This window comes from Bos indicus x Bos taurus, chromosome 15 (assembly GCF_003369695.1).
Source record: "Bos indicus x Bos taurus breed Angus x Brahman F1 hybrid chromosome 15, Bos_hybrid_MaternalHap_v2.0, whole genome shotgun sequence".
Taxonomy (NCBI): Eukaryota; Metazoa; Chordata; class Mammalia; order Artiodactyla; family Bovidae; genus Bos; species Bos indicus x Bos taurus.
In genome coordinates this window covers 36,302,464-36,446,642 of record NC_040090.1, presented here as the reverse complement: position 1 = coordinate 36,446,642, position 144,179 = coordinate 36,302,464, and the positions used below count along the sequence as shown (strand labels likewise).

The 144,179-nt window shown below is 38.6% G+C and overlaps 8 protein-coding genes and 3 pseudogenes across 8 annotated transcripts; all 11 read right to left on the bottom strand.

Moving 5' to 3' along the window:
* Positions 1-5,792: 5,792 nt before the first annotated feature.
* Positions 5,793-6,758, bottom strand: LOC113904809 (olfactory receptor 52N4-like). Its single transcript, XM_027561896.1, has one exon. It carries the CDS (start codon positions 6,756-6,758, stop codon positions 5,793-5,795), a length of 966 nt encoding a protein of 321 aa, XP_027417697.1.
* Positions 6,759-22,964: 16,206 nt separating this feature from the next.
* LOC113905197 (putative olfactory receptor 52P1) lies at positions 22,965-23,948 on the bottom strand. Its single transcript, XM_027562169.1, has one exon. The coding sequence runs from the start codon at positions 23,928-23,930 to the stop codon at positions 22,965-22,967; it is 966 nt and encodes a 321-aa protein (XP_027417970.1). The 5' UTR covers positions 23,931-23,948.
* An 8,417-nt stretch (positions 23,949-32,365) lies between these two features.
* LOC113904992 (putative olfactory receptor 52P1) lies at positions 32,366-33,289 on the bottom strand. The gene has a single exon (XM_027562039.1). The coding sequence runs from the start codon at positions 33,272-33,274 to the stop codon at positions 32,366-32,368; it is 909 nt and encodes a 302-aa protein (XP_027417840.1). The 5' UTR covers positions 33,275-33,289.
* Positions 33,290-47,391: 14,102 nt separating this feature from the next.
* Positions 47,392-48,369, bottom strand: LOC113904991 (olfactory receptor 52E4-like). Its single transcript, XM_027562038.1, has one exon. The coding sequence runs from the start codon at positions 48,367-48,369 to the stop codon at positions 47,392-47,394; it is 978 nt and encodes a 325-aa protein (XP_027417839.1).
* A 17,951-nt stretch (positions 48,370-66,320) lies between these two features.
* LOC113905961 (olfactory receptor 52E4-like) lies at positions 66,321-67,341 on the bottom strand. Its single transcript, XM_027564000.1, has one exon. It carries the CDS (start codon positions 67,296-67,298, stop codon positions 66,321-66,323), a length of 978 nt encoding a protein of 325 aa, XP_027419801.1. The 5' UTR covers positions 67,299-67,341.
* A 10,179-nt stretch (positions 67,342-77,520) lies between these two features.
* Positions 77,521-78,471, bottom strand: LOC113905195 (olfactory receptor 52D1-like). Its single transcript, XM_027562168.1, has one exon. The coding sequence runs from the start codon at positions 78,469-78,471 to the stop codon at positions 77,521-77,523; it is 951 nt and encodes a 316-aa protein (XP_027417969.1).
* An 8,850-nt stretch (positions 78,472-87,321) lies between these two features.
* Positions 87,322-88,630, bottom strand: LOC113905601 (heterogeneous nuclear ribonucleoprotein A1-like). Its single transcript, XM_027563120.1, has one exon. It carries the CDS (start codon positions 88,603-88,605, stop codon positions 87,643-87,645), a length of 963 nt encoding a protein of 320 aa, XP_027418921.1. The 5' UTR covers positions 88,606-88,630; the 3' UTR covers positions 87,322-87,642.
* An 841-nt stretch (positions 88,631-89,471) lies between these two features.
* LOC113904808 lies at positions 89,472-90,419 on the bottom strand (annotated as a pseudogene).
* Positions 90,420-107,184: 16,765 nt separating this feature from the next.
* Positions 107,185-108,126, bottom strand: LOC113904807 (annotated as a pseudogene).
* Positions 108,127-119,642: 11,516 nt separating this feature from the next.
* LOC113904990 lies at positions 119,643-131,785 on the bottom strand (annotated as a pseudogene).
* An 8,707-nt stretch (positions 131,786-140,492) lies between these two features.
* Positions 140,493-141,404, bottom strand: LOC113904989 (olfactory receptor 51Q1-like). Its single transcript, XM_027562037.1, has one exon. It carries the CDS (start codon positions 141,402-141,404, stop codon positions 140,493-140,495), a length of 912 nt encoding a protein of 303 aa, XP_027417838.1.
* Between the last annotated feature and the right edge of the window lie 2,775 nt (positions 141,405-144,179).

Genomic DNA, 144,179 nt, shown 5'->3' with positions numbered 1-144,179 from the left:
TTATTGGAAGGACTGATGCTAAAGCTGAAACTCCAATACTTTGGCCACCTGATATGAAGAACTGACTCATTTGAAAAGACCCTGGTGCTGGGAAAGATTGAAGGTTGGGGGAGAAGGGGACAATGGAGGATGAGATGGTTGGATGGCATCACTGACTCAATGGACATGAGTTTGAGAAAACTCTGGGAGTTGGTGATGGCCGTGGAGGCTTGGGATACTGGAGTCCATGGGGTCACAGAGTTGAAGATGACTGAGTGACTGAACTGAACTGAAAATGCATGGTAGGGATAAAATGACCAATAAACCTCTCATAGTCCCTGTTCTCATGGAAATTGTGATCTAGCTGGGACCTAAGGATAAAATGTTAGGTAAATAATGAAGCAAATATTATTTAGATTAAAGAAGTGCTTTGAAACAAAAGTACCCAGAGATCTGAGAACTTAAAATGAAAAGAATTAACTTAGTTTTGGTGTCAGAGAAGGATTTCCTGAAGCAATACCAATTTATGTTGATGACAAATATTTCAATGTGAGTTTAAAATGGCATGTTTTTAGTGGGAGAAAAAGGAAACAGATGAAATATTCTAGGAAGTTTCAGATTCCCAAATGAGAAGGATCTTGGCATATTTAATGTAATAAAAGAGGATAAATATGGCATTAGCTCTGAGATATAGTGGAGAATGAAATACAGTGGGAAATAGTACTTTTAAGATAACAGAGGGCAGAAACTTACAAGCAAATTAATGTTAAAATAGTAAGGGACCACTGAAAGTGGAGGTTTAACAATAGCAGCAGTGTGAAGATGAGATTAAATGTAACAGGGATACAGATTAGATAGGCAACAGTAATCCAAGGGAGAGATGACTGTGTCTTGAACCCGGATAGGGGAAGTGAAAATGAATAAAAGCAGATAGATTTGGAAGATATGTTAGAGATAAAATTGATCATTTTTATACCTGAAGGGCACTTCCCAGGTGGCACTAGTGGTAAAGAATTTGCCTGCAATGCAAGATATGCAGCAGACGTGGGCAACAATTCTAATTTCTTGGTATATGCAGTGGGATGACAGGTGATGCTATTCACATTCTTAAAGAAGACTGGAAAAAGAGCAAGTTACAGGGCAAGAGAGAGTTCAAATTACGTTATGTCAAGCATGAGGTGCCTCTGAAGCATCCACGTGAAAACTGTTTAGCCAGCACATGAAAAGTGGTCCCACAAATGGAGAAAGTAGCATGGAAACATATACACTAACATATGTAAAATAGATAGCCAGTAGGAATTTGCTGTATGACTCAGGGAACTCAGACTGGGGCTCTGTGACAATCTAGAAGGGTGGGGTGGGGTGGGAGGGAGGTTCAAGAGGGAGAGACCGTATGTATACCTATGGCTGATCCATGTTGATGTACGGCAAAAACCAACACAATATTGTAATTATCCTTCAATTAACATTTTTTCAAAAAAGTGGTCCCAGAGACCAAAGAAGCAATTTGAATCTAAAACAATAAATGGTCTGTATATTATTTGATCATCTAGCTTATACAATTTGTTGGCATATAATTGTTCATAGTTATTTTTTATGATTCTGTGTATTTTGGTGATATCAGTTGTGATAGCTCTTTCTTTTAGGATTTTACTTTTTTGAGTCCTCCCTCTTTTTTCTTAGTCTAGCTAAAGATTTGTCAATTTTGTATATCTATTCAAAAACTTAGCTTTGGTTTCTCATGTTTTTTTCTGGTTTCCATTTTATTTATTCCACTATGATTTTTGTTATTTTATCCCTTCTGCTAACTTTGCATTTAATTTTTTTCTTCTGCTGGTTCCTGGAAATATACAGTTAGGTTGTTTATTTGAGATCTTCTTTTTAATCTCTGAATTTATTGCTATAATCTTTCCTCTTAGGACTGCTTTCACAGCATCCCCTAGATTTCAGTGTGCTGTGTTTCCATTTTCATTTGTTTCATGTCTTTGAATATCAAATGTATTTATTTCCTTTATTTTGTTCTATTGCTTGAACTCTAGTACAATGTTGGATAGAAGAGTGAACAATTGATGTTTTTGTCTTAGCATCCTTGTGGAGAATGATTTTAACATTTTATCAATAATAGGATGTTAGCTACAGGGATTTTTTAGTATCAAGTTAAGGAAATTCCTTTCCAAATTTAGCTTACTTTGTTTTTATCAAGAATGGATGTTTAACTGAACAATTTCTTCTTTGTCTATTGAAATAATCTTATGATTTTTTTCTCTTTTAATTCTAAATTGAAAACATTTTGTGTTCTCACTAACCTTGAATTCCTAGAATAAATCCTACTTGGTTTTAATTTATTATCATATAACCCCTGGTACATACATGTACACACACACAAACACAAATGCTTATGGGGATTTTTATGTAACTGATTAAATTTCTTGATAGGTCTATAACTACTATGACTTTACACTTCTTCTTAGATCAGTTGTATTGTTTTAAGTATATATTTATTTCATCTACATTTTAAAGAGCATTGGCATAAATTAGTTTCTAATATTCTATTACTGTTTATTTTGGCAAATGTATTTGCATTTAAGAAATAAAAACTACTTTAGAACTATTGTATATTATTTTCTGTATTGACCAATTGGTTTAAGATGCTTATCTTCTTCAGACCTTCTGCAGCCATTTAGAGCTTTCTAGCTCTTTGTTCTTCACATACTGAGAGCGTATATTGAAAGATCTAATCCACAATTTCACTGTGGATTAGTGATTTCTCCTTCTAGTTCTAACAGTTTCTTCTATGTGTGTGTATATAAGCATAGATGTCTGTAATTATATTAAGTATTTGTGAATTTAGTTATTTTATGTTTTCCTGTTGAATTGTTACTATAAATATTACAGGATGCTCCACTTTATCACACCTAATATTTATTGTGTTAAAATCTACTTTGCTATAGCCACACAAACTTGTCCTGTATTTATACATACATGTTTTTAAGTCATATATATTTTTATTGAGGATATTTTCTTATCTTTCATTTCATTTTCTTTCAATTGTTTAGTCAAAGTACATTATTGTAATTGTTGCCTTTTGTTTTCAAATGTACTGGTGTACCATGCTCCCACTGTTTTAATTTAGTCTCACCTGTGTTCTTTTTCCTTTGTTCTTCCTGCTACTTTTGGACCAGTGAAACAGCTGTTATTATTTTTATTGTTGCAATTTTCTCCAAGTTTGGTTTTTGTTATGTATTCCTTTATGTTGGTGCAAAGATTAACTTAGACTTTGCAATATACATCTTTTAATTATCAATGTATGTTAAAACAGTACACTTAACATTTTAACTGTGTTAGCATATATCAAGATTTTAATTCCATTAACCTCTTTCCTGCCATTTGTTTAATTATTACTATATATATTTTACCTCTACATTTGTTTAGACTTTATGTGTTATTTTCCCCATTTTAAAGAGTATATGTTCTTCAAATTACTCTCACTTTTTCTGGTGGTTTTATTAAATTCTGTCATTCTGTCTTCCATGAGTAATCACTATTCTATGTTCTGAATAACATACATTTATCTATATTAATAAACATTTATCTTCTTTTAGAAGGATATTTTCATCATATTATAATTTTAAATTGAAAATGATTTTTCAGTACTCCAGAAATATAATTTCATTGTTTTCTGGATTCCATAATTTTTATTGAAAAGATGGCCACCAATCTAAAGACTGCTTCATTAAAGGCAATGTGCAGAGATTATGATAGGAAAACCCACTTTTCTGCAAATATTTGAAATAAAATATCACATTCCATGTTTCACAAATATGTACACATGTGTATATATGTGTGATATATGTGTGCATGTGAGAAAAATGTTCATCATAGCATTATTTCTGCTGACAGAGAGAAGAAAAAAGCTTAGATATCCATAGTCAGGAAATGATTAAGAAAATAGTGTTGGTTGCATGTTATGAAAGTCTATAATTAGAAGCAAGAAATGAAGTACAGATAATAGCAAAAGTACATTTCAAAAATTCAGTTAAAAGTAAGTCGTGACGTTTAATACAGTAAAAATGGATATGTTTCTAAAATAAACATTCAGTAAATGGCTGATTTGTAAGTCATTTACAAATCAAAGAACATGTCAAACACGCCATAGTGATTTCTGTGATTGACAGGCCTGAGGATTAGGGCTGAAATAAGCACATTAAAGTAAAAACAAAACAGGAAATGGTCCCAGAAATGACACAGTTAATGTGCCATGAATAAAAAGGTATCATGAAGCTTACTTAACCTGAACACACACCTGAGCTTTAATAAATTTATTAATGAGTCTATCAACTCGGGAGTCATCAGCATGCAATGATATTTATAGCCAATTATACTGAAAGGCCTAGGGAAAGAGTGCAAAGTGGAGAGACCTGAAACCATGGTAAGTCCAGAAGAAAAGAACAGGCAAATGACACGGTTGAAAATGTTCAGTGATAATGAAGAACGACCTGGGTGGGATGTGTGGCACTTGAGAAATCAAGGAAAGAAAGTGTTTCTAGACAAAGAGATCAATCAATTATATTCAGTAGAGGTGAAAACTATGACAAGGTTGACACAGAGAAAGACCTACTTGGTTTAATATAAAATCACTGGAGAAACTGACAAACACAATTTCATTGAATTCTGGAGAAAGCCAGAGGTTGGGAAGAATATTTTGGGATGAGCAACTGGAGAGAATGAATACTGGCAATCTTTAATACATTTTACTATCCAGATGAACACAGAAATTAAATATGCAAATAGGATGATTTTGTATAAGTTTTTTTACGCATTTATAAAAAGAAAAATAATAAAAGATCAATTAGAGAATGGAAATAAATTAGTGTAAGTTAGTAGCATCAGGGGAAAGTAATGTAGAATTTTGGAAGTTGGTTAAGGAGAATCAACTTTGAAATTCTTTTTATGATATCTGTGACAATGCTATAAAAATATATTCATAATATCTCACTTTCATTTTAATTTAGGAAGACATTGAATACTTTCCAGAAAATGTTCAACTAATTTTATTGTTCAGTGTCATTTTATTTCAGCTCAAAAGCAAAGAGGTAAACATTGCTGTGCATAACCCTATACTCATAGAAATACATTTATTATAATATATTATAAATCTCATTACTCTACTTCTCCTTCCAATGTGTGCAAACTTTTAAAGTGTTTTTGAAAAAAGAGACAAAACATTTACTGAGAAGCAAGCAATTATGAGAAAAACTCATACAAGAAGATAGCTGGTCAGATTCCAGGTCACTATGTTTCTCATAAGACACAGAAAGGCTTACAACATAATATTATTGACCCTGTGGTATATACTTTACAGTCTTGTCTTTAAGAAGTTGTTGAGAAAACAGAAGACTTTATGGAATAAAGTAAATATACTGTGATTTTTCCACAGTTAAATCAGTTATTATATTGAAACTTCATTCACAATTAAAAACAGCAGTTTCAGTCATCTGGTTCCAGATCATTGCTTTTGCCTAATTCAGTTTACTGAATAATTGCACCAGTTTCCATTAGTATTTTTTCATTCTTGGAACTTGACATTATTGAGATCTGAGTTATACAGAGAACCTAGACGTGAAAAACTCATGTGGATGGTGATTTGACATGAAAAATTTTGGAATTCTGCAAAAAAGCAAAAAAAATAAGGAGATGGATTATTATCCACTCACTTGGCAAATTCAGATACGTATTCTTGGAAAGCTTTCTCCTTAGACAAACAGACAGGATCATTCTTTCCTTTCACATCTCATCATAGGCAAACAGCTCTTTCATATACTATGGGATTTGATAAACTTGGAACCTGAAAGAATCCTTATGACGCAATCTCGTATCTGCTTAGTTTTCACCCCATAGACAACAGGATTCATAGTGGGGGGTAGGAGCAGATAAATGTTGGCCACAATGATGTGGCATGAAGGAGAAATCCTGTGACCCCCAAAGCGGTGGGAAAAGAATGAAAAGAAAGCTGGACTATAGGAGAAAACAATGGAACAGATGTGAGCAGTGCACGTGCTGAAGGCCTTCTGCCGAGCATCTGCAGAGGAGAGGCTGACCACTGCCCTCAGGATCATGGTGTAGGAGACTGTGATGCATAGGATGTCAAAGCCCCCAATCAGGAGGGCCACCATCAGACCATAGATAACATTGACCTTGATGTTGCCACAAGACAACTTGGCCACAGACATGTGATCACAGTAAGTATGGGGGATTACATTGCCTCTGCAGTAGGGCAGGCGCTTGGTGAGGAAAGTGAAGGGAATGATGAGCAACACCCCTCTGAGAAAGGTGGAGAGACCTGCCTTTGCAATGACAGGATTTGTGAGGATAGTTGAGTAGCGCAGAGGGTAGCAGATGGCCACATAGCGGTCCAGGGCCATGAGCATGAGCACCCCAGACTCCATCCCTGTTAAGGTGTGGACGAAGAACATCTGGATCAGGCATCCATCAAAGCTGATTTCCTTGAAATGGAACCAGAAGATGCTGAGGGCTTTGGGGATTGTACTAGAGCTAATGAAAAGGCCAGTTAGGAAAAGCATGGCCAAAAAGTAGTACATGGGTCTGTGCAGGGCATCCTCATAGCGGATGAGGTAGAGGAGACCACAGTTCCCTACAACAGCCACAGCATACATGGAGCAGAACGGGAGAGAAATCCACACGTGCATGTCCTCCAGTCCTGGGATCCCATTAAGAATGAAGGAGGCTGGTGTCACATCTGTTTGGTTCAGCATTATCATGATCAGGCTGGTGGAGTCATTAAGAAAATTGTATGTTTTTAGTTTTATGCCTGTATTGCTTTTTTTTTTTAACCCTCCTAGATTTGGAAAAACAGAAAATTTGTGGATCTTCTCTCTGTGTCTCTTATCTTTGTTCAGTATTGCACTTTAAATCACAGAACCCAAAAATTTAAATGTCAGGAATTTACAATAGAAACATAGTTTAAACACATTCTTGGTTCATACTCATGCTTAATATACACCAAGCACAGCCTTAGAATTTCATAAATATTAACTCATTTAATCCTCACCACCATCCTAGATAGCATATTCAAAAGCAGAGACATTACTTTGCCAACAAAGGTCCGTCTAGTCAAGGCTATGGTTTTTCCTGTGGCCATGTATGGATGTGAGAGTTGGACTGTGAAGAAGGCTGAGCACCGAAGAATTGATGCTTTTGAACTGCGGTGTTGGAGAAGACACTTGAGAGTCCCTTGGACTGCAAAGAGATCCAACCAGTCCATTCTGAAGGAGATCAGCCCTGGGATTTCTTTGGAAGGAATGATGCTAAAGCTGAAACTGCAGTACTTTGGCCACCTCATGCGAAGAGTTGACTCATTGGAAAAGACTCTGATGCTGGGAGGGATTGGGGGAAGCAGGAGAAGAGGATGACAGAGGATGAGATGGCTGGATGGCATCACTGACTCGATAGACGTTAGTCTGGGTGAACTCCGGGGGTTGGTGATGGACAGGGAGGCCTGGCGTGCTGTGATTCATGGGGTTGCAAAGAGTCAGACACGACTGAGCGACTGAACTGAACTGAACAAGATCATGAAGTCTTTTTTCTATTAATCTGCACTCTGTAATTGAGTAAATGGAGATCCAATGTATATGAGGTTTCTTCATGTACAACTTTCAAAGCCTTTCTCAATCTCTTGGCCTCAGTTAGAGCTATTAAGAGGACCATTCCAATTTTGATCCTTTTAAACTATTCTTTTTTTTTTATTTTTAATGCGGGCTAATTACTTTACAATATTTTAATGGTTTTTGCCATACGTTGACATGAATCAGCCATGGGTGTACATGTGTCTCCCATCCTGAAATCCCCTCCCACCTCCCTCCTCATCCCATCCCTCAGGGTTATCCCAGTGCACTGGCCCTGAGCACCCTCTCTCATGCATTGAACCTGGACTGGTGATCTATTTCACATATGGTAAATACATGTTTCAATGCTATTATCTCATATCATTCCATCCTCGCCTTCTCCCACAGAGTCCAAAAGTCTGTTCTTTACATCTGTGTCACTTTTGCTGTCTCGCATGTAAGGTCATCATTATCATCTTTTAAAATTCCATATATGTGCATTAATATACTGCATTGGTGTTTTTCTTTTTGACTTACTTCACTGTGTATAATAGGCTCCAGTTTCACCCACCTCATTAGAACTGATTCAAGTGCATTCTTTTTAATAGCTGAGTAATATTCCATTGTGTATATATACCACAACTTCCTTATCCGTTCATCTGCCAATAGACATCTAGGTTGCTTCCATGTCCTAGCTATTGTAAACGTGCTGCAACGAACAATGGGGTACACATGTCTCTTCCAATTCTGGTTTCCTTGGTGTGTATGCCCAACAGTGGGATTGCTAGGTCGTATGACAGTTTTATTTCCAGCTTTTTAAGGAATCTCCACACTGTTCTCCATAGTGGCTGTGCTAGTTTGAATTTCTACCAACAGTGTAAGAATGTTCTCTTTTCTCCATACCCTCTTCAGCATTTATTGCTTGTAGACTTTTTGATAGCAGCCATTCTGACCGGTGTGAGATGGTATCTCATTGTGGTTTTGATTTGCATTTCTCTGATAATGACTGATGTTGAGCATCTATTCATGCATTTGTTAGCCATCTGTATGTCTTCTTTGGAGAAATGTCTGTTTAATTCTTTGGCCCATTTTTTGATTGGGTCATTTATTTTTCTGGTATTGAGCTGCATGAGCTGCTTGTACATTTTTGAGATTAATTCTTTGTCAGTGCTTCATTTGCTATTATTTTTTCCCATTCTGAAGGCTGTCTTTTCACCTTGCTTATAGTTTCCTCCGTTGTGCAAAGGCTTTTAAGTTTAATCTCCTTATGCTATTTACTTTTTGACTCTGGAAATATCTAATACTATTTTAAAATGTCTATGCTTTCAAGATTAGTGCTGATGTTGGTGATGATAGAGATATAAATATGCATTGGCATCTTTTATTGTACAGGTACTTACTGGGAATTTTGAATCTGGAACTCTATGATCTTTGGTTTTGGAAATTTTCTTCTGTTAACTTTGGATTATTTCTTCCCAACTGCGGTCCTTGTTATTTTCTTATATTTATTTTTAGCTAGATACTGTCTATTCTGTTTTTTTTTTTTTTTTCCTGCTGGTTTCTTTAAAAAAATTTTCCCCTTGAACCTCATCTCTCTATTTTTTTTGGCTTCTTTTTCTTAAAAATTCATCAATCATATCTTCCAAATATATTAGCATTTTTAAAGTCTGATCTTAAATCTATTTGACCTTATTTTCCCTGAAATTTGTGAATTGACAATAATATATAATTATACATATATATTACACAAATGTGTGCTTTATATATATTATTTTATATTGTAGAAGTTTCAATGTTTTATTTTTATATCTTTTTGTAATCTTTTACTTTGGAGTTATTTCTCAAGTGTATGGTAACCCTTGGCTAGACTATTACTTTACACTTATGTGTGTTAGTCACTCAGTTGTGTCCGACTCTTTGTGACCCCATGGACTGTAGCCCACCAGGCTCCTCTGTCTATGGAATTCTGAAGGCAAGAACCCTGGACTGGGTTGCAGGGACTTCCCTGGTAGCTCAGCTTGTAAAGAATCCACCTGCAACAAGGGAGACCTGGGTTCCAATCCCTGGGTTGGGAAGATTCCCTGGAGGAAGGCATGACAACCCACTCCAATATTCTTGCTTGGAAGAATCTCATAGACAGGGAAGCTTGGTGGGCTACAGTCCATGAGTTCCATGGGGTCACAAAGAGTTGGACATGACTGAACGACTAAGTACAGCACAGCAAGAGACTATAGGGACTTTCCATGTAGAGCTAAAGAATTGGCCTGTCAATGCAGAAGATGTGAGACACAGGTTCAAGCCCTAGGTCTGGAAGATACCCTGGAAGAGGGCACAGCAACCTATTCTTGTATTCTTGCCTGGAGAATCTCTTGGACAGAGGAGCCTGGTGGGCTAAAGTCCATAGGGTCACAAAGAGCTGGACACAACTGAAGCGACTTATCACGTGCGTGTGCACGCGCACACACACACACATAAGAGACTACAGAAAAGTAATTCAAAATTCCAGGTGATGAGTGAACCTCATCAATTGGTTTCATTTACTTTGAGTGCTCAAGTAGGGACCTCTGCCTCTTTCGAGGCATTTTAGGTATCAGATTCAAAGTTAGTTTTTCTTTTTATTTCTCTGGAAAGGAAAAATACAATAATCTGTATCCTAAAGGATTATATAATTAGTTGCCTGTGTTTTTGGAGATAAGTAGTAGGCTACTGAAGATCTCACACTTGAATATGAATACTGGATCCAGACTTCACATATTTAATGATGCTGATCTTTGACCTTTGTCACACTCTGTATATATGTATTCATCAGTTCAGTTCAGTTCAGTCTCTCAGTCATGTCCGACTCTTTGCAACCCCATGAATCGCAGCACGCCAGGCCTCCCTGTCCATCACCAGTTCCTGCAGTTGACCCAGACTCATGTCCATTGAGTCAGCGATGCCATCCAGCCATCTCATCCTCTGTCATCCCCTTCTCCTGCTGCCCCCAATCCCTCCCAGCATCAGAGTCTTTTCCAATGAGTCAGCTCTTCGCATGAGGTGGCCAAAGTACTGGAGTATTCATAGAACATGTTAAAATTTCTTCCCAGGATAAATTTCCAGTCAGTATAAGAGGAGAAGTAATATTTAGAATAATGTGTTAATCAGAGGTATCAAATATTTCCTTAGTCAGTTTTTCTGCGTGTGTCTTGGTTTTATTTTCATGTATTTGCACATAGGATGACAGATTAAATACTGTAAAAGGAAACTTTTTTGGAAACAGTAAAGCAACATGGAATAAACATCTTCATAATAGAGTTCTTCAAAGACCTCTTCTTATGCCATTACAGAAATCTTAGAATCAAATAGGAGCAGGTAGAAATGAAACCTAAGTAAATATTGAGTTATATTAGGAAAATTTTCTAAAAGAAATTTACCATTTCTCTTAGATCTGAATCATGCTTATATTCCTCCAGACCAAAATAAGCAGAGCAGTGTTCTTTCTTGTTGCTGTTCACTATTTCCTACTCAAATCATACGAACATTTTTTGCTTTGTGAATTTGCGATCTTTTCTCCTTTGTTGACATTCACCTTGTCACAGCCAAAATAGCCTCTAGAATAACATTTTTTCAGTAAAATTCCAGTCTCTTGATCAGGTTAGAGTGCCAACCTCTAAGTTCATATAATATATATTTGTTATATACACATATATTTTCTAATTTCATATGATTAGCAAAGTACCAGACTTGTTTAAGGAATAGATTTGTTGATGAAATCAATTTTGTCACTATTTTACCTATAGGGTATTATGAAAATATTGTTATATCCTTAAATCATCCAGTTTAATAAAATTCTTAATTTTAGAACAATTTGTATTTTAAACCTGAAGTATATAGCAAGACACCTACTAAATATGACATGCCTGTAAGTATTTTTCAAAGAATGAACAGGTTAATGAATTAGACTTTTTATACTTTAAGCATTATTAAATTGAACACTGTGGTCTAAATATTTTTACTTGGAAAACACAAAGGAACCACCAGAAGAAATGAAACCATAATTTATAGCTCATAAATCACTAGATATTCTAAATTTCAAAGAAGACTCATCATAAAGAAAAGAAAATAATCTCAAGAAAGTAGAAAAAATAAGATAGTAGGCAAAAGAAAAATACATTGATTTGGTAAATAGGATCAATTATTTGGTAAATAGGATCAATGATACCATTTTGTTGTTGTTGTTGTTTAGCTGCTAAGTTGTGTTCAACTCTTTGCAACCCCATGGACTGCAGCATGCCAGGCCTCCTTGACCCTCCCAATTATACTATAAATTTATCTTAATTCAGAGTCATTTTTAAAAACATGTGCATCACAATAAAAAAGTGTATCAGAAAGAAAAACCATGCTCAAAGTAGGTAGAAATATTTTCATGCTGAACAGAAAACACCAAAATGGAAACATACCAAATATTAATTTCAGACAAGTCAGAAATAAAAGCAAGAAAAATTTGGATCAAGTTCACATTTGGGAAAAATAAAAGAAGGTATAATGAAGTGCAAATAAGTTGCTGTACCAAACAATTCCATTTCTAGGCTTGGCAAAGATTCTTCACAACCAGCACATTAGGGAGTACAGAAATAAGTTCTCTTACTCACCTTGTTGGTCCACAGTAGAAGTTTTAAAATGGTACAATTCCTGAAATTACATTGCAGCTTATTAGCTGATTCCCAATTATATTTTAACATCATTGGTATTGCTTTAAAGTAGTAATCAAAAGGTTAACAAAAACCTTAAATTTTGCATTTTGAAAAAAAGAATACTTTGGATTTACAATTTTGCAGTTGTTTTTCCATGAATACCAAAATTGTCAACAACTGTCTTTCTGGCTTCCCTGGTGGCTCAGATAGTAAAGAACCTGCCACGAATGCTTGAGACCTGAGTTCAGTCCTTCGGTAGGGATGATTCCCTGGGGTTGCAAAGAGCTGGACACGACTGAGCAACTAACACTTAACACTCTTTCGGTCAGGCTTGTAAAGGTACAATTCTTTGAATACATTCTGTTTTTCAAGTTACTTTCACAGAGGTACTGAAAGAAATAAAAACACTATAAAAATCGTACATATGTATATATATAAATATAAAAGTACCATTAAAATTGAAATTGATTTTTGATAAATATGGCTGTGTTATTCAGTTGCCCGGTCGTGTCATTTGCCACCACATGGGCTGCAGCATGCCAGGCCTCCCTGTCCCTCACCACCTCCAGAGGTCTGCCCAAGTTCATGTCCGTTGCATCGGTGATGTCAAATGTTTGGATAGTGTATACTAAATTGTTATTAATTGTTGACAAAATGGTATCACTACTCATTTATTCTTAATACATTTGAACACTCAACTCTTAACTCCATGTAATCAGTTAAATAAATCAAGAAAAGTATAGGTATTTATGATTTAAAAACAAACAACAAATTTCAAAGTGCTGCATTCTGAAAAATATCTTTCCTAAATACCAAATAAATATCCTATTTATACTTTTGTGCTTTTACAGATATTTTTTAATTACTAAAACTGATTTTCTTGTTATATAATAATTTTAGGTCCCATTTTCAACACATTTGCAGCACTGTCAGAGCTCCATTCTTATACCACACAATAACACATTTTCTAAAACAAATTGAAGATCATTCAAGTACATTATAATTTAATTTTTATTACAGGGAAAATTAATTAATATTATGCTCTGAATGTGGAAAGCACATATTGGAAGAGTAACATTAACACATGAATATCATCGTTTATAAAGCACTATTTTGACATCATCTGTTATATATCTTTCCTAAACCCTGTAGACAACAAGCTTTTTTTTCTCACAGCTGCTGCTGCTAAGTTGCTTCAGTAGTGTCCGACTCTATGCGACTCCATAGACGGCAGCCCACCAGGCTCCCCCTTCCCTGGGATTCTCCAGGCAAGAACACTGGAGTGGGTTGCCACTGCCTTCTCCAATGCATGAAAGTGAAAAGTGAAAGTGAAGTCGTTCAGTCTTGTCTGACTCTTCACAACCCCATGGACTGCAGCCCACCAGGCTCCCCTGTCCCTGGGATTTTCCAGGCAAGAGTACTGGAGGGGGTTGCCATTGCCTTCTCTGTGTTTTCTCACTAGGAGATCCTCAATCTTAAAAACTCATGTTTTTCTCTCGATATGATAGTGGGCTCCTCCAGGCAAGTATTATCTAAAATGGATGAAATATAGTCATAACTGCTGCTGCTGCTAAGTCGCTTCAGTCGTGTCCGACTCTATGCGACTCCATAGATGGCAGCCCACCAGGCTCCCCCATCCCTGGGATTCTCCAGGCAAGAACACTGGAGTGGGTTGCCATTTCCTTCTCCAATGCATGAAAGTGAAAAGTGAAAGAGAAGTCACTCAGTCGTGTCCGACTCTCTGCGACCCCATGGACTACAGCCTACCAGGTTCCTCCGTCCATGGGATTTTCCAGGCAAGAGTACTGGAGTGGGGTGCCATTGCCTTCTCCGATAGTCATAACTACATCTCTCTAAAAATGAACCAAGAAAAATTAGACTGTCATTTGAGAACAGTTAAGGGAGGGCAGTTAAAAGGCAAGAATATTCTGACCATAACAGAAATATTCTCTAACTCTCCCCCTATTTCTTCTTGTCATGGGGGTGATTTGTATCTGACTTCTACCACAACTGAACCAATCATTCCAATAGGAAATAAAATAGCTATTCATAATCAAGATGGGAATTTACATTGAAATGCAATCTGAGAATTGAAGAAATAAGCATTTTCCAACCTCCCAAATTCCCAGTACATTTCTGCCTTCAAACATAATTGATGAACTCAAAGCTACATTTCTGAAAAACATCATAAACAATTCATATGCATTCAAAACCTCTGTCCACATTATCTTACTGCCCTAATAATTCTATCACTACTGCATTTTTTATTTCCTTAAATACCTTAGCTTCTGGATAGAAGAACAGTGAGCTGAATGTGATCTGGTCTAGGTGTTCAGAATCTTGACCAGAAACTATCACGCTTCTACAGTATATGTACATGCGTAGTCCTCAACTTCTAAACCCCTAGATATCTGTACTATTGAATATGTATTTAAGGAAAATCTGTGTCACATATGTCAAGGGGATAATTCAGAAGATAAAAGACATAGATGCTTGTACAGCCATCAGGTTAACCTCATGGGAAAAAGAAAGGAACAAGCCTTCCACACTTAACTGCTGTATGATAATACTTAAATAAGTAAATTATTCCATATTTTGGCATCTATGAATGTACTTGTGTATGTACATGTATTCAAAGGAGAGAAATTTAAATGAATACAAACTAATTTTAGTAAAAGTGAATGTTTTTAGTATTTATTGCAGAGTATTGTCTTTCCATGGGAGGCATTCTGAGACACAAGTCAAAAGCTCTCAAATAAGAATATTTCAATTACTCAAATATCCATCAAACTTTTATTTTGTCATGTCTGTAAATAACATCATAGTGTACTTAGTGCCTTCCAAATCATATTAGGAAATGTGTAGAGGATAGATACCATTGGACTTGTTATTCAAGAAGTTTACTTTCAACTGAAGTAGATAATGCATATTACGGCATTCTAAAAAGTCATCAAAAATTCAGGTTTGTCATGCATACATATTAAGTTAAGAATAATTAGATGCCTGAACCTTTACGTGATGATGATGACTATGAAAGAAGCAATAATTAAATTCAACAACTGATTCTAGTGTATGGGTGCACAGTATTGTGAGTGTACGAAAAGTCACAGAATTGTACATTTAAAACTGTACCTTTAAAATGCTCTAAAGAGCAAATTTTATATTATATGAGTTTTACAACATTTAAAAAAATGCCATATACCTCTCTTACTGTGTGCATGCTAAGTCGCTTCAGTTGTGTCCAACTCTCTGTGGCCCCATGGACTGTAGCCCACCAGACTCCTCTGTCTATGGGATTCTCCAGGCAAGAGTATTGGAGTGGGTTGCCATGCCCTCCTCCAGGGATCTTCCCAACCCAGGCATCAAATCCATATGTCTTACATCTCCTGCCTTGGCAGACGGGTTCTTTACCACTAGCACCACCTGGGAAGCCCACCTCTCTTACTGAGATTAAGCTAATTTTTTTTTCTTGGTTAAGCCTTCCCCTAATTGTAGCAAGTTTTTAATTAACATTGAGATTTGTGAAAGATTGATTCTGACAATTACTTTTCCAGGTTATCCTTTGTTTTATTAGAGACAGACTTTTATATTCCTACTTTGCTATTTTTATTGATATCATTCACCATCTACTGGTTTTTATGTGAACATAAATATTCATTGTTCTGGGATAAGTATCCAGAGATTTAACTGCTAAGCTCAAATAGTTACAGGTTGTGATTTAAAGAAATTTCTAAAATATGTTCCAGAGTGGCTGTATCATTTTACATTCCCACCAGCAAAGTATTAATGTTTCAGTTTTTCCATATCCTTGCCTGAATTTCTTCTAAAGTTATACTTTATCCATTCTCATATTTGTGCATTCATATTCTGTTTTAATTTGTGCTTAATAATGCCAAACATTTTTCATGTGCACATTTGCCATTTGTAGATTTTATCACTGAAAGTTCTGTTTGTATTTTCTGTCCAGTTTCTAATTTTGTTTTTGTTTTTTTTTTGCATTTGAGAAATAAACACTGTACCTTAGAGCTGTTGGTTATTGTTTTCTGCATGAACTAATCAAGATACGATGCTCATCTTCTTCAGATCTTCTGCAGGCATTTTGACCTTTCTAACCCCTTGTTCTTCAGTTACTTAAAAAAGTGAAAGTTGCTCAGTCCTGTCCAGCTCTTTGTGACCACATGGACTATACAGTCCATGGAATTCTCTAGGAAAGAATACTAGAATGGGTAGCCTTTCCCTTCTCCAGGGGAATCTTCCCAACCCAGGGATCGAACCCAGGTCTCCTGCATTGAAGGCAGATTCTTTACCAGTGGAGCCACAAGGGAAGCCCTCAGTTACTGAAAAGACCTGTTTAAAGATCCAACTTTAATTTCACTGTGAATTTGCTAATTTTGCTTGGTTCTGTTAAATTCTGTGTGTATGTATATATGCATATGTGTCCATAATGATATTAAGCACATGCAAATTGAGTCATTTTATATTTTTGTGTTGAAGTACTACTGTAATCATTATGAAATGCTGCAGTTTATCACTTCTAATATTTATTATGTTAAAATCTACTTTGTCTGTTATAGGTAGAACACAAGTTCTTTTTGTATTTATATACACATGATGTCTCTTAAAATCGTATATTTTTATCGAAGATATTTTCTAAACTTTTATTTCATATTCTTTCAGTTTGATTGCTAAGTCAACTTACATTATGTAGTTGCTGACCTTTTTTCAAGTTTACTATGTTTCTATCATCTTAGTTTAGTTTCCTCTGTTCTCTTTTTCCTTTGTTCCTCTTGCCATTTTAGACCAGTAAAATAGGTGTTATTATTGTTATTGTATTTTTCTCCAGTGGTAGTTTTTGTTAGGAGAAGGCAATGGCACCCCACTCCAGTACTCTTGCCTGGAAAACCCCATGGACAGAGGAGCCTGGTAGGCTGCAGTCCATGGGGTCGCTAAGAGTCCAACACAACTGAGTGACTTCTCTTTCACTTTTCACTTTCATGCATTGGAGAAGGAAATGGCAACCCACTCCAGTGTTTTTGCCTGGAGAATCCCAGGGACGGCAGAGCCTGGTGGGCTGCCGTCTATGGGGTCGCACAGAGTCGGATACGACTGAAGCGACTTAGCAGCAGCAGCTGTTTTTGTTATGCGTCCCTTTACTTTTCTGTAGTGGTTAACATAGGTATCACTTTGTACTTTACCTCTCAATGTCTAAGGTGCTCAAAGTAGCACATTTATCACTGTAATAATATAAGAACCTTACTAGACTTTGACTCCAATAACTCCTTTCCTACTCTTGCTGTTTATTGCTATATATTTTACCTCTATGTATGTTTAGACCTTACATATTATTTTTCCTATTTAAAAGAGTAAATATTTGTCATTAATATCCTCAGCTTTTTCTTTCTAGTGGTTTAATTTCTGTAGTTCTTTCTTCCATTAGTAATCATTACTCTACATTCTGAATAACATAATTTATGTAAATAAGTATTTATTTTTGATTTATATTTTCATTGGATTAGAATTCTAAGATAGAAATTGTTTTTCAGCACTTCAAAAATATAATTTCATGTCTTCTGACTTCAATGGTGTCTTTTGCAAAGTTGACTGCATGTATAAAGGCTACTATATTAAAGGTAGTGCGCAGAGATTATTATTCTGCAAGCTCACTTCTTTGTTTATATTCTAAATAAAATATCCCTTGTTTCATAAGAACATGCCCATGTGTGTGTATGTGTGTATGTGAGAGATGTTTATCATAAAACTATTCCTGGTGACAGAGAGATTGGAAAAAATTAGATATTAATAATCAGATAATAACTTTTTCAGTTGCATGTTATGAAAGTCTATAAAATAATTAGAAGCAAAAGTGAAATATGAATTACATAAACACATTTAAAATGATTGAGTTAAAAGTAAGCAATATAATAATACTTAACACAATATGATGAATACAAGTTTCTAAAGTAAGCGTTCAGTAAATGACTTTATATTCATGTATCTGAGGACGTATGTCAAACACAGTTTAGCAGATTCCAGTGATTGACAGGCCTAAGGATTAGAAGTGAAATTGGAGCATAAAAGTAAAAACAAAAAGCAAAACAAGAAATAGATCAGAAAACATGCAGTTTGTGTACCATTAAGAAAAAGATACCATGAAACTTACTTCACCTTGAACTTGCAACTGAGCTTCAATAAATTTATTAATGAGTTAATCAGTTTTGGAGTCACTAGCATACATTGAAGCTTATGGCCATTTATATTGGAAGACCTAAGGAAAGAGTGAAAAAGAAACCTAAGTCCAGGGATGTCCTAGTATAAAGAAACCCAGAAAAAAATAAAGGGCCAAAGGATGATCAGAAGTGTTCCATGAGAGTGAAGAGTAAGTTTGAATGTGTGGTATGATCCAGAAGTCAAGCAAAGAAAATGTTTCTAGACGAAGGGACAAATCAGTTATATTTAGGATTGTTGAGAAGTAGACTATAATTGACATAGAGGTGAAAGTACTAGATTTAATGACATGAGAGTAATATGTGAAATTGACAAATGCTATTTCAGTGAAATGTTCAGAGGTAAGGTATTCTGGAGAAAGCCAGAGGTGGCTAAGAATTATTCTGTGATGAGTAGGTAGAGAGAATGAACATTGGCAATCTTTCATTAAATTTTGCTTTCAAGATAAACTATTAAAATAGGGTGATTTTGTGATGAAAGATTGCTTTGTGCCTTTAAGAAATGAAAAACACAAAAAGATATATCAAAAAATAGAAATTAGTGTAAACTAACAACATTGGGGAAAGTATTGTGAAATCTTGAAACTGGGCAGGAAGAATTAATGCTGAAATCTTTGCTATGATACCTGTGACAAGTCTATAAAAGTAAAATTATTCATTGTCACTCAACTTCATATTAATTTAAAAAGATCCATAATATTATACAGAAAATGTTTAAGTCAATTAGTCTCATTTTCAGCTCAATGGAAGAAAAGCAACCACTGCTCTCCATAACCCTATGTACTCATAGAAATACATTTATTATAATATTTTATACATTTCATTATTGTACTTCTCCCTCCAAAATGTGCATTCTTTGAAAGCCCTCTTAAATAAAGGAGACAACTCATTAGGTGGGAATGAAGCAAATATAAGTAAGACTCACGCAAGGAGAGACCTGGTCAGATATCAGGTCACTATGTTTCTCGTAAGACAAGCAGAGGCTTACAATTCATTATATTATTGACCTCATGATAAACTCTCTATTTCATCTTTAAGATATCATTGAGAAAACAGAGAACTTTGGTGAAAAACAAGAATGTACAGTACATTTTGTTCAGAGTTAAATCACAGTTATTAAATTGAAATTTCTTTCACAAGTGAAAACAGTAATTTCAGTCATCTTGCCCCAGACCATTGGTTTCTGTAGATATATGTTTCAAGATGACTGTTCAGTTTCCTATTCATATTTTTCTTTCCTGTAAACTGATGTTATTGAGACTTGAATTACAGGGAGAACTCATGTGGAGGGTGAGGTCACATGAAATTTACTTGATATCCTGCAAAAAATATCATGGAGATGGACATTCAAATTTAGAGTTGCTTAATAACCAGATTTTGTTAAAAAAAATTAACAAACAGAAATTTCAATTAAATGGAGTTGGGAGTTCAGAAAGGGAAGCTTTCACAGATTATAGCCCAACAGGAAGAAAGACCTTTATTCTTTCAGGCAAGGATTCAGCTAATAAAAAACCATGAAGCCTTGGTTCACTATGGCCATCCCAACTTTCTTTCTCCTGCTGCAAAATAGTTCTTTCCTTAATATCCCAAATACTCATATGTCTCAGTAGGGTTTCAGAGCCCAGACTGCAATTCCCTGGTGATTGCAAATAGACTTATCTGTACTGGAAACATACCTGCCAGTCTGTTTGCTTCAGGTCAATAGTATTGACATTTCAAAAAATGTCTAGTCTTATTGCACTCAGTTTTGAAGTATTTTTTATTATTTTTTCTGTGGACCTCATTGAGGTTTTCTTTTTGATCTAATATCATTTTTTTTTTCAGAACATGAAGGAAAACATTGTAGACTTAGAAGAAAAGATAGGATAGTGCAGTATCAAGGAAGTCAATAGCAGACAGATGGTGGAGAAGTACATTGGTCAATAATACAACTTGTTGAAAAGTAGTCCAATTAGACAAGATACTGTTGACTTTGATGACCCACACCTCACTGGAAACTTCAACCTGCAGTTGAAGCCAGATTATAATGGGGGGAAGAGATAGGAAGCAAGAAAGCAGAAATGATTAGTTCCAAATATATTTATCAAAAACTTGCATAAAAAAGAAAAGTCACAAGGTTTCTGGTATTAGATATAAAAGTCAGTAAGTTCAAGCACATTGTGAACACAAGAAATAGAGAAAGTGAGTGATGGTCTGAGCTCCCAAGAGCATAGTTTGAGAACTTTGCTTGATCATAAAAATATATTAGTAATAAACAAATACAATAATATGAGAAAATAATGACTGTAGATGTCAAAAGATTGGAATTTGAGATAGTTTGTTTCTACGGTGATAGTGAGATAGTGTTAGTCGTTCAGTCGTGTTCAATTCTTTGCACCCCTATGGACAGTAGGCTGCCAGGCTCCTCTGTCCATGGAATTCTTCAGGCAAGAATATTGGAATGGGTTGCCATGCCCTCCTCTAGGGGATCTTCTCTACTCGAGATCGAACCCCGGTCTCCTGCATGACAGGCAGATTCTTTACCATCTGAGCCACCAGGGAAGTCCAGTTTACTTCTAATGCTTTCATTTTTCCTTATGGAATAGAAATTAATGGAATATGGAAGCCATGAAAGGCAGGAGGTACATAACAAATTTAGTATGATAAAAAATTTATTGCTATAAACCATGTAATAGGTAAAGCATAGTTATGTAATGAGATACCAGTTAAAATCTGAAATTATGAGCACATGGTGCTTGAAATCTGCCCATCCTTATACTTTCTTCAGAAGTGCTCCATACTGGGAGTATAGCAACACATGACACAGAGCACAGAATTGTTCCAGAGTTGGTGTTATAGGGCTTGTGTGCCAGTATGCTGGTCATTTTGAAGGACAAAATAGAAATTTAGTTGAGGAACCATGGTGTTAAGAATTGTACACAATTCTTAAAAATCTGTTAACATTTCCATTTGAGGACTATAATTTAAAAAAAAGAATTAAAATCAGTGCCACTCCACACAATGGCAATCTTCCTATAGAACAGTGTAATGATTACCTTTCCTCTGAAAAATAGTGTTTGATGTATTTTATTCCCATCTATGTGAAGTATCAGAATTATTCATATTCATGAGAATGGAAGCTTTAAAAGCTCATCTTAGTTTTACCACCTTGAGACTGATATGGGAAAATCTGTTAATTACAACAGGGAATTTTGTGTCTCTTCTACCTAACAGTGTAAGATGGCAAACAGATAATGACAAGCAGACAATGAGAACCATCGATAAATTCACAGTTGAAAATTAATTTGTCAGTTAAATGTGTCAAGCTGATTGTCTGAGGCTATTCTTTTTGGAAAGCAGAAGAGTTAGGTTGTACAGTAACAATTTCCAAGCCCAGTTTTAACGATGCAATTAAGACCTTTCCACTACATTGTGTTAGCTAAGACTGAAAGATTAAGATCCACTTGGGACTTTTTTCCTTCTATATAAATGTATGAATGAAAGGCTGAGACTTCCTATCCCAACTAGTTTGAGCAAGTGACTATCCTGACTCCTAGGTTCGTAGTTACGAGTCAGTGATCTCTGGAAGGACCTCTTAATTACATGAATGCATAATAATATTTAGAAACCTTAGACCCAGAATAATTTCCAGGTCACTCGGACTTAGGTTGGATCCCTAGAGGCTGGAGTCAGAAGTTTAGAAACAGCCCTCCCTTACCTATGCTGTGCCCTCATCCATGAAGGTCTTACTGTTTTAGGAGTCTAGGTTTCAAGCCCTTGATCTGCCACTTGCTAAAATTGAGAATATTGGTTAGACTTTTTTCTCTTTCTGCCTTCAAGTTCTAATGGAGAAATATAGCATTAATACAAAAGTGCGTAAGTCCCTTGTAGTTCTAATTTCTTTAACTGTGTATGGTCCTATTATTTGATCTTTCTGATGGTAATGAAGGTGAAAGTGAAGTCGCTCAGTCGTGTCCGACTCTTTGCGACCCATGGACTGTAGCCTACCAGGCTCCTCTGTCCGTGGGATTTCCAGGCAACAATACTGGAGTGGGTTGCCATTTCCTTCTCCAGGAGATCTTCCCAACCCAGGGATTGAACCTGATTCTCCTGCATTGTAGGCAGATGCTTTACCATCTGAGCTACCAGGGAAGTCTGGTAATATAGCTGCAATAATATAAGGCTAAAAATCCATGCCCACAGAACTGGGAGAGGGCCAGGTAGTGAGGAAAGTTCCAGTGACTATGCCAAAGCTCCTCTAACCAAGTTTGGAAGCATCTCACTATGTTATACTTCCTTGGATGAAAATTAAGAATGATGAACCAACTTTACTTTCACTGTGATTTCTTATGCTTTGGAATGGTCTAGAAAATACTTTGACCCAACATAACCTTCTTTAAACCTCTGTGCAAGTATCAAACACTAAGGACAGTTTAATCTTGAAAAGCTTATTACCATATGGACTAAGTCCCTTCTATACTCCTAGATCACTCCGGTGCCTTGAGCCCAGTTCCCTGCCCCTTTTGAAACACCCTGACAACTCTTTCCCGAATTTCTTTGGTCTTAACTCCATATACCATAGGGTTAAGAGCAGGTGGAAAGAGCAGATACACATTGGCCAAAATAATATGAGTGTGGAGTGGAACATGGTGACCAAAGCGATGTGTAAAAAAAGAGAAGAGGGCAGGTGTATAAGAGATTAGGATGACACAGACATGAGAACCACAGGTCCCTAGGGCCTTGGACCGAGCTTCATGAGATGAGAGGCGAAGGACAGCTCGTGCAATGAGGAAATAGGAAAGACCAATGCAAAACAAGTCCACCCCAATGACCAGAAGTGCTGCCGTCAGCCCATAAACACGATTAGGCCTGGTGTCTCCACAGGCTAGCTTCACTACAGCCATGTGTTCACAGTAGGTGTGCGGGATCACATGGCTTTGGCAGAAGCTCAAGCGCTGAATGAGGAAGGGGCATGGGAGCATAAGAATGGAACCTCGCACCATAGCTACCACCCCGATGCGGACAATGATGGTGTCAGTGAGGACAGTGGTATAGCGGAGTGGGTGGCAAATGGCCACATAACGATCAAAGGCCATGGCCAGCAACACAGTGGATTCCATCATGCAGAAAGCATGAATGAAGAACATCTGTGCCAGGCATGCAGAGGCAGACATGTGTCCAGCTCCACACCAGAGGATGGCCAGCAGCTTGGGGACTGTGGAGAAAGAGGCAGCCAAGTCAATGGTTGAAAGCATACACAGGAACAAGTACATAGGCTTGTGCAGGGCTGGTTCAGTGACAATGACCACCAGGATGGTTATGTTACCCACAATTGTGGCTGTGCCCAGGAGGCACACAGGGAGTGAGAGCCACAGGTGGAACTCTTCCAGACCTGGGATGCCCATGAGTATGAAAACAGAAGAGTCCAGGAAAGTATGATTAGGAGACACCATGGTCTGGCCAAGAGTACTAGGCAACTTCTTGGGTCAAAAACCCTCCTACAGCATGACATCACCTAAGGAAACAACACAGAACAGGGATATGAATCAGCTAGAGTCACATTTCTCTTTCTTACACCACATTTGTACTTAACAGAATACAAGCGAAGTAAACTCTCCTATTCCTTAATAGACCAGACACTGCATGTGCATAGTCACAGGATGAGAAAAATCAGGGAAGAAACTTTTTTATTTTGGACTCCACAGGATATCATTCCTTACAATGTGGATGAATTTAAGAGATAATGCACCAGATAGCCCAAATGTGCAGAACAAGAGCAACTGTTGTTTGTTCTCATAAACATAGGGATTAAGAGGAGAGAAGGTTGGTGACAAGCACTATTCTATCAACAGGTCAAGATCAATAAATACATGACCTCCACAGAAGGTGGATAAATATGGCTTATTCCATTAGGTATTTATGTAGAGTATTGTTGGACACACTGTCCCATGAACTTATATCCGAGGGGGCAGAGACAGCAAAGATCTAATGTTCTGATCTATTTAACTTAGGATCTTTTCATTCCTAAATTAAAACTGATTGAGGTAAAAGTTTTTACTGTCCAAAAGTGTGAACATTATTTATGTGCTTTGAGCTCTCCAGATCTCCACCAAATATTCAAGTGACAGTATATTCTAGATTTTTTCTTTTGCCTTCTCTCATTTTTTAAGAGAGGCAGGAATATTTTAGAGATACAGAATCTTAGAATTTTTAAAGCTGGAAGGGGTGCTCACAAGAGAAAAAAAAAAAAAAGAGCTTGGGACCCATATAACTGGGAACAAATCTCTTACTGACACTATTGCCTTGGACAAGCCAATTTTCCTCTAAGACCAGATTTCCATTTCTGGTCTGGAATATGGTAATAATACTTTGTAAGGATGTTGAAATGCAAACACCACCTTGTACAGTGTGTGGCTCATAGAAGGTGTTCAGTAAACAATGTCATTTGCTGTTACCATTGCTTTCATATTAATAGGTCAGCGACCTCATATCCTATTTTAACACAATTTCCTTAACCTGCTATTTATTAGAATCTAATCTTATCTTGAATATTTATTTATACAATAAGAATTAGAAGGTAAACCTACTGACAAAATACATATTCTTTAAAGTGTTTTCTGTATGATCTCTACAGTTAAATGATGATCATTCAGAGACTGGAAAACAGCTTCCCAGTCTGATCTCAACTACACTATATGTCCTCAGCTCTTACTTTTATGACACAGATATGCTCACTGAGCTAATGTGAAGGGCTCAACATGGATAGCGGAGCAGGAGTCAGATTGTGAAAGCAGAAAACCTCTGCTCACAGCACCACCCAGCCACTTAGTTTATGCCAGACATCCCTATGGCTTTCGGTCTCTCACAAATTCACTCACCCTTAGCCCGGATGCTTAATTTGAGGACGGTTCTCTGAGTTTCCTTCCTACTTCTTAAGTCACTGACTTTCTGTCTTATGACTTTTTTCTTGTAGAAGTTGGACTTATCACATATTGCACATATCACCTGATTAGATTGGCTCATAATTTGATTGATGCAAGTGAACACGACCTGTAGTTCCTGTAGTTTTCATCTAAGGGATCCCAAACTTTATGCGTACCACCACCTTCAGAAGGCCATGTCCTCCTATCATGTCACTCTCTCCCACTATCATCTCATCCAGCTCACGGGAATAAACCCCTGTCTCACACCATCTCTTACATAAAATATTTTACGATATTGGTAAATATTTGGGATCATTCTTAGTCACACCTCAGTTTGAATCTCGCCTTCTGACTAAATTTCTAATCCAATTCTTATTGTGACATTAAAGCCAATGCCCTCAGTAAGATAAAAGTTCCAGCATCACCATTTGGCTAAACATAGGTTGGAGAAACTTTCCATGCCTGAAACTGCAGCACAAATCAAAGCCTGTCATTCTGTCTGTGTAAGAGCACAGCTAAACTGGGATACCTCTGGCAATTGTAAGACCATTGAACTGTTGTTGATCTCTGCAAAGTGTCACCACACACACATTCCTCTCAAGTGCTTAGTGAGTAATCAGTTCTTAGCACATGTCTTGAATTTACTTCATAATGCCTCCCATTTCTCTGGTTTGACTAATAAATCACTTGCTACTTGCTTTGTTGAAGGCTCCCCACTCAGCTTCCCTTTTCAACTAGAGGGATTAATGACAAATTAAAACTCCCATTTTAGGAAATCTGCTGAACAAATTCCAAATTAGATTACATAGAGTTGTTATTTAGCAAAATCCCCTTTCCATACCTCTAAATCTCACTTTCTCTTCTTTGAAGTAAATTTCCATCACCGTCTACACAGGAAGATTTTTCTTGAGGGCTAAGAAACATCTTTCCTAGAATCTTTCCCTAGCCCAAACTCACATAACTGCAGGACAGCAGAGAAGAGAAGGCACAACATTGTAGAAATATTCTCCGAAGATGGAAAGAACAGTACTAGTCTCCTGCCCTCAACTTTCTGAATACTGAGCCCAGAGGTTGCTGTGCTGATGAAATCTGTCTCTCAGTCCCACTTGGGAGTTAGGTGGATTGCATTGTGTTTAAGGCCAGAGCCATCTAGGGAGAATCTGTGTTTCCTAGGAAACAGAACATCCAAGCCTTTCTTTTCCAGATGATCAGATCAGATTTTAGAGGTGAAGCTAGAGGCTTTTGTTAAAGAGTCAGGGAAGGAGTATTAATAGTCTGTATCCTTGAAATTCTTTCTCTATTTTTGTTTCATTTTCTTTCTAATTCTCCACCTCTCAGAGATGGGACTATTTATCTAAGGGCACCTAACATTTTTAACTTGCAGATACAAGCGCTATGGTTATCTGACCTGGATCCCTGTTTCCAATGCAGCTCCATTTTCCAAGGATCCCAGGGTGGATATACTTTCTCTTTCATGTCCCTGTTTATCCCAGAGTCATTCTGCCTTGTTTACTTTTTCCTGGGACTACACTGTTATAGAGGATTTACTGCACATGTCCCCAGACTGGTCACTGTTACATAGTTGCACAGTAATTGGCTTTGTTAGACACTTTTTTTTTTTTAACCTGTGCATGATGTAGCAAGCTAGTGATGGAATTCAAAAGGAAATTATACTGGTATCTAGGAGAAGGCAATGGAACCCCACTCCAGTACTCTTGCCTGGAAAATCCCATGGACGGAGGAGCCTGGTGGGCTGCAGCCCATTGGATCACTAAGAGTCAGACACGACTGAGCGACTTCTCTTTCATGCATTGGAGAAGGAAATGGCAACCCACTCCAGTATTCTTGCCTGGGGAATCCCAGGGACGGGGGAGCCTGGTGGGCTGTCATCTATGGGGTCGGACACAGAGTCGGACACGACTGAAGCGACTTAGCAGCAGCAGCAGCAGCAGGAGATGTGAATGCAGTTTTTCACCATATGAAGTAATTATATTAAAAAGTCATATACATTAAACATTACTAAACCTCTATCTCCTGTTGTTCTTTGCTGAGAATTTATCAACTGTGCTAATCTCAATGAAGACTTCCCAGGTGACTCAGTGGCAAAGAATCCTTCTGCCAGTGCAGGAGATGCTGATTCAGTCCCTGAGTCAAGAATATCCACTGGTGGAGGAAATGGCAACCCACTCTAGTATTCTTGCCTGGAAAAATCCAATGGACTGAAGAGTCTGGCAGGCTGAAGTCCATGGGATCACAAAAGAGTTAAACATGATTTAGTGGCTAAACAACAAATCTCAGTAAACTGTACTGTTAGAGAGCTCATTTGCATTAAAACCACAATCCTATGTTCTCTGGGTCTAATTCACTCTTGGTAACAATACTCTCATATGTAAAGAGTTTATTTATTTGATATAACTTTACCACTCATAGAGTTTACTTACTATGCATCCCAAGTCTCTTGAAAAAATGTCTTAAACTTCTATTCCCAGTAAACCAGCCCCAGCCATCATCTAGGGCCTTATATTATGAGGGGATAGTCCAAGAATTATCTGTAGAATTATGGTCTCTATCCATAATTTACTGCAAAATTTGGTCTCCTTATCACCATTCTGAATGCTTCTCCTCTAGTCCCACCGTATTCAAAGAGATCAATTTTCATTTGTAGACACTTCCCACAACTAGACTAGATCTATGTTCAATCAACTGCATGCATGCTCTTGATCCTAGTTTTGGAGAGTCTCTCCAAAGTCAACAGTTTTCAAACTTGGTGTTCTTCAAAATTACCTGTAGCTCCTGTTAAGACACAGGTTGCCAGTCCATACCTCCAGAATTTCTGAATCACTAAATTTGGAGCAGGGTCCTAATGTGTGCCTTTCTTATGACTTCCCAATTAATGCAAATGTCACTGGTAAAGGAATCACACTTTAAGAAACACTGTTTTAAGAAAATGAAAATTAAAAAAAAATCTTTTGGTTGGATTTTCCTTATCAAATTGCTCTATGGTCTACACTTCTGGTGAGTGCTATTGGACGATGTAGTTATCATAAACACCTTTAACATGTTACCTTAAAAACCTAGAGAAGAACAGGATTGTAGCAATTTTCCTTTCCTGAAACCTGCCTTGAATGTTCTCATCTGTCTATAGCTAAAAGTGCTTTAGAGAAACTTTCAATCCATTTCACTCCTTTTAGTTAAATGAAAAATAAAAATAAAACAAGGGAGAAATAAAGGTTTGCAATGCCTTTGTTCCCCCCTAATCAAGTCTAGCTCTCAGCAAGATACAGGAAAAGTCCCGGGTGGTGCATTCTATGGAGCTTACAATAGTGCTATGATGTGTCAACTTGGATAGTCTAAACTATAGTTTGAGAGGGGAAAATTGCCCCTTGTATTCCTCTTGAGTTCTTATGGCCAGATGAATAATAAAATTGGCACATAAAGATTAGCAGGAGAAAAGGAAACAAATTTAATCCATGTACATTGAGGTTTTGTAGAAGTAGAACTTAACAAATGGCAAAGCAGGCAGTTTTTATAAATTTAGAGAAGGAAACTATAAATTTGTGAGGAATTGATAAGACAAATAAACTTAATTAATGAGGAATCTAAACAGAGTGTGGGCTTGAGGTAGTAAATTAGAAAAGGGACACCATTTCTTTATACAGGCTTCTTGGCCCCAACATCCTGTCTCTGGTGAGGAGGTTGTCATTTTGACATCAGAAACTTATTGTTTGCTCTCATGGAGGGAGAGAGGAGGGTTAAAGTGTATCTATTTCCCTTTTTTTTTTTTTTTGAGATCTGTCTTTATTATTTTTAATTTATTTATTTTAATTGGAGGCTAATTACTTTACAATATTGTGGTGGTTTTTGCCATACATAGACATGAATCAGCCATGGATGTACATGTGTCCTCCTATCCTGAGCCCCTCTCCCAACTCTCTTCCCACCCCATTGCTCTGGGTTGTCCCGGAGCACCAGCTTTGACTGCCCTGCTTCATGCATCAAACTTGCACTGGTCATCTATTTTACAAATGGTAATATACATGTTTCAGTGCTATTCTCTCATATCTTCCCACCCTTGCCTTCTCCCACATAGTCCAGAAGTCTGTTCTTACATTGTGTCTCTTGCTGTCTTGCATATAGGTTCATTGTTACCATCTTTCTAAATTCCATATATATTCATTAATATACTGTACTGGTGTTTCTCTTTCTGACTTATTTCACTCTATATAATAGGCTCCAGTTTCATCCACCTCATTAGAATTGACTCAAATGCGTTCTTTTCTATAACTGAGTAATATTCCATTGTGTATCAGTCAGTCAGTTCGTCACTCAGTCATGTCTGACTCTTTGAGACCCTATGAATCACAGCAGGCCAGGCCTCCCTGTCCATCACCAACTCCCGGAGTTCACGCAAACTCACGTGCATCGAGTCGGTGATGCCATCCAGCCATCTCATCCTCTGTCGTCCCCTTTTCCTCCTGCCCCCAATCCCTCCCAGCAACAGGGTCTTTTCCAATGAGTCACGTTACCACAACTTCCTTATCCATTCGTCTCGATGGACACAGGTTACTTCCATGTCCTAGCTACTGTAAACAGTGCTTCAGTGAACTTTGGGTTACATGTGTCTCTTTCAATTCTGGTTTCCTCAGTGTGTGTGCCCAGCAGGAGATTGCTGGGTCATATGGCAGTTCTATTTCCAGTTTTTTAAGGAATCTCCACACTGTACTCATTCGAATAGTGGCTGTACTCGTTGCATTCCCACCAACTGTGTAAGAGAGCTCCCTTTTCTCCACATCCTCTCCAGCACTTGTTATTTGTAGACTTTTTGATGGCAGTCATTCTGACTGGCATGAGATGGTACCTTATTGTGGTTTTGATTTGCGTTTCTCTGATGATGATGTCAAGTATCTTTTCATGTGTTTGGTAGCCATCTCTATGTTTTCTTTGGAGAAATGTCTGTTTAGTTCCTCAGCCCTTTTTTTTTTTTTTTTTTAATTTAATTGTTTATTTTTCTGGAATTGAGCTGTATAAGCTGCTTGTATATTTTGGAGATTAATTCTTTGTCAGTTGTTTCATTTGCTATTATTTTCTCCCATTCTGAAGGCTGCCTTGTTTATAGCTTCCTTCATTGTACAAAAGTTTTTAAGTTTAATTAGGTCCCATTAGTTTATTTGCGCTTTTATTTCCATTACTCTGAGAGGTGGGTCATTAAAGTTGAGAGAGTCAATTCCGAGGCAGGTTGATAAGAAGTCCAGGGTACCTGAGGAGGAGAAAGAGGTCTAGGTCTCTAAAGGAGACAGGAGTCTGGAATTCTCAAGGAGAAGGAAAGGACAAACTTTTTTTTCTACATACCTTAGTCTAGTAAGGATTATATAACAACAATGTATCCTACTTGAGGACACATTTGTCGGTCTTGAGAAACTTCTGACTAATCCTATTATCTTAAAATGTATACTATGGGATTGGGTCTGGTAAGATCTTTATATTATTAATTCTAATCCTGCCATCTTAAAATGTAAATTGTGGGAGGTCTAGTAAGATCTTTACAACCTTGAGACATTCTTTTGATTTAATAACCAGTTGAAAAAGTATGTAATTCCCTTTCCAAAGACTAGAGAGGGGGGCATTCTCTGTCCCTCTTCTGATGTCTACGTCAGAAGCATTCTATCCTTTTTCACTTTAATAAAACTGCTACACAAAAGCTCTTGAGTGATCAAGCCTGGTCTCTGGCCCTGAAGCTAAATCTTCGGAATCTTTGTGAATCTGACATTGTTCATCGTAAACTATCAAAGTGTATCTCTTTCACTGCTGTATCTTAAGTAACTTGTTTTATTGAAATATAGTTGATTTACAATATTATATTAGATTCTGATGTGCAACATAGTAATTCAATATCTTCATAGATAAAGTCAATTTAAAGTTATTATAAAACATTGGATATATTCCCTGTGCTATACTATGTAATTTTATAATTATTATTTTATACAAAATGGTTTGTACATCTTAATCCCTTATCACTATTTTACCCCTCCTCCATTTTCTCTCCTCATTGGTAACCACTAGATTGTTCTCTATATTTGGGAGTTTCTTTCTGTTTTGCTAGTCATTCATGCCAGGCAATGGCACCCCACTCCAGTACTCTTGCCTGTAAAATCCCATGGAGAGAGGAGCCTGGTAGGCTGCAGTCCATGGGGTCGCTAAGAGTCGGACACGACTGAGCAACTTCACTTTCACTTTTCACTTTCATGCATTGGAGAAGGAAATGGCAACCCACTCCAGTATTCTTGCCTGGAGAATCCCAGGGACGGGGGAGCCTGATGGGCTGCCGTCTATGGGGTCGCACAGAGTCGGACACGACTGAAGCGACTTAGCAGCAGCAGCAGCAGCAGTCATTCATGATATTCATTCATGATAAGTGATAACATTGTATTTGCCTTTCTCTGATTTATTTCACTAAGCAAAGTACCCTCCAGGTCCATTGCACTAAAAAATTCAGAAACTTTACACGTTAAGGTGATATTTAAGATAATGAGTATTGTCAGGTCCCTTGCAACAATACAATACTATTTAGAAACAGACATAGAATTAGAGAAATAGAAAACTGAAACAAACACAAACTTTCTACCAATATAGGAAAAGTTTATCTTGGATCATTCACAGAAAAATTTTTTCTGCAGTTAGCAAACATGAACACATATGTGAAAATTATAAAGAGACCCATGTCATAAGAGTGGTGCTATTAAACAGACATAGAAAGAGCTATCTTGGCTTTCCCCTTTCTAGTTTACAAATCAATGAAAGTGCAATCATATTTGCTCTTCATATAACCTAACACATGCAACACATACTTCTTCATGGTTTCCACAGATCATCTGGAGATACAACTGGATCTTGGATGGTTGGGCAAAGGTGTATACAATTGTCCTCAGTGTTCACTTACTCACAGGTACGTGATCAGGACTTGTAACCTATGAATGTCTTCTGCACAGGCATTTGGCCACTTTGACCTGTATATCCTTTGTCTTCATGCCATAAATGATGGGATTGAACATTGAGGGTATGAGAAGGTAGAGATTGGCAAGAAGAATGTGGGCATGAGGTGGGATATTGTGACCAAGGCGGTGGGTGAGAGAAGAGAAAAGTGCAGGCACATAAGTGATAAGGATGACAAAGAGGTGGGCTGAGCAGGTGTTAAGGGCTTTGTAGATGGCATCTCGAGAATTGAGACGTATCACGGCCTGCAAGATGAGACCATAAGAGAAGCCAATGAGCACTAAATCAAGCCCCACCACAAGAAGAATCACAAAGAGCCCATAGATCCGGTTAGGCCTGGTGTCATCACAGGCCAGTTTCACCACAGCCATGTGGTCACAGTAGGTATGAGGAATGACCATGTGGCAGAAGGTCAACCTTTGCAGTAGAAGAGGCATGGGCAGGATAAGAATCACCCCCTTGGCTAAAGCCATCAGTCCCAGGCGTCCAACTAAGGAATGGCTCAGAACTGTGTTGTAGCGTAGTGGCTCACACACAGCCACAAATCGGTCAAAGGCCATTGCAACAAGTAGGGCTGATCGTACCACAGATGTTCCATGGATGAAAAACATCTGAGTGAAACAGGCATTGACAGCTATGTCCCGATCATTGAACCAGAAGAGGCAGAGGAGCTTAGGCAACAGAGCCAGAGTGGATATAAGGTCAGCCACCATCAGCAGAGCCAGGAGCAGGTACATTGGTGTGTGAAGTGTGGGCTCCCTGGCCAGCATGAAAAGGATGGCACCATTACTGATGAGGATAGCCAAAAACATGGAGAAGAAAGGAACAGATAACCATAAGTGCTGTGCCTCTAAGCCAGGTATGCCCATCAAAGTGAAGGTCATAAAGTTGGAGCGGTTGAAGATAGCATAGTAGAAACTGGTGGTGGTTGATAAAGGAAGTTTTGACACTTCCCAATGAGACATGGCAGTGTGCCGTTTTTTTTTATATCAGTTTGGCTTTCAGTGAGTCACTTGAGTTGGGGTTCAGAGAAAAATGGAAGAATACCCCTTTGGAAACATGGAGTTTTCAACATGGCTTCAGTTCTATCACAACATCATTTTCACACTCACTTCTTTATGAGCCTCAAACTTCTTTTCTGTATAAGGAATGTTGTGATGGACTTTAACTCTCACCTCTTCCAGTTCAGCAATTCTCTACATCAAAAATTTTGTCTGAAATTCTGAGTAAGAATAGGAGAAAAGATTTTCAACCTTGATTAAAAGATGGGAGAACATGATAGAAGAACTGTAATATTCTCATTGGGAAGCGTCCTACGGAGAGGAAATATGCTTACCCTTTATTGCAAGAGTGATGTGCTGTTGGGAGTCTCCGTGTTCCTTATGTGTTATCCTTCTTTCAGAAATCTAGTCTCTGGTTATGATCCTGTTTCTCCCCACTGGATTCCTCTGTTTCTCTTGGACAAAATGTCATAGATTGTCTAAATGAAGACAACATCAGCTTGCTCCTTTTGTAGGATAAACCCTTACAATTGGATTTTCTCTTTTTTTGTAATGCAAGTGCTTGCCTTGAGCTTTGATTGCCTAGGCATACACTTCAGACATGGCTATCTCATAAACACTTTGGCAGCCAGAGGACTAGATGAATGGGGAGGCCAGTTTCCTTTATTTTAGAGTTCTTGGTTATTTTTGATATCTGGCCATTTGGGTCCTTTGTTTTCCCTTTCCCCATACTTTAGATTTTTGCTCTTATGTTTTAAATTCACCAACAAACAGTGAGCCTACAAAATCCTAAGCCCACATGCTTGACTCCAATAAAAGAAGAACCCAAGACCTAGGTGCTCCTCATGACCTCACTGTGTGGTCCCAAGTTTGCTATGTAATTTCTAGCATTTCTTAGTAATGAACATTCTTCTCCTTCCCCACTTGCTGCAAAGTTTCCTGATGGCTATTGCTGAGGGCATCTTCCATTTATGCCAAGAACTACAAGGACAGGTCCAACTACCAGACTGGCTATCCATAGGTATTGTCAAGTACAAAACAATCTCCTACTCTCTCTCGCAAGCTATGTATTTATGCACTTGATAGACAGTCTTCTGTGTTTTTTCTTCTGATTTGTGCATCTTTCTTTCATTACAGTCAGCCCTCCTGTGTAGATTGAATTGCCTTTAATCATGAGTAATTTACTTCAAATTAGTCCACTGGGCTACTAATTATTCTTCAGACATATCATGAAGTACTTGAAGCATGATAAGTTTGTTCCTGCTTCAGGGTATTTGCCCTTACTGTTCAATTTCTCTGTGTACTTTCACATGACCCACTCCCTACCCTTAAGTAGGTCTGCAAAAAAAAAAAAAAAATACTGGTTTATTAAACTTCTATTTTTATCACAATAACTGTATATCATCTTCTGAAGCAGCCATTTTTCTCTATTCCCTCTCCTGGCTTATTTTCATACTTCATAGAGTCAAAAGAATGGTTCCCAGTCTTGGTTGCATATTAGAAGAATCTGAAAAGTTTGTAGACTTCTGATTCCTAGGAAACTTAGGTATATTAAGGAATAGTGAGAAAATCAGCGTGACCTTGCTGTCACGTAAGTGGAGTTTTGGAAACAAGGTTAGAAGTGGGATCTATGACTGACAGTTCCTATTACCTAAAATGCTTTCCTAAAATTTACCTAAAATTTCTTTCTTTTTTTCTTGAAAACTCAAGAATTATCCTTGCCTCATTGTTACCTTCCCTTTCCTGCTGTTGCTCACATCATGGGGTAAGTTTAGTCGCTAAGTTGGGTCCTTGCAACCTCATGGATTCTAACCTGCCAGGCTTCTCTGTCCATAATATTTTCCAGGCAAGAATATTGGAGTGGGTTGCCATTTATTTCTTCAGGGGATCTTCCTGACCCAGGGATCAAGCTCTGGTCTCCTGCATTGCAGGCAGATTCTTTACCAACTGAGCTACCAGGGAAACCACATCATGCTTCTGCCCATATCTCTACCCTATTGCATAGTGCTTAAGCTAAGTTTCCTTTCCTTAAACAATTTCTCTACTTAAGTAATATTTATTAAGTACTCACTATGAGCCAAAACTATGGTTTTTCCAGTAGTTGTCTATGGGTGTGAGAGTTGAACAATAAAGAAGGCTGAGCACTGAAGAAGTGATGCTTTCAAATTGTGGTACTGGAGAAGACTCTTGAAGGTCCCTTGGTCTTCAAGGAAATAAAAATAGTCAATCCTAAAGGAAATCAGTTCTGATTATTCATTGGTAGCATTGATGCTGAAGCTGAAGCTCCAAAACTTTGGCCACCTGATAAGGACAGCCGACTTATTGGAGAAGACCCTGATGCTGGGAAAGATTAATGGCAAAAGGAGAAGGGGCAACAGAGGATAAGATGGTTGGATGGCATCACCGACTCAATGGACATGACTTTGAGCAAACTCTGAGAGTTAATGAAGGCCAGGGAAGCCTGGTATGCTGCAGTTCATGGGGTCACAAAGAGTCAGACACAACTTACTGATTGTACGATAACAACGAGCTGGGACTTATAAATCAGCCCTACATGCTCATATCTAAATACATTTCTGCATTATTTGAAAACCATCTGATTCTTGAAACTTTTATTCTGTTACCTCCTATATACTCTGTAAACCTGTTTACTTTTCTGAAGTGAGGCACTGCTTTCAGATATCCTTGGTAAAGGTTGCTAAGTGACTAGCAGATGAATGGCCAGTTCAAAGTAGTGGGTGCTACAGATGGAAGGCACTTACAGAAAACAATCTGATTAAAAGAAAGGGATTTAGGAGTAGTTCTAATGATTTACATCAGAACTTACCTAGAAATGTTTTCCCATATTCTTACCAGTCTCTTTTCTTTTGATAACCTGAGCTTGTCATTCCAAAGTCACAACTTGAATCTGCCTATTTCATGTTTCATAGAACACTACTTTTCTTTTCCACTGAGTTGATCTTAGCCCCTGGGAAAGGGATCTCTGCCACCCTGGATCTCCTCCTGTTTCTTTTTCTTGGGCACAACATATAGCATCCTTTCTACATGGACTAAGGCTCTGACACTATATAAGGGAAATTTTGGACTCTATGATTTCATTATCCAAGAACTTAGGGCACAGCCTGATTCTATAGAGATCAAAGAAAGAGGGAGGGTTAAAAAAAAACAAAACTATTTCATTAGAGTATCCCATTGGGCTGGATTCATTCAAAGAACAACATAACCTGAAAAGTAACTCTCAGGAGAAAAGGGATGATTTTGACCATTGCCAGTTTTTACGTAATGTTGGTTTTGTATGACTTAACCTCTATTTGGTGGATGCCTACAGATAGAGCTTTAGCTCTTTAATATAGACTTTTTTTGCTATTTCTTAAAAAAAATTTTATTTTTAATTGGAAGATAATTGCTTTACAGCGTTGTACTGGGTTCTGCAATATGTCAAAAGAATCAGTTATAGGTATCAACAAGACCAAGCTCACTCTGCTCGCCACATAAGAGGCCAATGAATTGAATCAGAGATGAAATATTGAGGCAAGGAATACTACTTTTTTCTGAGCCAGCTGATTAATGTCTCCAAAAAACCATCTTATTGAGGTCTAGAAGTGCTGTTTCTTTACAATCAGAGATGAGAGGGAGGTGAGGAAACAAAGTAAAAAGGCCATGAATCTTGCAAATATCTCCTAGAATGGCAAGCTTTAGGTAGGAGATGTGTTAATTTCTTCCTTCCTGACATCCACAGGTGGACAAAGTCCTGAACCAAGGCTCTTAAGCTTAACACAAGGCAGAGGGGCAGGATTCTCTGAGGCAAGTCATTATATATGATTACAATAACAAAAGCAAGTCAAAGAAACAGTTCCAACTTGGAGTCCGAATTGATTTTCCTTGCAACAAGTATGCATACATATGTTCCCTCCCTTTCTACCTTCCCCCCACCTCCCCTTCCAACCCGCCTCTCTGGGTTGTCACTAGGATGAGCTCCCTGCGTCATACAGCAAATCCCCATTGGCTTTCTATTTTACATACGGTAATGTATATGTTTCAGTGCCACTCTCCCAATAGATTTTTGAATAAGGGCATGCTCCAGATGATAATAGTCTAACTCACATGGCCCTCGTACACAATAATGCTGCGGTGGCTCAGCGGTTAAAGAATCCATCTGCAATGTAGGAGACGTGGCAGTGATCTCTGTGAGGCAGCAGTGAGTGGTGGCATGAAGCGAGATCTTAAATCCTTGTCCAGTTATTGAACCTGGGTCCACCTGGATGAGAACCAGGAATCCTGGCCACCAAACCAACAAGGGCTAGAAGCTAGAGGCTAATTTTCCCTGGATCTTTGCCCCGCCCCCCGAGAAAAATGCATTTATCATAAAGACAGAAACTGTAAATGCTGGTACAAAGTTTATTATAAGAGACACAGCACAACCGCAAGTAGGAGAGCACGCGGAGAAGCAGTTTGTTTAGGTGAGATAGAAGCAAGGCAGAGATGCATACCTGGAGAGAAAGGGTGTGGGTGTCCCCTCTAGTGAGGAAGAACATAGTAAAGAGGCAGTTAAGTCATTTATATTAAGGGAGGAAACAGACAGAACAGGCTCCATCTTGAAAGCAGGCTTCCATCTTGGGCCAGACTGTGGAATTTGAGCTATATGCCCAGTATCTATGGAAACAACATACCAACTGGAAAACCAGACCCCCCCACACTGCCCCCCTGCCCCGCCAAATGGAAGAGCCCCAGAGCTTGTACCTAGACTCTCTGTAGCCTAAAAAAATACCCTAATTATCTGTGTAACCGAATACAATCATAAATTCTATTACGCTTACTGGGATATGACCACAGGCCTATTGATAACTCTCCATTGTTAACTACCTAGGCTTAAGGCATATGGATCACGGGTTAACTTTGATCATATCTTTCTTTTCCATGGGGCTTCCCAGGTGGTGCTAGTGGTAAGAGAACCCACCTGCCAATGCAGGAGATGTAAGAGACGTGGGTTCAATCCCTGGGTTGGGAAGATCCCCGGAGGTGGGCATGGCAAACCACTCCAGTATTCTTGCCCGGAGATTCCCATGAACAGAGGAGCTTGGCAGACTACAGTCCATGGGATCACAAAAAGTTGGACATGACTTAGCACTGCACCATCCACTGTCATAGGCCTGGGTTGACTCCCACAGCATTCAGTGCTACTCCTATTTGTTTTTCCTTTGTTCAGACTAGTTTCAGGGAATTTGGGGAGGTGGGTTTGGGCACGTACACTTATAGTATATAAGGTTTTCACAAAAACTGGTTGGGGTCCTTGGCTAAGAGGAGACTCTGCCTTGGGCCCACCAGGGAAATAAACTGCACTCCGCTATCTGCATTGTCCTTCTGAGTGAGTTTGTTTTCTGGAATGAACGCGGCTACAACAATATAAGGCGATTCTTCTGACTTTGCCTTCCTTTCTAGCCAGTTATCTGGTTTCTTTTTCCGCTCCTGCCCTGCCCTGCCCTGGGACTCTCCCTTGGGGTGCACATGCACCCCTCAGCCAAGATGGATCTCAAAGTGAAGGCTTCTGGAAGGAACAAGACTCATTATGGCCTGGCATTATGCCTTGGCTTTTGACTCCAAGGAGCCTTCCTGTGCATGTATAGTGTTCCCTTACCTTTTACTTACAAGAATCTGTGCCTCTCTTTGTCCTTGCCATGATTATTCCCTTGAGGTGTAAACAAGAGACAAAGACTAGCTATTTACCCTGTTTCTGTTGTTACTTTCATTCCCAAATGTGGAGCTGGTTGTAAATTCCTCAGCTGGAGCACACATATCTCTTATCTCAGGAAATGCAAAGAAGAGGCTGGCTGATGGTGAATTTTCAAACTGGAGCTAGTCTATCTCCTACCCAGCAGGAGCTGAAGGTTCCATCCCTGGACTGGGAAGAGCCCCTGGAGAAGGAAATGGCAACCACTTCAGTATTCCTGCCTAAGAAATCCCATGGACAGAGGAGCCTGGCAAGCTACAGTCCATGGGGTCACAAAGAGTCAGACGTGACTGAGCCACCAAACAGCTAATGGCAACAAAATTTGCCACTTTAAAATTCTAAAAACACAATACATAACAAGATCCTGGAAACAAATATATGTCTATCAATAGATGACTGCTGAAATAAATGTTGACAAATATCTACAGGAATGTTATAGAATCATGAAATGGAATAAAATAGGTCTACCTATGCTAATACGGAATGAATGCTAAGAGATATTATTAAATAAACAAATTTTAAAACATAGTAACATGTTATCATTTATGTTTTTCATCTGTAATGCTGTCAACAAGTTATCTCTTGTCTAATTTTTCCAATGCATATATTTTTTCCATAGAAGACATGTGAAGATACCTGTCTTATCTTTTTTCTTTCTTTTTTATTTTTTAAGTTATGAAAGTATGATAACACAGTTACAGAAGACTTGGAAAATACAGAACAAAGTTACATATAATGACACTTATCTTTTCTTAAAATGCATTTTTCTTTAGTTCATTTAGTAATTAGTTAAAATTAGAATATTCTACCAACAGATTTATAGTGGTTGCTGAGCTATAACATCCATCCAGATTTTCATGCCCTGATCCTAGTTTTCGAGATTCCAATTTATCTAAACAGCACAGTCTGGTTACATTATAGTGGACAAGAGTGTTGTGATGCTTTGTAGTATTAAAAATAAAAATAATATCTTTGGACTATTTAAATACAAAATTAATTGGTTTTATCATTAATATATTTAAGCAAAAGAAAATATATCTTCAAATATAATGGGGTAAGGAGAAGATTCAATTTGGAATAATTTTTATTTTTCACCTATCAGCCATTACTGAAATTTTTTTCTGATGAAATTCCAGGTACATAGCTCATAAATCCATAGTGAAACTTCCCTGAAACAGGCCACTTCTAAAATAGCTCAGCAACAGTTCAACTGATGTTGACAGACCACAAAAATCTATCAAACTCTGATGTGGTTTTCTTCCATTGTGGTCAGTAGTATTTTGCATGACCTATGTGAATATTCCTCTTATTCTTCTGATATTAACTATTTGAATTAATATTTACTTATTCAGTTGTGGTCCTCTGCCCATTCTTGACAAAGAATCAAATTTGTAGCTTCTTCCATAGAGCTATGATATATAAACTCTGAAAACTTGCTAATAATTCCCAGAATTATAATAGGACATCTCTTTGGATAGATCTTTATCAGTTCAGTTCATCTCAGTCACTCAGTTGTGTCTGACTCTTTGCGACCCCATGGACTGCAGCACACCAGGCTTCCCTGTCCATCACCAACTCCAAGAGCTTGCTCAAACTCATGTCCATTGAGTCAGTGATGCCATACAACCATCTTATCCTGTTGTCCCCTTCTCCTCCTGCCTTCAATCTTTCCCAGCATCAAGGTCTTTTCCAATGAGTCAGTTCTTCACATCAGGTGGCCAAAGTATTGGAGTTTCAGTTTCAGCAGCAGTTCCTCCAATGAATATTCTGGACTGATTTCTTTTAGGATGGACTGGTTGGAACTCCTTGCAGTCCAAGGGACTCTCAAGAGTCTTCTCCACCACCATAGTACAAAAGTATCAATTCTTCGGTGCTCAGCTTTCTTTATATAGTCCAGCTCTCACTTTCATACATGGCTACTGGAAAAGCCATAGCTTTGACTAGAGTGGCCTTTGTCGGCAAAGTAATGTCTCTGGTTTTCAACATGCTGTCTAGGTAGGTCATAGCTTTTCTACCAAGGAGCAAGCGTCTTTTAATTTCACGGCTGCAGTCACTATCTGCAGTGATTTGGGAGCCTAAAAAACAGTCTATGACTGTTTCCATTGTTTCCCCATCTATTTGCCATGAAGTGATGTGATCAAATGCCATGATCTTCATTTTTTGAATGTTGAATTTTAAGCCAGCTTTTTCACTCTCCTCTTTCACTTTCATCAAGAGGCCCTTTAGTTCCTCTTCAGTTTCTGCCATAAGGGTGGTATCATCTGCATATCTGAGGCTATTGGTATTTCTCCTGGCAATCTTGATCCCAGCTTGTGTTTCATCCAGTCCAGCATTCTGTGTGATGTACTCTGCATAGAAATTAAATAAGCAGGGTGACAATATACAGCCTTGATGTACTCCTTTCCCTATTTTGAACCAGTCTTGTTCCATGTCCAGTTCTAACTGTTGCTTCTTGAAATCTGCATACAGGTTTCTCAGGAGGCAGGTAAGGAGGTCTGGTATTCCCATCTGTTGAAGAATTTTCCACAGTTTGTTGTGATCCAAACAGTCAAAGGCTTTAACATAATTAATAAAGCAGAAGCAGAAGTTTTTCTGGAATTCTCTTGCTTTTTAGTTGTCAGTTCACTTACTATTGAAGCCTTGTTTGGAGAATTTTGAGCATTATTTTGCTAGTGTGTGAGATGAGTGCAATTGTGAGGTAGTTTGAACATTCTTTGGCATTGCCTTTTTTTGGGGATTGGAATGAAAACTGACCTTTTCCAGTCTTGTGGCCACTGCTGAATTTTCCAAATTAGCTGTCATATTGAGTGCAGTGCTTTCACAGCACCATCTTTTAGGATTTGAAAGAGCTCAACTGGAATTCCATCACCTTCTCTAGTTTCGTTCGTAGTGATGCTTCCTAAGGCCCACTTGACTTTGCATTCCAGGATGTCTGACTCTAGGTGAGTGATCACACCATCGTGGGTATATGGGTCATGAAGATCTTTTTTGAATAGTTCTTCTGTGTATTCTTGCCACCTGTTCTTAATATCTTCTGCTTCTGTTAGGTCCATACCATTTCTATCCTTTATTGTGCCTGTATTTGCAAAAAATCTTCCCTTGATGTCTCTTATTTTCTTGAAGAGATCTCTAGTCTTTCACGTTCTATTGTTTTCCTCTATTTCTTTGCATTGATCACTGAAAGCTTTATAAATGTGAACAAATGAAGAAACAAAGAAAAATAAAGCAATGTTTGTCTGAAGCTGAAGTATTTATCACCTGAATAATAGGCCCTTAGTAAGTTGCACATATACAAAGTATCAGACTCCAAAATTTAGATCTAAATATACAGACCTATCTGCAGACATCATTGCCACAGAACTGAATATTGAAATGTTTTGATAGAGTTGTTAACAAAGAATGTGATGAGATACATGGCTAGATAAATACATATTTTTCTCTAAAGTTAAATAAAGTAAAGCTGAGAAGTTATGAATATGCTAGTTTATTCTCAGATGTGTTGGTTTATTAAAACAGCCACAGGGACTAACATTTTAAGAAAAGAACTTCTGAGCAGTATTATTTTAAGTAAAGGCATAGAAAACCTACCTAAAAATCTATGTTAAACTGACCATAGGTTTGTTTGGAAAAAGCACATTCAGTCACATGATATGAAATTTGATACCTCACAAGCAGAAATAAACTATTATTTTAAACTACAGAGTAAAACCAGTAAACTTAAAGCTTCTCTTGACACTATTGGATAGGAAGAAGAGAATGCCACCAAGCCTCCAACAAAGAAATCAGCTCTCTTGCATATACATGGGAGATTCTCAGGAGAGGCATGTGGAGTGGTATTTTTATTTTAACAAAATGGAGCATGAGCTGCAATTGGGAAATATTTCTCAATGGAGGAAAAAATACAAGAAGCACTTCAGGTAAAAGAATCCTGCAGCAGTGGAGGAAACATTGTCCTTCTCAATACAGGAAGTCTATGACTGGCAACCTGATAATACAAAGGGAAGGGGAACTATAGACTTATTTGTCTTTAATTTTTATTTGAAGTAGGTCTGTTTTTGTCTCATGTATGGTAAAGAAGAATGAATTATACACAGGGAATTGTTGCTGACCAAAGAACCAAAGTAGAAAAGTCCAGGACTCGATGAAGCAAATGAAAACAAAGAAAAATGCTCCTTGGTCTTGTCAAGAGGCAGAAAAAGGAAATTCACGATTGGCAACAAAGAGAGAAATTTTAAAAATCCTGCTGCACATAAAAGTTCAAAGTTAAATAAATATGTAAGTCATACTTATGAAAAAAGGAATCATATCTAGACGTTTGTATCTATACTCTTACTTTAAATAGCAAAGTAATTACAGGTAGTAAATTATGCATAAAATCTATTTAAAAGACTTACTTCCAGGGACCAGTTTCATGTAAAAGGAGAAGGAAGACTTTTATACTTCATTGTGTATCTTATCACATTTGTTTGCTTTACAAAGTATATGTATTATTTTAACAACAAAAATAGAAAGAACAACAATAGTAAGTAGCACTATTTATTTCATTCTGTGTAAAAAAGAAGACAGAAAGAAGTAAGAATTGAGAAGAACTATACACATCTATAGAAGCTCTTTTCTTTCTAGAAACACTTTTAAATATTTTAAGAATACTTTTTAGTTAGCTATAGTTATGGATGTTGAACCATGATAATGAGATAACTTTTTATTTGAAGTTGAAAAATTAAAATAATGAATCTATTGGATGAACTCAAGGTGTGAGCCCTTCTTAATCTCAAAGAAAGTTCACAGCTTATGGTGAGGCCACCTGCATGCTCACTTGCTCAGTTGTGTCCAACTCTTTGTGACCCCATAGACTGTAGCCCACCAGGTTGCTCTGTCATGGCGTTTTCCAGGAAAGAATACTGGGGTGGGTTGCCATTTCCTATTCCAGGGGATCTTTCTGACCCAGGAATTGAAACTGCATCTCTGTGTCTCCTGCATTAGCAGGCAGATTCTTTACTGCTTTGCCACCTGGGAAGCCTGTGAGGCCTTGGTCATGTAGATTTTTACGTTAGACAGTTCTTGCACACCATCCACAGTCCTCTTGTATTCATTCAAACAGTGCTGCTGTGACCAGTTCCTAGCATGTATAATCAGACAGTCAAGCTCAGGTCATGCCTAGTAATGTCTTGCCATGGGGCTTCCCCAAGTCCATGGATACCCCTAGCAAACAGCTCTGCTGTCGTGCATAAGTACCTGGAGTTAACACCTGTTGAGCAGGCCAGGAACCCTGTTTGAGCCATTGGGAGAAGTCCTTTCATCCCCTGGAGATGAAATACTCTGAGAGGTATTTCAGAAGTCTCTTTAGATGGTTCTGGCAGGGCTGGACAACAGTCTCCACTAACAGTGTGCAACTGGACCAAAAATCTTATATTGGCTTTTCCTCTTTCTTGTTTCACTCTGTTTTACGAGGGCCATATTTTGTGACTACATATCTAAATGAGCTGCCAATATGCAAGCTTTTGTCTCAGGCCTGTTTTCTGGGGAATCTAGAGTTATATACCCCAACGCTACAAAATCTTTTGCCCCAATACCTAAAACTCTAGTCAGGTGTTGCCTCCATGAAAATTTATTACAAGATACTTATTTATATATTTACTATTATATAATTATTTTCTAATTGTTTATATTTTGGGAGCCTGAGACTCTTACTAGGCATATTTGCTGTTTAGTTGCTCAACTGTGTCTGACTTTGTGACTCCATGGCCTGTAGCCCACCAGAACCCTCTGTCCATGGGATTCTCCAGGCAAGAATACTGGAGTGGGTTGCCATTTCCTCCTCCAGCGGATCTTCCCATACCAGGGATTGAAGCTGCATCTCTTGCATTGCAGGCAGATTCTTTACCTTAAGTTCTCCATAAAATGGAGATGATAGAAGGGTAGTCAACTCTGTATTAACTCAAATCCGAATACCTAGCAGACAGAAAGTGATTTAAACCTGACCATGATACGAAACATTTGAACATTTTTCTAGCTTTGCATGGCTAGAAACAATTCTATAGACATGAGAAAAATAATAGTTTATATCTATGTCATATACTATCTTGTTAGTAAGTCTACAGGAGATGAATCAAGCTGATCTTACAGTAGAAACAATAAAACACTTTTAAATAAGAAAACAGGCCAAGAGAAAAAACACAGATGGAGTCAGACTTGCTTCTTTTTCTGAGTTTCTCAGCTCTCTCTGTTTTCTCAGAATCATCTGCTGCTGACAGCTTTCCTGCCACAATTTTCCCAATATGCATTTTATTCCCAAGTTAATAAATATTTTGCTCATAATTTCAGTACAAATAGACTTCTTATTTTTATAAAATAACCAGTCATAAAGTAAAAGGAAGAAAATAAATATGAGAGATAGGCAATATTTTATTATACAGACTCATTAAATTTAACTCATTAAATCAGACAGAGATCTCAGCAAAATTAAGTTTTGTGCTACCACAGCCCCTCCAGCTAATGAGTGCTTCAAGTTCCTTCACAAACTGCTACTTACGTGTCAATTAAATATTTAATCATAAAATATCATGCTGAGTAATTTGTGCGTGTGTGTGTGTAATCTTCAAGTTTGTGGTGTCAGATAGGCAATACTCTGTACCTCAACCATTTTTTCCCCTGTAAGCTTTCCTTCATCTCTAGTTCTCCATTTGTAGAAGAAATATTTCCTAGTAAGCCTCATTTTTTTTTTCCTCCTGAAGGTTGTGCCCATTATTTCAAGCTTTGAAATATTCCATCTTTCACAGCCCTTGTTAATGAATTGTTCAATATACTGGATTGAACAATATAATGAATTGTTCAAAGAACAATATATATAATTGTTTAATAAATAATTTATTAGTATTTATTATAGCTGGTATCACTCTCGAGGAGTATCATTTATTTCCCTCTAGATTAGTGTTTTAAGAGTCTCGTTTTAGGGAATTCCCTGGTGATCCATTGGTTAGGGCTCTGTGCATCCACTGCAGAGGGCATGGGCTCAATCTTTAGTCAGAAAACTAAGATCCCACATGCTGCGAGGCATGGCCAAAAAAAAAAAAAAAAAAGTCTCCTCTAAATGGCAGCTATGTGGCTTCAAGGGTGTCTTTTCACTGAGCTCTGTCTTTAAATATTACTTCTACAATATAATGACCAACCCTAGAATTTTGGGACTTTACCCTTCATACATCTTGAAAGATTTGCACTATATCCTAAATCATTATCTGAAAGTGATAAATAATATCCTCTGAGCTTTATGAATTCCTAAGTTTGGGCACAAGATCTGAGCTCCACAAACTGTCCAAGAACTTGCCCATGACATTTCTGTGTTCCCAGAGAAACTGCCTTTCAGAGGTCTATAGCCAATGACTTCCAGTGTACAACTGACTTATAACTACAGGCAATAACAAAACATTCTCAGAATTTTCTCAGTAAGAGATTCTTAAGAAACACTGGAATTAGTAGAGACAAGCAGGAGAGTTGACAACAAGAATTTTTAAAAATGTGAAATTAGTTTAAAGGCATATCCACCTTTTAAGCTTAGGAGCTTCCCATTTCTCCTTTTCCACTGGAATTTCTCTAGGAATTGGGGATTATGTTTCTTGTCCATATTGCCCCTAGTTCTACAAAGAAGCAAGTCCTGTAAACCAAACATAAGTCTCTTGCAGCAGGTATAATAAATTAGTGTACTTTCCCTGACCTACTCACTCATCCTCAAATAATCTTAACCTTTTCCCCCACAACTTGACCAGCCTTGGCAAAGTGGTTGTTTTTGTTTTAGTCACTAAGTCATGTCTGACTCTTTGTGACCGTATGGACTGCAGCATACCAGGCTCCTCTGTCCATGGGATTTACCAAGCAAGAAAACTGGAGTGGGTTGCCATTTCCTTCTCCTGGAAAAGTGGTAGACAAGTTCTACCACTATTCTCTTCTACCAATATTCTCTTCATTTGGAAACATTCCACCTCATTTTACTTGCATTCAGTGTGTGTTGTTCAAAGTTCTTTTATGTCCATTGTCACATTCAGTTTTCCCAATTACCACGTCAGATGAAGAGAATATATTATTTTTTCATTTAATGTGAGATTGTAGCCTTGCTTTGGAAATAGTGAGAGTAAGTTCTCCTGTGTCTTAGACTCTCAATTTAAGAATTTTGGCAGATAATTTGTAATATGATGTATTTCTACCATGAGCTAATTCCTCAAGGAACTTCATTTATGTTGAAATTTTTTATTTTCTTTCAACCAGCAGTGCCAGATAATCAGACAGGTTTCTGACCATAGGTAATATTTATGGGCTCCTTTCTCCAGCACCCATATTTTGTCAATTTGTCCCGAAACTCTTTGGTTTTCACTGCATAAATAATAGGGTTGAGCATTGGAGGTACAAGGAAGTAGAGGCTGCCAAGAATGGTGTGCACATGAGGTGGAATGCCATGGCCAAAACGGTGAGCAAGAAAAGAGAAAAGTGGAGGGGTGTAATAGAGAAGCATGACACAGATATGTGTGGTGCAGGTATTTACTGCTTTTTGGTGGGCTTCCTTAGAAGAGAGCCGCATTACAGCCCGGATGATCACCACATAAGATGAGGCAATAGCTGAGATGTCTACCCCAGCAACCAACAAGGCCACCACCAGACCATATACCCTGTTGACCGTGGTGTCCACACACACCATCTTCACCACAGCCATGTGCTCACAGTACGTGGTGGGGATGACATGCCTGGCATGAAAGGGCATCTTCTGGAGGAGGATGGGCATGGGGAGAATGAGCAGGACAGCCCGCACTAAACTCACGAGGCCGATGAGCCCAATGCGGCTGTTGGAAAGGATGGTGGCATAGCGCAGGGGTTCACAAATGGCCACATAGCGGTCAAAGGCCATGGACATGAGGATGGCAGACTGCAAGGCAGAGATGGAGTGGAGGAAGAACAGCTGGACCAGGCAGCCCTCGAAGCTGATGTCACTCTGGTCAAACCAGAAGATGCACAACACCTTGGGGATGGTGGTTGTGGACATGCCCAGGTCCGTGAGGGCCAGCATGCCAAGCAGCAGGAACATGGGCTTATGCAGGGAGCGCTCTGTGGAGATGGTGAAGAGGATGGTGCAGTTCCCCAGGATGGTGACAAAGTACATGGACGAGAAAGGAATAGAGATCCACTTGTGTTTGTCCTCCATCCCAGGAATGCCTTGGAGAAGGAAGAAAGAGGGGTGGCCCTGGGAGGCATTGCAGTCAGTCATGCTGGCCCCCTGGTGGAGCACCTGAAAAGAGCAATTCAGAAACAACCTTGCCTGGATTTTAAAAAGAATCAAGATTTGCAAAGTAGAAATAAAAGTTGGAATATTAAGATACACAAAAATAATTGGGGAGGCTGGATGGAGGCAATCAAAAGGTACAAAGTTTCTGTTATAATTAGTACCAGGGATGTAATGTGCAGTATGATAAATATGTATGACAGTTAAGAGTAAATCCTAAGAGTTCTTATCAAAAGGAAAAATATTTTTTCTATGTCTTTATTTTTTTTAATTTAATTTTATTTTTAAACTTCATATAATTGTATTAGTTTTGTCAAATAAATTTTGTTTATACATGAGATGAGAGATGTTCACAAACCTTAGTGTGATAATCATTTCATGAGGTATATAAGTTAAATTATGCTGTATTCTTTAAACTTATACAGGTGCTGTATATCAAATATATCTCAATAAAACTGAAAAAAAGAGAATATCTTCAAAACCACCACAGACTGTTTGACTTCCATTTGATCAGAATTGTAGGTTTCCACAGTGTTTTCCAAAGTTGAACACCGAAGATTCAGCACAGTTTGGATTTTCCTGCAAGCCCGCATGTGTCCATCTGGCAAGAAATTTAGACTGTTATGGTTGAATATATCCTATGAAGCACTGACTCCCCTGTTTTCTAGACTATATTTAGATAAGCTATAATTTGTAATAACACCTTGGTATGTTAATACTGCTATTGACTTCATGCTCCTGATTCCCCTCTATGTTGCAGTCTAAAAGAACAACCTGGGACTCCAATTAAAAAATAATAATAAATGAGAAAAAAGGTGGATTTAAAGTAGCATAAAAAATAATTCTGATATCATGATATATATAATCAATATAATACAGTAGCACATTGTAGTATTAGAGTAGTAATAATGTGGCATAAAATTACTATCTAAGAGAATATGTTTTATCATAGCTATTTTATTAAGGACAGATTGATTCATTGTTTATTACCAGAGGATGCTAAATTTTAAGAATATATTGCATCTATTTTTAATGTATTTTCACTTAAAGACTATAAGTTAAAATATGTGAAACAAAAATAAATTCAATGAGAAATTAATAAAATATTACATAGCCTTCTCAGCAATAAGATCAAATAGGTCAACAAAAGTTTTTTAAAAATAATAGAACTTAGGTTTATAATATAATTTTCTATTCAAGAATGTAAATATATACATTTATGATGTTATATATACAGTGTAATATTATTCAACCATAAAAAACTTGCCATTTGGGACAATGTGGATAGATTTAGAGGGGTTTTTGCTAAGTGAAATAAGTCGGACAGGGAAAGAAAACTACATTTTTTTTTTCACTTTTATTTGGAATATATTTGTATATTTTCACTCATATGAGGAATCTAAAAAATAAAAAAAATAGCAAGAAATAGACTCAAAGATACAGAGAACAAACTGTTGCCAGAGGGGAGGGTGGACGAATGGGTGAAAAAGGTGAAGGGAACTAAAAGGTACAAATTACCTGTTATAAATAAATAAGTCACAAGGATGTAATGCCTAGAACAGGGAATATAATCAATAATATTATAATAAACTTTATGTTTGTAATCTACAAAAAATTGGATAACTAAACTATAACCTGAAGCTAATACAATATTGTAAGTCAACTATACTTTAATTAAAAAAAAAAGTATTGTAAAAAAGTAAAAAAGGGATGGAAAAGAAAACTTATGGTGCAGATAAGGAATATATACATTTATCAATGAGGAAAATTTTTTGAGAACATGTATCACTTTCACACAGTAAAGCAATCCACAATTATTTAAAAAATACAGATTTACTGTTCATATGGGACTCAAGGGGACCCTAGTGACTAGAAATGTATAATAATGAATAAGAATGAAACAAGGGATGAGATTTTGATCAACTGAAGCTCAGAGATGAGGCCACCAGAATGTGAATATAAAGCCCTTACTCACCTAGAGCCACTTACCTGAATGTAAGGCAACGAGAGTGGAAAACTAGTCCCACACACTGTCTTCAAATATGGACATGTGAATGTGTACACATGTATGTAGGCATATCAGTAAACATCCATTTGCCTCTTGGAGAGCACATTCATCATCTTACATTTCTCCATTCCTCACCTTCAGGCTTTCTTCATGATGTGGCTCTTTAAGTAACCTAAGTAAAGGCCCCCATAATGCCCAGAATTAGCTCTTTTTTTACTCCCTGATTCCCCAAACGTACTCACTATGCATCACTACTATTATGTGTAACATTGACTCTGGAGGTTGCCCTGTGCTCCCAGTAGATAAAGCTGGTTGACTTTAGGGATTCTGGGAAACTTCCAGGGTTTTGCAGTCCTGGAGGAGCCTGAGAGACAGGATGTGAAGCTAAAACTTAATCTAGAACTAGATTAGGGCTTTGCAGTTTTGGTATCCTAGTGGCCCTCATTCCCATACATGTGTAGGTAGGAGAGCCAGGAAAGCTTTACTCCATGGCTGGAGTAGTCATGCTCATAAATGCAAAAGAGGTAAACCCCTGTTGTTGATATCCTGAATTTCGCTCTAACCTATTTGCAGGTCAAGGGCTTTTCCATGGACACTCCTCAGGTCACTGTCTGCAACTCACATTTCCCGAGCCCTTATAGTCTCTCATGTTATTAGAGTCCCAACTTTCTGCAGTGGAAGCTGTGTGGTTGTGTCTCTAAGCAGATACATCTTTGCTGGCCTGTTTATATGCTCTCAAGCACTGGATCCAGATTTGGCCAATGTTTCTTTTCTCAAGAGACCAGAGGAAGCAAAGTATTAAAGTTCATCAAAAAGTATGCTGCCAAGTCCATCGCAAAATGCACAATGCAGAACAAAACTATCACAAAATTTCGCAAAGACTAAACAGAAATAGGACTCAGAGAGCTGGATTCTAAATCCTGATGTAGTGCAAGTTCTTCCTGCAGACAGGCTCTGTAGGGCAACTTTGTTCAGAGTCAGTGTCAATAAGAGTGAAACAGTGGCAGAGGACTATGAGTGCCAAAATAAAGGTGCTGGGTCAATCAATATATTAACAGAAAGAGTACATCAATATAAACATAGATGCACCTGCTCATAGACACATCCACACAGATTCCCCTGCAGAAGCTGTGGCTCTTCAGTACACTTCAGTTCAGTCACTCAGTCATGTCCAACTCTTTGCAACCCTGTGGACTACAGCATCCCAAGCCTCCCTGTCCATCACCAACTCCTGGAATTTACTCAAACTCATGTCCATTGAGTCGGCAATGCCATCCAACCACCTAATCACCTGTCATCACCTTCTCCTTGCATCTTCAATCTTTCCCAGCATTAGGATCTTTTCCAATGAGTCAGTTCTTTGCACGAGGTGGCCAAAGTATTGGAGTTTCAGCTTTAGCATCAGTCCTTCCAATGAATATTCAGGACTGATTTCCTTTAGGATGGACTGGTTGGATCTCCTTGCAATCCAAGGAACTCTCAAGAGCCTTCTCCAACACCACAGTTCAAAAGCATCAATTCTTCGGCACTCAGCTTTCTTTATAATCAACTCTCATATCCATACGTGACTACTGGAAAAACCATAGCTTTGACTAGAAGGGACATTTGTTGGCAAAGCAATATCTCTGCATTTTAATATGCCGTTTAGGTTGGTCATAATTTTTCTGCTGATGAGCAAGCGTCTTATAATACAATGGCTGCAGTCACCACCATCTGCAGTGATTTTGGAGCCCCCCAAAATAAAATCTGTCACTGTTTCCAATCTATTTCCCATGAAGTGATGGGACCAGATGCCATTATCCTTGTTTTCTGAATGTTGGGTTTTAACCCAACTTTTCCACTCTCCTCCTTCACTTTCATCAAAAGGCTTTTTAGTTCTTTGCTTTGTGCCATAAGGGTGGTGTCATCTGCATATCTGAGGTTATTGCTATTTCTCTCAGCAATCTTGACTCCAGCTTGTGCTTCATCCAGTCCAGCATTTCTCATGATGTACTTTGCATCTAAGTTAAATAAGCAGGGTGACAAGATACAGCCTTGATGTACTCCTTTCCCTATTTGGAACCAGTCTGTTGTTCCATGTCCAGTTCTAACTGTTGCTTCCTGATCTGCATACAGATTTCTCAGGAGGCAGGTCAGGTGGTCTGTTATTCCCATCTCTTGAAGAATTTTCCAGTTTGTTGTGATCCACATAGTCAAAAATTTTGGCATAGTCAATAAAGCATCAGTAGATGTTTTTCTGGAACCTTCCTCCTTTTTCGAGAGTTCATTGCCATGATCCAACAGATGTTGGCAATTTAATCTCTGGTTCCTCTGCCTTTTCTAAATCCTGCTTGAACATCTGGAAGTTCATAGTTGACATAATGTTGAAGCATGGATTGGAGAATTTTGAGCACTATTTTACTAGTGTGTGAGATGAGTGTAATTGTGTGGTAGTTTGAGCATTCTTTGACATTGCCGTTCTTTGGAATTGGAATGAAAAACTGACCTTTGCCAGTCCTGTGGCTGCTGCTGAGTTTTCTAAATTTCCTGGCAAATTGAGTGCAACATTTTCACAGCATCATTTTTTAGAATTTTAAATAGCTCAACTGAAATTCACAGTATCATCTTTTAGAATTTTAAATAGCTCAACTGGAATTCCATCACCTCCGCTAGCTTTGTTCATAGTGATGCTTTCTAAGGCCCACTTGAATTCACATTCCAGGATGTCTGGCTCTAAGTGAGTGATCACACCATTGTGATTATCTGGGTCATAAAGATTATTTTTGGATAGTTCTTCTGAGTATTTTTGTTACCTCTTCTTAATATCTTCTGCTTCTGTTAGGTCCATACCATTTTTGTCCTTTATTGAGCCCATCTTTCCATGAAATGTTCCCTTGGTATCTCTAATTTTCTTGAAGAGATCTCTAGTCTTTCCCATTCTATTGCTTTCCTCTGTGTCTTTGTACTGATCACTGAGGAAGGGTTTCTTATCTCTCCTTGCTATTCTTTGGAACTCTGCATTCAAATGGATGTAACTTCTTTTTCTTTTTTGCTTTTCCCTTCTCTTCTTTTCACAACTATTTGTAAGGCCTCCTCAGACAGCCATTTTGCTTTTTTGCATTTCTTTTTCTTGGGCATGGTCTTGACCCCGTCTCCTGTACAATGTCACGAACCTCCGTCCATAGTTCATTAGGCACTCTGTCTATCAGATCTAGTCCCTTAAATCTATTTCTCACTTCCACTGTATAATTGTAAGGGATTTTATTTAGGTCATACCTGAATGGTCTAGTGTTTTCCCTACTTTATTCAATTTAGTTCTGAATTTGGTAAGAAGGAGTTCATGATCTGAGCCACAGTCAGCTCCCAGTCTTGTTTTTGCTGACTGTATAGAGCCTCTTCATTTTTGGCTGCAAAGAATATAATCAATCTGATTTCAGTATTAAACACCTGGTGATGTCCATGTATAGAGTCTTCTCTTCTGTTATTGGAAGAGGGTGTTTGCTATGACCAGTGCATTCTCTTGGCAAAACTCTATTAGCCTTTGCCCTGCTTCATTCTGTACTCCATGGCCAAATTTGCCTGTTACTCCAGGTGTTTCTTGACTTCCTACTTTTGCATTCCAGTCCTCTGTAATGAAAAGGACATCTTTTTTGGGTGTTAGTTCTAGAAGGTCTTGTAGGTCTTCATAGAATCATTCAGCTTCTTCAGCTTTACTGGTCGGGGCATAGACTTGGATTACTGTGATATTGAATGGTTTGTCTTGGAAAGGAACAGAGATCACTCTTGTTTCTGAGATTGTGCCCAAGTCCTTCATTTCAGACTCATGTGTTGACTCTGATGGCTACTTTATTTCTTCTAAGGGATTCTTGCCCACAGTAGTAGATATAATGGTCATATGAGATAAATTCACCCATTCCAGTCCATTTTAGTTCGCTGATTCCTAAAATGTTCATGTTCACTCTTGCCATCTCCTGTTTGACCACTTCCAATTTGCTTTGATTCATGGACCTGACATTCCAGGTTCCCATGCAATATTGCTCTTAGAGAATTGGAACTTGCTTCCATCACCTGTCACATCCACAACTGGGTGTTGTTTTTGCTTTGGCTCTGTCTCTTCATTCTTTCTTGGATTAAATCTCCACTGATCTCCAGTAGCATACTGGGTGCCTACTGACCTGGCAAGTTCATCTTTCGGTGTCCTATCCTTTTGCCTTTTCACACTGTTCATGGGGTTCTCAAGGCAAGAATACTGAAGTGGCTTGTCATTCCCTGCTCCAGTGGACCATGTTTTATCAGAACTCTCCACCATGACCCGTGCATCTTAGGTGACCCTACATGGCATGGCTCATAGTTTCATTGAGTTAGACAAGGCTGTGGTCCTTGTGATTAAATTGGTTAGTTTTCTGTGATGGTGGTTTTCATTCTGTCTGCCCCTGATGAAGAAGAATAAGAGGCTTATGTAAGCTTCCTGATGGGAGAGACTGAGGGGAAAACTGGGTCTTGTTCTGATGGTCAGGGCCATGCTCAGTAAACCTTTAAGCCAATTTTTTGTTGAAGGGTGAGGCTGTGTTCCCTCCCTGTTATTTGACCTGAGGGGGGCAAAGAGTGGGGGTAATGAAGACAATGGCAACCTCCTTTAAAATGTCCCATGCAAGCTCCACTACACTCAGTGCCCCCAACCCTGCATCAGGCCACTGCCAACCCAAGCCTCCACCAGAGATTCCTAGACACTCATGGGAAAGTCTGGGTCAGTCTCTTGTGGGGTCATTGATCCTTTCCCCTGGGTCCTGGTGCACATAAGGTTCTGTTTGTACCCTCGAAAAGTCTGTTTCCTCAGTCCTGTGTAAGTTCTAGCAGCTCTATGGTGGAGTTAATGGCAACCTCCTCCAAGAAGGCTTTTGCTATACCCAGGTCTACTGCACCCAGAGCCCCTGCCCTTGCAGCAGTCCACTGCTGACCTATACCTCTTCAAGAGACACTCACATACAGTTCTGTCTCAGTCTCTGTGAGTTTTCTGGGTCCTGACATGTACAAGGTATGTTTGAGCGCTCTGAGCGTCTCTGGTGGGTATGGGGTTTGATTCTAACTGTGATTTTGCCCCTCCTACCATTTGCTGGGGCTTCTCCTTTGTCCTTGGATGTGGGGTATCACTTCACAATCACTCCAGTGCTTCACAGCTGCTGCTCAAGCGCCAGGCAGCTGCTGTGGCTCTAATAACAGGCAAAAATTCTGGGCTCAGTCAACTCCAAGTTGGCCCTGAGGGGCTATAATGACAGGTAACAAGGAAAAAAACAATCATTTCTTCCTAGTCCTCCTTCCCATTATTTTATCTTTGGTTCTGTCAAATACATGAAAGCTACTAAAGAAACTTTTCTTGCATAATATGTCCCCAATTCTATCAAGCACCTTCTGTTATTGACCAGAGGATCCTCATTTTAATCAAAACTTTTAACCTTAGCTTTCTGGACAATCATTCCCATCTGATTTCTCTCCAGATCCTGTATGCCTCTCACTAACATCATATACGGCAAATAGTAGGTAGTTTAGTTTTGCTAAGTCATGTCCTACTCTTGCAATCTCAAGGACTGAAGACTGCCAGGCTCCTCTGTCCATGGGATTCCCCAAACAAGAACATTGAAGTGGGTTGCCATTTCCGTCTCCAGGGACCTTCCTGACCCAAGGACTGAACCCAAGTTTCCTGCATTGCAGGCAACTTCTTTACCTACTGAGCCACCAGGTAAGCCTAAATGGTGGGCATATATAAATGTCAAATGAATGAACAAGCAGATGAATCAGCTCATTTTAATATGAACTAAAATGTATCCTATTTCATAAGATTTCACATGTTTTTGTTTGTGTCTGGTGTCTATAAACACCAAAAGCATGCCTATGTTTGAAGACTATAACTTCTCCTTAAATGAATTTGTACATTCAAGGCAAAATTCACATAAGTTTTTATCTACTTTGCTTGAAATTTTGGCAAAATGACTCTGAAATTAAATGGGAAAAACAAATATCTGAAGATAATAATTCAACAGAGGGGAGCTTATTCTACTAGAAATTAAAGTGCATTATAAAACCTCTTTACTTTGAACAATGAGGTTATGGTTTAGAAATAAATAACTGGACAAAAGGCATCAACATAGATGTCCAAGTGTATAATGTATATTATGCAACTATGGTAATATCTCAAAACACTGAAGAAAAGCTAGATTCTAGATAACATAATTAATAATTAAATGTATGTTTTCAGATGACTTATGATGTTATCATGCCTACCAATGTCAAATCTAGGTTTCTTTTATTTTAGTCTACTTTGGACACACAAAGCTTATAAAGAACAATATAGAATACATTCTTATATTCATTATGTAGATTAAGAAACAAAGTGCTACAAAAATATTAAGAGCCTCCAGTGCAGTTTATTCATGTAATATTTGTTTTACTTTTATTCTTCAGAGTTGAATTATATCATACCATTTCCATAACATTTTATATATTTTATTTTCACTACTTAAGTATGAATCCTTAGTTAATTCATAATATTTTAAAGCATATTTTAAACTTTATATAGATAGTGTATGCCATGCCATTTTTCTGAATTTTAATTTTTTATCATTTGTGAGATTTTATTTGTGAGATACACATATGTTTATGCAGGTATAACATTTTATTTGTGGGATACAATTATGTTTCTGCATGTATGTCTAGAGAAATATTTATTATGCAAAAAAGCAAAATGGCTGTCTTGGGAGGCCTTACAAATAGCTATGAAAAAAGAGAAGCGAAAAGCAAAGGAGAAAAGGAAAGATATAAGCATCTGAATGCAGAGTTCCAAAGAATAGCAAGGAGAGATAAGAAAGCCTTCCTCAGTGACCAATGCAAAGAAATAGAGGAAAACAACAGAATGGGAATGACTAAAGATCTCTTAAGAAAATTAGAGATATCAAGGGAACATTTCATGCAAAGATGGGCTCAATAAAGGACAAAAATGGTATGGACCTAAGAGAAGCAGAAGATATTAAGAAGAGGTGGCAAGAATAAGCAGAAGAACTGTACAAAAAAGATCTTCACAACCAAGATAATCATGATTGTGTGATCACTCACCTAGAGCCAGACATCCTAGAATGTGAAGTCAAGTGGGCCTTAGAAAATATCACTATGAACAAGGCTAGTGGAGGTGATGGAATTCCAGTTGAGCTATTCCAAATCCTAAAAGATGATGCTGTGAAAGTGCTGCACTCAATATGCCAGCAAATTTGAAAAACTCAGGAGTGGCCACAGGACTGGAAAAGGTCAGTTTTCATTCCAATCCCAAAGAAAGGCAATGCCAAAGAATGCTCAAACTACCACACAATTGCACTCATCTCACAGGCTAGTAAAGTAATGCTCAAAATTATCCAAGCCACGCTTCAGCAATACATGAACCTTAAACTTCCAGATGTTCAAGCTGGTTTTAGAAAAGACAGAGGAACCAGAGATCAAATTGCCAACATCCACTGGATCATGGAAAAAGCAAGAGAGTTCCAGATAAACATCTATTTCTGCTTTATTAACTATGCCAAAGCCTTTGACTGTGTGGATCACAATAAACTGTGGAAAATTCTGAAAGAGATGGGAATATCAGACCACCTGACCTCCCTCTTGAGAAATCTGTATGCAAGTCAGGAAGCAACAGTTAGAACTGGACATGTGCCGAGGTCCAGCCCTGGCTGATCCAGGGAGTTCGAAGGGGAGACGGCTTTGGCAATCAGGAAATAATAGCTTTAATTAAATATTAATTAGAGATACAAAGAGTAATAGAATGAGGATATTTCAGTAGGAAAATTCAGTGGAGAAAAGAGGCTGAGTAGCTTGGTTTATGCAGGAAACCAATAAAACTTCAAGACAAGAAGCTTGCACCGCTTATATAGGCCACAGGCGTCCTTCCATTCTCCCAAAGCAGAGGAGACACTGAGGCCTCCCCAGTCAGATCTTAGAAGCCCAGGCAAAATTAGTAAGCTTGGCGGTCTCCGTGCTCCAGATGGAAACTCAGCCAGAGTTTGAGAGAGAGAAGGACATGGGGAGACCAGTCTTTTGAGGAACTGATCCCATTTTTTATTTGTCCAGGATCTGTTTTTATACACTGAGATGTTATACAAAAGTCACACGGGGTCAGCAGTCCTGACTTTTATTAAAGTCAGGTGCTTCATACAAATATATACAGAGGTCTTAGGGGTGTTATATCATCTTCTGGCCAGGAGGGCCTGCTGACAATTTATGACTCTTTCCTTGTGACAGCGGTCAGTCAATACTTATTTCTCCAGAGGTGATTATTCTTAAAACAGATGCCACCCAAATAAAGTTACATTCCTATAGGGTTAGGGTGTAGTGGGTTTTAATCAAGGAAAGAATTTACTTAGCCTAAGGTCTAACGTGATTAATATCAAAGGTTAATACTTATTTCTTCTATATATTCTTTAATGTGTATAAGGGCATGGGATGTGGAGACTTAGCAGTGAACATTGGCTCAACAAATGAAAAACCCTTCATCAATACAATTTCTAATCAGCCCACTCTACTATACTAATAGTTTTCTAACTTCTCTAAAGAACCTGTTTTTAGAAGGTTTAAAGCATCTCGTGCCTCTCACGGTTGGGAGGCTGTGAGCAATCACATGTGGCCGGACAAGCCTGTCAGGCAGGCTAGAGAACCTTCAGAGGAGTTTGTAGGTTGAAACACTCCTATCATGCCCAGGAATTATTATTAACTGGAGCTCTAAGTTAACTCCTTCTCCAAAAGAGGTGGTGGGGGACAACCCCCCGTAAAGTCAGAGGTGTAGGTGAGAACACAAAGTAGTAAAGTAGGCAGGCTCTGGATTTGGGGGTAGATGGATGAGAATTTCCAGGGGGACTCCTGAGGCTCGATCCGCCTTTGCATATGCCGAGCCTCCTTCCTCATGACCTTTGCCACGGGTGGAGGTCCTCACGCCGGCTCCCCACAGACATGGAACAGACTGGTTCCAAATAGGAAAAGGAGTATGTCAAGGCTGTATATTGTCACCTTGTGTCTTTAACTTATATGCAGAGTACATCATGAGAAACTCTGAGCTAGAAGAAGCACAGCTGGAATCAAGATTGCCAAGAGAAATATCAATAACCTCAGATATGCAGATGACACCATCCTTATGGCAGAAAGTGAAGAGGAACTCAAAAGCCTCTTGATGAAAGTGAAAGAGGAGAGTGAAAATGTTGGCTTCAAGCCCAACATTCAGAAAACTAAGATCATGGCATCTGGTCTCATCACTTCATGGGAAATAGATGGGGAAACAGTGGAAACAGTGTCAGACTTTATTTTTTGGGGCTCCAAAATCACTGCAGATGGTGATTGCAGCCATGAAGTTAAAAGACGCATACTCATTGGAAGAAAAGTTATGACCAACCTAGACAGCATATTCAAAAGCAGAGACATTACTTTACCAACAAAGGTCCATCTAATCAAGGCTACGGTTTTTCTGGTGGTCATGTATGGATGTGAAAGTTGGTTGTGAAGAAAGCTGAGTGCAGAAGAATTGATGCTTTTGAACTGTGGTGTTGGAGAAGACTCTTGAGAGTCCCTTTCACTGCAAGGAGATCCAGGCAGTCCATCCTAAAGGAGATCAGTCCTGGGTGTTCTTTGGAAGGACTGATGCTAAAGCTGAAACTCCAATACTTTGGTCACCTCATGTGAAGAGTTGACTCATTGGAAAAGACTCTGATGCACGGAGGGATTGGGGGCAGCAAGAGAAGGGGACGACAGAGGATGAGATGGCTGGATGGCATCACTGACTCGATGGACATGAGTTTGGGTGCACTCTGGGAGTTGGTGATGGACAGGGAGGCCAGGCATGCTGCAATTCATGGGGTCGCAAAGAGTTGGACACGACTGAGTGACTGAACTGAACTGATAAATCTTTTATTACTACTATATGCATCTATATGCTCCTCCTATGTTTTATTTTGGAGAAGGCAATGGCACCCCATTCCAGTACTCTTGCCTGGAAAATCCCATGGATGGAGGAGCCTGATAGACTGCAATCCATGGGGTCTCTAGGAGTTGGACATGACTGAGTGACTTGTCTTTCACTTTTCACTTTCCTGCATTGGAGAAGGAAATGGCAACCCACTCCAGTGTTCTTGCCTGGAGAATCCCAGGGACAGGGGACCTTGGTGGGCTGCCGTCTCTGGGGTCGCACAGGGTCGGACACAACTGAAGTGACTTAGCAGCAGCAGCAGCATGTTAAGATATTATATTTAGTTAAGACACCACATTTAATTCATTCCTTTGTTTGAATGAAAAAATTGTATTTAATTAATTCATTTTTCTTTGATGAGCATAGGTGGTTTATAATTATTTGTAAATATAATACTGTTATTAATATTCTAATATGAGGCTATCTTGCTTACTTGTGAAGTGTGCCTCAAGTGCTTATATTTGGAGTGAAATTCCCTGGGTGTAGAATATCTCTAACTTTTCTAAAGATTAATAAATTGATTTTGAAAGTAGTTGATCCATATTTAGCATCCCATAAGCTGTGATTCCTATTTCTCTATATTAACAGTGAGGATATAGAGATGATAGTGTTTCTACTTCTCAACATTGACACTAATTGTCAGTATTATTTGATTCAGTTCAGTTCAGTTCAGTTCTGCTCAGCCGTGTCCAACTCTATGTGACCCCATGAATCAGAGCACACTAGGCCTCCCTGTCCATCACCAACTCCTGGAATCCACCCAAACTCACGTCCATCGAGTCAGTGATGCCATCCAGCCATCTCATCCTCTGTCGTCCCCTTCTCCTCCTGCCCTTAATCATTCCCAGCATCAGGGTCTTTTCCAATGAGTCAGCTCTTTGCATCAAGTGGCCAAAATGTTGGAGTTTCAGCTTCAACATCAGTCCTTCCAATGAACATCCAGGACTGATCTCCTTTAGGATGGACTAGTTGGATCTCCTTGCAGTCCAAGGGACTCTCAAGAGTCTTCTCCAACACCATAGTTCAAAAGCATCAATTCTTCTGTGCTCAGCTTTCTTTATAGTTCAACTCTCACGTGCATACATAACCATTGGAAAAACCATAGCCTTGACTGAAGTGAAGTGAAGTGAAATCGCTCAGTCATGTCTGACTATTTGCAAGCCCATAGACCGTAGCCTATCAGGCTCCTCCGTCCATGGGGTTTTTCCAGGCAAGAGTGCTGGATTGGATTGCCATTTCCTTCTCCAGGGGATCTTCCCGACCCAGGAATCAAACCTGGGTGTCCCACATTGGAGGCAGACATTTTACTGTATGAGCCACCAGGAAGATCTTAGCCTTGACTAGACAGACCTTGTTGGCAAAGTAATGTCTCTGTTTTTTAATACGCTGTCTAGGTTGGTCATAACTTTCCTTCCAAGGAGTAAGGGTCTTTTAATTTCATGGCTGCAATCACCATCTGCAGAGATTTTGGAGCCCCCAAAAATAAAGTCAGCCACTGTTTCCACTGTTTCCCCATCTATTTCCCATGAAGTGATTGGATCAGATGCCATGATCGTAGTTTTCTGAATTTTGAGCTTTAAGCCAACTTTTTAACTTTCCTGTTTCACTTTCATCAAGAGTCTCTTTAGTTCTTCTTGACTTTCTGCCATAAGGGTGGTGTCATCTGCATGTCTGAGGTTATTGATATTTCTCTTGGCAATCTTGATTCCAGCTTGTGCTTCCTCCAGCCCAGCATTTCTCATAATGTACTCTGCATATAAGTTAAATAAGCAGGGTGACAATATACAGCCTTGACGTACCCCTTTTCCTATCTGGAACCAGTCTATTGTTCCATGTCCATTTCTAACTGTTGCTTCCTGACCTGCATACAGATTTCTCAAGAGGCAGGTCAGGTCATCTGGTATTTCCATCTCTTTCAGAATTTTCCACAGTTTATTGTGATCCACACAGTCAAAGGCTTCGGCATAGTCAATAAATGAGAAATAGATGTTTTTCTGGAACTCTCTTGCTTTTTCCATGATCCAGCAATTTGATCTCTGGTTCCTCTGCCTTTTCTAAAACCAGCTTGAACATCTGGAAGTTTAAGGTTTATGTATTGCTGAAGCCTGTCTTGGAGAAATTTGAGCATTACTTTACTAGCCTGTGAGATGAGTGCAATTGTGCGGTAGTTTGACATTCTTTGGCATTGCCTTTCTTTGGGACTGGGATGAAAACAGACCTTTTCCAGTCCTGTGGCCACTCCTGAGTTTTCCACATTTGCTGGTATATTGAGTGCAGCACTTTCACAGCATCATCTTTCAGGATTTGAAATAGTTCAACTGGTGTTCCATCACCTCCACTAGCTTTGTTCGTAGTGATGCTTTCTAAGGCCCACTTGACTTCACATTCTAGGATGTCTGGCTCTAGGTGAGTGATCACACCATCATGATTATTTGGATTGTGAAAATCTTTTTTGTACAGTTCTTCTGTGTATTCTTGCCACCTCTTCTTAATATCTTCTGTTTCTATTAAGTCCCTAACATTTATGTCCTTTACTGAGCCCATCTTTGCATGAAATGTTCCCTTGGGATCTCTAATTTTTTGAAGAGATCTCTAGTCCTTCCCATTCTATTGTTTTCCTCATTTCTTTGCATTGATAGCTGAGGAAGGCTTTCTTATATCTCCTCGCTATTCTTTGGAACTCTGCATTCAGATGTTTATATCTTTCCTTTTCTCCTTTGCTTTTCACTTCTCTTCTTTTCACAGCTATTTGTAAGGCCTCCTCAGGCATCCGTTTTGCTTTTTTGCATTTCTTTTTCTTGGGGATGGTCTTGCTGCCTGTCTCCTGTCCAATGTCACAAACCTCCGTCCATAGTTCATCAGGCACTCTATCAGATCTAGTCCCTTTGATTATGTGATTATTTTGTTTTAATTTTACTAATCTGAGAAGTGTGAAAGTGGTTCTAACTAAATTACTTTATTACTCAGATGGTTGAGGAAAGTTTAATATATTTGTATTTAATATATTTATAACTCTTTATGCTCAAAGGCTCATGTGGGTATCCCTGGTTGGCAGTACCTTGTGTATTGTCACAAATGGTGACCAAGAGGAAGTAGTACTTTTAAGAGTTCCTTGGACTGTGAGGAGATTAAACCAGTCAATCCTAAAGGAAATCAACCTTGAATATTCATTGGAAGGATTGATGCTGAAGCCGAAGTTCCAATACTGCGGCTCAAGGGACAAGCGTTTGAGCAAACTCCAGGACATAGTGGAGGACATGGAAGCCTGGTCTGCTGCAGTCTATGGGGTTGCAAAGAGTTGGACATGACTTAGCAACTGAACAACAATGATTTCACAGGGAAAAGATGACTAAAACTCCCCATATGGACTCTTCCTGGACTCTGTTCTGTATATCTTCTACTTCTATTGTTTTACTCTACATCTTCTTGTTATAATAAAATTTTAATCATAAGTATATTTTTCTAAGTTTTCATGATTTCTCTAGAAGAGTATTGAACATGAGGGTAATCATTGTGACCCCCCAATTTTTAATCATCTGGGGGAACCTGAACTAGCTGATGACATCTGAAGTGAGAGTGATCTTGTGGGAATTACTCTCTCAGGACTTACAGTTTGGCCAATTCTAGATAACTATAAACACTGGGTAGAGAAACATTTTCTTAGTCATATTAGGCTAAATTAACCATAAGGAAAAATTTTAATGTAAATCATGGTATCTGTTATTTTTTGTTGATAACAAACCACTTCAAAACTAGTTGTTGAGGACTTCCACGGTGGTACAGTGGATGGGAGTCCACCTGCCAGCACAGGGGACATGGTTTTGATCTCTGGTCCAGGAAGATTCCACATGCCATGGAGCAACTATGCCCATGTGCCACAACGACTGAAGGCCATGTACAATAAGGCTTATTCTCTGCAACAAGAGAAACCACTGCAATGAGAGACCCATGCACTGCAATGAAGAGTATTCCCTACTCACCTCAACTAGAGAAAGCCTGCATGTAGTAATGAAGTACCAGTGCAACCAGATAAATAAATAAATTTTAGTGAAAACTAGTAGCAGAAACCAGCAATTTTATTTTGCTTACAAATCTGACTTTTTAGTCAGTGCTCAGATGGACACTTTGTTTCTGCTCCTGTAGGTACTGGCTGAGGCATTTGAAGGCTAGTTCAATTTGGTATCAGACAGAATGCTTAAATCATCTAAATACTGACTTACTCCAAAGTCTGGTGTCTGGGCTGAATGAATATAAATAGGTAAGGGCTTGAAGACCTAGGAAGCCTCATTAATTTCTCTCCATCTGTACATGATATCATGGCAGCTTCAAGGAAGCTGGAATGCTTACACATAAGTGAGAGAGAGAAGAAGGAAAAAGAGATGGAGGAGGAAGAGATGAAAAGGATAAGGGAAGGAAGGCAAAGCTCAGGCAGAGAGGCGAGAACAAGTCTGTATTTCCTTCTATAACCTAGATTCAAAAGTTCACATTAGTCATTTCCAACACATAATATAAATATTATGATCAATCATAAAACATCATGCTGAGTAATTTGTGGGTCTTTTTTCATCTATATGTTTGCGGGTGGGGTAAATACCTACTCTTGGTATGCGTTAGAGATAGGCAGCACTCAACCATTATTGCTTCTGCAAGTTTTCTCCATTTATAGAAGACACACTTCCTATAAAATCCATAATTTTATTTTTTCTCCTTATGGTTGCACCCATTATTTCAAGCTTTGAAATATGCCTCCTTTCTCAGACCTTGTTATTGAATTATTCAGTATATTGGAAGCCTTTATTATTATTTATTGTAGCTGGTACTACACGGGAGAAGTTTTTCATTCCCCTGTAGTTTAAGTATCATGACTCTCCTTTAAACAGTGGCCATCTTGACCCTATGGTGGGTATTCTTTTTCACCAAATTCTGCCTTCATAGATTGGTTCTACAATATGATGACAAATCCTAGAATCATTTTGGTTTCATCCTTCATGCATCTTTAATTATTTGCAGAATATCCATAATCATTGTCTAGAAGTCTTAAACAATAACTTCTAAACTGAATGAATTCCCATATCCGAGCAGAGGATCAGAGCTCCAGAAGCCGCTTCAAGTTCTTGTTCATGACTTCCTCCCATATTCCAAGAGAAATTGCCTTGTAGATGTCTTTAGCCAAAGATGTTCAGTATAAAACCAACTTTTATAACTGTAACCATCAACAGAATTTCTCAGAATTCTTTCTTTTTAAGAGATTCTGACAGACACTGGAATTAGTTGAAAAGGGTAGGAGAGTTGACTTGAGGAATTAAAATATAAAATTAATTAAAATACATATGAACCTTTTAAAATTAGAATTTTCCCATTTTTCACTATCTGTTCAAATTTCTCTGTTAATTGGAGATGATATTCACTGCCCAAATTGCCTAGTTCTTCAAGGAAGCAACAATTCTTGATGCCCAAATGTAAGCCTTCTGCAGCAGGGATAATAAAATAATGACCCTAAATGCAATTTAGAACTTTCCCTGTTCCTTCTCACTCACCTCAAGCTTTCACCACTTTCTATTGCTCCTTAAACACACAGGTATATTACACCTTAGCCTTGATGTGACAAAGTGGTGAGCAAGTTATTGTTTGCTCTTATGTTCTTATGGAAACATACCACCCTATTTTATGTGTACAGTATGTTACTGTTCCAAGTGCTTGTTCTTACATGTACGACCACATATAATTTGCCCAACATGTATGTCTGTTATGGAAGAATATGTCATTATTTTTATTTAACGGAGGATAACTGCCTTGCTTTGAAATTACTGTGAACAGGGGGTCTCATGTGTCTTAGCCCATCTGTCCAAGGATTTTGGATGCTAATCTGAAGTATGACATATTTTTCCCATGAGCCAATTCCTCCAGGAACAGCATCTACTTATTATTTTTTTTTCTCATCCCCACCAGCACTAATAATCAGAGAGGTTTCTGATCATGGATAATGTTTATAAGCTTCTTCCTCCAGAACCCATATTTTGTCAATTTGTCCCGAAACTCTTTGGTTTTCACTGCATAAATAATAGGGTTGAGCATTGGAGGTACAAGGAAGTAGAGGCTGCCAAGAATGGTGTGCACATGAGGTGGGATTCCCTGGCCAAAGCGATGAGTGAGAAAAGAAAACAGTGAGGGAGTATAAGAGATAAGCATGACACAGATGTGTGTGGTGCAGGTATTTACTGCTTTTTGATGGGCTTCCTTAGAAGAGAGCCGCATTACAGCCCGGATGATCAGCACATAAGATGAGGCAATAGCTGAGATGTCTACGCCAGCAACCAACAAGGCCACCACCAGACCATATACCCTGTTGACCGTGGTGTCCACACACACCATCTTCACCACAGCCATGTGCTCACAGTACGTGGTGGGGATGACATGCCTGGCATGAAAGGGCATCTTCTGGAGGAGGATGGGCATGGGGAGAATGAGCAGGACAGCTCGCACTAAACTCACGAGGCCGATGAGCCCAATGCGGCTGTTGGAAAGGATGGTGGCATAGCGCAGGGGCTCACAAATGGCCACATAGCGGTCAAAGGCCATGGACATGAGGATGGCAGACTGCAAGGCAGAGATGGAGTGGAGGAAGAACAGCTGGACCAGGCAGCCCTCGAAGCTGATGTCACTCTGGTCAAACCAGAAGATGCACAACACCTTGGGGATGGTGGTTGTGGACATGCCCAGGTCCGTGAGGGCCAGCATGCCAAGCAGCAGGAACATGGGCTTATGCAGGGAGTGCTCTGTGGAGATGGTGAAGAGGATGGTGCAGTTCCCCAGGATGGTGACAAAGTACATGGAAGAGAAAGGAATAGAGATCCACTTGTGTTTGTCCTCCATCCCAGGAATGCCTTGGAGAAGGAAGAAAGATGGGTGGCCCTGGGAGGCATTGCAGTCAGTCATGCTGGCCCCCTGGTGAAGCACCTGAAAAGAGCAATTCAGAAACAACCTTGCCTGGATTTTAAAAAGAATCAAGATTTGCAAAGTAGAAATAAAAGTTGGAATATTAAGATACACAAAAATAATTCTGATTTTTATTAGAATAGAAAAGAATTATATGCTATGGTAGTAGAATAGTAATAATGTGGCATAAAATTTATATCTGAGAGAATATATTTTATAGTAACTATTTTATTAAGGACAGACGGATTCATAATTATCAAGACATGTCATTAAATTTATAAGAATACATTGCATACCTTTTGAATGTATTTTCACCTAAAGACTATAACTCAAAGTATATGAAACAGACATAGATAGAAATACAGAGAAAAATTGATGAAGTATCACATTCCTTTTTCAACAAACCAAAGACCAAATAAACTGGTCAACAAAAAAACTTTTTATAAAATAAGAGAACTTGAAAACTTACAGCAGAATTCTTATCCAGCTAAATAATACACATATTGCAGGCTTAGGAATCATGGAAACTGTAATGCTGAATTAGAATAAAGCAAGCAGTAAGATTTTGATCATCAGAATCTCTGAAACAAGGCCACCAGAATGTGAATATAAAGTCCACACTCACCTAGAATCACTTATCTGAATGTGAGGCAATAAGAGAGTGGAAAGCTAGTACACACACCGTCTTCAAATGTCTGTGAGTACATACACATGTATGCAGGCATGTCTTAGCAAACATTCATTTGCCTCTTGAAGAGCACACTCATGGCCCAGCATCTCTCCACTCCTCTCTTTCAGGCACCCAGAATCCGTGGTGTGTCTCATTAAATAACTTAAGTAAAGGACCCCAGGGTGTCCAAAATTAGCTCTTTGTTACTCCTTCATCCCCTAAACATGCACACTACTTGTGTTAATTGTAGGATTGATGCTGAAGGTTGCCCTGAGCTCCCAAAAGATAATGCTGATAGACCTTAGGGATGTTGGGAATAACCCTGTTTTTAGCAGTCCTAGAGGAGCTTGAGAGAGGGGAAAGTGAAAGTGAAGTCACTCAGTTGTGTCTGACTCTTGCGACCCCATGGAGTATAGTCTGCCAGGCTCCTCCGTCCATGGGATCTTTCCCAGGCAAGAGTACTGGCTGCTTCTGCTGCTGCGTCGCTTTAGTCGTGTCCAACTCTGTGCGACCCCATAGACGGCAGCCCACCAGGCTTCCCGTCCCTGGGATTCTCCAGGCAAGAACACTGGAGTGGGTTGCCATTTCCTTCTCCAATGCATGAAAGTGAAAAGTGAAAGTGAAGTCACTCAGTCGTGTCCAACTCTAGTGACCCCATGGACTGCAGCCTACCAGGCTCCTCCGTCCACGGGATTTTCTAGGCAAAAGTACTGGAGTGGGGTGCTATTGCCTTCTCCAGAGTGGGTCCTTATTTCCTTCTCCAGGGGATCTTGTAGATGGAGGGTGAAGTTAAATCTGAATCTGGAACTATATTAGGGCTTTGCAGTTTGGACATCCCAAAGACCCCATTCCCACACGTGTGAGCATTTGAGAACCAGGGAGACTTTGCTTTCTGGCTGAAGTATTCAAGCTCATGAAATAGTCACAAACCCTGTTGTTGAGACCCTGGTAAAATGGTGTTAGTAGTCTCAAGTTCTGTCTGTCCCTCAGTGCTTTCTGACTTCACTCTAACTTTTTTCGCAGGTTAATAGTTTTGATCCAAACAGTCTCCAGGGAATTTTCTTCGATACCACTTCCTTCACTCAGCACCACAGTCTCTTCTGTCTCAGTATCCTCTCAATCTCTGAGTCCAGATGTGACCATATTTCCTTTCTCATGGTTCCAAAAAAAGCAAATTATTAAAGTCTTCAAAAGTATCTCTCCAAGTCCATTGCAAAATGCACAAAACAGAACAAAACCATCATAAAAATCTTTCAAAGATGTATCAGAAATAGGGCTCAGGAAGCCAGATTTTAAAACCAGATATAGTTCAAGTTCTGCCTGCAGACAGGCTCTGTAGGAAGACTTTGTTCACAGTCAGGTGTCAGTAAGAGTGAAACAATGACAGAGGAATGTGAGTGACAAAATTAATGTGTTGGGTCAGTCAGTACATCAATAGAAAGAGTACATCAATGTACTTATGTGCTTAGTTTCTCAGTCATGTCCAACTTTGTGTGATCCCATGGACTGTTGTTCACTAGGTTCCTCTGTCCATGGAATTTTCCAAGCAAGAATATTGGAGTGGGTTGCCATTTCCTACTTTAAGAAATCATCCTGACCCAGGGATCTAACCCACATCTCTTGTATCACCTGCATTGGCAGGCAGATTCTTTACCACTGCATCACCATAAGGGCCAACATAGATGCACCTGTTCATAGACAGATCCACACAGCTTCCCCGACAGAAAGCTGTAACTCTAATAACATGCAGAAATCTTGAGCTCGGTCATTTGTTTTTCTCTATGTCCCATGGTGGTCCTGAATGACAGGTAGCAATCAAATATAACCATTTCTTCCTAGTCCTGGGCCTGTCATTATTTTATCCTCGGGCCTGTCAAATAGCTGAACACATTTACTAAAGAAACCTTTTTTCATAGTATGCCCCCAATTCCATCAAGCACCTTCTATTATCAACCAGAGGATTCTCATTTTAGTCAAAACTTTTCTGCAAATAGTGTGTCCCTCTCATTAACATCATATATGTCACATAGTAGGTTTCCCTGGTAGCTCAGCTGGTAAAGAATCTGCCTGAAAGTAGGAGATCCCGGCTCAATTCCTGGGTTGGGAAGATCCCCTGGAGAAGGGACAGGCTACCCACTCCAGTATTCTTGGGTTTCCCTGATGGCACAGATGGTAAAGAATCTGTCTGCAATGCTGGAGCCCTGGGTTCAATCCCTGGGTTGGGAAGATCCCCTTGAGGAGGGCAGGGCAATGCACTACAGTATTCTGGCCTGGAGAATCTCCATGGACAGAGGATCCTGGTGAGCTACAGTCCATAGAGTTGCAAAGAGTTAGACACGACTGAGATAAGCACAGCCCAGCACATGGCACATCAATGAGTTCAGCTGCTCAGTCATGTCCGACTCTCTGTGACCCCATGGAATGCAGCATGCCAAGTCTCCCTGTCCATCACCAACTCCCAGAGTTTACTCAAACTCATGCCCATTGAGTAGGTGATGTCATCCAATCATCTCATCCTCTGTTGACCCCTTCTCCTCCCACCTTCAATCTTTCAAAGCATCAGGGTCTTTTCCAATGAGTCAGTTCTTCACATCAGAAGGCCAAAGGATTGGAGATTCACCTTTAACATCAGTCCTTCCAATGAATATTCAGGACTGATCTCCTTTAGGATGGACTGGTTGGATTCATTGCAGTCCAAGGGACTCTCAAGAGTCTTCTCCAACACCACAGTACAAAAACATCAGTTCTTCAGCGCTCAGCTTTCTTTACAGTCCAACTCTCACATCCATACATGACTACTGGTAAAACCATAGCTTTGACTAGATGGACCTTTGTTGGCAAAGTAATGTCTTTGCTTTTTAATATGTTGTCTCGGTTGGTCATAGCTTTTCTTCCAAGGAGCAAGTGTCTTTTAATTTCATGGCTGTAGTGATTTTGGAGCCCCCCAAAATAAAATCTGTCACTGTTTCCATTTATTCTCCATCTATTTGTCATGAAGTGATGGGACCAGATGTCATTACCTTAGTTTTCTAAATGTTGAGCTTTAAGGCAAATTTTTCACTCTCTTCTTTCACTTTCTTCAACAGGCCCTTTAGTTCTTCTTCACTTTCTGCCATAAGGGTGGTGTCATCTGCATATCTGAGGTTATCGATATTTCTCCCGGCAATTTTGATCCCAGCTTGTGCTTCATCCAGCCCAGCATTTCTCACGATGTTCAGTTCAGTTCAGTTCAGTTCAGTTGCTCAGTCATGTCCAACTCTTTGCAACCCCATGAATTGCAGCACACCAGGCCTCCCTGTCCATCACCAACTCCTGGAGTTCACTCAAACTCACATCCATCGAGTCAGTGATTCCATCCAGCCATCTCATCCTCTGTCATCCCCTTCTTCTCCTGCCCCCAGTTCCTCCCAACATCAGGGTCTTTTCCAATGAGTCAACTCTTCATATCGGTGGCCAAAGTATTGGAGTTTTAGATTCAGCATCAGTCCTTCCAATAAACACTCAGGACTGATCTCCTTTAGAATGGACTGGTTGGATCACCTTGCAGTCCAAGGGACTCTCAAGAGTCTTCTCCAACACTACAGTTCAAAAGCACCAATTTTTCAGCACTCAGCTTTCTTCACAGTCCAACTCTCACATCCATACATGACCACAGGAAAAACCATAGCCTTGACTAGACGAACCTTTGTTGGCAAAATAATGTCTCTGCTTTTGAATATGCTGTCTAGGTTGGTCATAACTTTCCTTCCAAGGAATAAGCGTCTTTTAATTTCATGGCTGCATTCACCATCTGCAGTGATTTTGGAGCCCCCAAAATTAAGTTTGTCTCTGTTTCCACTGTTTCCCCTTCTATTTCCCATGGATCAGATGCCATGATCTTAATTTTCTGAATGTTGAGCTTTAAGCCAACTTTTTCACTCTCCACTTTCACTTTCATCAAGAGGCTTTTGAGTTCCTCTTCACTTTCTGCCATAAGGGTGGTGTCATCTGCATACCTGAGGTTATTGATATTTCTCCCGGCAATCTTGATTCCAGCTTGTGCTTCTTCCAGCCCAGAGTTTCTCATGATGTACTCTGTATAAGTTAAATAAGCAGGGTGACAATATACAGCCTTGACGTACTCCTTTCCCTATTTGGAACCAGTCTGTTGTTCCATGTCCAGTTCTAACTGTTGCTTCCTGACCTGCATAAAGGTTTCTCAAGAGGTAGATCAGGTCGTCTGGTATTCCCATCTCTTTCAGAATTTTCCACAGTTTATTGTGATCCACACAGTCAAAGGCTTTGGCATAGTCAATAAAGCAGAAATAGATGTTTTTCTAGAACTTTCTTGCTTCTTTGATGATCCAGCAGATGTTGGCAATTTGGTCTCTGGTTCCTCTGCCTTTTCTAAAACCAGCTTGAACATCTGGAAATTTATGGTTCGTGTATTGCTGAAGCCTGGCTTGGAGAACTTTGAGCAATACTTTACTAGCGTGTGAGACGAGTGCAATTGTGTGGTAGTTTGAGCATTCTTTGGCATTGCCTTTCTTTGGAATTGGAATGAAAACTCACCTGTTCCAGTCCTGTGGCCTCTGCTGAGTTTTCCAAATTTGCTGGCATATTGAGTACAGCACTTTCACAGTATCATCTTTCAGGATTTGAAATAGTTCAACTGGAATTCCATCCCCTCCACTAGCTTTGTTCGTAGTGATGCTTTCTAAGGCCCACTTGACTTCACACTCCAGGATGTCTGGCTCTAGGTGAGTGATCACACCATCATGATTCTCTGGGTCATGAAGCTCTTTTTTCTACAGTTCTGTGTATTCTTTCCACCTCTTCTTAATATCTTCTGCTTCTGTTAGGTCCATACCATTTCTGTCCTTTATCGAGCCCATCTTTGCATGAAATATTCCCTTGGTATCTCTAATTTTCTTGAAGAGATCTCTAGTTTCATGGTACATAGTAGGCATACATAATTGCCAAATAAATGAATGAATGACTAAGCAAATAATGTCATTTAAATATTAACTAAATATGTATCCTAGTTTGTGAAATTTTACTTGCTTTTGTTTTCCCATATATATAGACACACAAAGCAAATCTTTTAAAAATAATTTATTTATTCATTTATTTATTGGTTGTACTGGGTCTTCATTGCTGCACACGGGCTTTATCTAGTTGCCATGATCAGGCGCTACTCTTTGTTGTGGTGCAAGTGTTCCACACTGTGATGGCTTCTCCTGTGGTGCACAGGCTCTAGGGCATTTGGACTTCAGTAGTTTGTGGCACTTGGGCTCAATAGTTGCAGCTCAAGTGTTCTAGGGCAAGGACTCAGTAGTTGTGGCACACGGGCTCAGCTGTTCCAAGCCATGTTGAATCCTCTTGGACTAGAGATTGAACCCGTTTCCCCTGCATTAACGGGAAGATTCTTATCCACTGTACCATGAGGGAATCCAGCACAACTATTTAAAAGCTACAACTTCTTAAATGAATTTATAAATTAATGGCAAATCCAAACACATTTTAATGATTTATTGTATTTGAAATCTTGCCAAAATGATTCTGATTCAACTGTAAAAACAAACATTTGAAGATAATAATGCCAAAATAAATGGTGTTTAATATTCTTATTTAAAGATAGCTGTTCACTTGTGCAGTGTGCCTCAAAGGATAATATTGAGGAGTGAAATTTCTGGTTTGTAAGATATGCATATCTGTAACTTTGCTAAATATTTTAAATTGATCTTGAAACCAGTGGATGCACATTTAATATCCCATTAGCAATGCATAAGTATTGCTATTTCTCTATATCCTCACTAATTTTTAGTATTTTCTGATTTTTGTTCTAAGTATATGCTAATTTAAGGAGTGTAAAAGTGGTTTTCATTGCCTTTTTCTTAGTACTGAGATGGTTGAGGTTGATTTTATTAAAAAATTTTGTCTATATTTCTTCTGATAAATGCATGCCTTTATCTTTTATTATTTCTATTTTTTCCATTTTACCATTTTTCATATCCATGAATTTCATAATATATTTTTTTATTTAATTTTTAAAATAATGAATTATAAATTTTATTTCAAAATGTAAACTTCACTAAACATGCATATGCATTAAAACAATAAAATTTACAGTTTTGTTAATTTTTTTTCTTTTTGCATAGGGCATCATTACAATATAGAATCTATGTCTTACAAAATACATACAAAGTTTTATCCAAGCAAGCCAAGGCAAGATTGGGAACTGTACAACTACTATTTCAGTGTAGTGATGGGGAAAAGCAAAATGTGGCCTTCAGAAGCATGGTGTGGTGCTAGTTGGAAAAAACAAAAACAAAAACACAAGTTCCTACAGAAAAGGAAAACATGTGTTCAGATGGAAATGGTCTTGGACCCTTGGAGTCTAATGTGGGGTTTGGCAAACAATCCCAGAGAAGCTCCATCAATAGCTTTGGGAAGAGGAGGGCTGTCTGAGAAGTCCAGGGAAGCTGAGACCCCTAGTGCCCCCAGCATACAGAGATTCCCAAGCTGATTCCTGGCCATTGGGATCCATAGCAGCCCTGTCTCCTACAATGCACAGCTGTTCAGCTACCCTCCAGCCCTCAGGGGCCTCAGTGCTTGGGACAAGGACTCTCCAAGGTGAGCCTCCTGCCACACGCCTGGGCACCCTGACCCAGGAATGAACCCTGGGAGGTAGCCCCCTGCTCCAGGGATGGCAGGCTGGCCTAGGACAGGCGCCCCTGAACTGAGCAGGGGAGTCAGCCATCACCCAGACCTCTGGCTGCCTGGCAGGCATTCGGCTTGGTTTCCAAACAAACATGTGCAACAGCCCTGTTGCCATGTTGCCAGGAAGACGTCCCCAAGCCCTGGGAGATGGTGTTCATGCACCACCCCCTACCCCCTATGCCTCCTGTGTCCCCCACAGGAAATGCAAGGTGTTCAGGGCAGGGGAAGCCACTTGCTCCAATCCGGTTCCTCTTTAAATAAAAGTAGTAAGGTTTTAAAGCTGTATGAGAAGGGGACAGGCTGGGTGGGGCCAGGGGGTACACTGCGAGTCCCATGTAGCAAGAAGGGTCAGTAGAAACCAAGCACGGCCCTGGATTCCTGCCTCCCCCCATATCCAACTCTTCTAATTGATGAGAGAAAGAGTAGCTGATGGGGGAAGGGCCTCTTCCGAAACAGTGTTCAGGCATTTATCAGTAGTCAGCTGGACTGTGCATCTGAGTTCTGGTACAAAATTCTCTGGAATGTGTCTGGGACAAACCTTTGAAGCTCAAGTCTTGGAGTCAGGAGAATCAGTTACAGGACCTGGCTTTCCGCAGGGCGATCTATATATTCTTTTTTATTTTTTCAAATATATTTCAAACACTTTCTTAATTGTTTAACATAGAGACCATGCACATTTCTGTTAAAGTACCACAGATTTTGTTGCTATTGCTATAAATTTAAAAAATATGCATTCCTAATTGTGGCTTTACATAAAAATGTGTCAGTTCGTGATTTTATTTATTTATTTTGAACTCAGCAAATTTCTTTAAATATCATTAGTTTTAAAAATCTATCTCTAGGGGCTTATGGGTTTTCTCTGTAGAAAAATCTTGTCATTCCTTAGTAATGATATTTGTCTTTCTTCTTTTATGATCGTAAGCCTCTATCTCTTTTCATTGTTCTATTGTGTCAATTTGGATACTGTTAGCAGAAAACTCTGTGTCCTGGGGTTTCTAAGATACACAATGTGTTGTTGACTATATGAGATAAAATATCAGGATATGTCCATAATGACCCACAAAATAATTTGCATGTAAAACATAATTGCTCTGACAATATCGGGAAAATGCAAAGGTCATTGGTCATAAAGTAAATATTAGTGACAAAGTGTCACTTTGAAGTAATTTGTTGAGAAACTTGTGCTGTGGCTTTCCCATTGATATATGTGTTTCCAGACTTCTCACATTTAAGCACCCAGCAGTCATCTTCATCTCTTTCAAATCTAATTCCAGATCCAAAAGATCCTGCCCTCTGACAGCCATCTCTGACCTAGGACTAACAAACACTCTTGCAAACACTCTTGATCAAAGAAAGTGTAAACAATCAATTAATCAGTGTGTGTGTTATTCTCAGTTCCTTGGGGCTGACTATAAGTCAATAGTTCTTTTTTGACCACTTTTTATCTATTTCCAGCACATGGGATTTCTTATGTAGAAAGAATAACTTTCTATGGTTCTTACTGCCAATTCAAAGTTACTATATTGTTTCCTGATCTTTTCCTAGGAAGACTCAAGACCTATAGGCCCATGAACAAGCCATATAATAGCATTCTAGGAAACTAATTTTCTATATATGTAGCAGGTATAAATGAGCTGTTCTTCCAAACCTCTCAGATAATACATGGTACTGACTTGCTGTGACTGTGTGGATCAGAACAAACTGTGGAAAATTATTTAAGGGATAGGAATAACAGACCACCTTACCTGGCTCCTGGGAAAACTGTAGGCAGGGGAAGAAGCAACTGTTGGAACTGGCCATGGAACTATGGGCTGGTTCAAAATTGGGAAAGGAGTATGTCAAGGCTGTATATTGTCAGCCTGCTTATTTAACTTATATACAGAGTGCATCATGTGAATGCCTGGCTGGATGAATCACAAGCTAGAATCAAGATTGCTGGGAGAAATATCAATAACCTCAGATATGCAGATGACACCACCCTAATGGCAGAAAAAGCACAGAAACTAAAGAGCCTCCTGATGAAGGTGAAAGAGGAGAGTGGAAAAACTGGCTTAAAACTCAACAGTCAAAATACTAAGATCATAGTATCTGGTCCCATCACTTCATTGGCAAATAGGTTGGGAAAAAGTGGAAACAGTGGCAGATTTTATTTTCTTGGGCTCTAAAATCACTGCAGAAGGTGACTATAGCCACAAAATTAAAAGATGCTTGCTCCTTGGAAGAAAATCTATAACAAACTTAGACACTGTATTAAAAATCAGAGATATCACTTTGCTGACAAAGGTCCGTATAGTCAAAGCTATGGTTTTTCCAGTAGTCATGAACGGATATAAGAGTTGGACCATAAAGCAGGCTGACCACTGAAAAACTGATCCTTTCTCATTGTGGTGCTGGAGAAAACTCGAGTCCCTTGGACTGCAACAAGATCAAACCAGTCAGTCCTAAAGGAAATCAATCCTGAATGTTCATTGAAAGGACTGTTGCTGAAGCTGAAGCTCCAGCTTCAGCACATGATGCAAACAGCTAATTCATTGGAAAAGGCCCTGATGCTGGAAAAGACTGAGGGCAGGAGGAGAAGGGAGCAAAAAAGAATGAGATGGTTGTATGACATGATCGATTCAATGGACATGAGTTTGAGCAAACTCCAGGAGATAGTGAAAGATAGACAGGGAAGCCTGGTATGTGCAGTTCATGCAATCACAGTCAGACACGACCTAGTGACTGAACAACAACTGGCTTGCTAAGATTGGCGGAAACAGCAACTTATAGTATAAGGATAAGAGATGTTTGAGAAAGTAGAAAATTAATTACAGCTTTACCAGTTCTTCCTTGGGTTATGGAGAGACTTAACTATCTTCTCCCCATAAAAAAGTGAAATATTCTCAGGCGGATCTGTTTGGTGTTAATGCCATAGACCAAGGGGTTGAGAACAGGGGGCACAAGGAGATAGAGATTTGCAAGTACAATATGCACGTGAGGAGGTACTTGCTGGCCAAAGCGGTGGGTGAAAAAGGAAAAAAAGGCAGGTGCATAGAATACAAGAATCACACATATATGAGCTCCACAAGTGCTAAATGCTCGGAACTGGGCATCCTTTGAGGGCAGGCGCAGCACAGCCCGCAGGATTAGGCCATAGGAAGCGGCGATGAGGACCACGTCCATGCCAGTGACTGAAAGGGCCACAGTGAGACCATAAATGGTGTTGGGCCTGATGCTGGCACAGGCCAGTTTGGCAATGCTCATATGTTCACAGTAGGTGTGAGGGATGATGTGATGTCCACAGAAAGGTAGGCGTTCTATGAGGATGACAAAGGGGAAAACAAAGAGAAGGCCACGGACCACACATGCCAGACCAATCTTCCCAATCACCATGGCGTTGAGGATGGATGCATAATGAAGTGGATGGCAGATAGCCACGTAGCGGTCAAAAGCCATGGCCAGCAGAACAGCTGATTCTGTGGCAAAGATTGTATGCACGAAAAACATCTGGGTGAGGCAGCCTTGGTAAGATATTATGTGGGACTTAAGCCAGAAGATTGTTAGCATTTTGGGCAATGTGGTTGAACAAAGTACCAGGTCAGTGATAGACAGCAGGCACAGGAAGAGGTACATTGGCTCGTGCAGAGTTCTCTCCTTCCTAATGATGTAGAGGATAGTTCCATTGCCAACCAGAGCGAGGATATACATGGAGCAGAAGGGGATGGCAGCCCAAATGTGCTGATCTCTCATCCCAGGGATTCCAAGTAGAATAAATGTGGAAGGATGGAAGGTAGTGTCATTGGGGACAGATGCAGAAACCATAATGATGCAGAGAATCAGGCTTTACCTTCCTGAAAGCTATTATAAGGTGAAATAAATTCATCCTAGAAACAATCTATTTCTCCTACAAATCTTTAATTTCATACCTTTCTTCCATTTCTACCAGTTCTACTCCAAATCATGCCTTCCTCATTTCTTTCCTGAGTAATTAAAATAGCTTTGTAACTAATACGCCCCCTTCTAAGATTTTCATCTTACAGTGAAACCTCTCCATTTCTGCCTAATATTCCAATGTGTGAAAATCATCAACTATTAATATCATGCAAATATAACCTTTCTTAGTGCATGCTGTGAGGAATATCTTGTATTTTTCTCCTTTGGTCGATTCTCTGCCACTTTCTATCTTGTTCTGGTGCCTGGGACCCTGGGCTACAATGATAGAGTCCTTGCCCTCTCATTTCTGGTTTGATATGACAATGGGAAAAACCATCTGAAGACTGGAGGGAGGTCAGGGATTTATTCCTTCAGCTCTCTCCCAGCAAGGTTGCTGCAAGCTGGACACATCTCTCTGCCAGCAGCCTTTTTGACTCTGGTTTTCTCTTTTAGCCATATTTCTCCTCTTGTTCCTTTGGTCCAAGGGTTGTGACAGTGCCTGCTATCACTAACCCAATAACTTCATAAGCACTTATAGTTTTCTTATACCCACACCTTTGAAAGTGGTTTCCTTGTTATGCATGCTATGAAGAAAACATACATAAGCCAGTTCCTACTTAGAGAAAGTGCCCTTGAGGAAATTAAATTTAGTCTCCAAATATGAGTTTTCCTCAAATGCTTCAAGCATTTCTTGCACAACTCAGTTTCCAGGATTGTCACCCTCTTTATGTTGTCCACTCTGGAAAGTAAGAGACTAGATTTAGACTGCCAGGTTCAGAATCTGATCTGATTGCTGTTACTTGCTAACTGGATTATCCTCAGCAAATATTTTATTCTCCTCAGTCTTCAGTTTGCCAATATAAATTTCAGATAATAATGTTTTATGGTTTTTTCAAATACTTAAATGAGAAAATCATATAAAACACATAATGCAGTCCTATATTTTAAGAAACATTTGTTACAATACTCACTGATACTGCTCATGCATTTACAAATGTCTGAGTCAGTTAGTCTAACTATATATTTGCCTTTCAGAAAAGGAAACTTTATTTAGTTCCTCAAGTTGAAAGACATATTGGTCTTTCTTGAGTTTATAAGCCATGGTTGAAGGCACTGTGGTTTTACCCTCTTTTAAATCAAGAACTGTTTTCAGAGGTAGCCAAAACTAGTCCTCAGTTAGTTAGGTTAGGTGGGCTCTCAAGAAACAAGATGGATGGCTCCTCAATGAGCCCATCAATATGGCAATGTCATTGAGGTCCCCTCATTAATCTCCCTTGGGACCAAGAGACAATTCTGATATATCAGTCTTTTAAAATAAAGGGAATATGTTTTGTGCTGCTACCAAGAAAGAGTAAAGATGAAGGAGTGCATATCATTTCTGTTAAAGGAAGAATTTCTCTTAGACTATTCAATAAGACAGAGATCTGATTTTGCCATGGACAAACAGAACCTAGGGTAATGAGATAGGTATTCCTAGCTTTTTGGGCTTTGAAACTTTCTGTGTGAGAAATTGTAGGACAGAATTAGATTTGGAGGATGGAATCCTCAGGCATGGAGGAGATTGGAAATCTAATAAGTTTGCTGATTTCCTAGGTTTTCGGAGGGCACTATAGGGTCCTAGGTACTTAAGTACAAGGTTGCTTTCTAACAAATGCATGTATCCTGACTCCCGCCTGGCTGGCCTGACTGATACGAGTGAGAACAAGATGCAGAATGAGACATTCTTCCCTCATTATTGCTTTAAGAAAAGCTACTCCTAGAGCTTTGATTGACTTACCTTGAACCCATAAGTAAAATAGTAAGGGACTAAAATCTCTAACTGCAACAAAACAATTGAGATACAAATAAAAGAAAGACTTACTGATGGTTCATTTTGGTATGCAATAAGGCTACCTTAATACTTGAAGGATTCAAGAAACTGTGCATCCTGTACTGGAGTCAGGTGCCAATCTGAGATGACTTCTGGAGTAGACAAGGACATCAGTATATTTGTAGGATTGTTATCCCTCTGTTATCTCCTCCATACCTCTGCTCTTGGCTTTACAGAACAGTCTTCAACCTTTTTCTATCCTTCTTGTTCATTAAACACTTACTCCCAGCACTGATGGTCAGCTGCACTAGAGAAACCTTGATCCAGCACAAATAGTATATTTCCAGGATCTGAGATTTTGTCTCATTTATCTCTCCCCTCTGAAGACTTTTTAGACCCACACGGCCTGTGGTGTGGCTCAGAGCACCAGTGCTCCCAGCTGCTAAAAGTAAAAGTGAATTTGCAAAGAAGATCTCTAGGGAAACACAAAGTCATGTCAGAGTCTTCTCTTAAATGCTGAACATTTTTTTAAGTCAAGAGGGATCATCATTGTCTCACAGTAAGTTAATACCTGCTCAGCCCTTGGGGAAAAAAAAAGTATTTTGCCAAATTGTGTCAAACTGTTGAGAGGGAAATTCAAAGAGAAAGCAGGCAACATGGAATAAAAATACACTGGGAAGAGATCTATCTGGAGTTGGATTTGGCACAACTTCCTTTGGTTCTCCTGTTCTCAAGAAAATCATCACTGTGTTTGATCTGAATTCCTCTAGCTTGAGTTTGAGTCTTTATTCTCTTAACATTTTGTGACTCCATTTGGGTAACTTTTGTTCTTTTTTCCTTCATCTAATTGTACCAGATGATAAGCTATATACTCAAAGGTACTGTTAGTTACAGTCCAGTGTAACATACATGTTTTTTCCAACAATGTTCTAAGGAAGTTATATATTTGTCTTCTGAAATATTCTTCAGTGTTCTCCATCAAACTTTCACTTGGTTCAGCTAGGTATCTTGGATTGGAAATGCAAAATTGAATGCTAGGTTGATTGGGTCAAGAAAAATTCCTATAAATTAAGGCAACATGGAAAGTGTGTACTTGGGAAATATGTGACAGGAAACAATGGTGTTTCCTCCCAGAATAGGACCATCATCTAAGATTATCTAGGACTGAGCTATGGGAATATAGTTTTCCAAGGAAGAAGAGACATGGTGGACTCAGATTTATTTCAAGTGTACTCACTGGGCAGATTTCACATCATTGTAAACATCTTAGTTATCCTGTCACCACTTTTCTCCCTCTCATGCCCCAGACCTAGTATCTGACTCATTGGTATTGAACTATAAGTACGTATTCAGTACAAAATGCTATTCCAAATTTGTCTGTGAATTTCATGCAAGTTGGTGTTTAAATTTGTGCAAGATTTTTGGAAAGTGATTTGAGAGTAAGTGTGAAGTAACTTGGGGTTTCCCAGGTAGCTCTAGTGTTAAAGAATCTATCTGCTTGCTAGTGAAGGAGATGTAAAAGACAATGGTACAGTCTCTGGAAGATCCCCTGGAGGAGGGCACAGCAACCCACTCCAGTATTCCTGCTTGGAGAATCCCATGGACAGAGGAGCCTTGTGGGCTACAGTCCATAGGGTTGTAACACTATTAGAGTTGGACACTACTAAAGGGCCTTAGCACACATTTATAAAGAAACTTGAAAGATGATTTCCCTTATTTTAGTGCTCACATACAGAGGAATCTATTTTATACAGGAAATATAGCAGATGGGAATGAGATATACAAATTTGAGTCCCAGCTCTGATATTTACTAACTGGAAAATTTCAAATACATTTTCAATTTTTCAGATCCTCAGATTCCTCAACTGTAAAGTAAAGCTATTAATTTTACTTAAAGTTGGTGGTTCCAAAACTTTACTATAGACTGGAAATTCTTGGGGCTTTTTATTATAAAAACTGCTGATGCATTAATCCTACCCATAACCATGCTGATTTAATTGATACAACATGAAACCTGGACATTTACAGCAAGTGAATTATCAAGGCCCTGAAGTAGACTGTATTTGATGTGTTTGAGAAGATTCAGGAAGGCAAGTATGGCAAGAGCAAGGAGGTCAGGTAAATAGTAGTAGATGAGACCAGAGACAAACAAGTCGAGGTTGTGTTGGATTCTGCAATAGAGGTTTTTCATTCTCATATGTCTGACTTGTCTTTCCTTTCTGTATATGTGCTTCTGATGTATTTAGATGGGGGAATGTGGTAGGTTGGACTTCCTAGTGGCTTGGTGGTAAAGAATTTGCTTGCCCTTCTGGTTTCCTCAGTGTGTATGCCCACACGTGTACCCCAATGTTCATCGCAGCACTGTTTATAATAGCCAAGACATGGAAGCAACCTAGATGTCCATCAGCAGATGAATGGATAAGAAAGCTGTGGTACATATACACAATGGAGCATTACTCAGCCATTAAAAAGAATACATTTGAATCAGTTCTAATGAGGTGGATGAAACTGGAGCCTATTATACAGAGTGAAGTAAGCCAGAAGGAAAAACATAAATACAGTATACTAACGCATATATATGGAATTTAGAAAGATGGTAACAATAACCCTGTGTATGAGACAGCAAAAGAGACACTGATGTATAGAACAGTCTTATGGACTCTGTGGGAGAGGGAGAGGGTGGGAAGATTTGGGAGAATGGCATTGAAACATGTAAAATATCATGTAGGAAACGAGTTGCCAGTCCAGGTTCGATGCATGATGCTGGATGCTTGGGGCTGGTGCACTGGGACGGCCCAGAGGGATGGTATGGGGAGGGAGGAGGGAGGAGGGTTCGGGATGGGGAACACATGTATACCTGTGGTGGATTCATTTTGATATTTGGCAAAACTAATACAATTATGTAAAGTTTAAAAATAAAATAAAATTTGAAAAAAAAAAAAAAAAAGAATTCGCTTGCCAACGAAGGAGATTCAGGAGACCTGGGTTCGATCCCTGGGTCCAGAAGATCCCCTGGAGGAGGAAATGGCAACCTGCTCCAGTATTCTTGCCTGAAAAATTCCATGGACAGAGGAGCCTGGCAGGCTACAATCCATGGGGTTGCAAAGAGTTGGAACATGACTGAGTGACAGCACACATGTTCACATGTGGCTGGTTTTAACCAATGAAGTTAGAATAGAAATGACAAGTGTCCTGTTACTGAAAAAGCACAATATATTGTGTGTGTGTGCATGTGCACATGCATGCTAGGTAAAGGAGAGTGAAAAGAAGAAAGCATTTGTACCAAACAGTAATTATAGGAATGAACCTTAAATTCATGCTGGTAAGAAGGAGAAAAAAATGAGGCAATATGAAATGTAATGAGTTTTATTATTACTGCATTGAAATTGAAGGATTATTGCATTCAGATTCAAGAGAAAGTGAATTAGAAAACAGGAGGTAATGGGTCAGGAACTGAATGCCTATAATTTAGATTATGAAGAATATATATATATATATATACACACACACACACACACACACACATATATATATGTACATTCCATATATATATATATGGAAACACAAATTCTAATGTATTTCCAAACAATGAAATAGATGAAGTAGAATGGTTAACAGTTTTGGAGAAAAAATCAGAGTACTAAAAATAAAATTTTTTCAGTTATTTATAACTACATTACAAACTACTCCCCCAAAGTAGTGACTTAAAACAACTTATTATTATCTGTTATGATTCTGTAGATTTATTGATTATATGTGCTATTGTCATTTGAGATTTCTCTCACACACACAAATGACTGCAATCGGATTTTTTATGAAGTTGTAGTCATTTCTAAGTTTCATTAAAATTGATGCAATTGATTCTGGCTATTAACTAGGAGCTCAGACAGATTGTCAATCACATAAACCCTCTATGTGGGTTGGGATTCTCACAATATAATGTCTGTGTTCTAGAGAGAATGTCCAAAAATACAATAACACCAATGAGGAAGATGTAAGATTTCTTAAAATCTAGTCTTGGATATCATGAAACATCACATCTATTGCATTCTTTTTTCCAAAGTCTCTAAGGCAGCCCAGATAAGACGGGGTAGAATTATATTGGACTTTTTGAAGCAATTCTGCTGCTACTGCTGCTAAGTCACTTCAGTTGTGTCCAACTCTGTGCGACCCCATAGACTGCAGCCTACCAGGCTCCTCCATCCATGGGATTTTCCAGGCAAGAGTACTGGAGTGGGTTGCCATTGCCTTCTCTGATAGCCAGACCATATTGTGAAAGTACATGGGATGCAAAATATTGTTTTGGCCATTTTGGGAAAATAAAACCTGCAACAACGTACCCTTTGGCCACAATAATGATCTCCTCCTACATGTAAAATGCATTCACCTTTTCCCTAAGGTTTCCAGATCTCACTCATATTATGGGATTAGTTCAAAGTCTGGGATTTCAACCTTTAAATCAGGACAATGTGTGAATAGGACTCCTTGAGCTCAGTTCCTTGCATATAGATCCTTGAGTGCAGTTCCTCTCAAGACCTGTGGAGTAAAGAAATGGGAAAGAAATCAACTGCTCACACAGGCAACGCACCATGGTGATATACAGATAGGATAACTGCAATATTCATTTGTAAAATATTGGGAGAATTGTCTTACAGTCACTAGTCCATTGTAGTTTTTTAAAATCCATTCAAAGGTAAGTATCATCAGTTTCATAAGAACCCACTTCTACTCCCTGGGAATGATTTTCCATAGCTCTTGGTTAAGTTAAGTGTTAGTCACTCAGTTGTGTCTGACTTTGTGACCCCATGGACTGTAGCCCTCCAGACTCCTCTGTCCTTGGAATTCTCCAAGCAAGAATACTGGAGTGGGTTGTCATTCCCTTCTCCAAGGGATCTTCCTGACCCAGGAATCGAACCTGGGTCTCCCACATTATGGGCAGATTCTTTACTGTCTGAGCCACCAGGGAAGCCCTTTAGGCAATTAGCTCTATATTTCATATGACCTTTGCTTTTCAATGAGAAACAAGGTGTGTTTACATCTGAATACTTTTTTCAGTCTATTTCCAGACGAATAAAGTTGAAAACCCCAAATCCCCTTCTAATTTTGTACTTTGTCCCTTTTAGTCCAAAATGACAGTGCTTCTGTCTATTTTGTCTTAAAAATTGTGATTTTCTATGACTCTTTTAGTGTTTACCCCATTAGACAAAAGTCATACCCACAAATGTCTTCCAGATTGCCACCTGCCTGATTTTGCATGAGTTATGCTTCTCTGGGAAGATTAAGATTCTTAGAAGCTTCTTTATCTAATTAAAAAGATTTGTTAGGCATATCCTTAAATATTTCTGTATTCTTAACAAAGGATCTTACAGACTCATCCTAAAGATGACATTATACCCTGAGGGCATTTTTTCTTTTGCGAGTCCTTTGTCATTTGGAAAGACTGTTGTGTGGGTAATTAAAAAAAAAAAAACAAACCTTGATCCCAAACAGTCATGACTTCTTTGCATTTACTCTAACAATGATTAAACACTGAAAGTTTTCATTTTAGCTTATAACTCTTTATCTGTACTTTATCATAAGTGACATAAAAATAATGTTGGTATTTTTGGTATTCTACTTCAAAATCTCCTCAGCCAAATGCATCAGTTAATTAGTTATATTTTCTGTTTTTCACAGTATTGCAAATATGATATTACCAAACTTTCTACAACTACATAGTACTCATTTGTCTCTAGCCTCTAGTAATAATTTTCTCTTTGTTTTTCAAGACTTCATTAACAGCCTCATCAAGGCCCTTTCACCTTCTGCCTGTTGCCTTATTCCACAGTGAATGCTGCATGTTTTAGGCTTTTTTGTATACCAACTCCATACTTCTTATTACCAATTTTTACAATATTTATCTATTGTTTCATGACTAACCATTCCCATATTTATTGGCCTAAAATAGCAAATTATTACTCTCATGGTTCTATGGCTTGGCTTTGACTAGATGAAGAATTCTGTCTTTTAGTCTTTCATACGTTACAGAGAGATGTCAGTTGAGATCCTATAGATACCTGAAGTCTCAGCTGGACTGGAAGCTCTGGATGGCTTACCAACATAACTGGCAGTTGTTGCTGACTGTTAACTGGAGTCTCAATTGGGGCCACCCTCCAGAATATTTAGACATGACTTCTCCATGTTGCTGGGGATGCTCATTGCATAGTAGTTGGATTCTAAGAGGGAGCACACCAAGGTCAAGTATTTCAAGAGACTCAGCTAGAAACAGAAAAAAAAAAAAATTATAGTCTAATTTCAGAAGCTTCAAATATTACTAACACTGAGTTCTGTTTGTAAAAGAATCCCTAAGTCTAGTGCAGATTCAAAAGAAGTAGAATTATATTCCACTTGTTAACATGGGAATGGCAAATTTGCACTACAGAAAAGCATGCTGCTACTGCTGCTAAGTCGCTTCAGTCGTGTCCGACTATGTGTGACCCCATAGACGGCAGCCCACTAGGCTCCCCCGTCCCTGGGATTCTCCAGGCAAGAACACTGGAATGGGTTGCCATTTCCTCCTCCAATGCATGAAAGTGAAAAGTGAAAGTGAAGTCGCTCAGTCATGTCCGACTCTTAGCGACCCCATGGACTGCAGCCTACCAGGCTCCTCTGTCCATGGGATTTTCTAGGCAAGAGTACTGTAGTGGGGTGCCATTGCCTTGTCCCACAGAAAAGCATAGACAATGGAATATATTATTATTGTGGATATCTTTGGAAAATACAATCTATCACACCACGTTATTAAAGGGTCATCTCTATTGACATTAAAATAATCAACAATATTGATAAGTTTTTGTGCTCAAAGTCAAAATTCTTTAAAAACTGCAATAAGTATAGATAATTGATAGTATATATATATTTTTTTTTTAAAGAAAAAAAAGACATTTATTCAGCGTCATGATCAGACTATTACATTTAGCAATCAACAGCATGGGTGCAAAAAAAAAAATCTACATTAAAACCCTTTGTTGGAATGCTTTACATTTTCCACAGAACAGAAATTAAAATAACCTGTTATACAATTAGTCACAAGTACAGTCCTCGAGTTTTTTGCCCATACACATGAGTATTGTCTAAAACATGTCTTCTTTGTAGCAGCTACGCCCTGCCACCACTGTGCTTGGCTGAGTTCACAAATCTGTTGTAACCTGTAGCTTCCCTGTCACTTCTCTGGCTCTCCTCTCCTGCTAAGCTTTGTTTCCTGGCAGTAATTAAAACCTTCTGCCACTGCCATAGCTACTGCTGCTGCTGGAGCCACCACAGCCACCTTGGTTTCGTGGTTTGGCAAAGTACTGACTTCCACCAGCATAGGGGCCAGAACTTCTGCCTCCAAAGTTTCCTCCTTTCATGGGTCCAAAATTTGAAGATTGATTGTTGTAATTGCCCAAATCAATGTAGCTTCCGCCACCTCCAAAATTGCTTCTGTCATTACCAAATCCATTATATCCATCCCCACTGCCACCATATCCGCCACCACCACGGCTGCCACCAAAGCCACCTCGACCACTGAAGTTTCCTCCACGACCAAAGTTGTCATTCCCACCAAAACCACCTCCACGACCGCCACCAAAGTTTCCAGAACCACTTCGACCTCTCTGGCTGGATGAAGCACTAGCCATCTCTTGCTTAGACAGGGCTTTTCTCACTTCACAGTTGTGGCCATTCACAGTGTGGTATTTCTGAATGACAATCTTGTCTACGGAGTCATGGTCATCAAAGGTTACAAAAGCAAAGCCTCTCTTTTTGCCACTGCCTCGGTCAGTCATGATTTCAATTACTTCAATTTTCCCGTACTGTTCAAAATAATCTCTCAGGTGATGTTCTTCAGTGTCTTCTTTAATGCCACCAACAAAAATCTTTTTCACAGTTAAGTGGGCACCAGGTCTTTGAGAATCTTCTCTTGAGACGGCCCTCTTTGGTTCCACAACTCTTCCGTCCACCTTGTGTGGCCTTGCATTCATGGCCGCATCTACCTCCTCCACCGTGGCGTATGTGACAAACCCGAAGCCTCTGGAGCGCTTGGTGTTTGGATCCCTCATTACCACACAGTCTGTGAGCGTTCCCCATTGCTCAAAATGGCTCCTCAGACTCTCATCCGTAGTTTCAAAGCTCAGTCCTCCGATGAAGAGCTTCCGCAGCTGTTCGGGCTCTTTGGGAGACTCTGATGTAGACATGATGGCAGTGGAGGCAGGGAAGACTTCAACGGTGCTTTCTCGGCGGCCTCCACAGGCAGAAAGGATAGTATATTTTTAAGACGTGAAATTTCAAGTTGTGAATAATATGAGGAAATAATAAATAATATGAGGAAAGAAGTAAAGAAGTAGCTATACTGAACATAAAGAACTATGCTACTTCCAGGCCAAGGAAGTTACTACAAGAATCAAGTCTACAGATTTTCAAAGGACCAAGACTTTTGATCTGAAAGGGTCCAAGATTTCTTAGGTATCAGAATTGTACAAAGAAATGTTAAAGAACCCAAAAACCCAGTGAATTACAGTCCAGCCTGGGCCTCTACACTTTTGCCAAGTTCCCTAGGTGATTGTGGCACCAACCAATGTTTGAGAACCATGTTTAGGTTAATAATTTTCCTGAATGATTCTTAAAAGAAGGTAATCACTTGTTAGCTTTTATAACTCTCAACTGGAAAGTGTCCTACAAAGATATTCCAAATTGGTAGACCTTTGCTTGTCTCTTGTAACCTATTTATAACACTAATAGTCTATCCAAATTATACATGATCCTCCTCTTATGCCATAAGACTCTGAAATCTACTTCATAATGGTATAGAAACATTTTGTTGATCTATCTTTTCAGATACACATTTTCTTGTAATTTTATCTCCCTTCTTGACATCTACTTCCTTATCTTGTCTCATTGCTTCTTACAATGATGTGAAGTTGGAGTTCCACTTCCAACTCAGTGGAATTCTAGGATTTCATAAAAATTTAAGTTGTAATTGTATTCTAGCTTTGAAAAAAATGAAATGTGTTCCAAAATTGATATGGTTACCTGTTTTCTTTCCCAAACTCTCAGTTTCATGTCACTGGGTCCCTTTAAGGAAGAAAAGTAGGATTATCTTCTCCCGAATCTGCTTGGTTTTCACTCCATAGATGATTGGATTGAGTGCAGGAGGAATGGCTACATAGAGGTTGGCAATCAATATGTGGAAGGAGTGAGGAATATTGTGACCACAATGGTGAGTGAGGACGGAGAATATGGCTGGTATGTAGAATATAAGCTGACACAAACATGGGAGCCCCATGTGTTGAGGGCTTTCTGGCGGGCATCATGGGATGGGAGGTTAAAGACAGCACGAAGAATGAGAGTGTAGGAGATGCCATTGAGGATCAGGTCTGATATAACAGTCATTACAGGCACAGCAAAACCATACCAGATGTTGATGGAGATGTCTGCACAGGCGAGTTGGGCAATGCCTATGTGCTCACAGTATGTGTGTGGAATGATGAGTGTTTGGCAGAAAGGCAGTCGCTTTACTAGGAACATGCATGGGAAGATGATACAGAAGCTCCTGCTGACAATACCCATTACAATCTTAGTAATAACCTGACGGGTGAGAATAGTGTTATATCTTAGGGGGAAGCAAATAGCAATATAGTGATCAAATGCCATGGCCAGCAGGGTGGCAGAATCCATGGCAAAGCTATAGTGGAGAAAAAACATCTGAGTAAGACATCCAGAAAAGGTGATTTCCTAAGGACCCAGCCAGAACATGCTGAATGTTTTGGGTACACGTGTTAGACAGGATGAGAACTGTAGCCGCCAGCATGGAGAGGAAAAAGAACATGGGCTCATGAAGGCTGCACTCCATGGAAATAAGATAGAGAAGGACACTATTGCCTGCGAGAGCCACAAGGTAAATGATAAAGAAGGGAATCCTGATCCAGATGTGGAAGTGCTCCAGTCCTGGGATTCCCAGCAGGATGAATGAACCTGGATTCATGAAGCTGGTCAAGTTGAACATGGTCATCATGATCTTGGATAGGTTGTGTCTCACAGACTGAAAATGAAAAGGTCATGACTGATTGTTAACATTATCTTCAGACATGCATCTCTGAGCCTTCTCCTGTATCATCTGCTCACTTTCAGTTCTAGAAAGTGATAAACTATCCTTATCTTCTCTTTACTCATAAATATTTGCAAAGTTTTTAGTCACAATTTTAAGTCATAATAGAAGTGGTAGCTAAATAATTTTTCCCAGAGATACAAGTCATGTAACTCTAAAGCAAGTCCTGCCTGGCGACCAGCAACTCAGGAAATTTTATAAGAAAATATGTGCAAAAATAATATTAGGCAAAGAAACATCATTGGTGAGGGATTTGGAAAAAAGTTCAGTGTAAAGCCCAAGGGTCACAAGGGGCTGAAAAGATAGGCTTAATATATGAAACCAAAGCAGACCATGCAGTCTCTTCTTTATTCTTCTCTATACCTTACAAACATAAAGAGAAGACAAAGAAAATTCTTCTACAAAATCTAAGATTGAGGTCGTTTAATCTGCCACTTCAGATATGCCCAGGTTGGAAAAGTTTTGAAGATCAGACATTCTCCAGTAACTTACTATGTCAGATTTGTCTTGCTGAAAGAATAGAACCCGCTTTTTAATCCTGGAAAACTACCCCAACAGAGGGAACCCAGTCTCCTGGCAGCACTATGCAATGATCTTCTTGACCCTATCTAATCTGTAAAATTACTCAGTCTTATGAAACTTCATCAAACAGTTGAGCCTTTCTTCCAAGCTGTCTTATTTTGTGACATGACACAGAAATTTTTTACTCCAACTTCAGTATTCATTTGTTTTTCTACTTGTTCTTTTTTAATACATTATTTTATTTATGTACTAATATTTATTGATGGCTGTGCTGGGTCTTTATTTCTGCATGGGCTTTTTGTGTGGTGAGTGATGTGCATCAGCTTCTCATTGCGATGGCTTCTCTTCCCGCGGAGCATGGGCTCTAAGGTGCACTGGCTCCAGTAGTTCTGGCACACGGGCTTAGCTGCTCTGCAGCATGTTAAATCTTCCCAAATCTCCTGCACTGGCAAGTGGATTCTTTACCATTGAGCCACCAGGGAATGAGCCACCCTTTTCTACCTGTTCTTGAGTGTTGGTATTTCTCAGTGCTCTGTCCATGTCTGTTGCTTCCTAGGTTGACAAACTCCACATGGGTAATATCTCCAAACACCATGACTTTAACTGTGACTCCTATGTTGAAGACTGTTGAGTTTATAATTTTGAAAATATTCTTCTCCTCAGTCTTGGAACTAGTTAGCTTATACTTTTTGCAACTAGTTATCCTATGCCTGCCATCTTCACTTAAAAACCTCACAAGTGCACCCAACTCAGTATGTTCCAAACTACCACATTTCTCTTCTCGTTGCCCCAGATCTGTTTCTCCTATAATGTTTTTCAACTCAGCAACTAATCGTGTAATACCATCAATGTCTATATCTAAAAGCCTTGAAATTATCTTAGTCATAGCTCCCTCATATCAGTCACCCTATTCATCTTTCAATTACCACATTGCAGGCATTGATTCCCTAAGTATCTCTATATTACATCCACTTTTTACTACTCATGTATTGACTGCTCTGTCTTATACCATCATTTCCCACCAAGACTTCTGCATAGGCTAACTCAAACATATTTAATATTCCTTGAAAAATTAAAGGCAGATGTGATGCAGGGTCTCTCCTAACCAGTGAGTAAAAGGAAGTGGAAAGATTGTAATTCCAGATAAAAATGCTTAGGCTGGCAGTCAGGAGCAGTGTCAATATCATCTGTGCTCAAATCTAGGTAGGATCCATTTCATTAAAGATAGATTCAGTTAAAAAAAAAAATTCAGTTACAGGAGAGACCAATGCACAGAAAAGTAAAATTACACAGGTGGCAGTAAATCACATAACAAAAAATAGCATAATTAAAGATCAATTCAAATGAAAAATACAAAATTCTGTTAATATATATATTTATGTAGCACAGAGACCTCTACTTAATATTCTGTAATGGCCTATATGGGAAAAGAATCTTCAAAAAAAGTAGTAGAGATATGTATAACAATAATGTATTATGAGAGATGAAAATTAGACGCTGATATGAGAAGCCATCTGTCTTCTATAAAGCCAAATATCAAAGAGATTTACAAAATACAAACGTTGTCATAAAAAAAAGTTTATTTAAGGTATTTTTAGAAATGACTACAGTAAAGTCCTTTGACTCAGTGGGAAAATTGACAATAATTATAAACAAAGTCATGTAAAAATAAATTCTAATCTTTAACACATATGTAGAATATTCTGTCTCATAAATAGTTAAACTCGATATAAAACAAGGATGTGGTATACTCTAGGGTTAGAAAAGTCATAAATACTGATTATATCATTGATGTCCAACTCTGTTAAGGGTCTGAGGAAAGAAGAACTATTATAACTATTTTACAAGGGTTTACTGTGTAACATTCTTAGAAACTCACTTGGCAATATGTTTCAAAACATAAAATGTGCATATTCATTGCCCCAGAGTAGTTCCGATTAAGGAATATTTCCAAAGATTCAGTTAAACAAATTTAAAAAAATGGCATGAAGATATTCATAGTAGTAACATTTAATCTAAAATTTGAGTGAAATTATAATATAAAAATATGAAAATTGAAAGGGTGACACAAGTTTAACTTTTAATATGGAAATGACTTTAACATTTACAATCTCTTTGTACAATGGAAGAATATAGAGTTGAAGAAAAGAATAAGGTAAAGCTATGTTTATGGGAATTAAAAGATGCCAAAATATATTTATGTGGAAAAAGATTGCAATATAATGTTATTATGTTAATGTTGATTTGGTATTCATGGTATTTGCATTCAAAAGGCTGGAGGAATATACATCAACTATTTTAAGCAATATTTCTCAAATTAAAGGTAAGGTGAGGAAAGAAATTTGAACTTTTAACTTCATATGTATGTAATTTGTTTTATAAAATGAGCTTTTATAAAAATAAAATATTAAGAAATAATTACTTCCAGTTATTTTATTATAACAAAATCCACTTAAGATTTATATTTAAAGGGTAATATAATTTCAGAATATATTTAAAATTAATATAATACATGCTGGGAACATATTAAATGATAATAAATGAGTCCTATATTATTTATGAGTTAAGGATAAAATGGCATGATTAACTTCAATATACTTATTAAGTATATAAATATAAAAATGAATTAAATAAACATAAATAAATTACATAGCATAATGATGGCTCAAGAATAAATATGCCCAAAGAGCAAAATATATAGATGCTAAATGAGTCATAACTTGAATACTATATGCAATTGGAGGAGTCAAAAATCAGTGAGAAAATACAGAATTATTCCACAGATAGTTTGACAATTATTTATTGTCTATTGTAGAAAAAATGTAGCTAGATTCACAACTCACACTAACTATAACAAAATTCCTCCTGAATCAAAAAAGTACATGTAAATCAAGTCACAATTAAACCTCTAAATTTTATTTAAAAGGTATGTATCTAAAATCCATATAAGAATGCTTTTAATAAATACATTTAGGTAAATAAGTAAGCAACAAACATTAAATAAAGAAGGAAGACAAAATGTACATATAGCACAATCTCACTAAATGGCAAAACTTCAAAAAGTATTAGATGCTGCTTTAATATTCAAAATTTTAGTCTTAAACTCACTTTCAAGTGAATGAGAAATACTATAATATGAATAGTATAAATATTATCTTTTGCTCCATAACTTGATATTATGTCAAAAATTGGAAACTAATTATTTTAAAAAGAGAAACATACAGTAAATGTAATCAATTGAATTAAGTCTCTAAAAGCATGAGAAAGACGTAAGCATGATTAGAATCAAGATAAAAATACTCTCTAATGATAAAAATATATATTTTCTAACAATAGTGATACTTTAAAAATTAATTCTAATGTTTTGACAAGTAAAGTAAAATCGATGATACACAGGAAAATACAAATTAACAAATATGATTCATGGATAATAATAAAACCTGAATAAACAATTTACATGAAATAAAAAGAAAGGTTGGCAGAGCTCTATCTCCCTCCAAATAGTGCCCAGACTAAATTTAATCAACAGTATCATTTGATATTACTTTTAAAGACTAGATATTTTATGTAGGATACAATTGATTTCTGAGCATATAGGAAGCCAGAAAATCTAGGTTTTTTTGAAGACCATTATAACTATTTTATAAACTTTGAAACAGTAAAATTCTTTTAAGTCCTAATGTGTGCCCAGATGGAAAGAGAACATATTGTGTAAAAAGCACTAGAGTGTGATAATTTGCCGCAGTGAGGTGGACAATGGAGACCTGAACGAATGTCACAGAGGAGATTAATACATTTCTTTCAGAAACAGAAGACAGAATTGGTAAAATGTGTCAATTGATAGAGGAGTGAAGGAAAGAGTAGTAAAGAAACATCACCGTTCTTTCATCTCTTTAATCTTGAAGCAAAGTTTTTCTTGTGTTCTCTTGTCTTCTGCTTTGTCTCCTGGCATTACAGAGTGATTGGAAAGATTATTCAAAATATTCCCATTTGTTTTCTATCTAATAAGGTAAGCAAATGGATATCAACTTGAAGACACACATTAACTGGTTGTGTGACTAGTGTCCACATCTATACATCTCTTACTGGCATACCTCATAACTGAAGAATCTGTATACAGCTCTTGATTTTCTACCTAATCAGGCCCCATGGCTTTACTGACACCACTGTCATCATGTAGTTCCTCGATGCCACTTTAAAGACCCTCAGTGATTTCTTTTGTTCAGTCTGAAACAAGTAATATATTAACTAACACCAGATTCCAAGTGGCAAAGGCCATAAAGTGTCTCCCATGTCAAAAGGAAGATAACTTTGGTCTACCAAATATGTCATCCTCAATATGACTTTCAGTTTCTGAGAATATTTTTGTCTGAATTATTTTGCACCTAAGTCTGATCTTGGACATTTCTCAGCTTAATAGACTCTCCTTCTCTAGGTAACTTCTACTCATCTACGGTACACAGCAAGCTTTCCTGAACAATACTCAAATTAGAACATATTCCCAGGTGTATTCCTGGCACTTCATATTACCCAAACAGAACATTTATCACATTTTATTTAGCTTTCTCCTTTAATAAATGCTAAACTTTAAGAGGACAGATATCATGTCTGCTAATTTAATTGTTTTACCTCTATATCAGTGTCTGCTGTAGAGCATTCAATAAATATTTGTTGAATAAATGAGTGACCGAGGGGTCCTGTTGGTCTTCACTTGCCTTGATTTCATCATGAACACAGTTTACTCAAGTACCTACCCTACCAATCACCTTCTTCTCCCTCAATCTGGTACCCTCACAACCTACCAAAACACAACAAGTTCCTACACTTCAACTCTGAAAATGGAAGATCTAGAAAAGCATGAAAATTTGCTTCTCATATTAAATACTTCTAAACCAGGTAAAGACTCCCACCAACAGACCTAGGAAAACCAGACACTACAAACCACTGAGCTGGTCTGGAAGGTAGGACAGAGCTAGATGAGAAAAATTAGTAGAATGTTGCTCACCTACCTCCAAAGTAGATAACAATGGAAAGATCCCTACCTTTACATTTTCATACTTTTTTGAAACTGTCCTGTAGCCACTATGATGCATTCTTTTTAATAATCAGTACTGTCTCTGTCTTTGATTACAGTCCTTCTCATGACAGAATCCTAAATAGAATCTTGTCTTCAGCACGCATTCTAGTCCCACCTTATTTCACTGGTTTGCGACTGATTGCTGAGCATCTTCTTCTTCTCCTAAGGTTAGGTATATTGCAATGGCATGTCCTATATCTCCACATGCTGTTTCCTCCAGCACTAAGTTAAATATGGGATAGGTCCTTCCATACCACCTTGATCATGAAATATTATAATCTATGCCTTATGATTATTTTTCTTTTTATGCTGTGTGCCTTTGTGAAGATCTCCCTTCTGTCCCTTTTGAGAAAGGAGATATTCATGGTTGGTCCATGGGTTACAGAAAGACTGTTTTAAGACTCATTTCAGAAAGTAACCATTCACCTCTATTATGTATTTATTTGTGCCCCTCCATGGTGTGTAGGACAGGTGGATATCTTAGTGCTTGCTCCATCATCCTACAAAACAGGACACATTCAAAAGCGCATTCACAAATATAAACCCACGTTTACACAAAATATCCTAAGTCTCTCAGGTGGTGTGCTATGCTGTGCTAGTCTCTCAATCATGTCCAACTCTTTGTGACCCCATGGACTATTGCCTGTCAGGCTCCTCTGTCCATGGGGATTCTCCAAGCAAGAACACTGGAGTGGGTTGCCATGCCCTCCTCCAGGGGATCTTTCCAACCCAGAGATCGAACCCAGGTCTTCTGCATTGCAGGCAGATTCTTTACCATCTGAGCTACCACGGAAGCCCAAAAATACTGGAGTGGGTAGCCTATCCCTTCTCCAAGGGATCTTCCTGACTTAGGAATTGAACTGGGGTCTCCTGCATTGCAAGCAGATTCTTTACCAGCTGAGCTACCAGGGAAGCCCCTGAGGCAGCATATCAAACTTTAATTTCCAAATGGTGGGCCCCAGTTGGTTATAACCATTCCTAAGTCTATCATGACCATTTATTCTCTTTAAATTTCTTTTAAATATCCTTAGCACTTAACAGGAGAAGGCAATGGCAACCCACTCCAGTACTTTTGCCTGGAAAATCCCATGGACGGAGGAGCCTGGTGGGCTGCAGTCCACAGGGTCGCTAAAAGTCAGACACGACTGAGCGACTTCACTTTCACTTTTAACTTTCATGCATTGGAGAAGGAAATGGCAACCCACTCCAGTATTCTTGCCTGGAGAATCCCAGGGACGAGGGAGCCTGGTAGGCTGCCGTCTATGGGGTCGCACAGAGTTGGACACGACTGAAGCGACTTAGCAGCAGCAGCACTTAACATTTTTACTTTTCAGAAAAATCTAGAAACATTTTGGGGAAAGCAATAGGAGAGGGACTCAGAATTAAGCTTCTAATAGATAATTCTTTTTCATGTCATACTCTTACCATAAATATCATGTCTATTAATAGAATCTTATTCAAAGTTCTAATCTTGGCCTTTCCTTTTTCCTAGAGCCCACTCTTTCCCCACTTCCCTCTCAACACCTATGTTTCTCACCAGCTTTATTCCCTGCTGAGTGAAACTCAATAAAGTTTACCACTGGTTGATACCTTGAAAGTCCTGGTTCTGGAACTGTTTTGCAAAGTCAGGGTAAGAACCGAAGACTGTAGAAACACAGCAATCAAAAAATGGATCAGAGGGGGAAAAAAAGCAGTCCCAGGGTTAGTGAGAATAGGCAACACAACAAGGGAGAAAGACATAGGACCATGCTTACAATAGAGAAGGACAAACAAAATCTGGAGGACTGGAGTGCAAAAGTACTTCCCTTGTCCTCTCCAGGGATTAGAGACAAGTTAGAAGAGGACCTCTAAACCAGAGGGAAGTATGGGTCTCAGGTCCCAAGGCCCCAGGCCAATCTAGGGCAGGAGCCAGGATCCAGCCAAATTAACACTGTCCCAGCTTAGGAACTGACACCTCTGCTTTTACGAGTGGCGGCTTGGTAATTCTGGAATCTAGGATGGTAGCATACCTGCGTTTCAGTGGGGTCTTGACTTAGCTTGATCAGTAATTTGATAAAGAAACTCTGCCATGCCTCCTAAAACTTCTGGTGCAGAGAATGTTTCATTTTATTTTGAATCCCTTGTTTCATAGCGGATAATCAAAAAATGTCTGTTAAATTGGAATGCATCTACTTCTAGCCTTAGACTATAAAATGCTGGAAACAATTTTCACTGTGGCTGCCATTTTCCCAGGTGGGAAGATATTTCTAAAAAGAAATGTCTTTTTAGACATTTACTGCAGTGTTCAGTCTTGCTTGGCAATTCTGTCCATCTTCCATCAGTTGAGAATCATCACTTTGTGTTCAACTCATTATTTAGATTGCAAGCTAGTAATTCCTTGTTAATGTGGTGCAGATCTCTAACACAAAGTGTAGGTTTGAAGATCATAGATAGCCAGTGTAGGTATAGTCTATTGGTATAGACTTCCAGTAGGAAGACCTTCAATACGACTGCCCGTCAGCTCAATGAGGTAGTCTACTTTCACTGTCTAGTGGTCAAAATCTGTAATTTATCCCTTGTTCCATTCATCTCTTCCTTTGTGCTCTAATACAATATGTAAACTGTTCTGGAAATGTTCAGTTTCCACAACTATGGAAAAGTAATAACTTGGAAAAGATTAAAGAACAGCTTTGATGAATAAGTGGAAAAACAGCTAGTACCTTACTGTGGACAAAATGTCTTTTTCTGTGACTCCATAAATCCATCATGCAAAATAGGGGTTTCATTCATTAAGCAAAAATCATTTTCTTCAGCAAATACTTATTGCATACCTGTAATGAACTAGGAGCTTTGCAAGTGATAGGAATGTGATAGAAAAAAGGCAGAAACTAACCTGGTCCTCAATGACATAGTTATGTATACTAGCAATCATCTTATTAAACTCATGATAAGTCCTGAAATAAAAAGGACTTTGTGCAATGAGAATGTATACAATAGATACTAATCTAATACACAGAGTTAAAGGAGGAATAGCTGAGGAAGGATTTTCAAATGAAGCCTGAAAAGGAATTTCTAAGCAAAGAATAAAGAGAAAACACAGGTAGAAAAGAGAAGAAGAAATCTGATACATCTGAGAAGCTGAAAGTCAGCAAGTATGGAGGTATATTATCTTACTTTATTAATGGTAATATCAATGTGCCCTGTGGGATCATTTTTTCCAACTTCTTCAAAATGTAAGGCTAACTTTGTTTTTCTGGAATATCTTTTGTCAACTGAGTGTATAAGAGAGACAGTTGATTTTAGGACAAATTGCATTTAGGATAAACAAACAATAACTAAAATGATACACTATGGGATCTAAACTGGATAGAGGAGAAAGGAAAAGCAAGAGACAATGGCATGAAGGAAGGGGTTCCTGATGAATTTTGTGTATGCATGAAACCTTTATGGAGAACACATGGTGCGTCAGGTATTTTTATAAGACAGGGTGTAAGAAGAGGCCTAGGTCTAACTTTCTGCCTTCAAGGAATTCATAATATAGGAGTAGATTGATAAATAATAAGCAAATAAGTATGATGGTTTGTGAGACTGCTCTGAATAAAACAGTCCTTGCATGTGTCTCTTCTAAACTCTCTAAAGTGTGTTGCAGACAAAAAGAAAAAAAAAAAAGTCAATACACACATATACAAAGGATCTTATTTTAGAATGTCAGTTTTACTCTTTACTTCTTATTTACTTCGAAGGAATTTAATTTGTTCGTATTGATTAAAAGCATGGCTTCTTTTTTTTTAATTTTATTTTATTTTTAAACTTTACATAATTGTATTAGTTTTGCCAAATATCAAAATGAATCCACCACAGGTATACATGGCTTCTTTATAAGTTGAGATTTCAGAACAGTCGGTTTTATCCTGGGACACTTTCTTAAGAGAAGGGATGACTCCTACCCAAATCCACCCAACATGCATTCTACCTGCAATGAGTTTGTAATGTTTTGCAAAATAACAGAATATTGAGTATGACAATCCAAAAGAAAAAAAAACAAAACATTTTTGAAATTACTTGCTCAAAGAGTCCGAGAAGTGTAAATGAAATGAAAATAAACATAAAGTGTGAATAAATGTAAATTAAGTGCAAGGTTCTGATTTTCATGGAAGATTGCTCTTTTTATTAGTCTTCCACTCCCTGGAGTGATCCTAAGGACAATACTTATTCATGATCTAAAGAAGGAAACTATTGAAGAGTTTCAATGCACAAAGTGACACGATCATATTTGACTTGTAAAATGAACACTTTGGCTTTTATAGAGAAAGTGGTTTGGATGGAACAGGGTTGGAACTCATTTAAAAGGATGATTTTGAAAGGCTCTCAAGAGAGATAAGTAATAGATAAGAGTCCAGAGCAGCTGGCCATGATAAAGGTGAGAATGTGATGTATATACCCACTCTAATGGCCTTTAACCTCTTCAAACTCAAATATTCAACTCAAATACTGAGTTCATTTTGTTGGACAGTGACATAGAAAAAATAAAAGACAAATCACAGGTACCTAGCTTTGGAATTCAGGTTTGAAGTGGTGCTATTTTCAGTACAGAAAGACAGGAAAGGAAGAACACTTTTTATAGAGAAACTTACTGAATTTACAGGTCAGTTTTGGAAAATTAAATTTCTGAAGACTGTGAACCAGTCCAGTGAGTAGCTATCCAAAAAGCAATGGGATAAAAAACACAAAATCAGACAGACTTGGGTTTGGATCTTAAATCTCTATTTGTCTTTTGGTAATCATGTTTCTGTTTCCTCATCTGTGAAATAAATTAATATTCTCTCAAGTTATTTTTAAATTAAATATATTTTCAAAATAATTTAAGTTAAATATTCAAATATAAATTTTTAAGTTAAATATAATTAGTATAAATTAAATTACAGTTGTAAAATATGAGCCAAGGGCAGTGAAAAATTTATTGGAGCACTCAATTGAAGAAAATAGATATAAAAGATAATCCACTTTTTGTAATCTGATATTTGTAAGGAAAATAGCAAAGTAAATGCAATAAAGGGACTAGGACATTGAAGATGGCGGAGGAATAGGATGGGGAGAACACTTTCTCCCCCACAAATTCATCAAAAGAATATTTAAACGCCGAGTAAATTCCACAAAACAACTTCTGAATGCTGGCAGAGGACATCAGGCACCCAGAAAAGCAACCCATTGTCTTCAAAAGGAGAGAGAAGAAATCCAGATCCACCCACCAGAACACTGACACAAGCTTCCCTAACCAAGAAACCTTGACAAGCCACCTGTACAAACCCACACACAGTGAGGAAATGCCACAATAAAGAGAACTCCACATACTGCCAGAATACAGAAAGGACACCCCAAACACAGCAATTTAAACGAGATGAAGAGACCCAGCAGGTAAAGGAATACCCAGCAGGTAAAGAAACAGGATAAATGCCCACCAAACCAAACAAAAGAGGAAGAGATAGGGAATCTACCTGATAAAGAATTCTGAATAATGATAGTGAAATTGATCCAAAATCTTGAAATCAAAATGGAATCACAGATACATAGCCTGGAGATAAGGATTGAGAAGATGCAAGAAAGGATTAACAAGGACCTAGAAGAAATAAAAAAGAGTCAATATATAATGAATAATGCAATAAATGAGATCAAAAACACTCTGGAGGCAAAAAATAGTAGAATAACAGAGACAAAAGATAGGATTAGTGAATTAGAAGATACAATGGTAGAAATAAATGAATCAGAGAGGAAAAAAGAAAAACGAATTAAAAGAAATGAGGATAATCTCAGAGACCTCCAGGACAATATTAAACGCTACAACATTCGAATCATAGAGGTCCCAGAAGAAGAAGACAAAAGGAAAGACCAAGAGAAAATACTTGAGGAGATAATAGTTGAAAACGTCCCTAAAATGGGGAAGGAAATAATCACCCAAGTCCAAGAAACCCAGAGAGTTCCAAACAGGATAAACCCAAGGCGAAACACCCCAAGACACATATTAATCAAATTAACAAAGATCAAACACAAAGAACAAATATTAAAAGCAGCAAGGGAGAAACAACAAATAACACACAAGGGAATTCCCATAAGGATAACAGCTGATCTTTCAATAGAAACTCTCCAAGCCAGGAGGGAATGGCAAGACATACTTAAAGTGATGAAAGAAAATAACCTACAGCCCAGATTATTGTACCCAGCAAGGATCTCATTCAAATATGCAGGAGAAATCAAAAGCTTTACAGACAAGCAAAAGCTGAGAGAATTCAGCACCACCAAACCAGCTCTCCAACAAATATTAAAGGATATTCTCTAGACAGGAAACACAAAAAGGGTGCATAAATTCAAACCCCAAACAATAAAGTAAATGGCAATGGGATCATACTTATCAATAATTACCTTAAACATAAATGGGTTCAATGCCCCAAGCAAAAGACAAAGACTGGCTGAATGGATACAAAAACAAGACCCCTACATATGTTGTCTACAAGAGACCCACCTCAAAACAGGGGACACATACAGACTGAAAGTGAAGGGCTGGAAAAAGATTTTCCATGCAAATAGAGACCAAAAGAAAGCAGGAGTAGCAATACTCATATCAGATAAAATAGACTTTAAAACAAAGGCTGTGAAAAGAGACAAAGAAGGTCACTACATAATGATCAAAGGATCAATCCAAGAAGATATAACAATTATAAATATATATGCACCCAACATAGGAGCACCACAATATGTAAGACACATACTAACAAGTATGAAAGCAGAAATTAACAATAACACAATAATAGTGGGAGACTTTAATACCCCACTCACACCTATGGATAGATCAACTAAACAGAGAATTAACAAGGATACACAAATTTTAAACGATACAATAGACCAGTTAGACCTAATTGATATCTATAGGACAATTCATTCCAAAACAATGAATTTCACCTTCTTCTCAAGCACACACGGAACCTTCTCCAGGATAGATCACATCCTGGGCCATAAATCTAGCCTTGGTAAATTCAGAAAAATTGAAATCATTCCAAGCATCTTTTCTGACCACAATGCAGTAAGATTAGATCTCAATTACAGGAGAAAAACTATTAAAAATTCCAACATATGGAGGATGAACAACACGCTGCTGAATAACCAACAAATCACAGAAGAAATCAAAAAAGAAATCAAAATTTGCATAGAAATGAACAAAAATGAAAACACAACAACCCAAAACCTGTGGGACACTGTAAAAGCAGTCCTAAGGGGAAAATTCATAGCAATACAGGCATACCTCAAGAAACAAGAAAAAAGTCAAATAAATAATCTAACTCTACACCTAAAGCAACTAGAAAAGGCAGAAATGAAGAACCCCAAGGTTAGTAGAAGGAAAGAAATCTTAAAAATTAGGGCAGAAATAAATGCAAAAGAAACAAAAGAGACCATAGCAAAAATCAACAAAGCCAAAAGCTGGTTCTTTGAAAGGATAAATAAAATTGACAAACCATTAGCCAGACTCGTCAAGAAACAAAGGGAGAAAAATCAAATCAATAAATTTAGAAATGAAAATGGAGAGATCACAACAGACAACACAGAAATACAAAGGATGGTAAGAGACTACTATCAGCAATTATAAGGCAATAAAATGGACAACGGGGAAGAAATGGACAAATTTCTTAGAAAAGTACAACTTTCCAAAACTGGACCAGGAAGAAATAGAAAATCTTAACAGCCCATCACAAGCACGGAGATTGAAACTGTAATCAGAAATCTTCCAGCAAACAAAAGCCCAGGTCCAGATGGCTTCACAGCTGAATTCTACCAAAACTTTAGAGAAGAGCTAACACCTATCCTACTCAAACTCTTTCAGAAAATTGCAGAGGAAGGTAAACTTCCAAACTCATTCTATGAGGCCACCATCACCCTAATACCAAAACCGGACAAAGATGCCACAAAAAAAGAAAACTACAGGCCAATATCACTGATGAACATAGACGCAAAAATCCTTAACAAAATTCTAGCAATCAGAATCCAACAACACATTAAAAAGATCATACACTATGACCAAGTGGGCTTTATCCCAGGGATGCAAGGATTCTTCAATATCTGCAAATCAATCAACATAATACACCACATTAACAAATTGAAAAATAAAAATCATATGATTATCTCAATAGATGCAGAGAAAGCCTTTGACAAAATTCAACATCCATATATGATAAAAACTCTCCAGAAAGCAGGAATAGAAGGAACATACCTCAACATAATAAAAGCTATATATGACAAACCCAGAGCAAACATTATCCTCAATGGTGAAAAATTGAAAGCATTTCCTCTAAAGTCAGGAACAAGACAAGGGTGCCCACTTTCACCATTACTATTCAACATAGTTTTGGAAGTTTTGGCCACAGCAATCAGAGCAGAAAGAGAAATAAAAGGAATCCAAATTGGAAAAGAAGAAGTAAAACTCTCACTGTTCGCAGATGACATGATCCTCTACATAGAAAACCCTAAAGACGCCACCAGAAAATCACTAGAACTAATCAATGAATATAGTAAAGTTGCAGGATATAAAGTCAACACACAGAAATCCCTTGCATTTCTATACACTAATAATGAGAAAATAGAGAAATTAAGGAAACAATTCCATTCACCATTGCAATGGAAAGAATAAAATACTTAGGAATATATCTACCTAAAGAAACTAAAGAACTATATATAGAAAAGTATAAAACACTGGTGCAAGAAATCAAAGAGGACACTAATAGATGGACAAATATACAATGTTCATGGATTGGAAGAATCAATATAGTGAAAATGAGTATACTACCCAAAGCAATTTATAGATTCAATGCAATCCCTATCAAGCTACCAATGGTATTCTTCACAGAGCTAGAAGAAATAATTTCACAATTTGTATGGAAATACAAAAAACCTCGAATAGCTAAAGCTATCTTGAGAAAGAAGAATGGAACTGGAGGAATCAACCTGCCTGACTTCAGGCTCTACTACAAAGCCACAGTCATCAAGACAGTATGGTACTGGCACAAAGACAGAAATATAGATCAATGGAACAAAATAGAAAGCCCAGAGATAAATCCACGCACATATGGACACCTTATCTTTGACAAGGAGGCAAGAATATACAATGGATTAAAGACAATCTCTTTAACAAGTGGTGCTGGGAAAACTGGTCAACTACTTGTAAAAGAATGAAACTAGAACACTTTCTAACACCATAGACAAAAATAAACTCAAAATGGATTAAAGATCTCAACATAAGACCAGAAACTATAAAACTCCTAGAGGAGAACATAGGCAAAACACTCTCCGACATACATCACAGCAGGATCCTCTATGACCCACCTCCCAGAATATTGGAAATAAAAGCAAAAATAAACAAATGGGACCTAATTAAACTTAAAAGCTTCTGCACAACAAAGGAAACTATAAGCATGGTGAAAAGACAGCCTTCAGAATGGGAGAAAATAATAGCAAATGAAGCAACTGACAAACAACTAATCTCAAAAATATACAAGCAACTCCTATAGCTCAATTCCAGAAAAATAAATGACCCAATCAAAAAATGGGCCAAAGAGCTAAATAGACATTTCTCCAAAGAAGACATACAGGTGGCTAACAAACTCATGAAAAGATGCTCAACATCACTCATTATCAGAGAAATGCAACTCAAAACCACAATGAGGTACCGTTTCACGCCAGTCAGAATGGCTGCGATCCAAAAGTCTACAAGCAATAAATGCTGGAGAGGGTGTGGAGAAAAGGGAACCCTCTTACACTGTTGGTGGGAATGCAAACTAGTACAGCCACTATGGAGAACAGTGTGGAGATTCCTTAGAAAACTGGAAATAGAACTGCCTTATGATCCAGCAATCCCACTGCTGGGCATACACACTGAGGAAACCAGAAGGGAAAGAGACACGTGTACCCCATTGTTCATCGCAGCACTGTTTATAATAGCCAGGACATGGAAGCAACCTAGATGTCCATCAGCAGATGAATGGATAAGAAAGCAGTGGAACATGTACACAATGGAGTATTACTCAGCCATTAAAAAGAATACATTTGAATCAGTTCTAATAAGGTGGATGAAACTGGAGCCTATTATACAGAGTGAAGTAAGCCAGAAAGAAAAACACCAATACAATATACTAACACATATATATGGAATTTAGAAAGATGGTAACAATAACCCTGTATACGAGACAGCAAAAGAGACACTGATATATAGAACAGTCTTTTGGACTCTGTGGGAGAGGGAGAGGGTGGAATGATTTGGGAGAATGGCATTGAAACATGTATAATATCATGTATGAAACGAGTCTCCAGTCCAGTTTCGATGCACAATACTGGATGCTTGGGGCTGGTGCACTGGGACTACCCAGAGGGACCTTATGGGGATGGAGGAGGGAGGAGGGAGGAGGGTTCAGGATGGGAAACACATGTATACCTGTGGCATATTCATTTTGATCTATGGCATTTGATATATTCATTTTGATCTATGGCATTGATATATCATTTTGATATATGGCAAAACCAATACAATATTGTAAAGTTAAATAAAATAAAATAAAAAGAAATTTTTAAAAAAGCAATAAAGGACAGAGGAGGAGGAATTAATAATGTATAGAATCAAGACTGAAGTGTGAACCCCTAAGTTTGTTAGTTGTAGTAGAAAGAATTAATAGTTAAAAAGGCAGGAGGCTTTGCCTTTGATTAAAAAACTGGGAAACACAGGGATAGGTTGCATGTTAGGAAGTATCTAGCCATCAAATCTCAAAATCAGGAATAGGAAATATATAAACCTTACTCTTACTGCTGTTCTGTACCCATCATTAGTTTCTCCATACAAGTAGTGAGAAAAGCTAAATCAAGAAAATCTTTGATTTTCTAGAAGTCCCAAAGACTTTATTTCTCCCCTCTCCCTCATGCTTATACTTTTATTACATGAGTAGAACTCTAAAATTTCAAGTAAATAGTAGATACAACTTTATTTTATGTCTTCCAATGTTATGCAAAATTTTATCTTATCAGTATTACCTAAATTTCTCCTTCAGTGATGCTTCCCACTCATTGTGTCTTCTTCAAAGTAAAGAGGAGAACAAATTTGTCCTGAATCTTCTTGGTCTTCACTCCATACACTACAGGATTTAGAGCAGGAGGGATGGCCACGTAGAAGTTGGCAAATAAGATGAGCATATTTCAAGGTACACTGTGCCCAAAGCGATGGGCGAGGATGGAAAAGGCAGCAGGTGTGTAAAAGATGAGGATGACACAGACATGTGAACCACAGGTGCCGAGTGCCTTTTGGCGGGCACCCTGGGATGAGAGATGAAAGACAGCACGGAGGATGAAGATATAGGACACAGCAATAAAGATCACATCTGAGGCAACAGTCATGACAGGCACTGAAAATCCATACCAGATGTTGATGGAGATGTCAGTGGAGGAAAGCCTAGCAACACCTATATGCTCACAGTATGTGTGGGGGATGATTCGTGTTCCACAGAAAGGCAACCGCTTCAGCAGAAAGACATCTGGCAAGATGACCGAGAAACTCCTCACAACAATGACCACCACAAGCTTGATAATCACCTGAGGAGCTAGGATGCTGGTGTATCTCAAGGGGAAGCAGATAGCCACATAGCGATCCAGTGCCATAGTCAGCAGGATGGCTGAGTCTACTACAAAGCTGAAGTGGAGGAAGAACATTTGGGCGAGACAACCAGTGAAAGTTATTTCCTGGGAGCCAAGCCAGAGGTTACTGAGCAGTTTGGGCACCATGTCAGTAGACAAGATGAGGTCCGTGGTGGCCAGCAGAGAGAGGAAGAAAAACATGGGCTCATGGAGGCTGTCCTCAACAACAATGAGGTAGAGGAGAGTACCATTGCCCACAATAGCCAGACCATAGATGACACAAAAGGGAATCCCGATCCAGACGTGAAACTTCTCCAGGCCAGGTATTCCAGCAAGGATAAAGGAACCAGGATTGTAACAGCTCAAGTTATACATGGTCTTTTCAGTCTGAGATGCACTGGTTTTTGAGCCCTGAGGACAAATCAGCTGTCAGAATATATCATGAAAGATAACAATTCCACTCTGGTGGTGAGCACTCTGGTGGTGAGCTGTTGAGGACAGCAGCTGTCACATTCAGCATTCCTCTGTGAGAAGTACCTTAACCCCTGGATGAACTAGCATCTATAGAATTGACTTGTTATTCCCCTTTTGCTTTGCCGTTGGCCCCACTTCATTTCTTTATGCATTTGTTAATAAACCATGTGAAATAGTTACTTTTGTAGGTCAGCAATTTCATATGATTAAACCTAAATAATCATGCCCCTTTAACCAATGGAGAATATTTAGGATAGGCATAGGTTCAAATGAAGAAATAAGTTATATATGAGGAGGAAGAAGGAGACATGTATGAGGGAGACAGAGAGGAAGAGAGAGAAAAAAATAGAAAAATATTAAAATTATTAAATGGGATGTGACAAGACAAAAAGGGAGTAATTGACCTGTAAGGAGTAAATATTATGTCTTAGACACTGGGTTTGATAAAATAAGCTGAGGTATTTTAATAAAGTAGCAGAAAAATAATGACAGGGGTGAAGAAAAAGAAAGGACATATTCCAGTGTGTGTGTACTATGGGAGGTTTGTTACACAGAGATTGAAATACAGTTCAGATTAAGGTATGCTTACTGGGATGTGAATATTAAGAAAAGGGATGGGGACTCAGTCATGTCTGACTCTTTGCTACCCCATAAACTGTAGCCCACCAGGCTCCACTGTCCATGGGATTATCCCAGCAAGAATACTGGACCAGGTTGCCACTACCTACTCCAAAGGATCTTCCCAAATCGGGGATCAAACTTGAGTCTCCTATATCTCTTGCATTGGCAGGCAGATTCTTTACCACTGTGCCACCTGGGAAGCCCATAAGAGAAGGCTTCTGTCAGGAAATGCACAAGATAAGTGAGCAACATTTCTGTGACTCAGAGAGCAGTGAGCTCAGAGGATAATTTATGACTTCAGGGGCAATGCCCTAAGCTTTGGAGGATCTGCTTCCTAACATAAACTGGGGAGACACCTCTACTCATCTGTGGTCTGGGAATGCCTCCATACTAGATATCAGCCAGAGTGATTTAACCTAGGCAAAGTCAAGTGGAGTATATTTTCACCTCCAAGAGATGAAATAAAGACTAATAAAGTTTTGATCAGTGTTTTCATTTTCTAATCTGCCAGTACTTGAACTGCAAATCCATCTTTGGGAATCTTCAGTTCACCCATATAGAGCCGGCCTTTAAGATAACTTTTGTATTGGAAATATCCCTCGAGTTTTAACTCTATTCTGTGATCTATTTTATAAAGTACTTTTGAAAAGAGAATCAGAACACTGTTACCAGGAAGCACAGCATCAGAAAGACCCAGCACAACATGAGCCATCTTTAGACCAGTTTCGGAGAGGTTTAGTTCTTATACTCCGTCACGTATTTACAAAGTCATTCAAAAAGTTTTTAAGGAAGGAAGTGGATTTTGTGGACAACCTATAACAGCTCTGTATCACTGAATTTGTCAGTTTTCTAGAGTTTTGTGGGCAAGGAGGCAGAAGTGGATTGAGCCATGTAGAATTTTGAGATATCTCTTTCCTACTCCTGCTCAAAGCTTTATATAGTGAGCTTCTCACAAGGGATGGTTTTGGTTGTTGCAAGAGCCCTGGATTAGCCTAAGTGAACAAAGTAACTACTTAGGAGGAATGTAACTAGTCCCCACTGTCCAAAGACAGCTCTCTGCCACTTAAATATATTCTATTTTTTTTTAAGGCTGCTTTACTTAAAACAATAATAATAATAATTTCACTTATTTTTCACTGTGCTGGGTGTTTGTTGCTGCATGGGCTTTTCTCTAGTTATGGAGAGCAGAGGCTGCTCTCTAGTTTCGGCCTGTGGGTTTCTCATTGCTATGGCTTCTCTTTTTGTGGAGCATGGGCTCTAGGTTGTGTGGGCTTCAGCAGTTGCCGCAGATGAGCTCAATAGTGACGGCTCCTGGGCTCTAGAGCACAGACTGAATAGTTGTGGTACATGGGCATGTGGAATCTTCCCAGACCTCTTGCGTTGCAGGTGGATTCTTTACCACTAAGCCACCAGGGAAGCCCAAGAATACATATTCTAAATTACTCCTCCAGATCTAATGCAGACTGAACTCCTACAGGCACTGAACTTTTTAGAATAAAGAAAACAACAGACCTTGCAAAATCCTCCCTTAAAAAGATGGTGACATCATCTCTTGTAGCATGAAAAATAAATAGACCAAGAAAGCTCAAAAATGTAACTGTAAATTTAAGCTAGATTGCAACTCAGTCCTTTGGAGGATAAATTCACTGCCTTCTGAAAAGAAGCACATTTCCTCAGGGTCACAGGGAAAAAAAATTATAATAAAAGGAGAAAATAAACCCCTAATCATTAAAACTACAAAAGGGAGTCAAAAAAGAAACATCCAAACCAGTCTGCTGCCTTAGTCAAAATCATTTGACTGACCTCAGCCTTTTACCCAGAGAGCTCTTCTTTGCTTATGAATCCTCTGCCATTACCGGTCACAGTACTTGGGAACATCTTCCTCCCAGAGTCATGTCCTCCAGGGCACAGCCTCTACTTGGACACTAAATAAACTCAAGGCTATGTTATTTGATAAAATCACAGAGCCAGTGTAACATTTTTCTTCTTTCTAGTTAATTATAGTTTTCAACTCACCAAACTCTGTCTTCTGTCTCTTGCTTCACAGAAATAGTAGGAAGTTTCAATTTAAAGGAAGAAAGCAACATTTTAGGCTGGAAGAGATTCTGAAAGAGATGAAAGAAAACACTTATGCATTTTCTTATATCCCCAGGAGACAGAACATAAGTTATATCCCCTCCATTTCCCATTCCCAGGCAAGGAATAGAATCAAACGTATTAACTTCTCTCCCTTGAGATGGAATGAAGTTTGATGGTTTCAGTACGCTGTGGATATTGGATCCCTGAGAGATTCAGTCTAAAAAATTCAGTCTGTTGAGACAGAATTCTCATAGGCCTAAGAATGTTCCTGTACTTTTGGCTTTCATTAATTAGTCTAGTTGTATAAACTTGGATAAATATTGTAGGTTTACACTTAAAAGCTTCCCTGATGGCTCAGTTGGTAGAGTCTACCTGCAATGTGGGAGACCTAGGTTCAATCCCTGGGTGGGGAAGATCCCCTGCAGAAGGAAATTGCAACCCACTTCAGTATTCTTGTCTGGGAAATTCCACAGACAGAGGACCCTGGTGGGCTGCAGTCCATGGGGTCACAAAGAGTCAGACACAAATGAGTGACTAACACTTTCACTTTTCTTTACACTTAAAATTTTCTAGTCTTGATATTGGAATATAAGTGCTCCAACTTTTTCTTCCAAAAATTTTGAACCATTCCTGGCACTTTGCATTACCATGATAGCTTTAAAAGCAATTTCTGAACTTACAAGAACACATACACACACACTCTGAGTTTTTATCTTGAATGCATGGAATCTGTACATTCATATGGAACTACTTTATATGTTTATAATACTGTATATTTGTATTATAAGTAGTATAAATATGATATATGACTGAATCAATGTAGTCTTTTGATTTCCTCAATAAACAAATACCCTTTTTTTGGTTGGATGCGGAATACTTTTTTCCTATTTGCTAAAACAAATTTGTGCTTAAAATAGCACAAATTTACTATCTTATAGTTTTGTAATTCAAAATTCTTGCATATGTGTCACTGGGCCAAAATCAAGGGATTAAGATGACTGTGTTCCATTCTGAAAGTTCTAGAAGGTAATCTGTTCACTAGCTTTTTCTAGCATCTAGTCCCTTTCCTCCATCTTCAAAGCCAGCAATGTTCCATATTCACACTTCACTCTGACTTTTCTCTTCTGCCTTCCTCTTCTTTTTGATGATAGCCTTTCTGGGGAAGGTGACATGATATCTCATTGCAGTTTTAATTTACATTTCTCTGATGACTAGCAATGTTGAACACCTTTTCATGTGCCTATTGGCCATCTGTATATCTTCTGAAACATGTCTCTTGAGGCTTTGTGCTCAGTTTTTTTTTTTACACGTAATTTATTTTTAATTGGAGGATAATTGTTTTACAATGTTGTGTTGGTTTCTGCCACACATCAATATGTATCAGCCATAGATATATACGTGTCTCTTCCTCCCCCCACCTCGCTTGAATCTCCCTCCCACCTCTCACTCCATACCACCCCCTAAGGTTATCACAGAGCACCTGGTTTGTGCTCCTCTCATCATACAGCACATTCCCAGTAGCTTTCTGTTTTACATATGGTAATGTGTATGTGTCAATGTCACTTGCAATTCATCCCACTCTCTCCCTCCCTAGTGTCCATAAGTCTGTTCTCTCTGTGTCTCCTTTGCTGCCCTGAAAATAGTTTCAGCCTACCTTTAAATTGGATTGTTTTGATACTGAGTTGTATGAGCTGCTTATATTAATGTTAATACATTTTGGATATTAACACCTTATCAGACATATAATTTGTAAAAATCTTCTTTCATTTCTAGGTTGTATTTCATTTTGTCAATAGTTCCCTTTGCTACAAAAAGTTTTAAGTTAGGTCCCATTTGTTTATTTTTGCTTTTTTTTCTTTGACTTAGGAGCGCTCAGTAGCTCAGTCGTGTGATCCCCATGGACTCTAGCCTGACAGATGCCTCTGTCCATGAAATTTTCCAATTAAGAATACTGGAGAGGGTTGCCATTTCCTACTTCAAGGGATCTTCCCCACCCAGGGATTGAACCCACATCTCCTGCATTGCAGGAAGATTCTTTACCACTGCGCCACCTGGGAAGCCCCAGAACAGATTCCCCCAAAATATCGCTACAATTTGTCAGTGTTCTGCCTATGATTTTTTCTGATATTTTTATGGTTTCAAGTCTTATTGTTAGTCTTTAATCCATTATGAGTTTATTTTTGTATATGAGAAAGTGTTCTAACTTCATTCTTTTATATGTAAGCTGTCCAGTTTTTCCCAGCACCACTTATTGAAGAGACTGCTTTTTTCTCCATTGTATATGCTTGCCTCTTTGCCATAGATTAATTGACCACAGTGCCAGGAATTATTTTGGGCAATCAGTTATGACCCTGGCAATCAGTTATATCCCATTGATAGGTGTATCTCCTATTGTACAGAAATGTTATGTTCTCATCCACAGAAATGGCAATATTTGATTTACCTGTGGGATTATGGAAGGTCACGTGAACTATGGTAAAATTATAGAGTTGGGTTGGGTTGGGTTAGGGCGGGCTTCTCTTGTGGCTCAGCTCATAAAGAATCTATCTGCAATGTGGGAGACCTTGGTTTGATCCCTGGGTTGGGAAGATGCCCTGAAGAAAGGAAAGGCTACCCCCTCCATGGATTGTGAAGTCCATGGGCTCACAAAGAGTCGGACAGGACTGAGCAACTTTCACTTTCACTTTTGGATTAGAGTGATGATGTAGTTTTATTTGAGACATTTTGAATGGGCTCTATAGAATAACTTCAGTGCAAAGACAATGTTTGTTGTGTTGGGAGGGAAAACATGGGTCTCAAAACATGAGACCAACTAGAAAATGAAAAATTCTGAAAGATGCTGAGAACAAGGTGGCTTGATAATACTGTGATGTCTCCTTATCCCAGTAGCATTACACATCTGTTAGCTCTGAAATGATTTTTTAAAAATTCACAATATTAAATATAAGCAAAGGAATCAGCACTATAATCTATTTTTTTCCAGATTATGGTGAAGTAGTGAACTGGTGAAAGAAAGGATGAACCAAGTTCCTGGTCACTCCCCATAAAAACGATCACATCATCAGCACATAGTGTCGGGCTTCCCTCTCCCTACCCACACTTAGAAATGGAGTCTTCTCCTAAGGTTTTCTCCATCACATGAATCCCACAGACACCCTCCGGGGCAGCATGCCTCACCATTAAACACTCATAGTATGTCTGTCAAATCAGGAGTTCAAAATACTCTCTTCTGTTCCTTTGGGAAAGTTTCTGGCTACTTCAGAGTCAAGGTCTCACCCCTGGAGAAAACAAAAATTGATCCCCACACTGTTGAGTTTTACTTCTACTCCATTTATGCACTTGAACTGTCTTCTTGGAAACCCTTGGAAAGGGAAGAGTGGATGCCTGACCTTGGAGGCAGAGAAATGTGCTCGTGTCCCAGTTACCTTTGGGTGATTTGAGATAATCTTTACCTGTCAGAAAGACAGTTTTCTTTTCAAAATGAAATCATTAACCTCTCCCTCTCTTCCTCCTTGAGATAATATGAAATTATATGAAATGATAAATTTAATAAAACTTTGGTACCTAAAAAACTTAATTTGTGGAATCACTGCATAGATATGTGTTCCCAGGAAGATGTCAGAATGTGATGTAGCTGGATCAGGCTCCTGGGTGTTTGTGACATATCTGATATGAGAACAAAGTCTAGAGTCTCCAAGTCTTCAAAGGCTGCTCCCTTATAGGGAGGTTCTCAGAACAGCATGATATTTCATGATCTCTGGGAATAATTAGAAACCACTGGAAAAGAAGACATTATGAACACTAAATGAATAGGGGACTGCATCTCATGTGTTTGTAAAGAGTCTGATGCTGACACATTTGGTGTGCAAATTCACACCAAATGGTACTTTTCCATTCTGGTGCCTAAATTATGTGGCTAAGATGAATCAACTCTTTGCAGCAAGGACAAAATATTCCTTAAGATTCAAGTCTGTTTTTGGGAATCTAAACAGAAAGATAATAAAAAACTGTATCTCTTTTATTCCCAGAGCAGAAAGTTAAATATAAAGGAGTTGTCTCTAATTCTAGGTGCTTCACAGGTAAAGACTCAACTTTCACATGATAAACCAGTTCAGTTCAGTTCAGTTGAGTCATTCAGTCATGTCCGACTCTTTGGGACCCCATGAATCGCAGCACACCAGGCCTCCCTGTCCATCACAAACTCCTGTAGTTCACTCAGACTCACGCTCACCGAGTAAGTGATGCCATCCAGCCATCTCATCCTCTGTCATCCCTTCTCCTCCTGCCCCCAATCCCTCCCAACATCAGACTCTTTTCCAATGAGTCAACTCTTCGCATGAGGTGGCCAGAGTACTGGAGTTTCAGCTTTAGCATCATTCCTTCCAAAGAAATCCCAGGGCTGATCTCCTTCAGAATGGACTGATTGGATCTCCTTGTAGTCCAAGGGACTCTCAAGAGTCTTCTCCAACACCACAGTTCAAAAGCATCAATTCTTCAGCGCTCAGCCTTCTTCACAGTCCAACTCTCACATCCATACATGACCACAGGAAAAACCATAACCTTGACTAGACAGACCTTTGTTGGCAAAGTAATGTCTAGCACATACTAAATATGGGAACCTGAGTTACATAGTTACACACAGTGTGAGTTAAATTTATGAAGTCACAGGCTTTTGATACTGCAATATCTTATTCCTAATACTGGTTCTGACACAAACTCTTCAACTTCCTATGACCAAAATTCTCTACCATAGAATGTGGTCCTTTCAAAGTTTACAGAACAATCTAGCCATGATTTGTGAACAGAAATCTAAGCTAAATATATACTCTGTTTTTCTGCCTTGAGCATTGTTTTATCTTAATTGCCCACCAGATAACTCTATTAGCTTTAAATTATTTTACCAGTATAAAAGGACCATCTCTGGCTTCCCATATGTAGCTTTTCATGATGCCATTCACATCCAACTGAGAAAAAAGAAAATATGAGTCAAAAAATGATAGGTGCCCCCACTTAAAAAGCTTATTTACATCCCCATCAGCCCTTGATTGTGGAAATAGAGATGGTTTCAATGTGAGAGCCAGAAAGTAAAGACAAGAATGAGCCCAATCATACCAGAATGTGATATTGTCAGATTTCTAAAAAGGTAAAAAATCTCCAACCTCTGTGGAAGCACAAGGCTTCTAGTATATGGAAATGAGACATATTTATGGGAAAAACAAGCCTATAATTCTGGTGACCTAAGAGATGATTTGAATAATTCATGATTCTATCATTTATTAAACAAAATTGAAGTGATATACAAATTTTGTGCTGAGCATTAAACCAGGCTTTTGAGAATCAAAGATGAATACATAATCCTAATATAATTCTAATATTCCTCAAGCTATTCATATGGTTTTCATTGAGGGTACAAGCAAACAAATATATCCATGTAGGTGCTTTACAGGTGTCTCTCTTCTCATTTTGTATACAGCTGATAATCTCTTCCACTCCATTAAATTCAGCATACTCACGTGCAATTGATTTCCAACTCTTTTATTTCTACTCACCTTTGTCTCTTAAATATATAATAATATATTTAGTAGTAAATAAGCCACAGGAAAGAGTAACTTAGAATATCTAATATGCAAATTGTTATTCACCAACCAGTTGTCTCCTTTCTTGTAACCCATTTCCATAAAGTTACCAATATACACAGAAGTCCGTCTAATCAAGGCTATGGTTTTTCCAGTGGTCATGTATGGATGTGAGAGTTGGACTATAAAGAAAGCTGAGCACAAAAGAATTAATGCTTTTAAACTGTGGTGGTGGAGAAGATTTTTGAGAGTCCCTTGGACTGCAAGGAGATCCAACCAGTCCATCTTAAAAGAAATCAGTCCTGGGTGTTCACTGGAAGGACTAATGTTGAAGCTGAAACTCCAATACTTTGGCCGCCTGATGTGAAGAGCTGATTCATTTGAAAAGACCCTGATGTTGGGAAAGATTGAAGGTGGGAGGAGAGGGGGATGACAGAGGATGAGATGGTTGGATGGCACCACCGACACAATGGACATGAGTTTGGGTAGACTCTGGGAGCTGGTGATGGACAGGGAGGCCTGGCATGCTGCAGTTCATGGGGTTGCAAAGTGTCAGACCCGACTGAACTGAACCAAACCAGTATACACTCACTTTCTAAAACCTGGGACATTTACTTGCAGTTTAGTCTCTATTGAGTCTGTTTAGTCCCTTGGACTGCAAGGAGATCCAACCAGTCCATTCTGAAGGAGATCAGCCCTGGGATTTCTTTAGAGGGAATGATGCTGAAGCTGAAACTCCAGTACTTTGGCCACCTCATGCGAAGAGTTGACTCATTGGAAAAGACTCTGATGCTGGAAGGGATTGGGGGCAGAAGGAGAAGGGGACGACAGAGGATGAGATGGCTGGATGGCATCACTGACTCGATGGACGTGAGTCTCAGTGAACTCCGGGAGTTTGTGATGTACAGGGAGGCTTGCCATGCTGCGATTCATGGGGACGCAAAGAGTCGGACACAACTGAGCGACTGAACTGAACTGAGTCCAGATGCTTAACATTTTTTAGACATGTAATCTTCTTAATCACTACATTTAATGTTTTATTTATTTTAACCGGTATGTACCACTATATTTAGTCTCCTTTACTGCAGATTTACTTTCCCCATGTCACCAAAATCTATGACAACATCTGAATTTAAAAAAAACAAAAACAAAAACAAAAAACCTCTCTACAATAGGTCTCTTTTGTGTACATGACAAAAATCAAATTAGACTAGAATAAGTAGAGAAAGAATGCAGGATTGGAGCAGGGGAAGCAGTCACCATTTTAATCAAAGTTTAATTTTGATACTCAAACACTGTCTTCAGAATCTGATCTGTGTCTTTCTCCAATTCTACTATTTGACCTATATTGATTCTTTTTCTCAGTTTATACAGGAAACACAAACATCCTGATATAAACTCCAGATGAAGAGAGCTTCTCTTCCCAAATGTTGCAAAATGTTCAGATTCCTGCAGGCATTTGCCTGCACAGAATCAGATGCCCATATTAAAAGCATCACTACATTGTTGCAGAAAGGAAATGAAGGGATGCTGAAGAAAGTTTCTATTTTTTGGAAACTAAGTTAATATTAGTCTGAGGTAGATCTAGATAATATAGGAAACACATTTTAATCACTAGACCAACCAGTAGGGAAAAAAAAAAAAAACTGAAAAAATACCACCTTGAACACAGGGAAACAAAATGTTATACTAGTTTATATTCATTTAATACAAAATAAGCTAGTTAAGGAGAAAAAGAACGAAAATTACAATAGCCACATAGGAAGCAAACAGCAAAACAGTAAATTTAAACACAATCACATCAACAATTGCATTAAATGTCATGTATTAATGCCTCAGTTGAAATCAGAGATTTGTTGAAATGGATAAAAAGCAAAATTCATTTCTTGCTATTTACAAGAGACATAGTCAAGGCGCAAAAAGGGCAAAGTTAAAAAAGATAGAAAAATATATACCATGCTTGCATGAAATGCAAGCAGAAATTTAAAAAATAGGTCAAAGATTTATGTTAATATTAGATAAAATACTTCAAGATTAATATTAGGGAAGATGAGAGGGAAATTTTATAATTATAAAATGTTCACTACATCAAAAATATACAACAGTTATAAATACAGATGCACAGAACAGCAGAGCTTCAAAATACTTGAAGCAAAAATAAAAGGAGAAATACACAATTCAATAATAATAGTTGTATATTTCAATAACTGACTGTCAATAAGATAACAGCTTATCAAATATATTGAAGACATGTACAATACTATCAACCAAATTGACCCAATCGACATATAAAGATAATTTTACTCAATGAACGAGAAACATACAATATTTTCAAATTCATAATAATTTTTTCTCTGGATATACAGTACCTTAGGCCACAAACAAGTGTCAATAAACTTATAAGCTTGAAATAATAAAAATATATGTTCTCTAATGGGCTTCCTCAGTGGCTCAGTGGTAAAGAATTCGTCTGCAATGCAGGAGATGCAGCAGACTCAGGTTCAATCTCTGGGTCAGGAAGATCCCCTGGAGAAGGAAACGGCCACCCACTCCAGTGTGCTTGCCTGGGAAATCCCACGGACAGAAGAGCCTGGTGGACTATAATCTTTAGGGTCGCAAAGAGTCCCGAATGAGCAAGCACCCGTGCACAAGTTGTTCTCTAATTATGTCAGAATTAAAATTGAAATCCACAACAGATGTTAAACTCAGAAATCACCAAGTATTCTCTCATTAACAACACATTTTAAAATGTCCAAGTTTTAACAAACAAACAAAATTTAAAGAAAAAGAAAAGTGTGAAGGAAATTTGAGTGTATGTTGAGCTGAATGAAAATTAAAACTAAACAATCAAAATGTGTGAAATGTTAAATATACTTATGTCATTAAACCCTATATCAGAAGAGATGGTCCCAAATCAGTGATAAGTTTCCAGTTCAATAAACAGAAAGGAAGAGTAAATTAAACCAGCACACCCACCCACCCACACCACAACGCACCCCAACACATCCCAACACACACACAAACACACACAAAGAAAAAAATAAATGTAACAGCAGAAATAAATGAATAAGAAAGTTTAAAAATAAACAAAATAAAGAAAGCTTAAAAACAAAATAACTGAAACAATGTTTTTTTAAAAGATCAATAAATTAACAAAGCATAGCTAAAGAGAAAAAAAAGTGAAAAAGCAAATCACCAAAATCAGGAATAAAAGATATTGTGATTATAATAAAAATTAAAGGGATAATAGAGGATTGTTGTAACCAACTGTATGCTTACAAATCAGGCAACTTAGAATAGACAACTTTCTACAAGACATACAATAACTGACTCAAAGACTGTAAAAAAAAATCTAAATGATCCTAACACAAGCAAGATATTTTAAACCCTTTCAATAAAAAATATCCAGAGTGAGATTCTTCAATGGTTAATTCCAATGAATATTTAGAAAATAAATAGCAACCCTTCAAAAGCTTTCTTCAGAAATAGAGAAAGAGGGAGAAAATCTCAACACATTGAGTGGAGAAAAAAAGATTCTTGGAATCTGAGGTGTGTTTGTTTGTCTATGACTAAGCTGCATCATGAAGAAGCATCCAATAAATACTTAACACTAGATCACAGATAACAGGGGCCTTTAGAAAACCGCCAAACATATTTACAGGGAAATTGGTACGTTAAAAAAATGAAAATTTCCCTCATTATTCTTGCATTCAATTCATGCATTCACTTATTCTTAAAACCTCTGAAATAGATGCAAAGAAGGGGTACTGGAGGCCCAAAACAACCTTATTGACAATACCACAAAGAGTATAGCAACACAGAAAAGATGGAAACTTAGTCTTCATTTTTTTTTCATACCTTGGATCCTCAGACTTCTTTCCAAGTCTTATCTGCAGCATCTCCATTGCTGATCCCTGCAAATGATGCTCCAGATCTGAGATGAGATGTCACCAATTGACTCTACTGGACCATCCCATTCTCAGAATTTGCCATGTTCTGTAGACCAACTTTCTCTTCATTTCTCAACTTTTGCAGTCACTTCAGCTCCTCACTGTCCAGGATCACTCTGTTTTTTAAACTCTGCCTGGACATTTTGTCTCATGTTATACTTGATTCTTCAGAAATGAGAGAGAAAGAGGAGGAGAGCAATTCATGGTGAAACTGACTTTGTCCATTTTTTCTATTTGACTTCAAAAATATGGCCCCAAAATCTGCCCCAAATTGTTGAGGACAACTCAGAGCCAAACGAGACCCCTGGGTGTGGGCAGGCTTCACACATCTGTCCAGGATGTTCATGCCTCTCTGTATTACTCCTGATCCCCTTCCACCACCCTCTGCCAAAAAGTTGAACCCCGAGGATAAAGCCATGAGCCATTGCCAGATGTCTTCTGAGAGTCAAAGTTTAAAACACACGACAAGAATGGAATATGAAATTTGCTTGTCATCCTCACCAGAGAGTCCCTCTATAAAAATATCTCCCTCCAAATATCTGTGGCCATTTGTGACATGTTCACTTTTCAGCCACCATTCTTATCAGGAAAGGATGAAGAAAAGGCCTAGTCAAAAGACTTAACTGTCAGGGAACAAAGAAGAAGGCAGCTCCTTGTGATCAACCCAAGGTCCTGCCAAGATATCTATCTAATTTCCTCAGTAAGTGTCTCCTCCTGCCTTCCAGGTAGATATCTCTTTTTTGAAATAAGATCCCATCTTCGCAGCTTCCTGCTTCTCCCTCTTCAACCTCTTCAAATATGATTGGAGCATTTTTTGTGAGAAAAGAATCAGATCAGAGTCAAGAAAGGGTCTTCTAAGCAAGACTGTAGACGATAAATGCTGGAGGAATCAAGCTGATTTCCAAAAAATAAATAGATAAATAAACTTTACATAAACTGAGAACAGTAATTGGAATCTGATTTTGAAAAATACTGAGGTGGAGAATATATTTTTTACAACTCAAGAGATAGAAATCACCATCTTCTCTCACCAGAAAGAAGACTGGTTCTTTTTGTTCTAGAAGAAACCTGATTCTAGAGTGGGGGAAAAGTATACCTCAATCTTCCCAGTGTCCTAGTTACCCTCCTGTTCAATGGGGTAATGAGAACTTCTCCTGGGCACAGTTCTCCACCTATTAATACAAGATGCATGAATGTCTACTTCTGACTAAGAGTCTGTATGTAGGGCTATTACTCTGTAAGTGGGTGAGTGCACAGAAATGTTTTTCAGATATTAGAATGAAAGAAAAAGAAGAGAGAAATTCATGGTGAAGCATATCCCCTTCAGGGATCATAGCCTTGTCATGGTGAAAGGGGTGCATAACTCAATGAATCTATGAGCCATGCAGTGCAGGGCCACCCTAGATGGATGGGTCATAGTGAAGAGTTCTGACAAAACTGGTCCACTAGAGGAGGGAAAGGCAAACCACTCCATGAGAATTCCATAAACAGTCAAACTCTGAGAGACGATAGAGGACAGATGAGCTTGGCATGCTTGTGGTCATTGGGGTTGCAAAGAGTGGGACATGGCTTTGTGACTGAACAACAACAACATAGGAAAGAAAGAATCACAGGTCTTAGGTTCATGGTGACCAGGTAGTTAAAGTCCAATGCCAAGTAGAGATTTCCCCTTAAGTATCATTTTCTGGCCTTTCTTTCCTCCATTCTGGTCTCTTTCCTGGTACTGTTGGGCAACGTCCTCCATGAGGAACGTGTGGTGACCACGGTACTCCTGGGACCACTCGCAAAGCCAGCAAATGAGCTTCCCATCTTCCTCACAGAAGAGCAGGGGTTTTCTCCATGGTGCAGAGATTTCTGTCTTGCTCCTCCAGGCTCCCCTTGACCTCCCTGAACTTCTGCACTATGCTGGCCTCATGCCTATTAGGCCGCAGGTTCCAAGGCTCATAACTGAATCTGCACACAAAAGAGTTACTCTCTCCCTCTTGGCCAATATTTGACTCCTTGTCATTTTTAGTTGTGGGGATTTTCTCCCTGGGACTTGGAAACGACGGACCTGAAAGAATGACACTCAGAGAGTCTCTTGCAAGGACTGACAAATTTATTTCTGCAGTCGAGCCTTTTTATAGAAGCAGGAACAAAGAGCTTAGAGTATATGGCTAGCAGAGCGTGTACGGGGTTAAGACATAATCAGTAAAAGATATTTCAAGGACAGCGCATCCTAAATGACCCAGGTATTTGTCCCATGACCCATTTTCTCAAGCAACATCTTTAATGTTTATTATTAAATCTTGGCGCTGAGCATAGCTAAAGGCAGGAGATGTTTTTCAGCCAGCAGCACGCAAAGCCGGGGGACTTCTGGCCCTCCACCATTTTCTCAAGGACCTTCTCCTACATGGCTATTTTGTGCTGTGCTTCCTAACACGTCCTCCTTTTGTTTTTAGTTTAAGCACGGCAGCTGCTAGTTGGGCTCTGTTGTGAGAGGCACGGAGTCTTGAGTAGAGACATCTGTATCTTATAATCAATGACAGAAAAAGTAGGGTGATTAACACATATATAAAAATGTTTCTTCCTGAAAACCAAGTTCTAGGGTCTAGGGACGATAGGGTTTTAGTTAAAGTATCATAAAATTGAGTGCTGCACAATTCTTTAGGTACCTCAACTTGAAAATTAGCAATTTGTTGTTTCAACAGATTGATGTCTAAACTTGAGTTGTCTGTGAGATCCTGTAAATGTGCTTTAACTTTATCCCAAGGAAACTCAGTGCTATTATAAGGCATGTTAGTCAGACAAAAAGACATAAAATTCCAGTGACAACATATATGTGTTTGGAAAGTCAGTTGCTGCACTTGATCTCCTAAGTGGATAACCACAGTTTGTAACTCATTAATTCGTGTTTGTAATTGCTGATCTATCTGGGCTTGTCGAGTCCAAAGATCATGAGAGTCTTTGTGCCATGCAGTGATAAAATCATGATTTTGTATAGAATTGTGTAATGCCATAGCAGACAGAGTTCCTATTGTAACAATGGGTATTAGACTAAGAATGCCAGCAATGATCCATCCTATTATGCACTTCGACCTTTTCAGACCATTTCTGAGCAGAACTGAAAGGAATACAGAGTCGGTCCATGGTTCTGTTAAATTGACAGAAAGCCACGGTTTAGACCTCTACTTGACTATAGTGACGTTGGCGTTGTGGTAAGAAATAGTATGGTTTAAACATGTATATAAAGCACAAGCTGTACAGTTAACAATTTTAGCAGAAAGATCTATATCAAAGTTACCTACAATAAACATATACAGGAGGTACACACAGGATTGGATATAACCTGTACTGTTATACATAAAGGTATAGTTTTGGGGTTTTAAAGCCTTTGCAGTCCCATGTAAATTGGCAAAGTGTTCCAGTGCAGCAGGAATCTTCCAAATATGCCACTGTTCAAGTCCTATAAGAGGGACTATAATTCTGGGCCGAGGTGGAGACAACCCTCCATAATACCAGTTTAACAATACATCCTTGTCAGTCCAAAAAGCCAATATTGGTCTTCTGGAATCCCCACGTGTTGAGTCTATGATACCAGGAACAGCTATGATTTTTTTCTTGCTCCTCAGAGCAATTCACAAATAATCCATGGGCCCCCCAATCCATGAATTTGAATATGGATTGATTTTGTTGTTTGATAGAAACTTTCCTGAACTGTCCCTGACAGTCAGACCAATATAGTGGTTGATTTGATCGTTTCTTTCTCCAAGATACAGAATCACATATTAGTTCTGCAGGCTAGAAAAGTGAGTCAATATAGTTAGCTATTTATCCAGTATAATGTCTTTCAGAACCATTTAAGAGGAAGGATGCAGTTGCAAACATTCCTATACTGTAGGCAGAAACATTGTGTACAGAGTAAGCCCACCATTGTGGGAATATAGTCATGGACAAAGAGTGAGCTCCAAAGCATATAGGTAGTGTCTTGAATCCAATTGAAACAATTATCTTTTTACCTTCATCTTCTTCATGAATTGGCCTCTGCATTGACCATGGGGTAGGGAAGTGCAGACTATCATTGGTGAATACCACAGGGACCTTGTCAACCCAATCCACTATGGATAACAAAGGTGGATTAGGTATATATGCCCAATAAACATATTCTGCACTTACCCCAGAGGAACAGGAAAGAACAGCTAACATTGCCGGAAACAGCTTATCTGGAGTCATAGGAGTTCCAGTGTTCTTCAGTGTTTGCTCAGCCTGACGAGTCATGTTTTTCACTTGAGCCCATGTCGGGTAAGGATTCAGATGATGGCATTTCCTCACTGGTTCCTCCAAGGTCATTGATGAGACGCTTTACATCAGCTTTGTTACTTGCCGAGGGAGTCCGGTCTTGGGGTCCTTCTTGGTAACGGACATGGCGAAGGGGAACCCAGATTTCCTCTCCATCTGCAATGAGAAGACCATAAGCCTTGCCTAGGAGTCGTAAGATTCCTGGCAGCCACTGATAAAATTGCTTATATCATATTGGTGTATTGATTTCTAATTTGCTGTTTTTGTCTTCTGCAAAATGTCTATCTGCATGAGTGTCAGAATTATTTTTTGTTAGGTTTAAAAAATTTAGGGAATAAAGAGTTAAAGATAATAATAACTGAGGGTTCATAGAATAAGAATTGTATCTCCTATTCCAAATTTCCCCTTTCTGTTTTAATAAATGAGTTTTTAGGGTGCAGTGGGCTCTTTCAATAATGGCTTGACCCTGAGGATTATAGGGTATTCCTGTAATGTGCGTTATGTCCCATTCTGATAAAAATGAAGGAAATGGATCATAAGGCAGTTCTATTTCCAGTTTTCTAAGGAATCTCCACACTGTTCTCCATAGTGGCTGTACTAGTTTGCATTCCCACCAACAGTGTAAGAGGGTTCCCTTTTCTCCACACCCTCTCCAGCATTTATTGCTTGTAGACTTTTGGATCGCAGCCATTCTGACTGGTGTGAAATGGTACCTCATAGTGGTTTTGATTTGCATTTCTCTGATAATGAGTGATGTTGAGCATCTTTTCATGTGTTTGTTAGCCATCTGTATGTCTTCTTTGGAGAAATGTCTATTTAGTTCTTTGGCCCATTTTTTGATTGGGTCATTTATTTTTCTGGAGTTGAGCTATAGGAGTTGCTTGTATATTTTTGAGATTAGTTGTTTGTCAGTTGCTTCATTTGCTATTATTTTCTCCCATTCTGAAGGCTGTCTTTTCATCTTGCTTATAGTTTCCTTTGTTGTGCAGAAGCTTTTAAGGTTAATTAGGTCCCATTTATTTATTTTTGCTTTTATTTCTAATATTCTGGGAGGTGCGTCATAGAGGATCCTGCTGTGATGTATGTCGGAGAGTGTTTTGCCTATGTTCTCCTCTAGGAGTTTTATAGTTTCTGGTCTTATGTTCAGATCTTTAATCCATTTTGAGTTTATTTTTGTGTATGGTGTTAGAAAGTGTTCTAGTTTCATTCTTTTGTTGACCAGATTTCCCAGCACCACTTGTTAAAGAGATTGTCTTTAATCCATTGTATATTCTTGCCTCCTTTGTGAAAGATAAGGTGTCCATATGTGCGTGGATTTATCTCTGGGCTTTCTATTTTGTTCCATTGATCTATATTTCTGTCTTTGTGCCAGTACCATACTGTCTTGATAACTGTGGCTTTGTAGTAGAGCCTGAAGTCAGGTAGGCCAGCAATCCCACTGCTGGGCATACACACTGAGGAAACCAGAAGGGAAAGAGACATGTGTACCCCAATGTTCATCACAGCACTGTGATGATAATAGCCAGGACATGGAAGCAACCTAGATGTCCATCAGCAGATGAATGGATAAGAAAGCTATGGTACATATACACAATGGAGTATTACTCAGCCATTAAAAAGAATACATTTGAATCAGTTCTAATGAGATGGATGAAACTGGAACCTATTATACAGAGTGAACTAAGCCAGAAGGAAAAACACCAATACAGTATACTAATGCACATATATGGAATTTAGAAAGATGGTAACAATAACCTTGTGTACGAGACAGCAAAAGAGACACTGATGTGTAGAACAGTCTTATGGACTCTGTGGGAGAGGGAGAGGGTGGGAAGATTTGGGAGAATGGCATTGAAACATGTAAAATAACATGTATGAAACGAGATGCCAGTCCAGGTTCGATGCACGATACTGGATGCTTGGGGCTAGTGTACTGGGATGACCCAGAGGGATGGTATGGGGATGGAGGAGGGAGGAGGGTTCAGGATGGGGAACACATGTATACCTGTGGTGGATTCATTTTGATACTTGGCAAAACTAATACAATTATGTAAAGTGTAAAAATAAAATAAAATTTAAAAAAAATGAATGAAATGAATGTGAGGTGAATGCAGGTCCATTGTCTGTTTTCAAGACTGAAGGAATCCCCATAACGGGGAAGGTGAGTAAGAGTGCAGAAATGGCGTGTTTGCTGGACTCTGAAGAGATAGGTACTGCCCAGATAAAGCCTGAAAATGTATCAACTGAGACAAAAAGCAAAGAAAACTTTCCTAAGGAGCAGTGAGTGAAGTCAGATTGCCAAAGGGAATTAGGCTGTTGCCCCCAGGGATTAACTCCTGAAATCATAGTCCGTAAATGCAGAGGGGCGCAGACATCACAGGTTTTAATAATATGCCCTGCTTCAGTGAGAGGAATATGGTATTTAGGGTGCAACCTGTTAGCATTGGTATGAAGATTAGCATGTTCGTCACTGGCAGACGTAAAAATGGGAGCTATGAGACTGTCAACAGCATCATTTCCTGCAACCGGAGGGCCAGGTAAACCCTAATGAGCACATATAAGAGCAATAAAGAAAGGTTTCGTACATGAGAGAATTAAAGCTTGAGTCTGTGAAAAGAGAGTATATAATTCTTCATAGGTTGTATAAAAAGGTGGTAACAAAATCGGGAAAAAGGGAAGCAAGGTATTTGGAATCAGTATATATGTTGAAGGATAATGGTTGAAGCAACAAAAGAGCATATAAAGCATACAATTCAACTCTTTGTACTCAAGAATAGGTAGTGGGTAATTTCTCTTTGATATCAGGGCCGACAATCCCTGTTATGCCTTTCTTGTTGCCATCAATGAAATAGGTGGGTGCATTGGAAATAGGCTGGGATGCAGTGATATTAGTTATAATGAATTTAGTACATTGTAGAAAGTCCCATAATTTTCCTTTCGGCAAATGAAATGAGATAACATTTTGAAAATCATTTAATGCCATTTGCATGGTCAGCTTATATTGTAAGGCAATTTGCAATTCCTTTTTTGTCAAGGGGACGTGTATTGCATATGGATCAAATCCAGTCAAAGTTTGTATATGGCTTCTTCCTGACATAATTAATTGCCCTATTTTCTCAATATATGATATAATTTTTTTAGACTGTTTAGTGTGTAAATATACCCATTCTATTGGGCTATGCTGAGCTATAATTGCTGTGGGCGAATGTTCAGTGGGGAATATATATAAAGAAACCAGTTGATCATGATCTAGCCGAGTTGAAAAAGATTGTTGAATGTGTTTCTCCATTAAAGCTAGCTCTTCTCTGGCCTCTTTTGTTAGTTGACTAGGGCTATTATGGTTAAGGGATCCCTCTAAAATTTTAAATAGATTTTGTAAGACATAGGTGGGGATGCCAACAGATGGCTGTAGCCAATTAATATCTCCTAGCAATTTTTGAAAATCATTCAGCGTGCATAGAGACTGCATAGAAATTTGAGTTTTTTGAGGTTTGATTTTAGATTCTTCCATAATATGTCCTAAATAATTAAAGGGTGCTTTCAATTGAATTTTATCTGGTGCTACAAGCAGGCCCTGATTTTGAAGAGCAGTAGTAACTTCATTATATAACTGTTGCAGAGTTCAGATTCCAGAGAGAGGAGTATATCATCCACGTAATGAATTATAAATGCAGTAGGAAACTTATCTCTAATAGGTTGTAATAAAACAGATATGAGATATTGGCAAATGATAGGCGAGTTCATCATTCCCTGAGGTAGCATCTTCCATTGAAATCTTTTAACAGGAGCCATGTGATTTATAGAAGGAACTGAAAAGGCAAAACATTTTCTATCTTTAGGGTGCAGAGGTATAGTAAAAAAGCAGTCTTGTAAGTCAATAATAACTATAGATCATCCTTTTGGTACCATAAAAGGGGAGGGCAATCCGGGTTGTAAGGGCCCCATAGCTAACATGGTATTATTAATATTTCTTAAATCTATCAAAATTTGCCATTTTCCTGATTTCTTTTTTATTACAAAAACAGGGGAGTTCTATGGGGAAAATGAAGGTTCTATATGAGCTTTTTGTAATTGTTCATTTACTAATTGCGTAAGAGCTGCCAATTTTTCTTTAGTTAGGGGCCATTGAGGTGTCCATATTGGGGTATCAGATTCCCAATTGAGAGGCAGCGGTGTTAACTCAATGGCCCCCATTAAAAAGGTTCATTCAAAGAAATTGTGGCTTTCATTTGTTCAAGAAAATCCCATCCCCATAAATTGATAGGGATATTAGTAATATATGGTTTAATATAAGCTACAATTTGATCAGGGCCATACACTTGTAAATAGGATGCACTGACAAAAGTTTGTGTGCCATCAGTTTTATTTACTCCTAGTAGTCTAGAAGGAGCCATAACCTTATCCCAATCAAGGGGCCATTCTGTAGCTCTAATGATTGAAATGTTAGTTCCGGTATCTAGCATGCCTGTGAAATTTTTTTTTCCCATATGTGTAAAGTGAGCATGGGTTTCTGATGTTCCTTTAATAAGGTGGATAGTGCAGCAGTAAGGTTGGTACTGCTAAAGCCTCCCTGCCAAACTATATCAGATGCCTTCATTGGTTTGACATATGGCTAAAGTAATAATTGTGCAAAATGTTCCCCTTTTTGTAAGTATATATTTCCAATTTTCACAACATTTACCATAATATGTATTTCCCCTTCATAATCTTCATCCACAGCACTGGTCAATACCACTAAACCTCTCATTGTGTAGCTACTACGTCCCAAAATCAGTCCCACTGTCCTGAATAGAATCGGGCCGTAATATCCAGTGGGAATTTTGTGGGGGTTGTATAATTCTATTAGTTCCATGTCATAAGGACTAGTTATATCAATGCAAGCACTCTTAGATGTGGCTGCTTGTAGCGTCATAATGCTGGGTCCTCCTTTTGTAATGGGGCTAGAGGATGGCCCCTTTGTTAGTTTCCCTGTTGTTCTTGTTGTGCACCGGGGGTCAAGGTGTTTCCATCCTTATCAAATTTAGAATGACATTCATTCAGCCAATGGAACCCCTTTTTACATCTTGGACAGATTCCTGGGGGTCTCTTCTTATTAAAAGTAGTATTATTTTTTCTGGCCTATGTTGGCATGTGGCATTGTTTTTTCATATGGCCGGGCTTCCCACAGTTAAAACATTTGGCATTAGCAGCTTTCTGTACATTAAAGGTTTCTAATGCCGCCAATTTTGCTCTATGGGACATAGATCCGATATCCTTACATGCTTTCAAATATTCCATAAGAGAGCCAGTTTCTCGAATTGGTCTGAGCATGGATTGACATTCCTCATTAGCGTTTTCAAAAGCAAGTTGTTTTAAAATAAGATTTTGTAAAGTCACATCCTTAATAGATTTTTCAATTGTATCCTTTAATTTTCCTATAAACTGAGAATATTCCTCCTCATGTCCTTGAATAATCTTAACAAATGAACCATCAAAGTTAGCGCTATCAACCTTTGCCCAAGCCCTGCAGGCAGTTTCTTTAATGAAATGCCACATCTCAGGGGTAATATTAGCTAATTGCGCAATTACATCGGCCATGGTCCCTGTTCCAGTAAGTATATCATAAGTTAAATTGGCGGGGTTATCACGAGATTGCTGGTCAATTATCAGTTGTTGGGCCTCATCACTAACCTACATTTGCCACTGCAGTAATTTTTGAGGATTTAAAATCATCTTTGCTACTTGAAAAAAATCATATGGCATCCAATGGTCAGCCCATCCTCTAAGAAATCCTACACAGTAAGGAGAAGTAGGTCCATACAGAGTACATGCTGTCTTAAAGTTAGACAACATGCCAAAATCTAGATTAGCCCAAGTATTTTGGCCTTGGGCAGGTTGATTAAACTGTATTGGGAAAGCGAAAGCGCAAGCAGGCATTTCCCAAGGAGTGAAATGATTAGTATGAGCAAAGTTAGCAACTGCTGTTACAGGCGGAGCAGAAGGGAAAACCTCAGATTTGGGCTGTCCGTTGAATGAAATGACCTCCGTTCTAAGTGGCTTCAGTTTTGACACATCCTGTATATATATGTCTCTAAGTTGTTTTTCTAAGGATTGTGTCTGATTGAGCATAACATTCTTATATTTCAAAGCACCTTGCATATCTTGTTCCTTAAGCTCATATTCATGTAAAGACTGAATAGTCTTTACTTCCAAATCAACGTTATGCCCTTCAATTTGTTCTATGATAGCCCCTATGAGTGACCATGTAACCCTTACTGATATGCTCGCAAAACATTACTTTTAACCCTTTTCTATATGTCTAGATTGAGTGTCCCCTCTGCTGGGAACCATGAATTGTTCCAGTAAAATATGATAGCAGTCATTCAACTGATCTCTTGAAACATTAACACCTTTTGGTTTCAAAAAAATGATGCATTATAGAAATGAAAGGAATTTTACTGTTATGTTGTCCCATCCTGCTTGCCCCCTTCTGCAGGTGCTCGTTGCTTTGTTCAGCCTTCCTTTCAAGTCCCTGTTCATGGCGCCACTTGTGGGGATTTTCTCCCCGGGACTTGGAAATGACAAATCTGAAAGAATGACACTCGGACAGTCTCTTGCAAGGACTGACAAATTTATTTCTGCAGTCGAGCCTTTTTATAGAAGCAGGAACAAAGAGCTTAGAGTATATGGCCAGCAGAGCGTGTACGGGGTTAAGACATAATCAGTAAAAGATATTTCAAGGACAGCGCATCCTAAATGACCCAGGTATTTGTCCCATGACCCATTTTCTCAAGCAACATCTTTAATGTTTATTATTAAATCTTGGCACTGAGCATAGCTAAAGGCAGGAGATGTTTTACAACCAGCAGCACGCAAAGCCAGGGTACTTCTGGCCCTCTGCCATTTTCCCAAGGACCTTCTCCTACATGGCTATTTTGCGCTGCACTTTCTAACAGTGGTGATGTAGGCTTGGTAGAAGCTTTGCCCACAGTCAGGGCTCAAGCATTCTATCAGAAGCTCTAGGCAAATGGGGCAGGTCACTTCCTCCTGTAAGTTCACCAGGATTACTGAAGCCATGTTAGGAAATGCCTGCTCCTACTTCTCCTGGCTTCTGTGGGTTCTCTTGCTCATGGATCCCAGCATGATTGGGAAAGTTAAAAGGGGGAGAGTAAGGAAGGTAGACATACATGACACTAACAGGATATAAATCAAGTGCAGTCCAAAACCAAGTTACTGAAGGACATGAAAGCAAATGAAAAAACAAGGGAAAGAGTTTGATGACCTGGTGAAAAGAACATTTCATGATAATTTTAAGCACTTTACTCACTCATATCACATGACAAGTTCCATCTTTATGTGTGTAATGATTTTCATTATTTAATTTTACTAAACAAAAAGGTGATCTGAGACGTTTTCTACCAAGATACTTGTATGACTCACCATCTATCCTGCTTTTTCATTCCTATGCCCCCAAATTATCCTCAGTGTGTATAGGTTGAAACCTCTTATGCCTTTGAGCATACATACCTGGTCTTCTCACATGGAATGGTAGCCCTGATTTTGATACGACTCTCTCTCATACTTCAATAAACCCTTTCCTTACATATTCTCTCATCACAAAGACCTGCTGTAACTAAGTTGTTTACAGTGTAACTACTGCCATCATTTGCTTTTCCTTTGCAATTATTTCTATCATCATGATATAATATATGACAATATATCATATATATGATACAATACATGGAGGGAGCAAACCTTCTATCAGATGTGTAACTAGAAATAGTGACTTACAAACATCTGAAATACAAAGAATAGAGATGAACTTCATGTATTTGAGATCATCCTTCAGAGGCCTGTCTCCTCTTCCACTCAGTTAATCAAGTGCAGATAACTTCATGGACCCAGTGATACCCAGAGCAATGCAGAAGTAGGGGTAAAGAAGTGAGGACCTCAGAGCAACTGAGAGTTTCTGGGAAGTCTTGAGTATGCAAATTCAGATTTCACCTTGGCCTGGAAGTAAGCCAAGGACATTGGTAGAAGTCTGAAGATGTGACATGCCTGAGAATTGTGGGGAGAGATATGGTGTATATACTCATCAGATCACACATGTCAGATACATTAAAAATATATATAGAAATAGATGAAAGCAATATTAGTCTTGAGAAAAATTCTCAAAACATTAGGCAACATCGTTCAACTAATTATCATTGACAAATTATATGCTAGCAATGAGAATAATATCAATAAACACAAAGATGAATCTAAACAGAGGGTTTAAGGAAGAAACATTAAGATGGCAGTGTAGGGGGATATCAGGCTTACCTTTCCTCACAAATGTAAAAATTTACAATTACTTATAGGATTCTCAGGGCTCCCCTGGTGGCCCAATGGTAAAGAATCTGCCTGCAATGCAGGAGACATGGGTTCAGTCCCTGGGTTGGGAAGATTCCCTGCAGAAGGGAATGTCTACCTACTCCAGTATCCTTGCCTGGAGAATTTCATGGACAGAGGAGTTTGGAAGGCTACAGTTCATAGGGTCACAAAGAGTCAGACATGACTGAGCAACTAACACTGCTTGCAGATTACCACACTAAATATATAAAAAAACTCTAAAGTCTCCACCAGGAAATCTACTAGAACTAATAAATGAATTCAGAAAAGTTTCAGGATACAAGACTAATATCCTGAAATTGGTTACTTTTCTATACACTAATAATGACCTATCAGAAAGAGAAATTTTTTAAAAATCCCATTTATAGTCACATAAAAATAATAAAATAGCTAGGAATAAACTTAAGCAAGGAGGTGATGACCTTTCCTCTGAAAACTCTAAGACCTTGATGAAGGAGATGATTCAATAATAGCAGTTGCAGATTTCAATAATTCCCTTTCAGTTTTGAGAGAACAGCTTGTATGGAAAGCATCAAGTATATAGAAAACATGGAAAGTTCTATATAAAGTGAGAGTCAGAAGCTTATAAGTATTTTTAAATTACCAATGTACTTTTATCTGTATATCTTCTCTGGAGAAATATTTAGACCTTCTGCCTTTTTCTTTTTATTTTTTTTTTATTGAGTTGTTTGTTTTTTGAACATATAGCTGCATGAGTTGTTTGTGTATTTTGGATATTAACCCCTTATCGGTCACTTTGTTTGCAAAAATTTTCTCCCATTCTGAGGGTTGTCTCTTTGTTTTATGTTTCATTTCCTTGCAGACACTTTTTAAGTTTAACTAAGTCCCATTTGTTTATTTTTGTTTTCATTTTTATTATTTCAGGAGGTGGTCTAAAAAATATATTGCTGTGAATTACGTGAAAGTCTTTTGCCTATGTTTTCCTCTAAGAATTTTACATTGTCTGGCCTTATAATTAGGGTTTTGATCCATTTTTAGTTTATTTATTTATTATGTTAGGGAATATTCTAATATCATTCTTTTACATGTAGCTGCCCAGGTTTCCCAGACCACTTATTGAAGACACTGTCTTTTCTCCATTGTATCCTTGCCTCCTTTGTTATAGATGGATTGACCATAGGTGCATGCATGAATTTATTTCCAGATTTTCTATCATGTTCCATTGATCTATATTTCTGTTTTTGTGCCAGAAGCATAGAAAATGCTTAACTAACCACAACTAATCAGAGAAATGCAAATCAATAGTACAATCAGGTAGCACCTTACACCTGAGAGAATGGTCATTAAAAATAAAAATCTACAAACGATAAATGCTGGATCAGGTGTGGAGAAAAGGGAACACTCCTAGACTGTTGGTGGGAATGCAAATTGGTACAGCCACTATGGAGAATAGCATAGGGCTTCCTTTAAAAAACTAAAAGTAGAACAATTATATGATCAAATAATTCCACTCCTGGGGATATACCCAGAGACAAACACAATTCCAAAAGATTCCATAATTCCAGTTTTCTTTGTAGAACTATCCACAATAGCCAGGACATGCAAGTGATGTAAATGTCCATTAACAGAGGAATGGATAAAGAATATGTGGTAAGATTCGGTTACATATATAAATACATTTCAGGTAGTGGTTTTCAATGATGCTGGCTAGTGGTGGAAGAATGAGAATTAGGAGAAATTATAAAATAGATGCTAATTGTGCAGTGATGACAAATGAAAACTCAATAGTCCTCCAATTCTTGCTAGTGTTTGTAGGTCAGCTGCTAGTACACAGAATAGGCATTAGCTAAGGGATTGAAATGTTATGCTTTGTTATTTTGATGTATACAGTATTGGGGCTTCCCAGGCGGGCACTAATGGTAAAGAACCTTATGCCAATGCAGGAGAGACGTAAGAGACAGGAATTCAATTCCTGGGTTGGGACTGAACCTGGGTTGAGAAGATCCCCTGGAGGAGGGCATGGCAACCCACTCCAGTATTCTTGCCTGGAGAATCCCACAGATGGAGGAGCCTGTAGTGCTATAGTCCACAGGGTCACAAAGAGAAAAACATGACTGAAGCAACTTAGCTCACATGCACTAAGTACTGAGATAATTGCTAAAATCAGAACTGGAAAGACTAAGGCCTGTGCATCCACTGAATTATTGGGAATGGACCATAAGATTGCATAGGTGAATAAGAAGTATCACATAATTTGATATGAAGGGGAGTTTTGATAGAGTTATCTGAAGTATACTTTGAATTTCCTAAAAGATGAACTGAGAATAGTATTAACATTAATGATGCTAGAATTAGGAATAAGACACCCAAGATGTCTTTGATTGTAGAGTATTGATGAGGTGGAATTTTGTCTATATCAGATGAGATTCCTCCTGGGACACTAAGGCATAAAGGGAAAGGTAAACAATTAAGAGAGAGCAGTTTTATCAACTGAGAATCACCCCAAGACTCATTCAACTAGACTAGTATCCATGAAGAGAATTTCTGGAAAGAGATTTGTAATGACTGCCGTACATCAGGAGAATATTTGACCTCAAGATGTGGCATAACCTATGAAAGCTGTGGCTATTACTGTGAAAAGTAGATTAATTCTGACATTTCAATGTTTCCAGGAAGAGGACGGCTAGAATTTCTCAGGAAGTCCTGGCTAGAAGTAGGAGTACTCCTAGAGGTGAGAACTCAGCCAGTGTACCCGAGTTAGAAAGTTAAAATACATGTGTGTGCTGTCGCTTCAGTCATGTCTGACTCTTTGCAACCCTATGGATTGTAGCCTGCCAGGCTCCTCTGTCCATGGGGATTCGCCAGGCAAGAATAATGGAGTGGGTTGCCATGCCCTCCTCCAGGAGATCTTCCAGACCCAGGGATCAAACCCCCATCTCTTGTATCTCCTGCATTGACAGAAAGGTTCTTTACCACTGGCACCACCTGGTGGAAGCTAAGGAAGTGAAGCACAGTGGGGACAGTGCTCTTTACTAACACTGTCATTGCTACTGCTGCTGCTAAGTCGCTTCAGTCGTGTCCAACTCTGTGGGACCCCATAGACGGCAGCCCATCAGGCTCCCCCGTCCCTGGGATTCTCAAGGCAAGAACACTGGAGTGAGTTGCCATTTCCTTCTCCAATGCATGAAAGTGAAAAGTGAAAGTGAAGTCACTCAGTCGTGTCCGACTCTTAGTGACCCCATGAACTGCAGCCCACCAGGCTTCTCTGTCCATGGGATTTTCCAGGCAAGAGTACCGGAGTGGGGTGTCATTGACTTCTCCGAACACTGTCATTAGTCATCTCCGACACAGCCCCACATTGCGCCCCCAACTCTAAGTTTCATGAAGTCAGATAAGGACTTTATTTTACTGAATAATGCCTAAGGTGTATAAAAGAGTGAAAAATACAGTTCTACAGATGTAAATGTGACTACAATTTAACTGAACTGAACATCTTGATGATAACGCATCTATCTACTCTTCTTCATGTAAACACAATTGCTATATCACATAATGAAATTCAGCAATTTTTATGGTATTATGAACAAAATGTGGTTCTTTTGAGAAGGACTGGCCAATAATTATTCCTATCTCCTCTTTTCTTTCTAAAATTTACAAGATTGTTATTTAATCTGTCTCCACTACCACAATTTAACCACAGTAACTCTTACTTTGGCCTAAGATTTTCTCAAAGGAGAAAAGGGAGGGCCAAAGGGAGAAATATTTCACTGGATTCCTCTCTAGGCATGACATTTAATGACTGGAGGTTAAATACAGAGCCTTAGTTCAGTTCAGTTTAGTCACTCAGTCATGTCCGACTCTTTGTGACCCCATGGACTGCAGCACGCCAGGCTTCCCTGTCCATCACCAACTCCCAAAGCTTGCTCAAACTCATGTCCATCATGTCAGTGATGCCATTCAACCATTTCATCCTCTGTTGTCTCCTTCTTCTCCCACCTTCAATCTTTCCCGGAACTAGGGTCTTTTCCAATGAGTCACATCAGGTGGCCAAAGTATCAGAGTTTCAGCTTCAGCATCAGTCCTTCCAATGGATATTCAGCACTGATTTCCTTTAGGGTAGACTGGTTGGATCTCCTTGTAGTCCAAGGGACTCTCAAGAGTCTTCTCCAACACCACAATTCAAAAGCATCAATTCTTTGGTGTTCAACTTTCTTTATAGTCCACCTCTCACATCCATACATGACTACTGGAAAAACCATAACTTTGACTAGACAGATCTTAGTTGGTAAAGTAATGTCTCTGCTTTTTAATAAGCTATCTAGGTTAGTCATAGCTTTTCTTCCAAGGAGTAAGTGTCTTCATGTCATGGCTGCAGTCACCATCTGCATTGATTTTGGAGCCCCCCCCCCAAAAAAATAAAGTCTCTCACTGTTTCATCATTTCCCCATCTATTTGCCATGAAGTGATGGGACTGGATGCCATGATCTTAGTTTGCTGAACGTTGAGTTTTAAGCCAATATTTTCACTCTCCTCTTTGCCTTTCATCAAGAGGCTCTTAAGTTCTGTTTTGCTTTCTGCCATAAGGGTGGTGTCATTTGCGTATCTGAGGTTGTTGATATTTCTCCGGGCAATCTTGATTCCAGCTTGTGCAGAGCCTTCTGGAGGCTTATAAATCTAATGCTTTATAAAACAAACAAGCAAATTATCAACCAAGGAAATTGGATCAGTTCAGAGAGTCAAAGAAAGAGTATAAGGATGGATATTGGATCTGTAGAAGAACTGGGAAGAGAATTGGACAGAGAAAATACATTTGGATAAGGGACTCATTTCTTTTCAACATTGAAAACAGTACCCCTCTGCTGTATTTGTCATATAACCAATGTGACTTCACTCTCTCAAATCCCCTCCAACTTTGGTTGTATGATATACCTAAAAATACATCTGAATATCTCTGCATTAACCACCATACTCCATATCATCATTGTCATCTTCCTTAAGTATGAGGGGATGCAGTGTTACAACTACTTTGAACACAATGTGACAGTTTGTATTACAATATACCGTACAATCCAGCAATTCAACTATAGATAAGACTATGTATTTCAATGACTAAAGGTATTTATTCTAACAAAATGACACCTTTAACCCATAGATCAACATTATAAACCTTGAACAAATGTGTTTTTTTAAAACTATGAAAGCACTGCTGCTGCTGTTGCCGTTAAGTCGCTTCAGTTGTGTCCAACTCTGTGCGACCCCATAGACAGCATCCCACCAGGCTCTGCCGTCCCTGGGATTCTCCAGGCAAGAACACTGGAGTGGGTTGCCATTTCCTTCTCCCATGAATAAAAGTGAAAAGTGAAAGTGAAGTCCCTCAGTCGTGTCTGACTCTTAATGACCCCATGGACTGCAGCCAACCAGGCTCCTCCATCCATGGGATTTTCCAGTCAAGAGTACTGGAGTGGGGTGCCATTGTGACAAAAGAGAAAGGTAAGTACAATGTACTTAGAGAAACGTTACACTTACTTAGAAAAAGAGAACATTATTGAGGAGTTTCTTTGTTTTATGACTTTTAGCTTTACAGAGATCTCTATTGATAGGAGATGGGTCAGTTAAAACTCAGTAAACAACATACAGACTTACTGGTTTGAAAAACAAAAGGAATGTTTTGGAGCTGCCAGATTATCTAGAAGGTGGTAGGAAAATACATGTAAAAGACAGATCAAGCAGAAGAATACAAATTTGTGCATATAAACTCAGTGAATATCTGAACTGTACATATTTGAGACAGGTATCAAGCAGCCTATGTAAGGCTAACAAAACTGAACAAAGATATTAGGTGCTTCAAAATGCAGGGGTGAATTGAGAATTTGAGTTCCATGAGTTAACTATCTGAATAAAAATCAATCAAATTCTTCAGAGATATAAACAGAATCCAGAATCTCAACATCTTATTCAAAACATGGTTGAGGGAATTTTAGATACAATTTAAAAGTACTCAACATAAAGTGAAACTAGAAATGTGGTGCATATTCCAGAGAAAAATAATCTGTGGGGATCAGCTCCAAAATAATCCAGATATTGAATGTAATAGACAAGGAATTCACAGCAGCCATTATATCAAGTATGGAATATATAAAAGAAAATAACTTTATATTTAACATGCACTAGATGAAGACAAATAGAAATAGATTTTTATTGCCAAATTAAAACTAAAAATGATAATCAATCAAAAAACAGATGAAGTTTTGGCTTAAGAGAACCACAAAAGAAAGACTAGTTGTATTTTAAAGTATGGATACATACTAAATACCATGTTAAAAAACTCAAGGTATCAACATAGGCTTTAAGTACAGAAAAAATACTAAGATATTGCAGTTGTAAAACTGCAAGTGTAGTTGAATTAAATAAGAAACAAGAGGGTAAAAACCACATGCTCATTTCAATGTAGGCAGAAATGCATTACACCAAATCTACTATCCAGTCATGGTAGTATTAAATTAGAGATACCAATCTGCTCAAGCTAAATAAGAAAAAGCACACAGTTAACATCATATTTAATGGTTAAATATTGAATACTTTCTCTGTTTGACTGGGAACATATCAAGGAACATGTCAACATTCGTTCATCATTGAACTGTAGGTCCTAGCCCAAAAAATAAGAAAAGCAAGTAAAAGTATATGAATGAATGAATGAACCCGTAAAAGGAAGCCAGTTTATTTCCAAGGTTCTTCTGATCTCCTTCTTAACAAATTTTCACTGTGAATATCCATCTCCCAAATTAATGTCCCAGTACACATCTAAAGTCTAAAAAATACAAGATGAAATAATTGCCACTTAGAAGCTGAGAGGTGAGAAGGAGAAACCCTAGAACTTATATTGAATCATGAGAGACCCCACGTTTGATGCCTAGTGAGTTTTTGTTTTGTTTTGTGTTTTCTTTTGAATCCAGAATTACTTCTCAGGGCATTTTCCGAGAAGAAACAGTGTAAATGGAAGCAACTTAGCGGCTTCATGTACATGTTAGGGGAGAGCTTCACAAGAAGAGACACTGTTAAAAACAGGATGTCCCCATTTGAAGGACTTTTGAAGGGTTACCTAACTCAGGTAGTTAACTCTATAACATATTTCACATCTTGAACTAGAAGCTTGGCAATTCCAGGATACAAATGTTGAGGAACTTAGCGTGCAAAAAGTGCATGTAAATGAAGCAGCTCTGCCACATGCAGGTGGTTCAACTTAGCTTAAATTACAAATCCAATGAACATAATATTGTATTTAACTCCCAACCCTGCTTCCTGATTCATACATGACTAGACATCCAAACCAATTTTTCAAGTTTCTCAAACTATTATTTTACAAAGTAGTACCAAAAGCCCACTTCTCAACACTCTATTCCAACTGTCTATGAGCAAAGAGATCAAAGATCCTTCAATGGATCTGTTTGGTTTTAACACTGTAGATAATGCGGTTCATCACAGGAGGTGCTAGTACATAGACACTGGCCATACTGACATGTACAACTCGGGGAGCATGCTTGGCAAAGCGGTGAGTCATGGACACACCAACCACGGGTATGTAAAGGACCAAAACAGCCAAAATGTGGGACAGACAGTTACTGAGGGCCCGGAGCCTTTCAACCTGGGAGGCAATTCTGAGGACGTGTCCCAGGATGAGTGCATAGGACAGCGCAGTGAGCAAGGGGTCCAGTATGATAATAAGCAGAGCTAGAACAAATCCATACCCATTATTTGTAGTGGTGTCAGCACACACCAGGTGAATAATGTCTTGATGGAGGCAGTAGGAGTTGGAGAGATGAGGGGAGCCATAAAAGGGGAGCCTTTTCAACAGAAACAATGCAGGAAGAACAGCCAGAAGATAGTGGCAAATGATGGCTAGAACTATTCTGCAGATTGCCTTCTTGGTGAGGATGGAAAAATAATGGAGGGGGTGGCAAATGGCCACGTGGTGGTCAAAAGACATGGCCGACAACACAGAAGATTCCATAAAGGAGAATCCATGGAGGAAGAAGAACTGAATAAAGCAAGCCTCAAAGCTGATCTCTGAGGCATTGAACCAGAGGATCCTCATGAGTGTAGGCAAAGCAGTGAGGCTAAGTCCCAGGTCTGTTAGGGCCAACATGGAAAGAAACAAGTACATGGGCTCATGCAGAGAGGGCTCTGCCTTGATGACAGCCAGTAAGGTGGTGTTGCCTGCAATAGAGATAGTGTACAGACAGCAGAATGGGATGGAAATCCAGGTATGGAAGATGCCCATGCCCATGAGGATGAAGTAGAAGGGGACTTGGGTGGAGTTAGTAACCAAAAGGCAATGGCACCCCATTCCAGTACTCTTGCCTGGAATATCCCATGGACGGAGGAGCCTGGTGGGCTGCAGTCCATGGGGTCGCACAGAGTCAGGCATGACTGAGCGACTTCACTTTCACTTTTCACTTTCATGCATTGGAGAAGGAAATGCAACCCACCCCAGTGTTCTTGCCTGGAGAATCCCAGGGATGGCAGAGCCTGGTGGGCTGCTGTCTATGGGGTCGCACAGAGTCGGACACGACTGAAGTGACTTAGCAGTAGCAGTAGCAGTAATGAAAAGCGTGACTGGAGGAGGCAGCCATAAGACCAGAGTTTGTTGCAAAATCTGTGAAAAGTGGAAAACATAAGATTAAAGTTCTACAACCATGTTAAATCATCATGTGATATATTTTCAAGAGAGATCTGGTTAAAGAGATAAACAGGAAATGAGCTCAAAATGCTTTATTATTTTTGCTTGTTTTAGCTCAAAGCTTGTCATTCACCTAGTTGAGAGCATAAATCAGTCATTTTTTTAACCTAAGGAAGTTTTTATCTGTCCAGAAAGCAGTCATGCACTTGTAGCAGGAAAGTATAGGAATGTTTTATCGCTGTTGGAGAGAATAGCTGTAGACAAAAGATTACTATAGGATATTCTTTGATACAATAAAGTTTGGAGAAGAGAGAGCATAGACTGATAAAGTTAAAAAGCAATACAATATACTGTCACCTATAAATTGGCACTTGCATTCTACCTCTACAAAGATCCAATTATGAGCCACTGCAGCTGCTGAACTTTAATACTCCCTAAAAGGAGTTCAGGGTGGAAATCAAGAATGAGACACTGTGCTCTGGGAAAAACTGGCAGAACATGTCTTCAGATAGTTACATGTTTTCAGGAGATTTCATGAGCCCAGTTCTTGCATCTTCTTGTATCTAGAAAAGCACTAAAATTCTTCATAATGACCTCTGCCCCTGGTGACTAGTGGCAATCTACAAAGAAATATGTGCCTGATTGCATGTATTCTTCCTTCACTAAAATCATATGTATACTGATCACATGTATACCAACATTTTTGGAAAAGTTTTGTTAGAGCAAGTTTGTGTGCCTGATAGAGTGAGGCCAAACACACAGAAACACTGAAGTTTGGATCAGAGAAGTATTTATTGCAGGGCCATGCAATGAGACAAGAAGTTTATGTGCCTCACTCACTCCCCCTCCCCCACGCACCACCCTGAGCTCCCGGCACAGGGTGAAATTCGGCAAAGAATTTTTAAAACCCAGGGAAGGGAAGGGGGTTTCAGGGTATGTGATCAGTGAGTGTACAATTCTGAGTGGCTGAGGGTGAGGGAACAGGGTGATATTACAGAGTTAACATTATCAGTCAAATTACTGCATCAAATACTGCTATCTAAGTATATCTAAAGTAGAAGATATGGGAAAAGCCTGTCCTGGGAAGGCTCCTTAGGGTCCTGCTGGGTTACAATTCCCCCTTTTTCTTTGACAATTCTCAATCTTGAGGAGAACAAGTTTTGAACAAGAAAAAGAATAAAGGTTCAGATAAGGAGGTTAATCATAGACTTGATAGAGGTACCTACAGTGTTCTGCTGGGTTACAATTCCAACAGACACTGCTGTGAGACCGACTAGGCATGTCTGAGTCTGACAGCTACTCCATTTTTATATCCAAATGCATTTCTCTCCTAAATTGCCAAAAATGGCATCACCATTAGTGATTTTTAATGCTTTTTAAGATATGAGAAGATGTGATGATTTAGGCTCATAAAAATCTTAAAATTTCTATTTGAGAGCCTGTTTTGCCAGTTTTACCCCTGAGCACAGTGTGCCCCATTCCTAATCTCCACCCTGAAACTCCTTTCAGGGGTGTTCAAGGTCAGAACTGCAGTGGCTCATGATTTAATCCTTGTAGAGATAGAGAGCAAGTGTCAGTTTCCAGCTGGCAAGGCCTTTTCATATTTATAAGTTTGATCCTAGCTTTGGGGGTATTTCATGACCATTTCATCTCGTGATGATAGGAATGCTCATTCCCAAATCTGGTGGAGATTTCCCTGGTAGGCCACTCAATGTGCTGAGCTTCTCTGGTGGCTCAGATGGAAAAGAATCCGCCTGAAATGTAGAAGACCTGGATTTCATCCCTGGGTCTGGAAGATCCCCTGGAGAAGGGAATGGCAACCCACTCCAGTATTTGCCTGGGAAGGATTATCTCATGACTTAGGGGCCCTCTGAAGCATCCCAGAGCAAGCTGAAGTCAAAAGAAATTTAATTAGAATTTGATTGTGTGTGTGTATTAGTTGCTCAGTCCTGTAGGATTCTTTGCGACCTCATGGCCGGTAGCCCGCCAGGCTCCTCTGTCCATGGTATTCTCCTCCAGGCAAGAATACTGGAGTGGGTTGCCATGCCCTCCTCCAGGGGATCTTCCCGACCCAGTGACCGAACCCAGGTCTCTTACTTCTCCTGCATTGGCAAGCCAGTTCTTTACCACTAGTGCCACCTGGGAAACCCAGAATTTGATAAGAAGCTCATCAAAAACTTCAAAAGGTTTTAAGAACATTTGGTCTGGTGGAATCATAGGTCACTTAAAATATTTCAAAACAAAATCATATCATTGAAAGGCAAGGAAGTTCACATATATTATCAAAAGCAGCATTTGAAGTAAACTTGTTCTTTTGGCAGAAAGGAACCAAATCTAGTCCTGTACCAGTCTACTTTTAATAACAAAATCCATTTACCCAATGAAGTTTAAACTAAAATAAGCCTGGCCATGCATAAAACTTTTTTCTCAAAATATATAACC

Bases quoted from the DNA above. Each gene is read 5' to 3' on its own strand.
- LOC113904809 (XM_027561896.1), bottom strand. From the start codon at position 6,758: ATGATAATGCTGAACCAAACAGATGTGACACCAGCCTCCTTCATTCTT.
- LOC113905197 (XM_027562169.1), bottom strand. From the start codon at position 23,930: ATGGTGTCTCCTAATCATACTTTCCTGGACTCTTCTGTTTTCATACTC.
- LOC113904992 (XM_027562039.1), bottom strand. From the start codon at position 33,274: ATGACCTTCACTTTGATGGGCATACCTGGCTTAGAGGCACAGCACTTA.
- LOC113904991 (XM_027562038.1), bottom strand. From the start codon at position 48,369: ATGACTGACTGCAATGCCTCCCAGGGCCACCCCTCTTTCTTCCTTCTC.
- LOC113905961 (XM_027564000.1), bottom strand. From the start codon at position 67,298: ATGACTGACTGCAATGCCTCCCAGGGCCACCCATCTTTCTTCCTTCTC.
- LOC113905195 (XM_027562168.1), bottom strand. From the start codon at position 78,471: ATGGTTTCTGCATCTGTCCCCAATGACACTACCTTCCATCCTTCCACA.
- LOC113905601 (XM_027563120.1), bottom strand. From the start codon at position 88,605: ATGTCTACATCAGAGTCTCCCAAAGAGCCCGAACAGCTGCGGAAGCTC.
- LOC113904989 (XM_027562037.1), bottom strand. From the start codon at position 141,404: ATGGGGTGCCATTGCCTTTTGGTTACTAACTCCACCCAAGTCCCCTTC.